A 144,179-nucleotide genomic window follows, 5' to 3' on the forward strand; every position below is an offset into this window, starting at 1 on the left:
TGTCTGTCATGTTTATGTTTTGTGAGGATGTGGGCACATTGTAGAGGCATTGCGGTTGTTCTGTTTCCTCCGCAGGCTCTGTTTATATACAGTAAACTATCGCATTGATTGGTTCTGTTGAGTGATATGTATAGCCATGCCCACATTAAGGAGAAGAGTGCTGTATTTGTCCCAAAAAAACGATGGCTGCTGCGAGGTAATTTGGCACAAAAGTGCTCCTAACTTTTCCTTTAGTTAACATTTTGATTTAATATTTTTCAGGACAGACATACAGAGAGACAGTCAGAAATTTTTCTAAGATTGGTTTCAGGTCCTTCGATTATATGATTGAAAGAGCGAGTTCTGTCCAATGTACAGACAAAAGCTTTATTTATATGGATGAAAAATTATATATCCTCATAAGAGGGTATTTGGGTCTCAGGAGGATAATATTTATCTTTTTCTGAGGTTAGAGGAAAAAGTGAAGCCACAGCCTTACCTCTGACCAGAGCCTGCCACTGAAGACTACTCAAAATTACTTAATAAACATTTTACCAATTACACACATTTTTTTATTTATTTAAAAGATTTATTTATTGTTACAATACATTTATTACAATTTATTTTCTATTAACCAACACACAACCTGTGTTGGTTAATAGAAAATAATAGCTGCTATTATTTAATTATTAAACATTTCTGACTAATATTAATTGAAAATTTAACAGTGCTATGAAATAAGAAATTATAAATAACCATAATGCAATTTATATGATTTCTGATGTTTCAATAATTGCCCTATTACTTTTGGGACACCTGTATTTAAACGCTTCAGTGTCAAATGTAATATCTGCATGGTCATTTTCAGGCCTATAGCAATACAACACCAAATTAACTTAAAGCATAAAGTAGCACTGTGAGTAGAAGTACATTTAAATATCCACAATTACACAAGTAGTAGAACTATTAAACAGTTTAGTAATAGAGATCATCATATTAATATGATCCAAATAAATATTTGATGACAGGGTTTAAAGCTTTATGAGCTATTATTAAGTAAAATTAATTACTATAAGCAGTAAATAAATTATTTTAACATACATTTTACTCTCTTAGGTAGTTAATTTCTATTGCATGTATTTAAAACAAAATCACACTCTTACATAATATGGTAGAATTAGGGAAATTGGAGGAAATAGGATTTTATTTTTGTTTGTAGAGGAAAAAGCATCGTCGCTCAGATTCTTGTAGAGGTGTGTGCCATTATTTTTATTTAATTTTTTGCTTGTCATTGGACAAAAATCATGTGCTCTTTAATTTAAAGTGCTTTTTTTTAAGTGAAACTGTTCATTTCTTTCTACTGGATTTTTAAAAGCGATGTCTTTGGTAATTTTGATGAAAAAAAAAAGGTTGGATTTTTAGATGATAAAATCTTAGCCATTCAGTTTAGTTTAATTATAATATGGATCTGCTGCAGAAATAAATGAGAAGGCTGAAGGAATGTACTTCAAGGATATGAACACTGATTATAAGTTAGACATTGTAGGACTAAGTAAGCTGTGGGAATTTAATGCTCTAAATCCAACTTGCAATAAGATAGATGGTTAAAAGTTGGATGTTTTAGTATATGTGATCAACCCCTTCTGTAATCTGTAGTATGTGTAATCTGAGTAATCTGCACTAGTAAACATATCAAAGCAACACAAATGAGTCAGTGCAATTATATTTCATAAATACGTGCACTCATATAAGTGTAAAGGTATTTTTATATTAAATAAAAATATTCATATGTTTTATTCAGTTGAGAAACTGTTCATCTACCGAATTGTCATGTACAAGTAGTCTAGGGCCTACACAGAATGATGGTTCTGATGGCAGAAACTCTTTGTTACTGAGAGAGGACAGAGGAGAATGGCCAGACTGGATCAAGCTGACAGGAAGTCTATGTTTACTCAATTAACGCCTCTTTACATCTGTGGTGAACAGAGAAGCATCTCTAAATGTACAAGACATCGATCCTTGAGACGGCTCGGCTACAGCAACAACAACAGCAGGAAACCATTCCACCAAGAACAGAAATCTGAGGCTACAGTGGGCACAAGCATACAATAACTACACAAATTGGGAAGGGGGAAAAAATTATCCTTTTGCCATTAATCAACTGACAAGTGTTGTTGAGTCTTTGCCAACTATAGTCCCAGATTCCTGTTCATGGCTTATTTGAGCTGTCATAATCTTTCTGTAAGCTGCACAAACATAGTAATTGGGGCTGTAGGAAGTGAAACCAACTGGTATTTGAAACGATTGCCCATGTACAGTACAGTACATGACATTCATTCCTGTGGGTCCCTTGCTTTCATACCAACAGCTTGGAATGCAAACAGAGACGTCATTAATGTTATTTGTCACATTTAAAGGCAGATCCACTTCAGCAAACATAGCACAACAATGATACACACAACATGGCAAAACAATAAACATGAACTATGGTAACTGGGCTGGGACATAAAGTTTATGAGCACAAGGACAAAGTCACAGCGTATTTTGCATCAAAGGATGATAAAAGTGAGACAAAGAGATCCAGAGAACAGATCCACATAATTACATATAAGTGGTGGCTGATATATAGTGTAGTCCAGCTTCCTTCTGGAACTTCCCTGACATTATGTCCCTTGCTGTTGAAGTGTCTCACCACTGAAAATAAAAAGTCCTTTATTCTAATGGCTAAAATAAAGATTTCACTGTTATCATTGTTAGTAGCTCTGAATAAGAAATACAATTTCTGTAGCAAGTTGGATTGAAAAGGTGTATCTCATAGTTTATGGTTGTGGGACATGCCCAAATAATCATATTCTTACACATTTTTTAAACCAGTTCCACTTGTCCAGTATCTTGACATGGTATTTCACTTTTTCTTATTTGCCAAGCTTATAAATAGGTAGCTTATACAAAAGAAATTACATAAAATAGTTATATTTTTAGGTTTCAATCTATATTTACAGGTTGTAGGTTGCAGTTCCGTTCCCACCCATGTACAGTATACTGATGATTTGCTTGACCCAGGTTCCTGTTACACTTTCCAGAAATGAATTAAGTCTTCTTCTTCCTTAGCTTTGGTATCAAGAATCTGTTTTTTGCCTTTTGCTGCAGGGTCAGAACAAGAAAAAAAAATTCTTTTTTAAAAAAGAAAGATTATTTCTGAGATTCTGATCACTTAATATTATACTAAACTGTGGGTCATTCCGTGATCAAATATTTATGTGCAATTATGTGCTCTAGAGATCAAACTTTTCAAACTTGACAGTGTCATCCAGGTTGCCATGTTTATGAGATCTGAATATACTGACCTTCTTATCACCAGGAGCGGGTGTTTGGAAATCTTTGGAATCATGTGACATTGGGGGATTATAAAATGCAGAAGAAGTGGAAACAAAAGGTTCTGAAGAATGGTGAGACTGAACAGACTCAGTGGGAGCATTGCGTTGGCGAATAAAATTCATGGGGGAGAACTTCATTTTGGGAATTTCTGAAATATGCAAAGAGTAAGAACTTTATTTGACTGGTCATATAGTAAACTTTGGTTTCCCACTTTATCAATGCATGTCACTTTACCCAACTACTTGTATTGTTTTGTTTTAGGCTTAATTCTCACCATTATTTTTTTTTCCTGGTGGGCGATGTTTTCTTTTTTTGCTTAACTGTATTCGATTCTTAAGAGCAGAATTGTCTAGAACTCCTGATGACTTTGTAAAAGAGAACAAGAAATACAAGAAATTATTTTAATGCATTTAGTAAATTGTGAAACAATTATGATATGTAGAATCTTATACTGTATATGTATTTCTTACATAAAACCTATTTTCACACCATACATAAATACAGGCATCTTACATGCAAATGAAGAACATTTACAAAACAAAATACTTCTTACCTCGACAACAGAGAAATCAAGGGGCACGTCTGTTGACGTTGCCTCGTTTGATAGCTGATCAGTTTCATAAAGTTTGTCATTGTCATTATCACTATTGTAGGATTTTAACTCTTCTGATGTCACTTGCAGTTCTGTAGCATTACTTTCTAGCACCTGCAGTAAAAGTGAAATTTGTGATTTTTGTCAGTGATGCAGTCAAGCTCCTTAGCTCAGTAGAGACAGATTGATAAGATCAGGATGTACTTACTCTCTTATTGTTAAGTAGAACAGTTTGGGAATCTTGGGGAAGAAAGCCAATACTGATATTTCCTGAAATATGGAGAGAGAAAGAATTTCCTCATTATTCCAATCTCCAGTCATGTCCTCCTACGTACACACATGCATCTAACCTCTATAATTCTATTGTTTTCTAACCTGGTGGCTGATGATTTCCTTTTTGGCTCAGTTGGGTTTGACTGTTCAGAGCAGAATTCTCTAGTACTCCTGATGTCTTTGTAAAATACAAAGGACAATGTTTATGTTAAAATATTTATTTTTATTGTGATGTTACAATAATTGTAATAGCTTAATTGCAAATAGTTATTTACATTTTGCCTCACCTTGACAGCAGATGTATCAAGTGGCATGTCATCAACTTCTGTTAGATTGTTTTTATCATTAACATATACACGCTCATTTTCATTGCCTTCAACTTGTTCATAGTGTGAAACGTCAGATGCCATTTGTGTTACAGTTTTGGAAAGAGCAAGAATAGGTAAATCTGCTGTCCTGTGGGCTACACTGTCCACCTGATGGCCAGTAATATCTTCTGGACTATAATTGACTTCTGACTGCTCTTTGTCTGCTGATAGGTTTGGCTTTATGACTGCATCCTGAGATCTGATATCATTTGATTGATAAGAATCATCTGCATGTGAGTAGTCTGTGACGTCTGTTTGGGGTGGGGAATCTTCAACATGTAAGAGGTTTGCCCATTCTTCTCCTGTACAAATTTCCTGATGGCCAGTAATACTTTCTGGACTATAACTGATCTCTGGCTCATCTTTGCCTGCTAATAGGTCTGGCTTTATGAATGCATCCTGAGATCTTTGATCATTTGATTGATGAGAATATTCTGTCTGTGAGTAGTCTCTAGAATCTTTTTGGGGTGGGGAATCTTCAACATGCAAGAGTTTTGCCCATTCTTCTCCTGTATAAATCACCTGATGGCCAGTAATACTTTCTGGACTATAACTGATCTCTGACTGCTCTTTGCCAGCTGATAGGTCTGGTTTTATGACTGCATCCTGAGATCTAATAACATTTGATTGACAACAATCCTCTGTCTGTAAGCAGTCTGTAGCATCTGTTTGGACTGGGGAATCTTCAAAATTCAGGAATTTTGCCCATTGTTCTCCTGTACAAATCTCCTCCAACAAGCTGATAGGCTCAAGATTAAGCTTGAAATCTTTTAGCGAAGCACTCCTGTTTTAGAAACATAATATATTAGAGTTCGATTCCAGACAGTTTTTTTTATAATGTCAGCAAGGAATGGGAAATTGGACATACAGGTTAAACCAGGTATGTACAAACTTCAAATACCCTAACATGTTAGGTGACATTCACGGAATGCTCTGCAGTTCTAAAAGTGTTCACTGGGGAACCTAACACTGAATGTGAATGCAGTTATGGAAAAACTACTTTATAGTAACATTAGAATACTCCTGCCAAGTTAGCTAAGCTAAAGTTAGTGAAATCCCTCAAAATTCATGTGAAACGTATCTTAAATAATGTTTGAGACATTATTTAGAAGATGGGTGCTGAGTTGTCTTAGATAGTGCTTGTGCTATACTGTACAAACAAGTTTTGTTTATCATGGTGTAGTTTACAGAATTTCAAACTTACAAACCAATGCTACCTAATTCTCTGAGAAGATGAAAATTACAAATTAAGTGGGATACTAAAATTTCACTTATATTCCTAAGTAAAAATGCAAGCTTTTAAGTACCTCTTACTTAGAGGTAAGGTTAAGGTTACCTCTAAGTAAGGTAAGGTAGATTGCTAGTTGAGCTAATTCCAGTGTTATAAGCCTGCTTCCCATGGCAAGAAATCATTGAGGTGTTTAATACCTGTTTTTAAAAACTGTCTTTCTCTCTCCCTCTCTCTTTGTGTGTGTCTGTGTGTGTTATTGTACACAGTTTATTTGCTATATTGAATAATTGTTACTAAATCTGTGCTCTACTGCACTTTGTTCTCACTAATTAATTCAATTTCCCTTACAGGACTAAGTATCAGTTTCTGCTTTTTGGAACAGAGTGTGTATATATTTATAGATACTTGCCTTTGTAAATTCACATGCACCTTGTCGAGATTCTGCAGTTCAGGAGTGAAGGATGAACTCACTGATTCCTCCACAGATGTAACCTAATTTATTTTTCATTTATTTGATTGGAAACCATAGAAATTAACAGAGAGTTCTGTTACTTTTCAAGTTTTCCAAATTAATTTAGATTTCTATACACTGTAATAAGTGTCATTAGCATATTGCTAAGTGAACTTGTTGACTTACTGTATTCTCAGTCCAGGAAGGTTGCTTCATTATTTCATATTCCACTTGCACATTTGTTACTTTGACAAACCTGGGTTCTGGGTTTGACAGGCAGGATCCTGTTGGGACATGCATAAATGATCCATGAGGAGGATTGTTTTTTAGAATGCTGGCATGTGACTCAGCCTGTGATATGTGGTCCTCTATGACTTCTTCCCATGAGGGTTTACTCTTGCTGGGCTGTAAATCTTCCCTGCCATCTTCCATCAAATCATGCAACAAATTAGGTGATCGTCCATTTTTTAAAAATGTTGTTGAAGTAGGACTGGGCTCTTGAATAACAGTCGTCTGGGTCAAATATTCTGTTTCTATGTCCACATCATTCTGTCCCCCAGGTTTAACTGAGCATTCTAAAGGATTTGAGCTTGCAAAATTCCACTCCGGTTTGTCTGACGCTAGGCTAAATACACTGTCACAATGGTTTGTGTCCTTGGAGAGTTGAAGGTGTTGAGCTGTAACATGAGAAGAACCTTGCAGCTTCTCAGAAGACTTTAGTCGGTTTAGCATAGAGTGAAGTACAGAGATACTGTTGGATGCCGGTCTTTCTTCAGTCATCTGAATGTAAAGGCACAAAAAACAACTTTAAAAAACAATAATAATAACAACTTAGAATTTTAATTAGTTTTAGCAATTACTTTTCAGTTCCTACTTACACATTTTGTTCTACAGTATATTGGCTAATTTAATAATAAACATTTTTATGCTATAAACATTGTGGTTTATTGTTTTCTCCTTTAAAAACTATAAAAAACCCTTTCTTACCGCTTCTATTGTTTCTGTGATCTCCTGCTTTACTCTTTGTCTCTTTTAAGTTTCCTTCTTTACTACTTATGTTTATATCTCCTCCCATTTCTCTGTCTCTAGCAATCATTATTGCTTTCTTCCTAGTTCATGACCATAATTTCTTCAACTGGCTCTTGAAACCACCCATACAGGTTTTCTGTCAAATGCCATTCTCTTAGATGTCAGATATTACAGTTGGTCTATTATAAATTTACGTACAACACTTAGCACATTAAGTACTTGCTTAATGTACTACTTGCCTATGATCAGAATTTTGTCTCCATGCTTGTGTTGTTTGGCCATAATGCAGCTTTAGAAACCAATGACATACTTTTCCTATATATATATATATATATATATATATATATATACACTGTATTTATACTGATAATATACAGTCATTTCATCAATGCCAGATGAGAGACACCAGTTTAAAAAAAAGGCAATAACTGTGTAAAGAACATTAGACACTTGATGCTTATTAACTTCTTTTTCCTTAATTATGGCCAGTCTTAGGTACTTGTATTACGACCACACAGAGCTAGAGGTAAGCTTTCTGATTATATAGCAACTCTGTTTCATTGTGTGCAGCAGACATGGGCATCATTTTTTGTCTTCAGTCTTTAATTTGAAGTTCATGTACACAATGTAACCATGGTAGGATAGTATTAATAGCGTATAAAACACTCACTCACTTATTGTCTATATTACTTTATCCTGTATTCAGGATCATGGGGGGGGGGGGGGGGGGCCAATGCCAGGAGACTTACACAGGGCAGGGTACACACTAGACCAGGTGCCAATCCATCACAGAACACATACACATACACACACTTCAGGCAATTTGGAAACGCCAATTAGAACCCAGACCCTGGAGGTGCAAGGCGACAGTGCTAGCCACTACACCACCACAATTGTGTGTGTGTGTGTTGTTGTTGTTGTTGTTGTTGTTTTTTGTAATATTTGTTTCAGGGCAATTTTAAAAGTTTGGCCCCTGTACACCAAAGGCCCTTCATTTTCGCAGCTTCAAAAGTAATTGGACAGTTGACTGCAAATTATGGTGTGTTTTTGGTTATTTTAGGACAAATTAAGAATATTAAAGGTCTGGATTGGATTACAAATGTTACATTTCATCTTGAATACAATTTTATTTGTTTAAGCCTAGCCACTGGATACAGGGCAACCTTATTCCTTCATGGTCCCAAACTCAAAGGAATAAGAAGGTGTCCAGTGTAAAACCTGTTTCAAGTTGCATGCAGATCACATGGTCTGTTGACACAATCTGTGATGGGAGCAGGCATCACTCACTCACTCAATTTGGGAACACCAGTTAGCCTAATCTGCATGTCTTTGGACTGTGGAAGGAAACTGGAGTACCCGGTTTTGTCTCATCTCCTTGTCTCATCAAGGACAAGTAGAACATGCAAACTCCATTTACACAGAGGCATCTGTGCCACCTGCTTACTATTACTGTCCTTTTGTAATTAAAATATACACTGAAAATACAATTATGGTAAAGATACACTCAAATGTAAAATTCCAATAACACTGGAGCAAAATAGAAAGTATAAAAAGTACAAAATATAGCACAGAAATGGAGTTAGTGTCATGCATGGGCCTGGATGGCTGCCATTGGTCTTATAATAATTATATGACTACTGATAGAAATAGCAGGATGAATTCTGACTTGTATAGAGTAATGCTGGTTGCTCAGATTCAGTGGTATGCTGCAAAACTGTTAAGACAGAATTTCACAGTACAGCTGGATAATGGGTCAAATTGAAACTACAAAAGCAGCACAAAGCAAAGAAACTGAATGTTTTTAATGCACCAATAAGCCACCTGACCCCAACCAAATTAAAGCTGCTTTTCACTTCCTTAACCTTCCTAAACTGAAGACAGAAAGGCCCACAAACATGCATTCCAGACTTTAGGAAGTCAATTACATCCTCATCATGCCTTGCTCATCAGGGACAATCTTATCATTTTGATTCATAAACATTTACATTTCATATAAACTTAAATCATTATTTTAATTGTGTAAAGCTGCTTTGCGACAATGTCAATTGTTAAAAGTGCTATACAAATAAAATATACGAAAATTGACCACCGTGCCCCTCAGGAATAGAACAGCCTTTCAATTAATGTTTTTTCGATTAATTAAGTCTTTCAAGTAGGTTTAAGACTTAGACACAGCCTCGTTGTTTTTCTTGGCTGAAAATGTATTTGTTTAGTCAAGTCTTTTGTTGATATGTTTTACTTGTTAAATAAGGGGGTCTGAAAGGTTCACAAGCATAGAGTGTGTGTGAACTATTATGTTTAAAAGTTGTTACCTCCAGTCTCACACAAGCTTACTCAGGTTTGTTGACAGTGGCTGCATTCCTTTTTAATTTTAGCCTTGCTGGAATCCACACTTGTACACAACATACATTTCCTTAACCATTACCAATGGTTTGGGACAAAAAATTGCCAGGGCAGTATTCGTGTCTCCAACAAGAACACTTGATAATATCAACAAGATCAACTTCATGTTAAAAGTATAATGCAATTCCTTGTTATATCACTACACTTTATGACTTACATAGCAAACAGTTATAGAATGGAATTATTTATAATTGCACTTTGTGACAGTCAGATGAGGATGGGTTCCCTTTTAATTTTTGTTCCACTCAGTTTCTTTCTCTTTTTCTGGCCACCATTGCCTATGAACTGCTCATTAGGCAAATGTTAATATATTTTAATATTGATCTATATTATATTTATGGCAATGTTTATTTTTAACAGTGGTGTAATTCGAATTCTTATGAACTTGAACAATAGAGTTGGGACAGTGGTGTAGGGGTTAGATGGAGTCGAGGGTTTGATTCTCGCCCAGTGTGTCTAAGTTGTGTGTCCTGAGTCCCCTAGAATAGTCTCCAGGCTTCCTATGACCCTGGACAGAATACAGTAATCAGTATAAAGAATGAGTGATAGTAGCCATAGACAGTTAATAGTAGAGAAGAAATTATGAATTACGAGATTACCCACCATGACCCTGACCAAGGTTAGACAACCACTGGAGATGAACACAATGGATATTAAATGTGTAGTAGTTCATATTATGAGCTATTGCTTTCTCATCCTTTCATAATTTTCCTCTTTCTTTGTTTCTCTCTCTCTCTCACACACACACACACACACTTTCATGCACACATATTAATCACACTGTTTCATGTTTTTCGAGAATTTTTATGCATTTATGATTACATTTGGCAGTGGTGTAGTTGGGCCCATACACAAATATACCCATAAACAAGTATAAGCTCTACATAGTTTCCATACATTTTGTACATTCCGACAAATCGATTGTCTTTTCATATGACACTCTGACAGGATAATTTGGTAAATTTATCCAATGTATGGAGAACTTTGGAACACTCGATGTACCGTTCAACGCCAGTATGAAGTCAAAGCTGTACTTAGTTTTACCACCAGGTGACGGCAGCACACCTTGACGATTAGCTAAATATAAACTAAACCTGGTAACTAAAAAGTCATGTTGGACTCTAATATAGCATCACTCTTAGTTTTTATGACTTTTAAATTAATGTAGATTATATGATTATGTACTCAAACAACGTTTTTTTTTTTCAATTGGAGTCCAACTGGAGTTAAATAACCTTTACTTCTTTGTCGTTAGCTTGAGTCATATTTATTTTTCTTTTTGTGTTTTATGGCAAACAACATGCATTACCGCCACCTACTGGAATGGAGTGTGGATCTGGAGCCTACCTGCACCTGTAACGAGTTAAAAATACATTTAAAAAACGGGAGGGAGCGGTAATAAAGTTAATAATCATAAACAATTATACATATACACATGTTTTCCTTTAATTACACATAATTGTCTGACTTAATTTGGTTGTCTTAAGGTATTGTATCGATGCATGTTACTTCCGGAATATGCCTGTCAAAATAAAACACACTAATCGGTTAAAAACTGTTTAAAAGTGTAGAAATACCACTGAGGTGTACGAGTCGTGTTTGTGTTTGTCCGGGTTACCTGAGCAGACGCACTTTTTTAGAGTTTACTTAAATAAATAAATAAATAAATAAATAAAAAAGAACTGAAAACAACATATACACCTTGGTGATACAAATCCCGATAACGGTGAAGAGTGACGCTTTCTGCGCACTTGCGCACTACGTTGTAGATTATACAACTTCTTGCTGATCTCCTAATCTGTTTCCACGTTGTACTGTATATTGAATAAGGGTTTTAGTAACAATGTCAGCAGGCGTGCACGTTTTGTTGGCTTTTCTTCTCTGCATTGCTTTGGCGAATACTGACATTTTTGACAATGTGTTGGTGGACATGTCCTACGATCACTATGCCGAGAAGACAGCGGATCAGCTTCCTGCCTTCCTGGCCATGCCATTTAACTGTCTCGTGAACGTAGGTTACATCATCGTTGGTGTTTACTGGCTAAGCCGGAAGATGGATAATCCCCGCGCGGCTTACACGAAGGACGTGTTCGCGTGGATGGCCCTGGCGTACGGACCGGTGCAGTGGACGCGCCTGGCCACCTTGCGCCGCGCTCCGTGCGTCCTGGACCAGTGGTTCACGCTGCCCATATTCGCCTGGGTGCCGGTTTGGTGTCGGGTCATTACGCACGGCTGGTCCACACGTTACGCTCTGGCTGTGGAGCTGTGCTCTGTGGCGAGCTACGCGCTGGCGCTGCTACATGAGCGCGGGTTCGAGGTAGCGCTCGGTGCTCACATCGCTGTGGCGCTGCTGCAAGCCGCCGGGGCTCAGCGCGCCTTCGGGGACTCGGCGTCTCGGCGCTACTTCATCCAAGCCGCGCTCTTCTGTGCGGGATTCGTGCTTTTAAAACTACTAGACCACGAACTGGCCAAATATCGTCTCTTTCAAACTCTCACTGGACACTTTTGGTCCAAAGTGTGTGACATTCTGCAGTTCCACTACAGTTTCTGTTTTCTTACGCACCTTACGCAAATTGCGCACAAACGAAAGTCGTAAATCAGACGTTTTACCCCGACCAGGACAAAGTGGCCAGTAGAAGGAAAAACTGTACATTGAATTTGTAATTATTATTTTAATTATATAAAGATTCAATATTTTTATCGTAGACATGTTTCAATGTGTTTACTATGAATTGTTGATTACTCATACTATATTGCAGGAAGCAGCTCAAACTGCTATAATGTAAGTTAAACAAACAAAAAAGTTGCCATTTCAGAAGAGTCAAATTATTTTCCTGCATTAAACAAAGAAAACAACTAAGGATGCTAAATTGTCAAAAGTATGGTCCAAAAAAAAATCATACTGTAAATGAAGATTACTTAAACACTTGGTGAAATTGCATGGATGAGAAGTCATGGCATTGAATCTAAACAGCTGTGTGGCTATAACAGAATGCCTTGTTTGTGAGGCTAACCAGAAAAAAGACTCCAGTCCGAAGGGTAACTAGTGAGGTGTGTTAGCCTTAAGCAAATACTTTGGAAGTGCATAGATTGGTCTAAAGGATAAAAAAAAAAAAATACATAGCGTAAATTCAAAATGACTAACAAATATTCAATTTTACCGGACACTGATAAACATGAAAGTGGAGAGTGTCCACTAATGACACTTTAAAACACAAAGCCAGGTCATATTTAATAACTTTTAAATTGTTTGGTTTTTATTAAAGTAATACAGTGGGCTTAAACACTAACAGGTCAGTGTCTCATTCACAGCAAAGGCTTAAATGGTTCAATAAAGTAAATAACACAAATACTGGGAATTTAACTGAATATGAATACATTATTTCACAGGAACAGATAATGTGTTCTAAACAAATACAGACATACTGTAAATAGGAGGTATATAATTTATGTTTGCCAGACATAGTGTTAAGGGTAACATTTATAAAATTTAAATAAATAAATAAATAAAGCAATAAAAATAATAATAAGGGGAGTTAGTTGGGTGGAGTTAGTTATTTTTCTACATTAATCCTGCAGTTGTACTGAGACAAACACATTTATATATGTAGAAAAAACATCCATCACATGCAACCATGCATCACATATCTTATAATAAATAAATAAATAAAACAATGTTGTTGTTTTTTGCCAGTATTTAGTTTTAAATTATATTCAAAGTGCTAATTATACAGTATCTTAGACCACCAACATGTTTTTTTACAATCATTTCTTTTTCATATCAAGATTATGTGTCTATTTTGGTCACACTAATCAGAACAGGTTCAGGGAAGACTGACTTTCTGTTGGTCCACAGAAGTGCAAGTACTGCTTCTCGAAAGTCTTGGTTAGTGCAGTAAATAATGGGATTCAAACAACAGTCCAGATACGCCATTATTGATGAAAGTGTTCTCAGCCACTCAGGAGACAGTGTCAGATCCATCCTCCCCAGAAGAATGAGCTTGAATACGTTGAGAACACAACACAAATTTAGGATGTGTTAGGAAAATATTAAATAATAATAGTTTATAAATATATATATATATAATTGTGCAAGGTCAGCTGACAGTTTATATAAACCTCAGTGGAAAAACTGAAAACTGGAATGATATGAATCTCCAGAAGAAGAAATTATGACTGTAAGTGTTGTTTCAATAAATATAACACAGCTACCAATTCAGTTAAGTCATTCTACAATGTGATGCATAAACTGCAGAACTTCAAAGTACAGAAATTAATCCTTTTCTTGTCAATGTGAAGGACTACTCACCTCTGACATAGTAAAAGGAGTATAGCAGAGCAAATAAGTTCCCACCAACAGTGGTGTGACGGATGACAAATCTGTTTGCCTACAAATGGAGAAATGGGAGTTTCAGAAAGCTGTTTTCTAATAAAAAAAAGTGTCATCTAACATGACCCACTGATAGAAAGCTTTAAACTACAGTCAGAACTAGAAAGGAATCAGCCCCTGCCTCTCTTCTTCAAACCATTCCTCTTACTCATGTTAATGATTTTTAATCGAAATTAATTAATTGTGCAAGTCAGAAATGTCTACCATCATGCAGTCACAGTATTTGCATTTGGATTGTTTACAATAAATATGTTAAATGTTAAATATTACAGTAAATTGTTTAACTGGTGCATGATTACGGCTAGTACATCTTCTTAATAGAGACAACATAAATTATAAATCACAGTAAAAGACATGTACATTTATTATAATTACAGTGTCTGTATTCATTGATATGATACCTGGCAGAGTTTTTCCCATAGCCAGCCCAAGTCAGTAAGGAGCAGATAACAATGAGCAGCAAATGTGGAAATATTGTGATAGAGAAAGCACAGAGTAGGTAGACCATCATGTCAGAGTAGCTGCTCTCCCAGAACACAGCACACAGCATCTCTGCAGAGTCAAACCTAATGTCCGGGGGTTAAGAAGCAATTTAAACCAAAAGATGAAGAAATAGTTACTTTTCTGAGCTGTGATGAATATTTTTACTAATCATCTCACCTAACCCACTCAAAGATCACCGGCACCATTCCGAAAATGGCGCCCAGCAACCAGGAAGCCAGACATGCCACTGTTAGGGTGACAGACAGCCATCTTCTAGTGGAGGACAATCCCATAAATCGCTGAACACAGAGGAGTGCTGTGATTTCAACGAGACAGAAGGAACAAGGTATGACTCAAAATTATTATTTTTTTATGTGGAACTAGGCAAGTGACAGATATTTAATTTATTTCATATCTTATACATAAGACATAAAACCATGTTATAGGAAAACAACCAAGGCCTGGTTTGGATTGGTGGATTATACTGTATGGGTTTATGTTTTCTTTAATTCACTTTAATGACAGCAAGAAACTGAAATTATAAATCATGTTATTCTGCAACATTACACATTTCCATGTAAAACAGTTTTACTCATAACTACAGGCCATGGGTGAGGGATTGATTCTCACCTAAACTTCCAATGGAAGACGTGATGAAAGTGAACTTGAACAGGCTGACCAATTCACACCATGGTGACACCTGACCTCCGGTCACAACAGCCAGTAAGGAACCGGTCATGATCAGTATGGCACAACACAAGTCAGAGAGTGTAAGACTGACAAATGGGAGCCAGTAAACACACTGAAATTGATCTCTGCGCTGTGGAAGACAAAAAATGAAGACCAAGATATTTCCAAGATGTAGAGATTTACCTTTTGTTCTTATAGTATTATAATGTTGTAGAACCATACAAATGGCTGGTAATAAAGTATGATGCAGAAGGAGCATAGGCTACTGGTAACATTAACACAGACATGGCTGTAACATGGCTACCTTTAAAAATATGTTACACTGAACAAAAATATAAATGCAACAATGAACCATTTAAAATTACTTAAAATAAACTAATCAATGGAAATCAGACAACTAAAATGAGTTTTTTTTCTCTTTTTAATTAATCTTTAAAAATGCCACTCTTGGTTAAAGATTCCCCCCAAAGCATGGTGGCAATCAAAAAATCTCACTTTAGTATCTTGTGTAATTAAAATATGCCTCTAGTTGAGTAACCACTGTTGATCTTATTTAGTTGTTCAGTTTGATTGTAACCTGTGGAATGTCATCTCATTCATTCATTATAAAGTTGATCAGTGGGTGACATTTTTGGTTATGTATGCCACAAAAGAACTCAAACATTTTGAAATGCTAGTAAGTGTACACAGATCCTCGAAACATGGGGTCATGTTTTGTCATGCTGAAAAGGTGAGGTGATGGTGGTAACTTAACGAGCCCCAGGATTTCATTGTGGCATTGAAACTTTCACTGATATAAAGAAGACATGCCTGCTCATTCTGCATTAAGAACAATGCCTGGATAACACACTGAACATGCAAATAATTTTCCCTAAGATCAATTTTGACAATGCGGAAAGTCAGTAGCCCATAAGAACCCCTGGTGACTCCCTAAGTGTCACACACCCTTGTTCCTTATTCAGCTTTATCATTGATATCTAATGAACATCTGGTGCAGTCATGTGACAATTAGTGAATTTATGTACCCATGACATCATTTTTTAAATGTTGGTGAGCCTGGGTAGCACAAGTGACAGCACTAGTTAGTTTTTAAAAAAGCTTGTTTTTGTTACTGAAAGTAAGTTTCAGCATATTTAACAATTCTAATGATTAAGTACATCATAAATGTTATACGAAATCTGTTCTGATTGCATTTGCCTGAACAAATTCTATAAAACAAATTGAGAAAATATTGATGTAAGATATGTCACATAGGGCTTTTTCCCCTTAAATTGTCAGGGAAAAATGCTTTGTGATGTGATGTCTTTGTTCCGTGTGGTTTGTTTGGTCTGTGTTATATCCCCCGTAAGCTCCCTTAAAGAAGAAATCAGCCTGTGCTCTTATGGGTTAATTGTCCAAACTGACTGACCAACAGTCAGTGCATAACTATAGCTTGACTTTTTTTGTTCAGTATAACATTTTTTACTGGCTACATATATGTGGGGGAAAAAATGGTACCTTAAAAGCAGTTGGTAAAAAAAAATTCAAACACAACAGGAAAAACACAAAGAAGCTGAATACTCTGGCAAGTCACTATAATACACATTAATGAGTCTTTTCAGCAATGGCTTCTTTTAAAAAATCATTCTTAAAGTAAAAAAGGATTACTTCAATAAATTCATTATTGTTCTCACCAACATTTTAACAATCAGGACTAGACTATTTCCCAGAATTCCCATCACCGTCTCAATGCTAAGAACAACCACAATCACAGACTTCTCCACCATGGACCAATTCCACTTCAAATCTGTTGTGTTAGCTGTAATATTCACTAGAAAAGAGAACACCAAATGACAAAAAAAAATGGTTGTTACATAAAATGTTTGTGTGGTACAACCATTAAATAAATAAATTAAAAAACAAATAAATAAAAATTAACAGAAAGTTTAAGAGTTTCTTATCACATTCAGATTTGAGAATATAAACGATAAATTAATATTTTGGTTTTCTTTACTATTATCATATAAACATTATTGGACTTTTTTTGTTAAACATGTAAACATTTAAAACCTGGTTATATACATTACAAAGACACTTTAAAAACAAGATTAGTATACAACTAAAATATCACCAAAGTAAATATACACAATAATTCAATACACAATACACATAAAAACTATACAGAGAAGCTAGTTTATTTTAAAATGTAACTTATATAACAGACTTAATCACATTAGAAAGCATAATGATCTGCTACAATACAATACTTATTAGTACCTATATTCTATAATCTAAAAATGTTTAATACTTATTTACTCACTTTCTTAGTAAAGATGCAGTCTCCCAATCCAGTGTCCAACAATCAGCAACAACAAACACATAAAAGGGGAATTGCGTAAACTCATTTACGCAAGTTGGACGAACCCCGCCCCTTTCTTTAATTAAACTTATCCTGCTTCGTTAGGCATAAGCTGTAAACTCCTTATTCTGCTTTTTCTGGTTCATTTCATGACAAACACAAATATATTTCTGTCTTACTATCCTTGTGGGGACCCATCAGTACCATAATTATTAAAGCAGCTAATTAATGCTTTCATGACACCTAAATTGCAGCCTAAACCTTAAGCTAAAAGGAAACTCACAATCTCCCCTATTCTTTCTCTTTCTTTCACAATTAATTTCAGAAATTTCACTCTAACAATAAAAACTACTAGGAGGCTTAGGCACATGAAAAGATGTCTTCAAAAATAATGCAAATACATTATAATAAAATATATATACACTCAACAAAAATATAAACGCAACACCTTTGTTTCTGCTCCGATTTTTCATGAGATGGACTTAAAGATCTAAAATTCATTCCAGATACACAATATTACCATTTCTCTCAGACATTGTTCACAAATCAAACAAAAAATGTTTGAGAGAAATGGTAATATTGTGTATCTGGAATGAATTTTAGATCCTTAAGTCCATCTCATGGAAAATCGGAGCAGAAAAAAAGGTGTTGCGTTTATATTTTTGTTGAGTGTATATTAATGTTATAAATAAAATGCATAGTCATTATTTGTCCTTGATTTAAAAATATTATCTGTCTCAGGTACACTTTCTCTTACACATAGGTTATATATATTTAAATTGGCTGGTAAGTGCTGCTAAGTATCTTGGAAAATCTACTGAGTTGTTCTGGATATTTTAACTGTAACTCGTTTCTTACATTATTATTTATTTTTCTTTTTGCATAACAAACCCAGCTGTTTTTATTATATTATTGGTCTGAATAGTGGTTTATGTAATTGGATGCTTTGGTTACTGACAATTTTCTTTAACATTTCATAATCCGTCATGGCCATTTGGGGTCTCTGCATGAAAAGTTTGCCAAGTTTGGACCTACAGAATGATTTAGGAGGTGCTTTATGGTAGTAGTTCTCAAAGTTGCAAAGCATAGACAATGGGCCCTTCTTCTCTGTATATTGCATATTCTGTATGTATGTATGGCCGTACGGTGGCGTAGTGTTTATCACTGTTGCCTTGTACCTCCAGGGTCCTGGTTTAGTTCCCTCAGGTCAGTTTGCATGTTATTCTCTTGCTTGAATGTTGCCCGGAGATTCTACCGCAGTCGTAAAAATAGGAATAAATACTATGGTCACCACAAACACCCATGGTCCCTTATTGCACTACAGATGTTCCTAGTTTACACAATATAGCTAGTGAAGCAAATGAAAGTCCAATAAAGCTTAAATTATTTAAAAATTAAGTGTCATATAAGACGACACGATTCATTTGTGGTCACCATAACAACACAACCTATAAAACTGACGGAAGAAACAAAAAAAGTGGGGGAGACTTGAATTTAGTCACGTGGCCAGACGCACTTCCGGTGTATTGAATGTCCGTTGGTTAAGTCGTCCGCTGTTCTGGTTTAGAAGGCCAAATAGCGACAAGCCGGTGAGTGGTACCTAAATTAAGATGTACAGCCTGGTCTTTGTAAGATTTTAGTGTGCGTTTCTTTTAAATTTTGTGGAGACGACTTATTTTGCACGGTGTGATCCAGACAAACCTGACGATAACTGTGAATTTTGGGTGCAATGGTGTGACAAGTCATTGAAAGTCCTTGAACGTGCAGTAGCAAGTTTCTGTGTGTCTTCGTCTAGATATGTGATTTCAACCTCGAGGGGAAAATTAGGGATTGTTTTTACTCCTGTTTCTCAAAAAACGGTTACAGTCTCCAGTGAGAATGTCATTACACTGCTTTTCACGAATTTCATACATCTCGTGTTAGCGAGCTGGTATCCCTACAGGCTGGCTGGGTGACATGGCTATGTGTTTAAAACTCGTTTCCTCTTTACATTCGTACTTATTCACATCTCCATCCAATTCGTGTTGCAAAATGATACTCGGTTAAAACTTGACCGGTGGAACAAGCCGAGCATAATATTTTAAGATGTTAAAGACCTGGATATCAGCCGTTGATACTTCACTTCAGCGGAACGAATGTGTTTTGTTTGTGTTTCCTTCGGAGCAAGCCTTTGCGCGCCTGTGTAGCGGCGTCCCAGTTAGACAGTTTGTACCAAACCACATTATGTATGTTAAGTAGTACATTACTGAATATATAAAAAATGTCTTAAAATATTAAAACACTTTTCGGTATTCCCACAAAGCATTGCCTATAAAAGGTGTGAAGGAGCCTATATAATAATGCTATGGTTTGTAGTAGTGTGTGTACAGTAGGTAGTCAGTAATAGGCTGTTTGTTGCTGATCCATTTTTTCCTACATGGGTAAAAAGATTCAGTTAAATTAAATCTTTTCTAGTGAAACAATACCAAAGAGTCAAAACAATTATAAGAAATATAGTAAGATAAAAATATTTATTCTAGTGGTTTTGAAATAAACAATGAGAGAGAGAGACTTTAATAATCTCGAGGCAAGTCCCACATCAATTTATTTATTTGTTTACACCATGCGGAAGGCTGGGTTCGATTCCCACCCACTGTCCAAATTCAAACCACTGGATTCAGTGTCGGCCCCAAGACGGGAGAAATCTCTCTCTCTCTCTCTCTAAAATATCCTTTGTTGATCCCAAAGGAAATTAAAATGTATTGATCTTTATATTAATGATAATGATCCTGAAATAAATCCTGATGTTCCCGAGTAATTTTTCATCAACACATTTGTGTGTATTATTTGTGTAGAATAATTAAAGAAATTATATTTCACAACAATATTTCACATATATTTCATGTACATATTTTGCATTTCTTTTTTCTAAAGGAAGCCTTAAATACATGCATACATTACACAAAAGTTTGTTTTTTGTTTCCATTTTTTGTTGTGGTTTGTTTTTAACTGTCATGTATTTTATTCCAGGCGTAATGGCTGCAACGTTACGTCTCCTCTTTTCTGTGTCCAGGCCAGGTATGATGTTTTCATGCTGAGAATGCATTTTTGGCTTAAACAATGTACATAAGAATAAATGTATAATAAATAAATAAATAAATATTCTTCCTGTTTCTTTTTTTTTCCTACTTCAGGCTCCTTTGGAGCAAGCCACAGTCTTGTGCGTCCTCTCAGTTTGTCAACACACAGAGAGGGCTACAGTAAGTGTAATGTGCATCTCCCCATATGCAATATTTAGCATTAATGGCATCCATTCTATAATATCAAATGTTGTATATTATATAATCTCTCTTTCTTTGCAGAGTACGTGAATGCTCAGGAACCCGCTAATGATATGAAATCCATCACAGACCGAGCAGCTCAGACCCTGCTCTGGACAGAACTGTTCCGAGGTCAATAACTAAATTTTGTCTTTAAACCCCAAAGCATTGTATTTTCAGTTTCCTAATTAAGTTGATTAGCTATGATATCTTAGTCAATCTAGGTCTGTGTAATTGATTCGTCTTTCTGAGGAACATGATATCAGGGATTAAGAACAGGCCACATTAGAGTGTAATTGATTTATTTTATCTGTAGAATTAGTTAGAATTTAATAATATTAATAAAAAGAATGAAATTCTTCTTATGCCATAGTATCTTTTTTTTTTTTTTTGTAAGCTTCATTTCGTTTATCTATAATAAATATAATAAAGATAATGAAATTACCATGTTTTAGGTTTGGGAATGACTATGAGTTATCTTTTCCGCGAGCCTGCCACCATTAACTACCCGTTTGAGAAAGGCCCACTGTCCCCTCGCTTTCGTGGAGAGCATGCGCTGCGCCGGTACCCGTCTGGAGAGGAGCGCTGCATTGCCTGCAAGCTATGTGAGGCCATCTGCCCAGCACAGGTATACACACAACCACTTTCTATAGCTCAGTAAACTTTTAACTATGTGTGGTAGCCTCACACAATCCTTTCCTTATGTTTGGGTTTTTTTTTAACTACTAATTTTAGAAAAATAGCTAAATCATCATTTAAAACATTAAAAGAATTATACTGTACATGTTTAATGTGTGTTCTTTGTTTGCAAACCAAGTTTAGGAAGTTATTAGGAGGGAAAAATGGGAGTAGCCAGCTATCTCTGTATCCCTCTAGCTCGCTTAATCTTTCTCATTTTATATTGTAAGTAACATATGATTTTAAAATGCAGTGTAAAGGGCAAACATGTATTCTCCTTCAGTATATCACTGTGTGGCTTAACCAACAAAGGCTATGTTAACATTACCAGCCTAAAGTGATTTAATGCAGAATTATAATTTTTTTTACAGTAATATGACAGATTTTAGACATATTCAAATTTTCTGAAACACAGAATTTTGGGTTTTCATTAGCTGTAAGTCATAATTATCACAATTAAAAGAAATAAACGCTTAAAATATATCAGTCTGTGTGTAATGAATCTGTATAATGAGTTCCAGATTTTGAATTACATAACTGAAATAAGTCACTTTTTGATGATATTCTATTTCATTGAGATGCACCTGTATATCCAATACTCAACCATGTGACGTTTCGAGTAAGAAAAGGGAAAGATCAGGATCCATGAAAATTTTTGCCCCTGCAAAATGCGCAGGGCATTCGCAGGGATCCATAGGCACTGGGGCGCGAGAAATTCATAACTAAAATTTAATTTGAACAATATCTGTAATATGAATGTAGCCAAAAATTATTCATTTTCTCTGAAACTGGTCAGGTACAGATAGGGATTGAACTGAACATGGTGAGCAAGTACATGATAAAAATGAGAGCCAAAAAGGAAGCCTGGAGAACTTAAGACTACATAAAAAAAAAATTAAACACTACTGGCTTTTTTAAATATGCGGAAATAAGGGGTGGCTTACAACTGTGAGAGTACAACTAAAATGTTATATACTGAAACATCATAATTACATAAAACACACATGCTTATATATCCATCTGCTGTCATATCCCAGGCCATTACAATCGAAGCTGAACCTCGTGCTGATGGCAGCAGGCGAACAACCCGTTACGATATCGACATGACAAAATGTATTTACTGCGGGTTTTGCCAGGAGGCGTGTCCTGTGGATGCCATTGTAGAGGTGAGCACTAGTCAGTTTTATAGTTATAGAAAAAAATATATTTCTCCATAAACTTTTTTGCCATTTGATCTGTTTGAACGTCACATAGTATTGAGGGGTGCATGGCACAGTTGCACTTATTAAACAGCAAGACAACCATGCCTAATTACTTTTTTCGTCTCTCCTTTTATTCAGGGGCCAAACTTTGAATTTTCTACAGAGACTCATGAAGAACTTCTCTATAACAAAGAAAAGTTGCTCAATAATGGAGACAAATGGGAGGCTGAGATTGCAGCCAATATTCAGGCTGACTATCTTTACAGATAGACAGAATGTCTGCGTTCTGACACACACACACTCACACACGCTCTGACTGACCGACAGACTATCAACAAGGTTATCTCCATCAATAATGATCCCTGATAAAGTGTTCAGAGGTAGCTTCAAGTTAAGGTTAAGAGGCCCAAAGGATTGCAGTATATACATTGTGGTATTATTCTTGCCTGTCTAATAATTCAAAATGAGGATAATACAGTGATGTTTTTTGGAAACTCTATGGCCAAAAAGAGATACCAGCCCTGAACTCTGTTTTAAAGCGTGGCACTTACTGTAACTAAAGTACAATACTTCTGATTTGCCGTCACACGGACTGAACAGTTTTTCCAAACACTCTCTTTATCTTTGTGGTGCAGAATGTGAGACAGCCTGAATAAAATTTTTATGCCATTTTGAATGTCAATTCAGGTATTGGGCAAAATAACATTTGTCATGTGGTGACTTACAGAAAGACAGACCGGATTGTGTGTCCATATAATAACTGTACAAAATATCTGTATTGAATAAATTAATGTTAAAAAAGAAGCCTTTGGTCTCTTCTTTCTCCATCTTTATCTAAAATGGTTGATGTATTATAGTAGGATGGGATTTCAGTAACCCAAAATATTTTAATGGGCGGAATCAGTTAAACACTATATTGGACCTATTCATTATGAATTTTTATATTTTGCTTGAAAGCACAGTGGACTAAAGGCGAAACAACATGCTTTTTTGAAAAATATATCCTAATGTTGCATTGTTGTGAGCTCAACAAATTATATGTGAAGCCTTTTCTGTAAATTTATAACTGCTTTAACAAAGGATAAAGAATATTGTATGATGTCGTACAAAATTACACCATTGCGATAGTGTAAAACCGTAGAGAATAAACTGATAATAGTTATTTATGTAAACATTCAAATAAAATTAAAGCATGGGGAAAAAATGAGATTCGCAAAATTATATATATATATATATATATATATATATAAAAAACTCTCTCTCTCTCTCTCTCTAAATATATATATATATATATATATATATTACTCTCTCTCTCTCTCTCTATATATATATATATATATATATATATATATAGAGAGAGAGAGAGAGAGAGAGAGAGTAAAATTATATATTTAAAAAAAAGTTGTGTAAAAATGTACACGTTATGATGTATTGTTTAGGAATAACTAAAAGTCCATGAAATTAATAACCTCCCACTTATTCTGTATGGGCGATTGGACTGAAAGCGTTTTGGAGAAGGTCGGCTCAAGGCGCATGCGCAGTATCTGCTTTCTCGCCATTTGTCGGTAATTGAGGGGCGTCTGTGAAGAGACAGATTAAAGCGTCCCATTCAGGGTTGCCAGATTGGTCTTTATTTTAAATTGAAAAATATTTATTTAGCAGTGGTCAATCAATTAATATATAGGTAGATATAGATTTTTTATATTATTAAAAATGTTATTTTATTTCCAGTGTAAATGTTTAAATGAATCACATTATCCATCGCTGACAAACTCACTAATTATCGTCACAATTTTTTAGATAATAATACAGGATAACGTGCCATAATAAGAGAGGACCACCAATAATAGCCTACATGTTTATTATTCACAATCCAGTTTAGCTACAAATAATGCATACAGTACACACACACACTGTATACTGAACAATCTGTGAAGGATGTCAAAATAAGCTAATAAATAAGATAAATCAATACATTTAGAAAACATTTAAAATGACCTTTTAAATTAAATCAGCACTTGTTTGTTCAGGGTCAGCGCAGTGGTGTATTGGTTAGCACTTTGGCCTTGCACCTCCATTCTCGAGGGTTTGATTCCTGCCTCAGGTCTGTGTGCATGGAGTTTGCATGTTCTCCCCGTGCTTGGTGGGTTTCCTCCAGGTATTTTAGTTTTTTCCCACAGTCCAAAGACATTCAGATTTGGCTAATTGGGTTTGCCAAAAGTCTGTAGTGTGTGTGTGTGCCCTAATGTGGATTGGAACCCTGTCCAGAGTGTACCCCGCCTTGTGCCCTAAGTCTCTTGGGGTAGGCTCCAGGCTCCCGCGACCCTGTGCACAGGATAAGAAGTATACAACAGCGATCTGACTGGACTCAAATCACAATCTGGCAACTCTCAACCCTTTCTCTAATCTGGTCTGAGAGGCTTAGAAATGCAAGGCAGAGAATTCACTGTCATATTATTTATTTTTTAAATGCAATTTGAGCATTAAATTTATTTAAACTCATTTAGAATATGTGGCCCCCCTTGATTGTCAGTTTCCTTGTCTGCCAGTAGATATTTATTTAAATTTTGCTTCAAACTTCATTAATTTATTTACATTTAGACACATTTGTGCCAATATGAAGGACCGACTGGCACAGCTGAAGGAGGTAGGATTTCTTTTTCTATTTCTATAAGTAGCTTCCATTAGTATTGATAGATAACTAAGCTTATAAAACCAAAAAAAAATGGTAATGAGGGCATGTTCTTCACTATGGTGATTCCATTAAGAGTACATCTTTTAAACCTCTAGTTTCAAGATTAAAAGAATTTTATGAATCCCTTTCTTCCTCCCAGAGGGAAATTGCTTGTTTTTAATCTATGTTTTACCTGTAGTTCGTTACTGTAAACACTACTTAAAAGGCACAAAAATGGTAAAAAATTTCTAATTTTGTATTCTACTAATACATTTCAGCATACTCTATGCTTACTTTACTATGTAAATAATAGCCTAGATGTTTATCATTCACAATCCAATTTAGCTACAAATAATGCGTACAGGACACAGAAATTGTATACTGGACAATCTGTGAAGGATGTTAAAATAAGCTAATAAATATTATAAATCACTACTATATTTACAACATAGTTAAAATCACCTTTCAAATTTAATCATCATTTGTTTCTTCAGGGCGGCATGGTGGTGTAGTGGTTAGCACTTTGACCTCGCACCTCCAGGGTCGAGATACATGCTTTGGTAGTTTCTAATTCTGAGAACAGAAAAGCATTTACTTAAACGTTTAAAAAAAAAAGAAAAAAGAATACAAATACTAATAAGCAGCTATCTCTATAATTCTGCTGATTTACAAGTAAGTGTGAGATCATGGCAGGTTAGAATGATTTGTCATGAGACTAATCATGATTTTATACCCACTAGTTTTAAACCAATGAACATGCATGCAGCCTGATCAGCCAAATGCAACTTTTTTCAATTGAATGTAATTAAAACTTAAGCATTTGGAAGAAAACCTATCCAGTCAGATGACACTGATTTATTGGCATTTTGCCAGTTGCCTCCTACACAATGAGTTGGGTAGAGAGGGCGAGAGAGGATTAGAGATTAGGGGAAAGGCTTCCTCCTTCTGCTCTACCTTTACAAATGACATATGATGCGGTTACCCTCTTGTACAGTCAGTATGGACTTATTTAAGGCATTGCCTATAAACAACAATCCCTGGGTGTATTTTGTGTTGGGTTCTTCTGTCAGAAAACAGATCAAACTCCTGATGATGTGGAGATCCAGGTAGACAATGAAGACTTTATGGATGAGTTCTTTTCTCAGGTATGTCACTCCTTACAGTGCAGATATTTTTTTAAAAAGTGTCATGCTGTTGTTCAGTGTGCGTGTGTGATTTTTTCAGATTGAAGAGATCCGCACCAGTATTGATAAGATTGATGAGAACGTGACTGAGATAAAGCGCCTCTATTCTGTCATCCTCTCTGCACCTACCTCAGACCAAAGTAAACTTCCATCATCGTCTCTACCCGTATCTCATTTATAATTTTGCATCCCATTCATCATTTTACGTCCACTATTTCCTACAGAATAACTGCTGCTAGTTGTCTGTATTTTACTGATTTCTTTCTTCAGGGATTTTCTGTTCTGTTCTGTTCTTGTCTTTCTCTTTGCTCTCTCAGAGACACAAGATGACCTGGAAGCCATCACCAATGAAATCAAGAAATTAGCCAATAATGTTCGCAACAAACTCAAAAGTGGGTTTTCATTTACAAAAAGCACTTTCAAAAGCTATGCCACATAACTAAATAATGCATAATAGTTAGTGATTTAGTGTTTTAATGTTACATTATCCCAGACTGTCTCTAAAATTTTATTCAATAAAAATTGAACTGGTCAAGTGACAGAAACATAACATAACGTAACATAATATAATATAGTATAGTATAGGGCGGCATGGTGGCCTAATGGTTATCACTGTCGCCTTGCACCTCCAGGGTCCAGGTTCAATTCCCGCCTCTTAGTGCATGGAGTTTGCATGTTCTCCCTGTGCTTGGTGGGTTTTCTCCAGGTACTCTGGTTTCCTCCCCCAGTCCGAAGACATGCAGAATAGGCAAATTAACACAGTGTGTAAATAAGTGTGTGTATGTGAGTGTGCCCTGCGATGGATTGGCAACCCATCCAGGGTGTTTCCCGCCTTAGTCTCTTGGGATAGGCTTTCATGATAAAGCGGTATAGAAGACGAGTGAATGAGTGAGTGAGTATAGTGTAATATAATATACTACAGTAGAACCTAGGATTGTGAGCATAATTTGTTCCGGGAGTGTGCTTGTCGATCAAAACACTCGTATATCAAACCAAATTTCCCCTATTCGAAATAATGGAAACCCTGATGATTTGTTCCACAACCCAAAAATATTCATATAAAAATAATGAATATAAAATATAAAGTAAAAATAAAACAAACTAAACTGCCCTTTACTTTTAAAAAGAATCATGGCCAGTGGTGGCCGGTCAATAAGGGGCGCTGGGGTGCCGCCCCCTTAAAGTTAGGCAGTGAAGAATGCTACTTTAACATGTAATTATTTCACATAAAATTATTTATTTTAATAATGAAATAAAGTAATTCAGTCACAATATTCCGCTGCATTTGTTAATATAATTTATTTACAATAAAAAAAAAATCTAAACTGAATTACGTTCATTTGTGTTCGTGTACGCTGGGCGCCGGACAAACGAGTGTCTACGTAGGCATGTAAATTTTTGAAAAGCATTTGATTTAAGGCTGAGCTCTAATTGGATTTTTTTTTTTCAAATCATCCTTGGGGTGCAGCACTGTGTGCACTGAACCTCCCACTTTTGTTCTTAGCGAATCAATATTGTTTTAAATATTTAGGCTCATGTCATTGGACCATTCTCAACGAGTCTTATTTAACGCTCAGCAGATTGTTAGTTAATGTATTGAATAGTAATTGACGTGGAAGCCAGCTAAATATGAGAGAATATTCTGTAATTTCTTTGCAAGGCGACCGGTTGAAGAAAGAAAAAAGTTAAAGAGCTTGGACCAGATCGACCTGATCTTTTAATTAAGCAGCAGTCAAGTGATCACGGCCAAGCTTACCCCCCGTGCTTTTCCAGCACTTCATATGGCTATTTACAGGTACATGCAATTATTAAAATTATTATGCACATTTTTTTGCACCAGCTGCAACTGATCATGGCTGTGGTGATTGGGACCAGAGAGACACACACACACACACACAGCCCCGCACAAACGAGCACACACATACAAACACAAAATAAAAGATGCTTTACACACACACGTGCTCACAGTGTTCTTGGCGTCAAAACCAATGCCACATGATACTCGATAATACTTGGTACTCGTATTTTAAAAAAATAATAATAAAAATTTGCTCGTTTTGCGGAACACTCGCAAGCAGGGTTACTCGCTATCTGCGGTTCCACTGTATATATTATATTATATTATATTATATTATTTCTCAGCGGGAGAATTGAGCAAGGCATATAAGACATTAAAAATTTTTGCATTTAATTTCCCCCCCTATTTGATTATTTTTTAAGAACATGATTCTTTTTATACCACCATATATTAAAAAACACCATTTTTTTCTTCATTATTTATAGTAATGTTAATATGTTATCATTAATTTTATCGCAGCTATAAATTTCAACATGAAAACAAAACAAAAAGAATTCTCTACAAAATATTGAATATTTGATCTCATCATCAGGCATCGAGCACAGTTTGGAGTCAAATGCAGAGGAAAGAGTTTCAGCTGATACGCGGATAAAGAAATCTCAGGTAACAAATGTGCTGACATGCACATTTGACCATATAGCACATAGTTATAAAAAGGATTCATTTATGGTCATGCTATTCAGGTATCGGCTAATCTTTATCACCCAAACACCCCTTCGAGCTTGGTTCCTCTCAAGGTTTCTTCTTCATGTTATATACTGTACGTTTTCGTCCTCACAGTTGCCTCTGGCTTGCTCATTAGGGAGAAATTGATAAAGATATACTTTTAAAATCTAAACAAGTGTTTTTAATATTTATTTTCAGATTTTCTTTTCTGTAAACCTGCTTTTTGACAATGCCCAGTGTTAGAAACACTGTATAAATTAAACTGAATTGAATTTAATATATTGATTTAATTGATAGATGTTTTACAAGAATCCAACAAGTGAGAATATATCTGAGAAAGTAAGGAGGAAAGTTCTTGAATAAACTTCCAAACTGCTATTTGGGCAATCCTAAGATCTGTTCTTATAACTTTTCTTGTTACTAAAGCAAAACAGCTTTCCCTTCTTTCCCAACTATCCCTTCTGTCTTTATTTTTTTTTTCAGCATGCTGTGCTAGCAAGAAAGTTTGTGGAGGTTATGACGAAGTACAATGAAGCACAAGTAGAGTTTAGAGAGAAGAGCAAAGGGCGGATCCAAAGACAGCTAGAGATCAGTGAGTCAAACACACCTGATCCAAACACACACTATATGCACTTAATGTTGCATACTATATAAGTGTGTCAATATTTCTTTCTCTGATGTAACAGCGGGAAAAGCGACCACTGATGAGGAGCTGGAGGAGATGCTGGATGGTGGCAATGCTGCTGTCTTCACAGCAGGGGTGTGTACCTGTGTGTGTGTGTGTGTGTATGTGTGTGTGTTGTTGTTTTTTTGTAAATGTCAAAGGACTGGAACAATTTAGTTTGCTTCATTAAAAAACAAATGTTGGCCATTTATTTTGTTTGTAGATCATGGACTCGGCCATCTCAAAGCAGGCCTTAAGTGAAATCGAAGCGAGACACAAAGATATCATACGCTTGGAAAGCAGCATTAAGGAGCTGCATGACATGTTTCTGGACATAGCCATGCTAGTGGAGAATCAGGTACTTAATCAGCTGTGTATTTTTGATATCTCAACATGCTCAAAGTTAGGACAGGGGATTTAAATATTCAGTAAGCATTCTGTCTTCCAATGTCAAGAATCTTTTTTTTTACCTTTAGGTTCTTTTTATCTTGTGTTTGATAGCTTTAATACAGATGCAATCTGTAATCACATTACCAAATTAATTCATTCATATTGCTAACTTTATTTTTTATTTATTTATGGATTTTTTACATTTCTGTTTTGTCATCGTTTGTGTACAGGGAAGCATAATCGATAGGATTGAAACAAACATGGACCAGTCTGTGGGCTTTGTTGAACGAGCAGTGGCTGACACTAAAAAAGCAGCCAAGTTTCAGCAGGAAGCCCGGAGGGTAAATTGGAAAAATGGAACTAATTTATAGGCTATTTGTTTTTGACTTTTTAAGGTATTGACTTTTTAAGGATTAAAATCAATCAATTTAAGTGACCAGTCAAACTGTTTAATTAGTATAGGAAGATATTATATATATTATTGAACGTGTGTGTCTCAGGGGTAGCACAGTGGTTAAGGCATCAGACTAGGTCCCAGGTTCAAACTGACTAACACCAAGTTACCACTGTTCGGATCTTGAGCAAGGCTCTTAACCCTCAATTGATCAGATGTATAATGAGATCAAATGTAAGTCGCTCTGGATAAGGGCATCTGCCAAATGCCTAAATGAAAATTGTGTGTGTGTGTGTGTGTGTGTGTGTGTGTGGATGTACAGTATGTTTGCCACAGGATTACCTAGCCAAGTGTAAAAGTAGGCAGCGTCATCATCAACTTTTATGTCATACTGTGTGAGTATATATATATATATATATATATATATTTTACTATACTTATTAGACTGCTTGACTGGTCACTTGTAATAATACATCTTTATTTGATTACCAGATCATCATTAGTTAGGTACATGGGTGGAGCCAAGGGATAACCTCTAGAAATAAATATTACAAGACAGGTTCCAATTTCCATCACTGATATAATATTTCTAAAAATGAAGGTTCCGCCGCCTCTGCTTCAAATGCTGATTTTTTGTTGTTAATAAAATCAGCATGAGACTTTAGTTTCTTACTCCATTATTCAGTTTTTCTGTAAAGATTTGTTTTCTTCCCCTGACTTTAGTCTAGCTATTCCACTATTTTATTTTATTTTATTTGAATCCAAGTTATGTCTCTACCTATGTCCCCATTCTTCACATTCTCACATGGACTTCTCTTGTCATCCACAACAGAAACAGATGATGATCACATTGTGTTGCATTATTCTTGCGGTCATCATTGGCTCCCTTGTGTACAGCTGGTTAAAGTAAGAATTCTTTTGGGTGAAATTTTAACCATGTGCTTGGTCTAAGTTATTATATCATGCACAGTCTACCATCTATATGAAGGTTTTCAACTGTGACATTTACTTTTATTTCTTTTTGCATGACACAGGTAAATGTAGATGTACTTCAAGACCCATCTCAGAGTGGGTACCTCGACATCAATCAAGATATGATGCTCCAGACTCATAGGCTTTCTTTGCCTTTCTCTCTTTTTTTTAATCCCTGTTGTTTGTCTTTATTTTTATTTTGGTTTTAATTTCCAACCTACTTTACCGTAGACCTAAATATCAATATATAATGTGTAATCTGACATGAACAGTCAGATTTGTTTGCTAGTTAGACAAACATACTGAAATTATGTGAAATAAAATTTTGTGAAATCAATTTTTTTTTTTTTACCTGAAGCACTGCTATTATCTGTTCATGCTGTGATTACCCAATGGCTTTGTGCTTTAAAAAAGGACTTCTTTCTGAAGTCAGGTTAACAAAAATAAATTGAATAAATGGAATTTATTTAAATTAAGCAGTGGTTTTACTGGCTGTCATAGATTACTTAACTTTCTTGACTTAACATCAATTATTAATTGTCTTAGGTTTGGTTTTTTTAGGTTCATTTTTCTGCTGTCTGCTTGCTATATGATTTAATAGGGTGATCATATAAATGATATGCGGGTCTTAATAATAAAAAATATAAATTTCTACAGGAAGTAAATAAAAAAAGATATTCCAATCATGACAAGATGAAATGTAAGCTAACAAACGTCATATATAAAGTTTTGTGAAACCATTAACTAAACACTTACATTAACTAAATACTTATAGCCTTCGCCTATCATGTCAATCATATCTATTGTAATCTATAAATGCAGGTCAGCAAATAATACATGGTTGTTTTAAAGATTTGTCTATTTTATCTTTTTTTGGTCTTTAAAATAAGACAAACCTTGGGATAAATATATTAGCCAATCAGCATTGCCATTCTAACAGTGGACCAATCAGAATTCACTTCCTTGTTCTGACTCGCACCACTGGCGCTCCTGGGGTGAGACCATGCGGACAGACAAAGTACATGGCTCTCTGTTATATTTGTTTAGTCGTGGAGCTCATCCTGCCTTAATGACTTTAACAGTACAATAATGTATAACGTGTGTTATTTGTGTTTTCGCTCAATTGAAGGGAAAGTTAATTCCCCACGATAAATCGACCCTCAAATAGCATTCACATGCGAACATGGACGGAGTGGCCACAAGCGATGGGATGTCAAGCTCCGGTCGAGCAAAGGTAGAGAAATTAATGATATCTTGATTCAGGCTGGGTCTCATTTTTTAAAATCAGGATCTGAATGTTCACCAAGTTTCGCGTTGAGCATTATGACCTATTTTGGATGAGTTATGAATGGGTTATTTGACTAAAAAACAATAGATTCGTGTTATACTGATAGACATCACTGACCCGTCAATAAGAGCGCAGACATTTTTGCAATTTGGTCGCTTAGTGGTTACTGACACTGTCCGTTATTGTTTTGTGAATCTGTAAGAAAATATTGTATGTGTAGCCCAGAGCAAAGATTGGCATCTTTTTCGACCAATTATAACCATCCTCCGTGTGTCGCATTTGTTTGTGATTGGAGAAAACGTTCTAGTGGGCGTGACTGTCTTGGAGATACAGCTGAGTCTTTATGACGATTTGAAAATGGCGGCGAAAGGGCTCACCAATGGAACTCTACCGTGAATGCAAAGAGAACGGAGCTGTCCAAACGATTTCATTTCCCTCAGTACTGGGGAAAAAGTTGATAAAAGAAAACTCACTAGGACGTGTAATTTATTTATAGAGAGGCAATTGGCACATTTACGGCGGGGTGTTTAAGGAGCAAATTAGCGAAGTTCGTTGAAAAACCACCACAGAAGCGGTTTACTGGGATATGGGTTATAAATTAAACGTTTCTAAACTGGAGCTAAGGCTAACAAGCTAAGTTGGCGTATACACAAAACGCGAAATACCTTACTTTAAAATCTTACTTAATTTTTCTTCTGAGTTGTCATGTTAAATATTTCACCCGTATCAAGTGTGAATGCGGACGTATTCCTGACGCAGTATTTATTAAAACTGAAGTGGTAAAAATTATTATTTCAAAAGCTATATCAGTTGTAGCGTTAAAGCTAACAATTTGTTAGCTACTTTTGCCGATGTATTCGTTGCTTGAGCTAAGCGCGAGCTAGTGCTAATGCTAATCCGTTGCCCGTCGCACAGTCGATTTGTTTTGGTGGAGCAATGGTTCATTTCAGTGGAGGGTAGTTGTTGTAGCTAGCCAGTACATTTAACGCGGCTTGTCGGGTTAAGTGTTTTAGTGTCAAGCGTGTGAAACAAGTATGGTGTCTTAATAGGGCACCTATCTAACTGGCTAACGTTGTTAAGTAGATCAGTGTTCGATTCAATAAAAGCATAAACTACTTTTTAAAAGCTGAATGTAACGCGTTATAATATTTTCTTGAATTTTTAAACACTTAACACATTAAATTCAGGTAACTTTATACATTGTCATTTTAATGGTTTTCTTAAAAACATTGTAGAATTTGTCGTCTTTTAATTAGGAAGATTTTTAATAAACTTAACTAACGTTAGGGCCAACTAGCAAGTTTAGCATTCGTCAAACTTTGCAAAACTAGTAAAGTTATAGTTGTCTTGCTCTGGGAATTTTTTTAATCTGTGACAGACATGGAAGATCCAAATCCGCGATACAGCAAACGACTGGTACGTAGGTGTACTAATCCCCCCTGCACCATCCTAAAATTGAAATTGCGGACCTATTTATATTTAGGTACAACTACAGTGATGCTGATTATAGGTGTGGAAACAGTTCATGCTTTGCTTTATTTGTATTTGGGACTCTAACGTGCATTATTAAATCATTGAGTCAGAGCTTGGTGTACATTTGGTCTTTTACTGTTTTGGGTCACTTGGTATAATTGCATTGCTTTGATAATTTTTTGTTCTTGGATTGAATCAAAGAAGTTAATTCTGACAGTTAATTTACAACACAATATTGTGCCTCTTTTAAAGGTTTTGACAAGCTTCTCAGAAGATATATTATATTTAATTGGTAATAAGTTTAAAACCTACTTTTATGTCCTGATTTTTTTCAGTAGTGAAAAAATGGGGGAAAAAACAAAAAAACTTAGCTTGTTCTTTTTTGTTTGTGGAGATCTTGCTGCTGGTGTTATTTTTCCAAAACATTGTCCATATTCTTTGTTTGAATGCCAGGTTTTTGTGCGTGATGTGAGAGTAAGAGATATGAGTTTTAGGTCAAGCAATGGAGATGAAGTGGTGATAGCATGCTAGAAGATGTAAGTGTGGTTTGTATTGTTTTTCAAAGAGATGGCAGTGGGAATAGAAGCGAGGCGATTGGCCGAGTTGAGCATGTGAGCAGTGATGCGGAAGGGGTGAGGAGTGTGAGGGAGGGAGGGGACACTGCAGAGGTAAGGGATCACGAGAGGAAGACAGACCGCCAGTCTCGCCACGGAAAAAAAAAACGGAAAGAGGGACGGAGAGATGGAGGGCAGGGAGGAGACACTTACCCTTGTGGATGGTCGTGTGTTGTTTAAGCGGGGAAGGAAGAGAAAGAAGGGTGGCGAAGATGTGACACTGAAGGTGCGAGGTGTGTAGTGTTTCACTGCCCTCCACAAGGGCTACATACAGGGGCACTGCAGTCTCAGGCTTCAGATACACAATAGAACGCACAGCTTGTGGCTGAGATGTGGCTTTAATAGCTGTAACTGTGCCTGCAGTGCTTCCAATTTTTCTTTATTTTTGGCTGGTGCAGTTTCTTTTCAGTGTGCTTTTTTGCCATTTGCTAAACTTGGTTAGGAATCCTTACTCACCCCAAGAAAATAGTCATTAACTATTGGAACTCTAACCAGCTGCATTTGTCCTTCTGACATTGTCTGAGTAAGAACGCAATGTTCTTGGTGTTCTGTGCAGTGTGTCTGCCTCGATCTTACTGTGTGTAGTGTGCAGTACAAATGCCCTTGGGTGAAGATGGACACTGAAAATGACTGAATGTTGTAAGGACACATACAAATAAGTAGCCGTTTTTGTGTCTTCCCAGACTTTTAACAGATTGTGCATAGTTATGATTGAATGTGTTAGGCAAAGTGATATTTAAAGTGTTTTTATTCTTAGGCTCTTGGACCAAGTGGAGTTACTTGCTATCAAACAGTGTAATGTTAAGGTAATTAGGCTACACTACCCACCTGTGTTTGCACTTATTGTATAAAACATTTTGCTAGCAGTATAGCTGCATTAATATTAACTTGCTATTCTTGAGAATGTTGCCAAGTCATTGCAGGAGTGCGTATTGATTCTTTTCTCGTGTCTGTGTTCGAGATGTGGCTCGATCATACTCTATATTGGCTTATAGTGGACGAAAGATCTGCTTTAGAGCTGAAGGCAAGGGTGAGCCAAGAGGGGCATGATGTTTGTGGGATTATTATGTTAAAAGCTGCAGGTTTGTATCACATTTGTGGGCTGTTATGTTGGTGGGTGTTTGACATCTCATTTGAATAAAAATGCGACTTATTAGATTATGTATATTGTCTGATTTGTAATTATTATAAAAAAATTCTTATTATTGCATCTTCTCACATAATGATAATCATATCATAATGATATCACAAAATGTCTTATTACATTTATTGACATAATCAGTTGTATTTTTATAAAAATATTTTATGTGTGAATGGGTATTGGGCCCACCTCTGTTGCTCCTTCCTGTCTAATGACGTTATAAAAATTATAATATAATAACAAAAAAGATCAAGCAACCCTTTGATACGTTTCCCTTAATTTTTTTTATTTAGTTACACAATTTTATATTAAGCAGTGTAAAGCCTTGCACTATAAGTTAATCTTAATTAACTAATTCCACAGAAACTTTGTTGTTAGTCAAATCTGTCACATTTAAAAATGTCAGTGTCAGTATTTAAAAAAAAAAGACATATCTAAAGACAGAATAGCTAATTTATTGTGATTGTTGATCATGCACTTTATATATCCATAAAGAAGCTACTTTGATAATATGTTGAACAGTTAATTGGTGGTCTGTGTTTATTGAGTGTTGCATCATAGACATGGTCTGTTGGTAGGATAAATGATAGGTTTCTAATTGTCCATTTTCCCACTCTCTTCCCAGCGGTCAGGAACGCGGCGACGTTATCATGACGATGGAATCTCTGATGATGAGATCGAGGGGAAAAGGACCTTTGACCTGGAGGAGAAAGTATATGGTGATTGCTTTGGTTCTGATAGAATCAAACGCATGGAAGGAAAAGGTACATCCCACTTGCAAAGTTTTGCGCTTACCACAAGTGCTGCATATCTGTTATCTGGACTTGAAGGAAACCCTAGAAGTTGTTGTAATAATTTTTAGTGGAACTGCTATAAATGTATTTTATGGTAACAACATTTATTAATATGAAAATACTTTTGAATGCAGATTATGCCCTAAATTATCTAATAATGAATTTGTCTCTTAACTGTTCCTTCAGTTTTGCCATTAGTTAGAGATGCACAAGCACATCATACTTACAGGTTTAATTGTTTAGTTTCTTTTGCTGAAAACAGCTCTCCAAATTTGATTGTATTCTGCACAACACAATGACAATAAATGAATCCCATTCTATTCATCACAAGGTGTGCAGGGGTTAAATTTAGGTTTGGAAAAATTCAGAAAATGTGTTTCAAAAATGTCAGAATTTGACTTGTACAAACGTAGCACATAGGCATCAACTTTACTCCTATTCAGACCCTGGTCAAGGCAGCCACAGTAGAAACTGTAGTACATCTCTATGCAATGGGTTATGGTAATTTCCCTCTAATTCTCCCTACTCCCAACTGTTTTCCTGATATCTTTCCCAGGCTCACAGTATTACAGTGATACGTAATACTGTATGTCAAATATATGATCTTGTTTAATGGTAGGGAAGAGCTTGACTGATTGAAGTTTTATGTCATTTAGAATGATGTGAAAATGAAATAGACATGGGTAAATCTATTTTATTTGATAAACTGCAAAATTTTGATAATCGATAAATAATTAATTTACCCAGCTAACCTGGGTAATTTAACTGGTAAGTTATACACGTATATGGTAACTGTGGTATTGATTTAAAATTTTTGCCCCAAAACAGCAGGCAAGGTTTTGCTTAATCTTGTCTCACTGGCGCGCACAATTCTTTGGTGGTGGAGTCAAAAATGAGAACCATGGAACCATAATTGGTTTGGTTACATGGTTGCTGTGGTGGAAAAGAAGATGGGCAATCAGTACATTTCCAAAGGTCCATTAATGTAATGGCTGGAACCTGACCTTCGCATATAGTAAAGCAATCTTCCACCCTGTTAAATGAGCATTATTTGGCCCTTAATTCTACTGTCAGTTACCAGACAGAATGATTCCTCTTCTAATTTGTGTGCTTTTGGGAACGTAATTACCAAGCAGAATGATTTTATATAGCACATTATTTTCATTGCTTTTTTTTGTTGTCTGTAAACTAAAATGTTTGACTTCTTATTGTACATGCTGCTGTAAACAAATTTCAATTAAACTAATTCTAAACACTTTTTTGTTTCTTTTTCCAGATTTTACTTACGAATTCGTACAGAGGGGTGGACTGAGGGATCCAATTATCTTTGAACGACTAGATGGACTCGGAATTAAGTAATGCATTTTGTTTTGTATTTATATTTTATATATAAAAACACCATGTTTTACAGAGTATCTCACTGTTTTTCTACACCTAATCTTTTTTTACATTTGTAGCCTTTTAATTATTTCAGGGAACACCTTTCCCTGTTTAGAGGGGGAAAAATATAGAAATTAGTGGGAAGCGAAAAGTGTAAGACTCCACCACCAAAAACTTGTCAACTGATTAATGTAAACTGAAAATGTATAATTGTTAAAAGACATTTTCGGGCCAAAGAACCTGCTGTTATTTATTTTTGTTTCTGATTGTACATACGTAATAAATATCTTCGGGGAAATTAAATAATGTGAATGTGAAGACATTCATTATTATTTTCTTCTTTCTAAAGCATCTGTTTGTGTAATTTGTCATGGAACAGTACCATAGATTAATTTTGCAACTGTCTAAGTGAATTTTAATAGGTTTTGGTTCAGTTATTATTACACAATGGCAACACATTATGATTTTTTTTTTTGTGATATCTTTCTGGTAGTGCTACAAATGCAGAAAACTGATATTAACTTGAACACGATAAAATTGCACAACAATTTTTTTTTAACTGCCATCCATCTTTTTGTCCATTTAACAAGTAATAAAAATCTAAAACAAATAAATAAATCGTATAATCAAAAACCAAATCTTTGACAATGCAAAAACAAAGTCCACAGCATTTGTTTTCCCTATTTTCTGTTGTCACTGCATACAATTCGGGCGTCAGAGAAGCATATGTTTTATCAAATACATTCATAAATGTTGTGGACATTCAAAATATTAATATAATTTTATGTTTAGTCAATACACACCTATCTTTTGATCTTTTTATATATATTTTTTTAAATTGTTTTTTTTCCTGCTATTTTTCCTTTAGAATGCCAGGTTCAGACTTCACTGTGAATGATGTGAAGATGTTTGTGGGTAAATAATTAACTTTTATTAAACTCTAACCTATTTCCACTGTAAGACAAAAAAAAGACATTGCTAAAGCAGTGTTACATAAGTACCACTACTGTTAATATTAAAAAATAAAAATGCTAATTGGTGTTTAAATACTGTAAAGATAATGATTAAAGGCTTATTGTGCCCGTATGAGAATGCCACCCTTTTCTATGGCAGGCAGTCGGAGAATGATTGACGTAATGGATGTGGCTACTCAGAAGGGCACAGAGATGTCGATGGCTCAATGGAGGCGATATTATGAGACCCCGCCTCCCCAGAGAGAGAAACTCTACAACGTCATCAGCTTGGAGTTTAGCCACACCAAAATGGAGAATTTAGTCAAACGACCTACAACGGTAAGTGCATGTAAACAAACAGTAAAGTGTTGATTCACTTACAGGTTATTATCCTTTCTTCCAATTGGTATGTTTTTAGGGCCCAAGAACTATAGGGTGCGCAGGACCCTCTAGTTTTCCTAAGGAATATTATACTTTCCACCCTTTTGGGCTTTTTGGCGGTCTTAATATGCTGAAAAACTCCTGAAAATTGACAGACGGGTTGGAATCTGCTGCCATTAGGATGCCTGGGAATCGCGAGGCCCGGGGTTTTAAGGGCCCCCACACGGGATTTTGCTGAATACTTAATACACACTTGCATGTATGTACACGAAACTCAGTACACATTTAGAGCTCCTTGAGCCGAACAGTCACACTGCGTGTCCTGGGCTCAGCTCAACAGTAAATCGGTTATTGTGGGTCGTTTGCAAAAACACACCAGATGAATTTTGATATACTCCTAGAAAATGTATACGATCGCCACCAAATCGGGCTGACGTGATCTAAAGACATTAAGGATGCAAAATTGTAAAAGGATTTTTTGGCAAAATTGCACAGGTCAGCCTTAAACAGCCTTAAACCAGGTTGCCTTAAACTTGTACTCAAAAGTAATTAATAACTTTTTGTGTGGCATTATATTGAGTGACATTATATTGAGTGACATCATACTGAGTAACATCTAGACTGTTTGTGATGCTTTTTTCCCAGCATCTGTGGCCTATTGTACACACGTACACATCACAAATGTTAACACTCAAACACACACCTCTCTCGCACACACGCACAAACACACTCGTATCACACACATACACATTCACATCTCTCTCTTACACACAGACGCGCATGCACGCATAAACACACTGATTCATCACAAATGTTAAAAATCACATTTACAGACATCTCTCACTTTCACACATGTATACACACACACCAGCTTTTTGACAGTCTTAACATAAAATTCCCCCTATTCCACACACACACACACTCCTGACATGTCAAATATTTAGGGCCCAAGCTGATATCAACCCTATATAGTGTGTGAAGTGTGCAAGTTGTGCAGTGCACCCGAGCAGCAATGGCTTTTTGTTGGTCTTAACACACTCAAAAGAGAAGACACAGGTTGTGTGGTGTATTAGTGTGGCGTTGGCGCAGGGTGCTTGGGCCCGCTTATCGCTGCTTGCAACTATATATTTTTGTTGTCTCACAGGTGGACCTGATAGATTGGGTGGATAATATGTGGCCACGGCACTTAAAGGAAAGGCAGAGAGACTCCACCAACTCCATTCTTGAGATGCAGTACCCTAAAGTGCAAAAGTAAGCTAAAATAATGCTTGGTTTGTGAATTCATGTGTTCCCAGTGTAATAGTAAACAGAACACGCGTGCAAGAATGTTGATTATAACAGTGAGAGACGCGCACTAAGACCCAGCAGGGGAGACGATTACCCATAATTCCGCAGTGCAAGAGAGAGAGAGAGAAAAACATTGGCTCAGTTGTAATCAGGTGACACTTGGCGTCTCGATACTTGTAAACAAAAATTTTCTCGTTTTTTTACGTCAAAATTTGTTAAAAATCTTTGCTCGGCTTGCGGGACACTCGCAATCCGAGGTTTCACTGTACTTACATGGTTCAGACTGTAGTTTTATTATGCGTTTGTTCCACTACCATAGTACCTTGTCTTCAGAACTGTGGAAAAGTCTTGAGCCACCCATTTCTTCATATTTTACTTCCAAAAGGCAAGACTTTTAGATAGGAATACTTGTCTAGGTCTCTTGGACATTTTGCCTGTCAATTTTTCAGGTTTTTTGCCTCTCATTTTCAGTCCAGTCCCTGTACTTGACTTATCCCATGTACCAGAATTATTTTTTTTGTCATTTTTTAAGCCACACACAGGCACATAAATTATTCAAGCATTAAAAAAAAATCTAACTTAAGGCATTTACCAGTAAGAAATATGTGCAGATGATGACACATGATGAGGCTTGTGATTATAGTATACTGGTGATTCTGTTTCCTAAGTGGTCTGGAGAGACAATAGAGGAAATTAGGTTGTTACATAACCAATTTTTTAATTGTTTAATTTAAATATTTAGGCACGTTGAACCTGTCATATTAAAAAAAAAAAAAAAATCCCATTAAAAAAATATATATATTTAATATGAAGAAATATCTCATACCAGCTCATACACAGGGATTTTTATGTTGAGTTTGTCACACTCTAAGGCCAATAAATATCAGATAAAACATGTTTAACAGCAACAAAAAACTTAGTGTGATAGTGTTTTGTAATAAGGCAGTTATTTGTACAGAAGGAATAATTTAACATTTTTTTTACTGTTTATTAATAAATTAAACATAATCATTGAGCGAACAGTATTACACTCCTCTTTACATTGTTTTAACAGTAAAGAGTTTAATCATGTTTTTTATTTTTTTATTATTATTATTTTTTTTAACTGTTTTATTGCTTATATGGGTTTGTATATAATCATTTGGGAGTTGTAAGAATGACTGTTTACTGCATGAACTGGAGAAATACTTTTACCTAAACCACATGCTTGCTTATACTCATTTAGTTTTTGGCCACTAATGACCATTTTCCTTGACGTTTCTCTCCTTTTCTTCCTTGATCTCATGTTTTCATCATATTTTTGTGTGCAAAGATACTGTCTGATGAGCGTTCAGGGCTGTTACACAGACTTCCACATAGACTTTGGAGGCACATCTGTGTGGTATCACATACTGCGAGGATGCAAGGTATGTATGATCTTGTTAGACTCTACATGATGATAAGAATGATAATAATAATTATAAAATGTTTCCATAGGTTTAAGAATATGGTGTTTTAGTGATACATGCCAGTATATTTTTTAAAACTGATATGAAGAGCATTACATACATATGTGCTTATAAAAATAATGTTTGTGGCTTGAACATTTCAGTTCCTTATAGTTATAACAGCTATAAGGAACTACACAAAGGATCCAGCGCGGTTACTTTGTCACACAAATCTGTCTCTTATTGGCTCGAATAGATGAAAACCCGTATATCAGAACTAAATCAAGCAGAGACTAGTCAGTCACAGACTTAGAGTGGCTTTCAAAATCTGACAAAAATTGTCAGATTTGTGCCTGGCTCAGATATAGCCACCATCCTTTATGTTTCTGCACGTCATATTCCGTTTCAAGCACTCATAGTCATGGGCTGCACTTAAAAAACATGTAGCAACCTGTGGGCATGAACTCGGTTACCTTATTTGACAGGGGTATGGGTAAAGGTGTATAGAAGTTTCAGGGACATTTTTAGTAGATTATTATAAAAAATAAAAGTATTATACTGAATAGGTTTGATTGTTGAAAAATTATTAGTTTGAATCAATTGTTCTTTACTTGTACTTTTGAGAAAATAAAAGTACTTTGGAAATTTTTAATTGGAAAGTTCCAAATGGTGTCACTGTGTCTATAAAAAATCGATTGTAAAGGAATCAGATGAGCCAGTGGCTGACATTCTGTTCCACAGGTATTTTGGTTAATTCCACCGACACCGCAGAACCTGGAGCTCTATGAGAACTGGGTGTTGTCTGGAAAACAAGGAGACATCTTTCTTGGAGACAGAGCCACCGAGTGTCAACGGATTGAACTTAAGCAAGGGTACACTTTTATTATCCCATCAGGTGAGTAAATGAAAATACGGACAGTACTAATTGGTAATTTCACCAAACGTGTATAATATCAAGTTACATCAGTATTGCATCCTGAAATTGTGGTATATTAAGATTCATGTTTATGTAGACATTTGCTTGTGTCTGCAGGGTGGGTTCATGCAGTGTACACACCTGTGGACACAATTGTGTTTGGTGGAAATTTTCTCCACAGTTTTAATATCCCCATGCAGCTCAATATCTGCAACATTGAAGACAGGACACGGGTGAGCAAAGAATTATGTCATCGGAATTAAAATTGTGTACAAATTAAAAATAAGGATGCTTTAGATGTCATTTTTGTCTTTTTTTGTGCACTATCGAATCTACCTCTTGCTACATTGCATTTCAGTTCCAATATTTAAAATTTTTTGGAATCAACTTTTTATTTAATGTTAACATTTTTTATTTTACTCTCCACTGCTCAGGTGCCAGCTAAATTTCGCTACCCATTTTATTATGAGATGTGTTGGTATGTGCTGGAGCGGTATGTGTACAGTCTGACCAACACCTCCTACCTCATCCCTGAGTTTCAGAAACACTCTCTAGGCATTGGTTGGTATCTCAGCAAGAACATTTAATCTTAACTTGCTAAACTGGCTATTGGTGAATAGAAGGTACTTTAAATCAGTAGGCATAAAACTAACTTTGTAATTTTTTTTTGCAGATTTAACCAACTGTTTGATCATTTTCAGGTCTGTTTTATGCAAGGAATATGAAATGAAAGTATAACTTTCTTTCAGGCCTTAAGCGGGAATTCTCCAGTTCTGAAGCCTTAAATGGTCATGTAAAGGATGAAGATGATCCTCCCTCTCCTCCAACTCGGCCAGGGATGAAAGTTCACATGACACCTTTTGAGGTGGAGGGATTATGGAATTTGCTTGGAAAACTAGAATCTCTCCCGTCACACAAAAAGTGTGTCCCTGCAGGCATACACAATGCACCTGCTTTACTCCATGACATGAGGGTAAGTTTAAGGAAATAATGCTGATCAAGGCATTAGCAAGTATATTAAATGGATGATTGTGTATAAGCACTTATTTTTCATGAATATCTGTGATATTTCAAAGAAGGGGACATGAGTTGATTTTCACTTTTGTATACAAATCGAATTACAGTGCAACCTTGGATTACGATCATAATTCGTTTCGGAAGCGGGCTTGTATTCCAAAACACTCATAAATCAAAGCACATTTTCCTATAAGAAATGATGGAAATTAAAATTATTTGTTCCACAGCCCCCCAAAAATAAATACATAAACATAATTAACACAATATAAAAATAAATAAAAATAAAATTAACCTGCACGTTACCTTTAAAAAAAAAAAAAAAAAGTAAAAATTAAAATCCTGACAGACAAGTGTTTCCATTTATGCGCACAGGCGCTGTCTGTGTTTTTTTTTTTTTTTTTTTTTGTTTTTTTCCTCTCCTGCGCTGCTGAGTGTGTGTTGTGTGTGCGCGAGTGTAATTTGACACCGTGCCAGTTGTGTGTGAGTGAAGCACCCCCTTTCCGTTTCTCTCTCTCTCTCACACACATTAAAGGCGAGAGTTACACGCGCACACACATAACACACACACTTAAACACTGACGCACACTAACGACGAGAGAAAGAAAAACACACACTCAAACACTGACGCACAGTAAAGGCGAGAGCGTTTGTGTGTGACCGGCGCAGTGTTAAATTTTGCGCGCACACACGGATGTTGATTATACCAGTAAGAGACGAGCACTAAGACCCAGACAAGAGAGAGAAAAACCGTTGGCTCAGTTGTGATGGTGCGACGCTCGGTGTCAAATCAAGAAGCGCATGCGTTACACATAATACTGGGTGCTCGTAAACCACGACAACGCTCGTTTTTTGAATAAAAATTAATTAAAAATCTTTGCTTGTCTTGCGGAACACTCGTAAAACCGCGTTAAATAAAATTAAATGCACCTGTCTTAGTTAAAGTTACTTGAAACCCTTTCTTCTTTTGCTTAAGACTAATGCACAGTATCTTTTCCCCAGGCATTACTTAAAGAACATGCTAATGATACCCCTAAACTTTCATACACTGGAAGACCCATTGTTAAATGGCCAAAGAGGGTAAGACAATTCTAAATTTGAATGTAATAACTCGGACAATAAAATTTCTCTTAGTATACATCTGAGAATATGTATTACTTATGTGTACATTTATATGTGTGTGTGTGTGTGTGTCAGTTAGTGATTTTACACTGGTTTATTCATGTGTTTAAGTATTGTGATCAATTTAAATACTTAGTATTGATCTTGTACTTTTTTATGTGTACACTTTGAACTTCTGAATGTACAGTGGGTATGGAAAGTATTTTGACCCCTTTAGTTTTTTCACTGTTATATTGCAGCCATTTGCTAAAATCATTTAAGTTCATTTTTTTCCTTATTAATGTATACACAGCACCCAATATTGACAGGAAAAACACAGAATTGTTGACATTTTTGCAGATTCATTAAAAAAGAAAAACCTTTGGCCATTCGGGCAAACTAAGCTATCGGGGAGAAGAGCCTTGGTGAGACAGGTAAAGAAGAACCCAAAAATCACTGTGGCTAAGCTCCAGAGATGCAGTCGAGAGATGGGAGAAAGTTAACCATCACTGCAGCCCTCCACCAGTCGGGGCTTTATGGCAGAGTGGTCCAAAGGAAGCCTCACCTCAGTGGACTCCAAGATGGTGAGAAATAAGATTCTCTGGTCTGATGAGACCAAAATAGAACTTATTGGCTTTAATTCTAAGAAGTATGTGTGGAGAAAACCAGGCACTGCTCATCATCTGTTCAATACAGTCCCAACAGTGAAGCATGGTGGTGGCAGCATCATGCTGTGGGGTTGTTTTTCAGTTGCAGGGACAGGACGACTGGTTGCAATCGAGGGAAAGATGAATGCGGCCAAGTACAGGGATATCCTGGACGAAAACCTTCTCTAGAGTGCTCAGGACCTTAGACTGGGCCGATGGTTTTCCGTCCAACAAGACAATGACCCTAAGCACACAGCTTAAATAATGAAGGAGTGGCTTCACAACAACTTTGTGACTGTTCTTGAATGGCCCAGCCAAAACCCTGACTTAAACCCAATTGAGCATTTCTGGAGAGATCTAAAAAATGGCTGTCTACAAACGTTTACCATCCAACCTGACATAACTGGAGAGGATCCCCAAATCCAAATGTGAAAAACTTGTTGGATCCTTCCCAAAAAGACTCATGGCTGTATTAAATCAAAAGGGTGCTTCTAATAAATACTGAGTAAAGGGTGTGAATACTTAGGCCCATGTGATATTTTAGTTTTTCTTCTTTAATACATGCAAAAATGTCAACAATTCTGTGTTTTTCTGTAAATATGGAGTGCCGTGTGTACATTAATGAAGAAAAAAAAAATATCTTAAATGATTTTAGCAAATGGCTGCAATATAAAAGTGAAAATTTTTAGGGCATCAAAATACTTTCCAAACCCACTGTAAATCAAAAGTGCTATGATTATCATTACCCTGTAAGCTTTTTCTTCTCTCCATGGTTTCATCTAGCCATCCTGGTACCAGCCTCCCCCACCTCCAGCGCCAGTAGGTCGTCCCAAATTAGCCACCACTCCTATTATTCCTCGTCCAACAAAGCCGGCCTCCTCGATGTCCGCACTGCGGCGGCGACGTGTACGCTGTAAACGCTGTGAGGCATGTCTACGGCCAGAATGTGGCGAGTGCAATTTCTGCAGAGATATGAAGAAGTTTGGTGGCCCTGGCAAACTGAAACAGACGTGTGTCCTTCGCCAGTGTCTTGCGGTGAGTTTAGAGTTGGTGTGTGTGCACGCATGTATGTTTGTTGCTTATGTGGGTGTTCCCTAGTTTGAAAATTCTACACTATATTACAAGAATTATGAGGTTCTTTCAAAGAAATTGTTTGAATGTACTGTCAATGAATACACTGCTTGTTAAATCATGCTCATACAGGCCACAAGCTTTAGTTTCTATACACATTAAACACACCTGGACTTTTTCCAGCCTTGAACTATCCAGGTTGGCTTACATGTTTGGTGCATGCTGAGCTGCTTTTCTCATCATGGATGTAAAGAGAGTTACTCTATATATCCTTCTTGGAAGTTCCAAACAATCTGGCCATTTTCCACTCACCTTTTTAATCAAGAAGCCATTGTCGATTTCCACCCACAGAACTGTTGCTTACTCAATATTGTTTGCTTTTAGTACTTGACTGCTATGTGTGAACTCCAGGGTTATGAAAGACCAGTCTATATAATTCCATCAATGGCTTATGTTCACATTAAACATCAGACTGAATAAGTGTGAACATAAGCTCTGTGTCTGAAGGAATATTCACACTATGCATAACTGCATAAATGTACCTAATAAAATAGTAATTAAACCAGTATCTTGTATCTGCTGCTTTAAAATGTAAAATTCCGTCCACCTCTCTTTTTTTCTATAGCCTGGTTTGCCCCTCTCTGCTGTGTGTGAAATTTGTGAAGAAGGAAACCAGGACACTGGAGAAGAGCTCATGGAATGCTCCAATTGCGCACAGATTGCCCATCCCAGCTGCCTTAAGGTATTTATGTCAAGCATTACTGTTTTGGTACTTGGGCATCAAGTACAGTATGTAGGTTCTGTTAATGCCTTCTATCATAGTTTGTAAGCCAAGGTTTTATCATGATCATGTACATAGCATATAAAAATTATGTAAGATTAATATGTTAATATCCTTTAAAACTGCTTTTATTTGCGGTGGGTACAGTACTGAAAAAGAAATTGTGATTAAAAAATAATATATATATATATATATATATATATATATATATATATATATATATATATTAGGGCTTATATTGTAAGTAAGACACTAGGAGTTTTGCACAAAATGGTATGTGTGTGTCAGTACTAATCTTTTGATGTCACTTATGCATGGATGGTGAACGGCTATGGAAATAATCACCTGGGTCAATGACGTGACGCCCCCTTTTTCTGTCCGGGTTAATTTTATTTTGCAGAAAAAACTAAAAAATACATAAAAATTTCTCATCTACTTGTTATACCTTCTTTACCTACTAAACCACTCTAACTTCCCCAAATTTTTAAGTTTTTCATCATTTTTCTGCTATCCGAAGTGCCAAAACACCATATGGGGCGACCGTCCGGCCTTGACTTTAGTTAGGACAACTGGTTTAAAAACACTTTAAATCAACTTAAATATATCTCTTTTCCTAGTTGGCATAATTTTAAACATGTTTTACATCTATTGACAAAACTATAAAGCATTTGCTCATATAATTTTATCATGATATACAAACGAATGTTGTCCGAATTATGTTGATTCTATCCATTTTATCCGGGGCGACCATCAACAAACCACAATTTTGGGACCTTTATTTTAAAAAACATCTCAAGGATGGGATACTGCATCAGCCAGACACAAGTGAAGACCCCCTGGAAACAACTGTATAGTAAATCAGTCTCTCTCATATAGTAAGAAAAAGCTGTTTTTTAACGGCTGTGATGTCGTAGTCACTTTTGGTCATTATGTGGGGCGACCACCCCAAAACTGTGAATTATAATTTTTTTCCACAAATCTATATTTTGATGATAAATTTGATAGTGCTTTGTCACTAGAAGAAGCTTGTTTGGTTTCTGAGGCTAACCGTTAGCCTGTTATACTTGAGTAAACTTGAAAACATCATATGGGGCGACCGAGTATCATGTGGAGCGACCACTGCTAAATGTTTTAAATGATAGATATATGTCCTATATTTGTAGTTTTCATATTCTATACATCAATTATATACATAGAGTTAATTGTTAAAGTATAATTATTTGTATATATATATATATATATATATATATATATATATATATATATTTTTTTTTTTTTTCTAAATTCAGCCATTTTCCATTCCTTTTATAGGGATAAACATTTATTTTAACTGGATAATGAAGGAGACTCTGATATTATAGAATAAACTTGTGAAATAATGGTTTTCATAAAATGAAAGGGCACTAAAGTTTATCTTTCTTCATCAGTTTATCTACTTACTGATATGAGTTCAACTAGTCTTAATGATACATAAAAATTTGAATTCTGAGATATATTACGGTCGCCCCAGATGACTTTTTTTTAAGGCTTTTTTTTAAAAAAAAAAGTCTTATCCGTCAATGACCCATCTACAGTATATATGGTTAGTTTGTAGTTACTTCAGTAGTTATTGATAGCAAAACAGTATTCATTACATGAGACATTTTATATATTCAGCATAGCTTAGTGTAATTTACAATTTACAATTTACGCAAATTTTGTTGTGCTCATTTTTTTTTTCTACAGGTGCCAGGTGAAGGTGTAGTAAACAAAGATTTGCCAAGTTGCTGGGAATGTCCCAAATGTGTCGTGAGCAAAGACACAGACTCTGAGGTAAAACATACACCCATAGTTTTTGACAAGATAATTTTGAGAGAATGGTTTGAGTTTCACCTTGGTTCTGAATAGGGGAATTTTTAGCAGAATTCCTTTTTTTTTTTTTTTTTTTTTGGTAAGGTACATTTTAAGGCAGTACCACTGGATGTATACAAGCACATAGCTCTAAGTGTTTAACAGTGCTGCTTCTTCCCCTGTGTGTCAGTCGTCGGGCAGTGGTGATGACATCACACCTCAAGAGGGGTCAGGGGGGCTGAGGGTCGAGGGCGGGGCGTGGCACGGGGTCGGGCGGCCCCCTTCCTCTTTGCCACCTGGGTCGCTACGGAAACAAGTGGCGGCCCCAGAGCAGCGGCTCAGGAAGAGGGTGAGAGGCTCCGCCTTCCTCACGCCACAGCTGCCGCACGTACACTCGAACTCCTGCTATCCCCTTTTCTCTGTATCCCTTTTTACTTCTTGCTCCCATTTTTCTGTTATTTTGTGTCTTACGATCTGTCTTGCCCTTCCTGCCCCTTTTCATTATCATCCCGTTGCCCATCGCTGCTCGAACTGACTGGTGGGGGGGGGAGGTCCTCAGAATCAGCTCTGTCCGCTGCCTGTTTGATTTATTTATTAAATTTTTTTTTTTACGTTAATCATGACATGAATTCTATGTGTTTGCATTTATAAGGACTTGTATTAAACGGCAGTTTTTCTTTTTTTGATAGAACAAGTTGGAAGCAAGCAAAATGCATGTAAGTATTATAATAGTAGTACCCGAATTTGTGGCACAAAAAAACTATATTTGTCTAATTACCACTTCCCTGGTACCAAACATTCCATATATACAAATTTTAGTAGCAGACAGGAGCTAGTGTTAATTGGGTTGAAGTAGATAACACCATTTTCTTGTTTATACATGCCATTATACATTGTGGTTCAGTTAAAAAAAGAAACAGTTAAATGTTCTCCCCACTGTGCAATATTATGTGTAATAGGTGCAATTTAGTGTGTGGTGGTGTCCTCTCTGGAAGCTTCTGTCACCAAAACAAATTCCTTGTATGTGCGCAAACGTCCTTGGAAATAAAGCTCTTTCTGATTCTAAATATACATGGACAGGATAAAACACAAAAAAAAAGATTAGTCTGCTTGTAGGTGCAGCTTTTGCTCTGTTTATTTTGTTGAAGTTAAAAGTTTTGAGTGCTACACTTGAAGTTTTATTATTGTTTAATGAGAATTTTTTTCCTTTGAATCGTTTGTATTATTTCTTTAGAAACGCAAGTCATCCTCGCTGGATCCTCGCGTGGCTAAGATCTTTCGCAGACATGGTATGGATTCAGGGAGTGATGACGAGGATGGAGAAACAAGGAAAAAACTCTCCCTGCACTCAAGGGGTGCAATATCTGCTCGCCGTGCATTTGGCTCCAGTAGGCGTGGTTTGTTAAGAGGTTCTTCCCATCGAGGGGCCAGAGGAAGTGGCATGACCACAAATTCCTCCTCCCTGAAAATAAGACGTGGACTTGGTATAAGAGGTGAACGTGGGGGGCGTGTTCGTTTAAGAGGAGGATCCAAAATGCACCGAAGGCGTTATGAAACTGAGGATGATGACGATGACGATGAGGATGATGACGATGAGGAGGATGACGATGAGGAGGAGGATGAGGAGGAGGAGGAAGAGGAAAGTGAAGAAGAAAGGCACATGGGCAGACCTGAAAAAGAGCACCGTTCAAGGCGTCGGCGGCGTAGAGGCGAGGAGGATGATGAAGATGAGGATGAAGAAAGTGAAGAACCAGACTTTGATAGAGATGAAGAGATGGAGGATCTGGATGATGGAGGAGAGGAGGATGAGGATGATGAGGGTGAGAACCATTCAGACTCAGAACCTGACCCTCCTGTTCTGCTTGTCTCGGACTTAAATGATGAACTGTTAAATGGGTCTTATTTGACCGTTACATTGCAGCGGCCATCAAAGGCTAAACGTGATCCGGGGTCTATTGTGCCTAAACTGGAGGCAGCCATGTCTCCTCGCACACCTGGTAATGCTGATTTACTACAGCGTAAATCCCTTCACAAGTATCGGCAAAAAAATGGCAGCTCTCTTTCCACTGGAAATGGTCTTTTACAACCCAAAGCCATTCTAGCATCAGGCCGTCATACACGCCTCAGGGGATTAAACCTTGATGGTAGAGCCTCACCATCTTCCACTTCCTCTCACTCTTCCATTTCTCCTCCTCCACCTCCCCCGACATCCACCACCATCTCCTCTCCTCCTTCCCTCCTCACTCATCCCTCATTCCGGGATGTGGGGAACGAGCCAGGGTGTGAGAAGGAGGTGTGGGTGTCAGTGTTTCACTACCTGAGCCGAACAGAACTGGCTGTGTGTATGCGGGTTTGCAAAGCCTGGTACAAATGGTGAGTAGATGTGCTAACTTGTACTGATTTTCTTTTTCTATGTACGAAATGTAAATGTTTACCAAAAAAAAGAAACTTTTACACGGTTTGTTCGTTTTTTTTTATTTATTTTTATTTTATTTAAATATTAAGTTTATTTTGCTGTTGAAAAATAGACCCATATCTTCCATAATAAACTAATTCCGAAAGGCCTGCATTTGGATAGTAGAGCACAATATATTATAATGCTCTACAGTTGTTACAATTTGAGTTTCTGGACTTTAATTAAATTATTTCCAAAATATTGTATTGTATAAAAATATTAAGAGGTTTTAGGATGCTTTTTTATTAGGTCACAAGGTCAGGTCCTGATATTGCTACAGACAACCAACAGATTGGATATTGGGCCTCAGTTTTGTAGTAATTGAATGTTACTTTTTTATTAGATCACCTCTATCCAATTTTGGACATCTATTGTCTCATGATCTCATTTTATCAACATGCTAGACAATGTGAAAAATTACCATAAGTTAAATTCATGATGCTTAAACACTGTACATAGGTGTTATCTTGAACATAAACAGGTAAATAAATAGACATCTGACCTCTATTTAGCACCTCATGTACAATTTTTCATGATCATCTCATTAAGCTAGAATTAGCCACTAAGGGTGCAGATCTTCCAGTTGCAAACAGTCAATCCATGTTGAGATATTTAACTACATTCACATTTAAAGAGCCGCAAAGACCAATTTCCATGCTACACAAATGCCTGTTTTGTACATATTTATTATCTTGCTTTTTCTATTCGTTATGATTAAAGCAGGATAGCTGAAAGACCTTTTCTTTTAACATTTTTGCCTCTTTTTCTTCAGGTGTTATGATAAGCGCTTGTGGAGCCGGATAGATCTCAGTAGATGTCGCTCGCTCAGTGCTCAGGCTTTGACGGCTATTATTAAACGACAGCCTGTCACACTTGACCTATCCTGGACACCCGTGTACAAAAAACAGATGACCTGCCTTCTCCACCATCTCCCAGGTATTATTGCTAGCAACAATATAGGTATATGTGCTTAGAATTCTGCAGCTTCTCCATAACAAATTATAATTTTTTTTTAGATTTATTAATATACAGAGTCGAAATACATATCAATGCAATACATACATCAGGTTTATTTGATTAATCTACAGTATATTACGTTGCAGAATCCAATATGTATAAAATACATAAATAATAACTAAAAATAAAATTGTGTTTGTTTATATATACACAAAATATTGATAGTTTTTGTTTGCCAGGGCTGAAGGATCTAATCATGTCAGGCTGTTCATCATCATGTCTTTCGGGCTTGAGTTCTCTGAGCATCCCTTGTCTCCGAACATTGGACCTGTGTTGGGCTGAGAACGTTACTGACTCTCACCTCAAAGATCTCATCACGTCATCAGGTTAACTGCATGCACCACATTTAGTAGCCCATGTTAAAAACCAAATGTTCTGTAGTCTTATTGTTCAAGATAAGCAAGATGAAATATAGATAAAAGCTAAATTTCTTGCTGAAGGTTACCTAAAACTGACTACTGTCTTATTCTCTTTGCTTTAAATCACCTAGGCAGTGAAAATCGCAGCAGGTTGAAAGGCTTGTTATCTTTAAGGTTATCTGGTCTGGATGTAAGTGACTCAACACTGAAGCTGATAATCAAACACATGCCCTTGTTGAAGAGGTTAGACCTGTCACATTGCCCTGGGGTTACAGACCAGTCAATCAGCCTGCTTACAGCAATTGGCTCCAACACACGCAGCACTCTCAAAGAGGTCAACCTCGCAGGTATGCATATTTCTTTTACTAAACACTGATAGTATTGTAGTAAAGTGAGTTTGACCACGTTGTCCAAATTTTGTTGCCAACGTTGAGCAATAACCTAAAAAGATTAAGTTATGAGTTATATATTTATTTATATATATGAGTTTAATAATACCTCTAATTTAAAAGCTTTTTTTTGCATTTAAATGAATTTTGAGTAATCTGATCATCTATTCTTTCTTTTTTTTTTTCTCTCCTCTAGGCTGTAATAAGCTTACAGATATGTGCCTAAATTATATGAAGCGTCTGTCTGCTTTAACTCTGTTAGACTTGCGGGGCTGTAAGGGTATCACACGACATGGCTGTGAAAACTTCATTTCGGACCTTTCCTACTGCACCTTCTTCTGTCTGACTGGGGATAAACTCATCCAGAGGATATCTTAACACAGACACATGCATACAGCACACATGCTCTTAAACGTGGTGTGCTCTACGGGCTCTGTCAAAATGCTCCGACAGGATTCTGAGCTCCCTCACAGAGTCTGGTTGGGCAGGTGGATGGAGGGCTAGAGGCTGCGCCCCTGGGGAGAGGATGAACGCAGAGAATTCAAGGAGAGTTACGTTCTTTGTGCCTGGCATTTAAAGCGACTCGTAAAGATACCAAGGGATATGTGAACAAACTAAAAAATTGGAATGTACTGATCTAAACTACCTGGGTGACGGAGAGCAGTCCAATCTTGCGATTATGAAGGTTTTAAAGAATGTTGGCTACATATGGCAGTTTCAGGAGTGGCTCTTACGATACTGTAAACCAGCATTACCACGAGTGCGAGACAAAATCACACAACCATGGGGCAATATGTGACATGACAACTTTATGTGCACATAGATTTGAGTGCCATGAATTGAACTTTGACCTGACATCCCAAATAGTCACAATTACAAACGTACATAGTTTTTCTGTCCTGTGTGCCTGCAGATATGTCGAGCTTTGACATGACACGTAATGCTTTACCAACATTTTCTAACAGACTTGGTCAGTTGAATTGATTTCTACCTAGGCCTCACCCATTTTTATTTTTTCTTTCTTTATCCTCATGTATGTTTACCTCTGTCAGGTTTCTCCTATATCACCATCTTACTTTGTACATTTGCTGGGTTGTTAATAGTGTACATGTATTTTTTTTCTTAAGCAGTGTCTTAAGTGTAGCCTGTAGAAAACCATTTTTTCAGCTTTTTTTTTCAAGAAAAAAAATAATAAATGTCACATTTCCAGTGAGATTTGTGGCAAAATGCAAATATTTTGTACTTGTGGTTTTTTTTTGGGTTTTTTTAACTGCATAACCTCTCCTTAGGGAAGGGAGTGCTAAGCAGGATTTCTTGCCGTCTAAATCTAGACCACCACCACCATGTGAACTAAATTGCATTGATCATTAATTATATACCAGTCAACTGGTGACATGATCATGAGCAATCAAGGCCAATCCATACGATAAAGGGAACCCACACATTTAGCTTAACATTTTTGGGTTTAATGTTATGGCTGATGTATTTGTAGAAATCTCAATAAAAAAATAGTTTTAATGTATTTGCTTTGAGACTAAACTGAATATTCACAGCAAAATTAACACAAGTGTTCATAGAGGTCCAGTTGTATTCAAATCAACTTTTAATAACATCAACAGTGTTATCAATAATTTTACTGTGTTGTCAGATTGGATTTGATGCATTCAGGCTGTATCCAGCTCTGGCTGTATACAGCATGTGCTGTAGAACATTCTCTGAAATTCAGCCTTGGATATGGAAAAAAAATTCATGATTTCAGGCATATATTTTAGTAACCTTGCAAATGACACAATATGGTTAGCAGTACCTATGTTTGCATACCAATGACATTGGCATTTAAATTTCAATCAACATAGTCTATTAGTCTGGGAAAAGAGGAGTAAATACTTAATTACCAAGAAACCTTAATTCCACATTTGACTTGCATAATTTCGCCCTCTATTTTGCCTTTATTTTTTCCATATCTTCTTGTTAAAGTTCAAGCAAGCATCAGGCACTAGAGGGCGCAGCTCCTTCAGTTGCAAACAGTCATGCTATATGAGGATATTCTACTCTAACATTTATAGATATAAAATCTATACAGACAGGTATTTTTTAAAAATCTATCCACAGATATTTTCATACAGTGCAAATGCATGTTCCATTATTTTCTGTCTCTTTTTTTTTTTTTTTACTGCTGTTAACTTTAAATAGACCTGTTGTGTGTATATATATGTAATGTGTGTGTATGTGTGTGTGTGTGTATATGTGTGTGTATATATATATATATATATATATATATATATTTATTTTCCAGCATTCTTAAAGATTTTCTTTATATATGTGAACAATATGTTAGTGGAAAAATAGTGTCCTGCATGTTTCCAACTTCAATTATATTGTCAGGAAATGCGAGTCATAATTTCTCTTCTGTTGCAGTTAAGCGCTCACTTAACATTCTTTTACTCTACGTGATAGGTCAGAGTATTCAAACAAAATTGGAACTTGCCTCAACAGGTTGCTTCAGTTCCTACGTTCAAATCTATGCACATAGTTTTGTGCAGTTGGTGCTACAGGTCATTAAACATATAATGAGCAGAGTGAATTACTGACATTATTAATGATAACTTTTACATGCACAGCTGTGGGGAAACATATTAAGTGCCACAAAATAATTGTGTTAACTTGATGTTTTTTTTAATTTATTTATTTTTATCTGATGTCTTTAATTCATTGATTTTGAATTAGCCAAATCCCAGCTCTCCCAGTACAAAGACACAATTGTCAGCTGCTTCTGACATACTTTCTTGCTATTGTCAAATTATGCTTTAATGTGATGGCTAGTCAATATGGCACCTTTAATTAAAAAATTAAAGAAAATCATGCCACATATTTCAATTCAATTTTATTTATATAACACTTAATTATCATAAAGCAGCTTTACCTAAATTTAAAAAAAAAACAATATATAAAAAAAGGACATATTTATACATTTGTACATTTATTGATGTCACTAATAAGGAAGCTGCAGGTGATGGTGGCAAGGAAAACTTCCCTGAGAGGACATAAAGGAACTGGTTACTGGAGCCCTGGGTACAAATGTGTTGTTTTGATTTCAGTTGTAAACTATCAGAGCAATTGCACCATCAGATTTTTAAATTGAATCATTCAGATTTTTAATTAACAAGGTCAGCAGTCACATGTATTTTTAAATAGACCATATGGCTCTATCCACAGCAGCAGTAAATGATCTCCCTGGGTTTAATGGTATATAATTGATAATCAATGTTACAATGCAACTTGTGTTGTAGCACAAATTAGAAAATATAGTCTGACCTAGACCTAGGGTTACAAATTTTTAATTACAAAAAAACAAATCTTCTGACACAACTGACTGACAAACTCTGACAATCCAATAGATTGTAGACAAATTGTTAGGAAAGTGACAGGTGGTAACACATCCTAGACCTGGATAAACAACTTGCATTTTTTTAAATACTTAATTGTGGTTGGGTGTGTATGTGTTTTTTTTTTTCTTCAGTAACAAGCCTATAATGACAGTATAGAAATTTACAATACACAATTATACCCTCTTTGCTTTTCCCACCGCTCCCATCTTCAGTAACACAAAGATGCGTACTACCCTAACCTAATGTCCGAACCTACATTATGATTTACTGTTGGTTTGTTCCTGTGCAACTTAAGCAGCTCATTAATGTTAAAAGCAGTTAGCCTTGAGATCTCTATTATGAATGTACTGATAGCAAAGAAAGTGCAGATCTACCTACAAGCAGAATTCCTCCTCCTTTTTTTATTTTATTTTTTTATAAAGGATAAAATTGAGGGTTTTTTTTATACAATATAATAACTTTAATTGCTTAGTCCACATAATTTTAACATATATATGAATATTTTTATTTGTCTATAATATATGGACAAATAGTCTTCATGACACGATAATATAGTGCACATGGTAAATTGATGGCTTTTTCAGTGATGCACACTAATAATGTCAACTGAAATAAACAGGATAAAATGCACATATGCAAAATCATAAAAAGAATAATGGTTATTAAGAATAGTTTTATTATCCCTGTTTAACAGGTCATGTTATGTAAACTACTGCAATACCCTTATACCTTAAATATATCTCTTACATTTACTGTTATTCCTGTGTCAAAAAAAAAAATGTAAGGCATATAAAGGCAGCTGACATCTCCATCATGACTATATAATGATAACAAATAAATGCATTTTCTGGACCATAATCCTTTTATCCCTACTGTTAGATCAGCAAGCAGAATCTTTTTGTTTTTATTAAGTTTGTATAAATAGTTGTTCTGATATTTTCTGTTAATATAATGTCTTAGGTTGTTTACATCAACATAATTAAACGTTTTTCTAGCCTATAAAACATTGCATAGATTATTAATAGTCATCACGTTTACATATCTATTTTACTTAACAACTGAAGAATGCAAAGCTTATAAAACCCATGTGTTGTATGAATCTTTTTGCCATGTTTACCTTGTCCTGTTTCACAGCAGGGTGAAATACAAATGTGCTCATAAGAGAAGAACTGTTATTAAACAGGTTTGTTTAACGCCACCATTGAGTGGTGTCGGTTATTCAGGAAGAAAACTCGACAGCATTACAAACTCCAGACAGGATCCATCAGTTCTTTCATTGCGCCGTCTCGCCGAAGGCCAATTATTTAGTCACGTGTCTTTTCAAAATCAATTGACGCCATTTCCTGGATTGGGCGTGGCCGGTTAGGTGTGTGCGTGTGTGTGTGTATGTGTGTATGTAGAGTCTGCAGTCTAATCTTATAATCAGATGTAGATGGAAGCAGACTAGACTAGGGCTGTGCAGAATTATTTTAGAATTCCAAATGAATATTTAAAGCAATACTAAACGTCTTAATTGTTCATTTATAAAATAAAAGAAACATCAAAGCGGACATCACGTCTCCGAAAAAGGAGGTTCCCACAGACCCCACCTATTTCCTCCGGCCAATCCCGAGGTTTTTGCTGGTATGCTAAGGATTGTTTGCAGTTAAGCGGACGGACGGGTTTTTCAGTGAAAGGAGATTTCCCCTCGACAGGGTTGGTCTTTTTTTATCTGATGTTTTAATTCTTTTTAGGTGATTGCTTATATTGTTTAGGATTTTGAATATATTTGGTTTCCCCCGCAGGCTCAACAGTCCTCATTTATATCCTAGGTGAGTATAATGTTAAATAAATAGACTGTTCCTACTTTGTAATATGTGGCTTATAAGAAGAGCGCGGTAAAAAGTCTGCAAGTTTAGTAAGTTTTTTTTTTTTTTTTTTAATCCGAAAAAAAGCAACACACAAGCGACACATTTGCTGCACGCTGTAGAAAAGCGGATGTAGCCGGTTAGACTGCATGGTTAGCTGTTTTAAGTCTCAATCTGTGATTTCTAGATATGTAGTAGTTGCTTTGTTTTATTGTTATGAAGAGTCGCAACAAGGTAAAAAAAAAAAAAAAACCTTAACTGATGTACCAAGATCAAACTTTTATTTTAGCTCCATAAAAAGGTACTACATGTTTAAAGTTTATGCTGCGATAAAAACATACAATTTCTCTCTTTTTGTAAAGCTTTCTTTTCAATTATATATAATGTGTGTGTGTGTGTGTGTGTGTGTGTAATTCAGATGCAGTTCAAATGATCGTGATTGCAGTAGTTTGCATAAGTAGTTTGCATAACGTGACTTAAAAAATGGATAACACCAGCCATGTCTTATGTAATGGTTTCACAAGCATTACTTCCTTATCATAAATAAGCGTTTAAGAATTCGGAGTTATGGTTAAAGTTGTCCTGAGGAAGACTGAGTGGAGTTGTGAGTCAATTTTAGATAAAAATCTGTGCTAAGGATATTAATGGTGATGCATGATAAGTGATATCTCTCCAGGGCTGCACGATATGATTAAAAAAAGAAATCACATTGCGATTATTTTAAAACATATTATTGCATTTTAAACTAATAACTCTGTAACTAATAAATGTATTTTTTTTATTCAAATGTATGGCCCTGGGCTACTGGAAAAGAATAACACAAATGATCTCATAAGGGGCATGTTTGCCAATATTTATTTATCACCTCAGAAGTATTGAAAAAAACTTAAACAATGTTTAAAATAAAAACTATTATTAAAATAAAAAAAGCTTGTATTATTAAACAAATGCGCATATTATTTACAAATAATAACATGCTTATAATATTGACCAACTATACATATATTCCTGACGATGCATATGTTACCTGTAATAGTTTGCAGCCTTTTGCGATTAAAGAATTGCACAGGTCTTATTGCGGGTTTTTTTTTTTTTTCATTTATTTTTATTAGGCCTATTTTTTTTTATTTTATGCAATTAATTTTGCAGCACTTTAATCCCACTTGATGCTTCAGATTTCTTTATTAATTTTATTTTTACCTCAAATAATTACAATAAATGTATAATAATCTATATGGATTAATTTTATTGTGAGGATTAAAAATGGTTTACTTAAAACTATTTGTAGTATAACATGCAAAATCCCTCCAGGTGACCTCCAGTATGTTTTATTTAATACAAAAAAAATTTGTAAAAAAAAAAAAAGGTGATGTGAAAATTTTTTTTTTTTTTTTTACATTAAAGTAGAGTAACTGTGCATAAAGATCTGTACATCAGATTGAAAAGTGGCATTTTTTGTGATTTTTACACAGTTTGCATATTTTTTTTTTACGCGTATATGTACACATGATAATACTGAGAAGGGTACGAAAAAATTCTTAAGGTCAATATATACAGTATATCTTGGTGATTGGTTGTGCTTGAATGCTTATAAATAACACTGGATTGCTTACATGACCTCTTCTGTTCACCCAGTTTGTATCTTAATGCATCTTCTGCATAAAACATTACTGGTATTCGAAAATGCTACCAGAAACCTGATAACCACACCAACTCAAAACAGTAATGTGTCTCATATATAGCCTGGGGTGTAAGTGGAACAGAATGTTTTTGTGTTTCTATCCATTCATACAAGATTCCCAATGGCAGAATGCATACAAAAAATTTTTTTTTGTACATTTCAATGATTTATGTCATTCGTTATTGGAACAAAGAAATGAACAGATTTAGTTCTGAAATTGATCCTAATGATGATTTACTTTTGTAATTTTTATAAAGTGAACGTTACAGAATGGACAGAATCCCATGTTCATTTATCCATCTGTGCGTCTGTCTGGAAGTCTTCTTAATGTAATATTCTAAGAACTGGTGGTTAAATGTTTGTAGAATTGATAAGAATTATCATGACAAGTTTTGGAAATTGTTTTCCCTTAAATGTTACCTTTCTGTTTATCTTAACGGGTATTTTAGGCATGCAAATTAGTACCATGGAGGGCCAAATTTGTGAGTGGTGAAGAGATCCAGGGAATAGAATGCTATTTTAATCAATATAAGTTTCCACCTTAAGGCATTTCCGACCATATTCGAAATTTAACACCTTCTATAACAACCCAGCTTAGAGTGCGCTACAGAGAGGTTAAGTCAGCCATGGTCGAGACTCTTGCCATCCATTAGACATTTCACACCAGATAAACAAATTCACAGAGGGGGAAAAAGCATATACTGTATAACTGATCAGCCATGAGATAATGACTACCTGCCTAATATTGAGAAGGACCCCCTTTCTGCCACCACAACAGTAATGCACTGTGTGTTGTGACATCTTTCTATAACAATCAGTATTAACTTTACTATAAATTGGATCTACTGGCCCAATCCTCTAGCCATCACAAAGTCGCTTAAATCCATATGCTTGCCTGTTTTTTTTTTTTTTCCTGCTTCCAACACATCAACTTAAGAAAAAAAAAGATTCACTTGCTGCTTACTATACCCACCCCTTTACCCAATATATTTTACCAAGATATTGAAAATATATCTACTGTGCGAAGGGCCAATCCAACTCCAAAACTGCAGATCTTGTGAGATGTTCCCAGGGTGTAGTGGTCAAGACATAGGAAAAGTACTGCAAGGAAGAAAAACTGGTGAACTGGCACCAAAGACGTGGGTGGCCAAAGCTCAGTGATGCACATGAGGAGTGAAGGTTGACCTGAGAAAGGTGAAACCTGTGTTGTTTGATCCAATAGAAGAGCTACTGTAGATCAAATTGAGGGAAAGCCTAATGCTGGTTTCAACAGATAAGTGTTATAGATAGATACACATAGATCATTACTGTTTTGGTGGCAAAGTGGGGGACCTACTCAATATTAGGCGGGCAGTCATAATGATATAGCTAATCAGTTTAGGTAAAAAATAAAAAAATAAAATGCAGTGCCACCAGAGCAGTATTGCAAAAGAGTGATGTTTGCCTGAATTATCCTATGTTGTTCTTGCTAGCACCAATTTAAATATGTCTGTTACCCACAGAAAATGCAAGCCTTTTGGATTCTGCTCGTGGCCGTTCATGTTACATGTAAGGATGTTTGTTTTTTTCTTTTTCTTATTTTATCTCACTTTCTTGCATTCTTAAGAATGATTAAAAACATGTTACTACAAAGACTACAGTGTCATTGCAAAGATTACTCAGAGTACAAAAATACCACCTTCTCATATATTTATACAAAATCTAAGTACTGTAGTGTGAATAGCTGTTTTTGCCTAAACTAAAGTTTTGGGTATTACAAATAACCAAGTCAAAGATTTTATAGTTAAATTACCAACAACTGTAAATAAATATTATTTGATATACTGTAATGTTAATACAATTCCGTTAGCATAAGTATCATATGTGAGGACCAATTAGGTATATTTGGTAGGTGTAAAGTATTAACTTTTTCTCTCTTTCTCTTTCCAGACTCCTATGCTGCTATTACTTCAGCTAAAACACATCATGAGCAACTGATGTATGGTGAAAGGCTAAGTATCAAGCTGCCAGTTGGGGCTGAAAAATTGCAGTTTACCTCTCCAGATGAAACAAAACAGGATGTCTTGTGGTCCAGGCTTTCTTCGCCCAAAAGGGGAGTAGTAACAGGAAGAGATGATGACAGAAAATTTATAATTTATTCTGTCACATTTGATGATCAAGGAATCTACACCGTGGTGAACTTCTGGGGAAAAAAGTTAGCTGATTATTTGGTGAAAGTTGTGAGTAAGTGATGTGCTCTATCCTCTAATGCCAGTTTTCTTTGTAACTTTGTTTTATATTTTTTCGTGTTTATCCCATTTTATATACCATACACGCATTTCCTCTGTAGAAATATCATGTTTAAATGAGAATTTAATACTACCTCTGTTAATGGCTTTGGCAGCTAAAAGGAGTTCCCAGGATTGTGTGGCTGGTGAAACTTTTAAAATTACCCTGGGTGATCTTAGGAGGAATGACGCCACACTACATTTTTCAAACGAAGATTTCAACCTGACTCTGGTGAAGCATGGATCACCTGTGGGCAACTCGCACCCTGACTACTTGGGTCGGATCCGGGTCACTGATTACAACATTGAGGTGCTCAACGTCAATGTATCAGATGTGGGCAACTACACGCTCACAGATCGTCTGAATCGCACAGCAAACCTCATCTTTATGAACTTGGTTGGTGAGTTTCCACCTGGAGTTTTTAAATATCCGTACCTAGATTTTTATAAAATGTAAAGTTGTTAATTGAAGGAGCATATCTGGCACCAAAGAAGTCGAACTACTTACCTGCTTTTCCTACTTACGAAATCATCAGCCATCATTTATAAAGTTTGTATGTTCTCCCCATGCTTGGTGGGTTTCCACCGGGTACCCTAGTTTCCTCCCACAGTCCAAAGACATGCAGATTACGGTTATTGACATTCCCAAAAATTTCCGTGTGTGTGTGAGATTCTGAAATTCTATAAAATACCACAATATATTTATTTATTGCTGGAGGTGAACATGTGCCCGGATCATGTTATACCACAGTTAAGAACACCACTCATGGAGACACACATTTACTAAATGGCTAAAAGTATGGACATCTGACCGTTACAGACTTTTGTGTTGTTGTTTTTTTTGTTTCGAAAGTTTTGCCACTATGTGGAAGCACACAACGCAACCTAAAAGGCTAAACCTCTTTTACCCTGAACAAGCCCCTGTGCACAAAGTAAGCATGATTTGTCAAATTTGGTTGGGAAGAAAGAGTGGCATACACATACCGGACGTTAACCCCAATTAACACATTTTGGCTGAATTGGAATACCGAAAAATCGCAAGGCCTTCCAACCGGCCTGACCTCACTAATATTCTTGTGGCTGAATGGGCAAAGCTTCAAAGCCATTCTTCAGAATCTACTAGAAATAATTCCCATAAGGGTGGAGGTTATTTTATGCACTGACTTTTGAGATAATGATTGCTATCTCCCCTCCCACTTTACTTAACATGCAACCGCATATCATAAATAAGTGGAGAACTAGTTGTTAATAGTTTTCACTAATTAGTTTTAGTTTATTTGAGAGGGTCATTGTTTATTTGAGAGGGTACATTAATTAATATTTGTAAATGTATTAGAATTAGCATAACAGCTATTTTCATCTACCAATTATTAATTAGTTTATTTGTTCAGACATTTTCATGTTACATTAGAACAGCACCAGGCAGAAGTTAATGTAGATCGGCCATCAATATCTCTTTCATCCAACCATCAACACTTTTTCTTTGGCCACCTTTTCTTGTTTCACCTAAGACTCTTTCCCTGATACTTTAACATTCTCTTAAATCTATCCATATGTTTTCCATAAGCTTGCACCAAAATGTTAGACATGGCTGACTGGGATCAACAAAGGTTTATTGTTTGTTGAGGTTTCTTCTTGAAGGAATTAAAAACAATTTATTTTTATTGTTTCAGTTGAGAGATCTCCATTTAGGGCCATGTTTCCTTTCAGTTAGCTAACTCCAAACAGCTATTTAATGCCCATAAACATGTTAAATTTGCATTTCTGTGGATAATCAAAATAGAGAAATCAGCACCACTTGTGTAAAAGCTGTCCACAGACAAAATCGATAGATGCCTATGTGTATGAATTTATCCTAATCAGACTGTTTGAATGAAAACTGTTTCAGATCAAAATGTTTTCAAAAATAAAGTCAGACTAGAGAGATGAGACTGCTTTGTTTTTCAGAGGAGGTAGTAAAAAGTAAAGAAATATTTTAATTAATTTTCTTCTCTATTCTTACCTCTAAAGATAGTGAGTCGTCAGCAATGCAGTCGATGCAACATATTAGTTTGCCACACATACCTTAAGGAGTGCAAAATTGAAGGTACGCCATTAATGAAGTAATAAAGTGCTGCTCAAAAACTTTCAAATAATTGAATACAAAAAATTTTTAAAAAATATACATGTATATACTAAATCAACTGTATGATCATGCTGCATCCATAACCACTTGAGATCCTGCTATAACGTTTTTGGTTCACATAAGCCTACTTGTCGGTGCTCAGGGCAAATATTTGCAAAGATCCCCACAACTCCAGGGAAACCAGCGAAGCTACATTCATGTGCATGTTTTTGCGATTGTTTCATATGGTGCTGGAAAGTTTGATTTATTATTTCTGACATTGTTGGCTGTGACAAACCCAAATCATGACTGTGTCAAAGTTACATATTTATTGGCACTCTGTGTTAATAAAACGCCTCTGCTCCATGCATGTCTCTGCCTGAAAGCTATTTCAAGTTAAGCCTTTATTTGTCACATATACATTACAGCACAGTGAAATTCCTTCTTTGCATATCCCAGTGTAACTGGGGTCAGAGTGCAGGGTCAGCCATGATACAGCGCCCCTGGAGCAGATAGGGTTAAGGGCCTTGCTCAAGGGCCCAACAGTGGCAACCTGGTGGAGCTGGGGATCGAATCGCCGATCAGTAGCTCAGTGCCTGAGCTCCCTGAGCCACCACTGCCATTTCCTTGCTACTCCTAATCTTTTAGGACACTTTCGGACCACTAATACATTTTAGTGAAGATAGGAGTGACTTCCTAATTCAAGAATGTTGATAAATTGCTTTTACTCCTACTCCTAAATCTAACGCCAAAATTAAGTCACTCTGAGAATTTTTGCCCACTAAGTGTTGATTTCCTATTCTGAGACATTTAGTAAATATGGCCCTAGGCTTCCTGTACAGAATAAAGAACATAGAGAATGAGTGAGAGTAAGTGAATAGTTGTTTGTCCCCTCTTCTACTACTTCCTCTCTCTGTAGATAAACATCCAGGGATTGGTGCAGGTCCTTTGGCAGCCCTTCTGCTGTTGTTTGGTATACCACCCTGCATTTGCTGCTGCTGTAGAAAGAGAATTTGTAAAAAGAGCGGCCAAACCACTACCGCAAACACCACCACTGTGAAGTTGGACGGCCAAGTGATTCCTCCTGGGCCTCCACCAGCCTACGTCAGCCTACCAGCAAACCCCACGCCGGTAACACCTGCACTTGACACAGGACAGGACTTTGTAAAAGTCATTTTAGAAATTTAGTACTTCAGCCACTAATTACTACTAATTACTACTATGCATTAGACTTACATTATGCATGTGTGCACTAGAAAGGGGTATACAGATATTAGTACATAAAAAGTAATGTTTTAGTGTTTCACCATATTTAATTTTTTGCAAAAAAGGAGTAATAGTTTCCTGGATGCTCTTCAGAATCAGATGTAAGCCATGCTATTCTCTATGAGGCAGTAGAAATAAATGTCTCACGGTTTGAAAAGTTTTAATTTCATTATCCTTATTGTTTGTTACATATTTTTTAAAATCTTATATTTATATCTAGTTAAACAAGTGCCAATGCTTGTACAGCTTTACATCTGTGCCTGTGCTAATGTTTTACAGGGCTATACTCCTGGTTACCCCACTGTAGGGGAGAATATTGTTCACCCTCCTCCTAATCCTACATTTCCTCCTCAACCTCAACCACCCTACAGTGGATATCCTGCAGCATCACCTACTATTCTCCCTAACCCTGTAAGACACACATGCACCACAAAATAAAGTTTTGTAATTTACTTTTTGGTGGCAATTTATATATTCAATATTTTCTTCCATGTATTGAATTTATGTAAATAAGACAGGTCTGAAATGATTTGTCAACAGAGATCGGCAAAATGGGCAAATTCTTTACTTGTGTATGTTAGAACAACAGCTTGCATTATTAGGTATGTTTTGAAGGAAAGGCAAGTCTTGCTATTGTGCGTAATATTTAGCAGGTGGTGAAATTCCTACTTAAAATGCTACACTGTGGTTAGATTTTGCAAGGCAATAAATGTAGTTAAGTAGGAGGATATTTATTTGTTGTGAGATGTAGCAGAGTAAAAGTAAAAAGTATCCTCTAATAAAACTACTCATGTAAGGTAAAGATATGTAAAATATGTACTTAAGTACAGTAACAAAATAAGCATAATCCGTGACCTTCCATCTTTGCTCATCAATGGATTTATTTATTTATTTTTTAGGCCTTTGATCCCAATCACAGCAACCAGAATCCCCTTTACCCTCCTGTATCTGGCTTTGATCCAGCTCAGCCACCTCAGTGGAGTGGTGCTCCCTACAACCAACCTGGTCCCGCTGTAAGATCCTGCTTCATTTGTTGATATCTTACTCTGTCCTTCTGTTGTAGTTTTTTCTGGTTAGATTCAAATATCTAAAATAAAAAGTGTTCCTCTTTTGTACCTGTTTTTGTACTTGCAGGGTTTTTCTCCAGTTGTGTATAATGCTCCCTCTGGCCCTCAGCCAGTAAACGCAGAAGTAAATCCTACAACTCCACTCCTCACACCTCCACAGCCTCAGGTACTTCATTCAGTGCGTGCGTGCGTTCGCGTGCGTGCGTGTGCGTGCGTGGGCGCGCATGTGACTCTGAACTCTGTACTAAAGAATGTTTGATTATTATACTAAAAGGTTCAAATTAAAACATATGTCTGCCATAAATATGCAGTTCAGTGACGTGAAAAACAAGTGCAGTTAAAATGCCTATTGTAGTCCTCTGCCATAGTCATTGCCTATTTTGGAGTGCATAAAATATATAATATTTACTATTCGGAGGGATCTCTCTCTGTTTTGACCACGCCCGTTACCAAAAGTTTGAAACAATCAGACATCTACTCATGTAATGTTTTATAGAGTATAATAATGTATATCATAATAATATGCCACATTTTCAACAACAGATTTTTATCAAATTACTGGTCAGGTGCATATATAACTGTCCACAAACGCTCACATTGAGCTCACATGACCAGCAAAAGGTTAAATACCAAGCAAGTCAGTGGCAGCAACATGTCATGGTTCTGAATTGTGTCTGTTATAGTAAAGTAGTAAAAACTTATTTTAGATAGTGAAAGGGAACCAACTTCAAAGTAATGCCACTGGATTTAAAAATAATAATAGTAATGCCACAGGATTTATAACAATAAATAAATTTAACTATAAAATATGTATGTAATGTTGACAGTGGGGAAAATAATTATTTGATCCCCCGTAGATTTTGTAAGGTTGTCCACTTACCAAGAAATATTACAAAGGGTCTTTATCATCATTTTTATCATGGGTTTATTTATCCAGAGAACTTTAGGTTCCTCTTCCATCTTATAAAATTCAGAAAAAACACATTATAGAAATATTATAAATTAAGTTGCATTTCAATTAGTTAAATAAGTATTTGAACCCCTAACAAAAATAATTCTGGCCCCCACAGGCTGGTTATGTGTTCATGTGGTACACAAATTAATTTAAAACAGTGCTCCTAACAACAATCACCACAGAATCTCTTATCTTTCATTCAAACCTCACCACACTATACACATGAACAAAGAGCTGTCAAAGGACATCAGGGACAAGATTGTAGACCTGCAAGACTTTATTCGCAAATGGAAGAAATACAAAGTAACTGCCAATCGGCCTCTGTCTAGACTCCATGAAAGATTCTGCCTCAAGGGTTAAGGATGATCATGAGGATAGTGAGAGATCAGCCCAGAACTACATGGAAGGAACTTGTGAATGCAAGGCAGTTGGGACCACAGTCACCAAACAAACCATTGTTAACACAATATACCACCATAAATTGAAACCCTTCAGCGCTGCAAGGTCCCCCTCCTCAAGAAGACACGTGTTCAGGTGTGCCCCAAGTGACGGTGAACAGATAAGGATTGGGAGAGACTTCTGTGGTAAGATGATAACAAAATTTAGCTCTTTGGCATTAAATCGAACAATTCTGACTATGACCTCAAGATCACTATGCTTACAGTCAAGCATGGAAGTGGAAACATCATGCATGGGGGTGTTTCTCTAATAAAGATACAGGCTGACTTTGCCACCTTGGGTCCTAAATCTTGGATAAGGAGCCTTCTAAAAATGGGTCGAAGACGAGAAACGGCTTACCTCCGCACTTGCTATTAAGGGTTTCTCCACTAAGTTCAAGTCATGTTTTGCTTGGGGATCAAATATTTTACTCATTGAAATGCAACTCAGTTTATAAACTTTGTATTGTGTGCTTTTTTTTTGTATTTTTGGTTAATATTCTGTCTCTTTTAGCATAAATGTTATAATAATTATTATTATTTTTTTTTTTTGTAAGTGGACAAACTTACAAATCTGCATGGGATCAAATAATTATGTTTCCACATGTAGTGTACAAAAAGGGAAAGTATATTTTTGACACATGTTGTCATAGCAGGCGGCATAATGGCATAGCCACTGCGGCCTTGCACCTCCAGGGTCGAGGGTTTAATACCCGTGTGTGTGTGTGCGTGTGTGCGCGTACGTGTGTGTATGGTGCTTTAAAAAACAAAACTGTACCTAACCTATATACCGTATGTTTCTTTAGGGGCATTTTTGTTCAATACATGAACATTATTGATGGTTGAAGACACTGTACCAAATGGATAATGAACCAACTGTTTTATGGTCTATGTACTGTATTCATAGGTCATATGTAATTGGCATAGAGGATGTACTGGTGATTTCAGTGATGGAGTAGAAGTTTTGTTGAATTAGTTTGTAGAAGCTTTGATGAATTCAAAATGAATACCAGGTTTGAAAATATTCATTTTCTCTTTCTCTCCTTTTCTCTTCTTACAGAATCCAGCCCAGTACACTGGTCCAGATGTACTTAAATCCTCTGACTCCAATATTCAGTTCAACATCAATAAGGCAACTGATACAAGTGCCAACTTCCTGTAATTTCTGCTCCCTCCCTACAAAAAACATGCACTTGTTCAGTATACTGATGCATAGGATATACAATAAGGTAGACTGGAAACTCAAATTTTACTTAGGCCTTACTAGTATGTAGGTGTTTTTAGCTAATGTATTATGTTTATACAATTTGAGTACATGAATTTTTTTTTTAATGTTTGTTTTTTAGGCAAGAAATTTTTCAAATACGTTTTTTTTTTTTAATCCATCAGTGGATTTTTTTTTAACCTTTACATGATTAATTAAAAAAAAGAAAATCGTTGTGAATTTGTGATACTGAGTGAAATTCTTTACACAGACATTGTGATTGAATGCTACATATGTCAACATTTAAATATATAGTCGAATGTACTTAGAAACACAGACTGCATGAAAATAAGGCATTGCTATAAAAACAAGCCTATTAAAATGTGTACTTATTATCATCATTATTGTTGTTGTTGTTAGTCTACATGTAATATGTTCTTATTTGTTAATTGTTTTTTAATTACCCTGAAAGAGTTTCCTATGTTGGCATGGTGGTGTAGTGCTTAGACCTGTGGCCTAGTGTCTCCAGGGTTGAGGATCGATTTCCTGCCTCAGGTTTGTGTGTGTGGAGTTTCCATGTTCTCCTTGTGTTCTGTGTGTTTTCTTTGGGTTAAGGGATAGGAAATATTACACAAAGTAAACATTCGGTTCTCGAAATTGATTTGTTGAAAGCAGGAAAAGTGGGCAGGCATAAAGATCTGTGCAACTTTGACACCAAATTGTGATGGCTATATGACAGGCTTGAAGCATTCTCCAAAACAACAGGTTTTGTCGGAGTGTTCCTGGTATGGGGTAGTTGGTACATACCAAAAGTAGTCCATGCAAGGACAGCTAGTGAACTGGCAAGTGTCATTACCTCCCAATGTGCAAGGGGAGCTACAGAAAAGATAATGTAACAATGCTGTTAGTTAATGTACTTGATGTAGTTAATACAGGCTGTGATAGAAATGTGTCAGAACAAAGTGCATCACAGGCTGCCTTAGCCCTACAATTAGATTCTGTTCATTTGAGCAGCTGCGAACACAGCACAGAGACTACACTGAGACCCTTTCTGGGTGTGGTCCTGGTTCAGTCCCAAAAGAGCTCTGGAGAAAATTGTTGATGGAAAGAGCATGATACGAACCAATTATAATGAGTACACTGCAAGTTGGTGCACTTTGCGTGTTTGAATGTTAACTGAACGTGTCTTGTTAACATGTTGTAAATATCCAATACTCAATCCCTTTTTGACTCAGAACTGTGCAGTTTCTCAATGCTGTAGAGCACAGAGAACAAATCGCCCCTACAGACTACAGCTCTACTTTCTGTTTACATTCTTTATGTCCCAGACTCATTAAATCACTGGAGGGTGAGTGGAGGGAAGGTTCTTATATGATGCATTTTGGTTCACTTGGTCAATTTTGCTTCTGTGTGAAACTAAATTCAACAAAGGGGCAAACAGACAGAGTTTACAAACTTGGTCCAATGATTCAGGCTAGTGCAAATGAACCACAGGTTTGAAAATGACCTCTGCTAGCTGTCATTAGACACAATGCCCCCAGTATGAAGGAATAACAGGACTGAGCTTTGTTTTACAGGGGACTGAGGCAGACAAAAGGTCTACTTGCAGGAAGTCAGGTTAAATACCAGAAAAGCTTTAAATTGCAAACAATTAATTTTTTTTTTTTAGTTTTTAGATGTTCTCAGAATTAAAAACTTTACATTGCTTCTTAGATGTTGCCGAAAAATTGTATTTTTTTTTATTTTTTTTGCATTAGTGATTCTTGGGCATGAATTATATATTTAAATTTACAATGCTCAATTCAAAAGTAAATGTTTGTCATTGTTATATAATACATTTAATAAACCTCTCATATCATTTGCAGAGATATAGCTGCAAGATATTTTCGGGGGCAGCTATCTGTGGCTCCTCTAAGGTTTTGTATAATGTGTATTATCTCAGGAAATGTTAAGGTTTTTTTTTTGTTGGTGGTGTTGTCTAGCAGATACAGTCCCATAAATTGTCATTAACTTGAGTTTGAATTCAGCACTCCTATTTATGGGGCATGAGTTTTAATTGAATAAAGTTTAGTTAAAATGTAAGTTTTTTTCTTCTTTTTTTTTAGGCTCTTCTGATACTTTTATATTGTAACTCATGTCAAATAACGTTAAGAGCATAAGCTGGAGGTAATATAAACACACAGTTTTATTCTCACTAACACATCGCTAATATTCATGATGTGTTTCGTTTATATGACCTTCAACTGCATTATCATTCATTTGAAAGTATGCAGCTTTTATTTTTTGTGACTGTGTGGTAATGTCATAAATCTTAGCAGCAAGTAAACATAAAATGTATACAGTTTTAAAAACATGTAGTACTATCTCAGACTTAGAAGTATGTAGTCTATACAGGCATAGCTTATATAATCATCCTATTAAAAAAGGACTGTTAAAATTTGTTGTTGTTGTCATTATTATTATTACCACCCCAAAATGTTCTTACTTATTGCTTATCATTTTTGTTTATTCTCCTGGAAGTCTTATTACATATTACTCATATTGCTTCGTGCAATATTGTTTTGTTTTTGTTTGTTTTTTTCCCTTAAAAATTGTGGTAAGAACTATCCAGGGGCCGCAAGCAGCCTTGTCTGTTGGGACAGAACAGAACAGCAGTGGCACAAAAGCTCAGCCTGATGAGAGGGTAAAAGAGGTTGCTGCTGAGGTTGTTGCATAAGCAACCAATTTTTAAAATGTATCTTTAGGTACACGCTAAAATACTCAGTGTTGATTTAAAATACAGGGTTTGAGTCCAACATGACTCATATAAACAGTGATGGGAGGTAATTCAACACTGGGGTATTTACAGTGTACTTTTCTGTCTGTCACAGTAAAAAAAACAAATGTTTTTGCTTCTTGTTTGATTTAACCTATATAATATAAGGAAATATGGGGTGGGTAAAGACTTTTTCACATTAATGCAATAATCAAAAGACATTTGACACAGTAAACGGGATGAAATATGAATCTGCTGAGTATATCATAGAATGTTGTTCGCTCCCGGCAAGAGGTCGCCACAGCAGAATATCCAGTTCACACAACAACTTGCCACAGGTTTTACGCCGGATGCCCTTCCTCACGCAATCCTCCCACTTATCCAGGCTTGGGACCTGCACTGCGTCCAGTGGCAGGGGGGTTTGGGCACTGGCTGGGAAACAATCCCGGGCCTTCCGCATGGCAGGCGAAACACTGTCACAGGAAACGTCCCTTTTTCCGGACTGTGTATTTCAACAATAATGTTGTAAAAATCCAAATAACTTTACAGATCTTCATTGTAAAGGGTTTAAACAGTGTTTTCCATGCATGTTCAATTAACCATAATCAATTAATTAACCTGTGGAATGGTCGTTAAGACCTTAACAGCTTACAGAAAGTAGGCATTTGAGGTCACAGTTCTAAAAACGCTGATCATCCTCACAGTGGAAGACCACGTGTAACAACACCTGCACAGGATCGGTACATCCGAAAGACTGTCCGCAATAGGCAGTCCATGAGGAGGAGATGCACTGCAGTACTTCAATCAGCTGGTGGCCACTCCAGATACTGACTGAATCTTGTTATAAACCATAAAAATGGGTAATGTAATATTTATGAATTGATCAACATTAAACATTACAATTGATGGCACTTAGCAGTAGTATAAGTGGAATACGACATTTCAGTTCCCCAATTAACACAACTGTCTGGGAATTGATTGACTTATTACTTTGTTTGGAGGTGCTTACAGAAGCCTGCATAAGTGGGTATTCCTGTTTGACTCCAGTGCTCAGGTCAACATCCTGTGTAACTGTTATTTTGTAGTCAAAAATGTAGTAGCTTATATAGTCTTTTGCAAATGTTTTCCCATATTATGTATGTTATCAACCAGTTATATTTGTAAAAGTGTATTAAGCTTTTGTGATCTCTTTTTTTTAGCAATTAAAATATTGTCTGCTCATCAATCATTCTCCCGCTCTCAGCTTGATTGCTCTGAATATGTGAAAAATTATGTTAAGTACAATTATAAACTACTCCTCATATTTTGCTAGAAGAATTAGATGTACAATGGTTTATGCAACATGTGCAAATGTACATGAAAATACAGTACATTTGTCTGTATTGCTGTATATTTTTCTAGCTCGGATTTATTATTTTTGTGGTAATATTTATTTATTTTTTCACTTAAAATTAACATCGATTGTTGTTTTTTATTAATTGTTTTATCAATTTGTTTAATCATTTGTGCTAGAACAAGAGCAACATGCTATCAGTAAACATTATTAAATACTGTAATAATATAATTTTGTTTTACATCTAATTTTTTACATGTTCAAACTTTTCCTTTGGTTTTCCTCAAGAAATCCGATGTCCGATGTATTTGTCATCTTGTTGTTTAGCTAATGTAATAAATTATCAATTTCTCAGAATAAAAATACTATGTCAGGAATACTATTTCTCTGTATACCAGTATTACATATTAAATTATAGCTCAAGTTTACTAGGAAATGCTGTTGTATTAAATGTCAGCACGTCTGTGATGCAGTTCATAAAGGCAGTAATATTTGTAGGCACAAGCGAGAAGCCCTCTGATGAAACCTTAAACATTATCCATGGTGGCTATTGGATGAATAATGTCCACAAAATCCACATCACCTTTGTGAAATTCGTTAGCAATTATCTATTGAGAATTTCTAAAAACTTACAAACGTATTTTACAAAGACTATAGTTGTGATATTTTAAATGAATTAAAAACTGGACCTGTGTCTAAGTCTAAGTGGCAAAAGTTTAATGCATGACCTGTAATATCTATAATATGTATTATTTATTTATTTACAATTATAACAATCTCTCTCTTTTTTCTTTACTTTGTTGCTATAGACACAGATTATGCACACAAAATAATTTTAGTTTATTAACTTAATACATGTTAAACATACCTTAACCAATTACATTTTAATTAATGGCAAATGCATTTCCATAAAAAGTAAGGAAAAAAATATGGACTCCTCCTTCTCTCATTGTCGTTATCATTAACAACAACAAAAATAACCTGCAAAATTCTCGCAGAAACATTCATAATTTTACCAGCAAGATAGATTATTTTTATTATCCATCTGAGTGTTTTCCTAAATTAGTGCTGCTACAATAAGTATCTTTATGTTAGGTTTTAAACTTGCCAATTCTTGCTGTGCTTTGGAAGGTCATGCACTCTATATATACCTTTCCTGCACACACATAGCTAGACCCTTTATTTAGCTCTTTATCCCCTGAGACTGGGGTGGGAAAGACTCTGTAACATGTTTAGAATGGCTAGTGATTGACAGAAGGAGTGTGCAAAACACAACACATGAAAAAAGATGGGTTTATTAATAGAGCAGCTAGCAACATGACTCCCATCCACTAAACCTAAAAAAGAAAACATTCCGCTAGGCAGCTATTTTTGAATGGTTTTAGAATGATGTGGATAGGTCTTTAATCTATTGTGAAATGACATATGACCCAGTTAATATGTACAATATAAAAAAAAGCCTGATCTGTAAGAACTGACACTGATTTTTAAAATGTCATTATTATTTTTAAATTGTTGGATAATATTACTGTCTGCTCACCTTGTAGTTTTTATATTTACAACCGTTAATGGTATTATAACAGTGAAAGCATTTGGGAATGACAGCAACTCAGCCACGAAGTGGTAGGCCTGAGCATAGTGCACAGAGATCACCAACTTTTTGCTGAGTCAATAGCTACAGACCTCCAAACTTCATGTGGCCTTCGGATTAGGTCAAAAACAGTGTGTAGGGAGCTTCATGGAATGGGCTTCTCTTTCTAGAATGGGCTAGACAATTTCATATTCCCAACTTTGTGGGCAGTAGAGTAGAGCTAGACCTTCTCGTCCGACATTAGTGTCTGACCTCACAAATGCGCTGCTGAAAGAATGGTGAAAAATTCACATAAACACACTCCTAAACATTATGGAAAGCCTACCTAGAAGAGTTGAAGCTGTCATACCTGCAAAGAGTGGGCCAGCATCATATTAAATCCTACTAATCAAGATTCATTTGCATGTGAGGGCAGGGGAGTGAATACTTTTGGCAATATACAGTAGTGTATACAGTATATATACCTGGACCAGATGGATATCAGTTTCTTGCTTGAAAGTCTGTGCATCTCAAACCTTCCCTACCATGACTACAGACATGTTGCCCTTACATCTGTAGTTATGAAAGATATTTGAACATTTGTGGTTGAATTAAGTGAAAAGCATCACTGCTAGACCCAGTGCAGTTTGCCTACTGGGCAAACAGGTCGATGGCTGATGCTGTTAACATAGCACTGCACTACATCATTCAGCATCTTCACTCTCCATTCATGAGTCTTATTCATAGATTTCAGCTATGCATTTGTTTATTTATTTATTTATCATCTCCACACCAAGCTCACCAATCAAGTCACAGAATCTTAATGTCACCTTGTGCAAAAATAACTGCATCTAAGCTGGTAACTAACTAGTTCAAAGCTAGCTATCTCAACCTATTTATCTAAACTAAAGCAAACATAAATATATACTTTAAATTTATTCAAGATATTTACCATGTATGTTAATGATTTTAATAATTTGGACCTTCACTGACATCTAGTGATCAATTCAAGAATAATCTATTATATTAACAAAACAGTATATTATTATTTTTACCACTACAGGTTTGACAAGCTTTATATTAGTAGAAAATACAAAACCTTTTTTTAAATAAACACATGAAATAAATTGAAAGATGCACTCGACTTACATTTTGCCAAAGGGGAATCACAATTAATGTACAATAGTTTTTGTGGCTGAATGTTAAAACAGTGATAAAAATATTTATTTAGTACAATAAAATTATAACATGACAAATCCGCCAAAGTAAATGTGTTAACATTTTTCATTATCGTTTTAAAACATTTTACTAGGAAAAATTATTTTGAAACAGTTTACTAGGAATTTTTATAATATTTGAAGAAAGAGCAAAATGCGAACTGTAACAAATTTTTATATGAAGAATAGACATGGTGTGGCAACAAACACTTGAAAAATGCCAATTATGAGATTTTTTATGCACACTTCAAAACAAAATATAACAGATGTATGTTTGTATTATATTTATGTTTGTATCTTTACAGTCCAAAAAAAAAATTATGTGGTGTATAATAACATTTCATTTCATGTATGTGGGAAAAAACGTTTGCATGCTGTGCATCCCTGGTAGGCCCATGTGTTTATTTATTTATTTATTTATTTATTTATTTATTTTCTACCATGCACCTACAACCATATATGATATACTTTTAGGAACATTTTGATGAGCAGAGGCCAATTCATACATACATTTTCAAATTTCTACAGTATGTACAATCATAATCTAGTTCTATGGGCCCTCATACCTTGTTTTGCAAGAGTTTCAAAAGTGCACATAAACTGTCACAAATTTATCTGATAACTTTTGAATAGCTTAAACTGAATATATGACCAAACTGAAAACTTGTTAAAGGTTTTAAGAAAATTCAAATTGTGCATACTGACCTTAGAAATTTGCAAGGAATCATACAAAAATTCTCCTTATTCTAGCGCCACCTAGTAGTCAAATGAGAATAAACTCTTAAGACAGAAATCAAACTTCCAATTTCCTGTTTTGCAATTTGGAAATAGTGACCGTTTTTTCTTTCTTTCTTTCTTTCTTTCTTTCGTTTTACTCTGCATCAGATCAGAAATCAAACAACACCAGCTTCACCATTTTAAATACACCGTTTTTCACCTTAAATCAGCAAACTCCTTCAGGCTGATTAGTTAAATCATTTGCATAATCCGTAGGTTCTTACGAATATTCCATGGAATCTATTAGAGTGTATTAGATTATTGGTTACTGACACCGATCACGTGATTCTCTCATCCCTCTACAAGCCTCAATAAATAGTCTGCTTTAACGGAATTTCTATATGAGGACTCGAATCCTGGGTATTACATGTTACATCATTATTTTACACACATTCCTGCGCGCTTTAGGAGAGAGTTGGCTTTTCACGTTGATCTTCCCTCATTCAGTCCAAACATTCTACAACCAGGTGAGTGTAACCTTAAATAACCAGTCTGTATCAGGAGGGAGGGAGGCTGTGTGATCATAACATTATACTGTATTATATAATCAAAATAATAATTAATGCTGTCAGATTGAAAAAAAAATATATAGAGGAAGTATTGGAAAATAAAATAGTAGCCTACTTAGAATATTACTATGCATTATGATAATAATTGTTAATAAATATATAAAGTGACATTGTTGGAGGTAAGCCCTAAACAAACCATTATTTGTTTATTTCTTTATTTGTTTGTTTGTTTTTATTCATTCTTTGTTTGATAAACAACTCTAAATATACACTTATGAAGTTAGTGGTTTTGGGGCACTCTGGATGTAAAACTCTAGCTTCCACAGGTCCATAATTTTATACATTGCTTATACCAACCTAAATATCTCATCCTTTAATTCCCAGAAAAATGCAAGGCTTCTGGATTCTGCAATTGGCTGTTCTCATTATGTGTAAGATTTTTTCTTTCACTCCACCACCTTATTCTTATTAATTTTTAACTAAGATTCAGGAAAATGTTGCCTCCACAAAAACATTTGTTTAAAGTACTACACACGCACACTCATATTTTGTAGTCAAGCAGATAGGCAACCATGACTGATTTTAGGCTATGTTTATACCTATGTGTGTGTTCAAATACAAAATATAACAAAATAACACAAACCTGATTACAAGTGTGTTTTTATTATATCAAAAACTTTAACAAAACACATGCATAATCAGGTTTCATATTCTTTATAATTAGCATTACAGTGTGCTAGGAGTCACTATTTAAAATTTGAAATAATAGAGTTCTCTACTTTTTTCCTCTTTTTTCTCTTCTTAGACTCCAATGCTGCATCAGATATTATAGAACTATGTGTGTACCATGGTGAACAGCTGAGTTTTCCAGCGCCAGCTAAGGCTGTGACATTTAAAGCTACCTCACTTAAAATTTGTGTAAATAAAACAAAGGTGAATGATTTTCGGCCAACATGTTCCACAACTAAAATGGGAAGTGGTAGATCAAATGATAATGATCAATTTATCATTCCTTTCGTCACATTTGAGAATTCTGGAAAATATAAAGTGATAAATACACCAAACAATATCACTTACCAAGTAAAAATTTGTGGTAAGTGATTTTAGACTTTCTCTAACATGCACTTTTAATGTCAGTCTTCTTTCTTCACTTCCAACAATTTATCTGTACATAAAAATGTAAAATGTAATCTCTTGTTGATTGTTGTTGTAACAGAAATAAGATATATCCATCCTGGAGTCGTTGGAGAAACATTTACTATTTGTCTGGCTGGACTTGTAAAGAATGATGCCACACTACATGTAAATCAAAACAATAAAACTTTAAAATTCAATTTGGTGACAGAAGGGTCACTTGACAACGAAATGCCTTCTAGGTACAAGGGACGGATTAAGGTGACTAATGACAGCATCGAGGTGCATAATGTTAATGTGTTGGATTCGGGCCTATATATACTCCGTGATTATCAAAATCGTACTGTCATGCAAATAATTTTGGTGGTTGGTAAGTATTGCTTATCGAGTCATTCCAGATTTTTTATTTAAAAGTCAATTTTTGTCTTATTAGTAGTTTTGTAGTTGTAGATTATAAAACATAAAACAAACAAATAAAATAAAATAAGAAAAAGTATAATTAACTAAATTAAAAATAAAATAATTAATTAGGAAAACAATTAAGATATATTATGTAGAGTATTTTAAATCAATGCTTATTATAAAATTGCTAAACGTTTCACTCATGTTTATAATTTTTTTTTCTTTAGAAAAAAAACGTAATCTTTTGTACGCTCTGCTGCTGTTACTTGGCATTCCATTCTGTGGGTGCTGTTGTAAGATGCTTTGTAAAGCTGATACCAGCCAACCCACTACTACCACCGATGTAAAGTATGATGCAGAAACCTCACAGCTCACAGGTCCAGCAGGACCTGCACCGGTAACACAGCAGCACAATCCTCCATAAGTAACACATTTTCTGTTACCCCGACAGAATTTATTAAATATTATGCCTTTGTGTGCGCATGGGTGCGGGATAGAGCTTTGTTTGTTTTTACTTGTGCACATCAGGTAGGTAGGTTATGTCCATTGAGTTAGTACATTTAAAATAATTTTTTTTCATTCACTTTCTTAAGAACAGCAAAAGCCTATGAACATAGCCTTACAGTATCTGTGCCACTAATTTACAGGGCTATACAGCTGCTTACCCTGCTGGAGGTGCGAGTACTGTTTATCCTCCATCTCATCCCGCATGTCCTCTTCAACCACCCTACGGTGGATATCCTGCAACAGGCAACCCCACCTGCTATGCCCCCCCACCTTGTAAGACATAATATAATACACACACTTACAATACATAAATCTAAGATGGTGGATTAATTCTGTCATTGATTTACCGGTTGTTGTTATTTGTTTTTATCTCTTTAACCCTGGATAACCCTCTACATCTGGGGTTTCTTCAGCTCAGCCTCTGCAGTGGAGTGGGGCTCTATAAAATCAACCTGCTCCAGCAAGCCTGCTTTATCTATTGCACGTTTATCCCATGATGTCCTGCACTGTATTCTCTCTTTCTGGTCTACAATTACCAATGTTCACATTTAAATATCAACATTAACATTTATTCCACACACCTTCACATACCCAGTCACACGTAGAGGCAATTTTATTTTAACCTATTCATTGACCACAGCATATTTTGGGATGTGGGAGTAAAAATAACTCTTCAGAGAAAACTCATATGGGCAAATACAGCTATTGAGTAAGGGATCCAGATCCCTGAAGATGTAAAGCAGCAATGATCCCATATATTACACAGAATTCACAGAATATATATCATATATATAATATGGGACACCACTTATAATTAGTTACTGTGTACTGTACTGTGTTAGCTAGCTGATAAAATTGTACTCCCATATGGCCATGGACGAACCCAGTATAATGTTTTGTACTGAAGAGTGCAGCATAGCTTTCAGCATGGCACTGATGTAGGACAACACCTTTTTATCCTGTCTCTTTTTCTGCCTCCTTTACAATTTTACGTTTTTAAATAAAAATTTTTCAGAATAAATAAAAAGGGTCATTGTTTTCTTCTAAATTTCTTCTCATTTTATACACATTTCCATAACTTTCTTTTGATTTTGTAATGGTGCTTTGGACAAAGACTATTGTTAAATGGCTATACAAATAAATTTTAATTTAAATTAAATTGAATTGAATTGTGAATATAAGTGGGAACTTATGCAACACAATTAAAACTAGTAAAAGTAGCACATCCCCATGGCCCCTCTAAGATTAAAGAGAGATGATATGTTGTGTGCCTCTGTTATATATCCTATAGATCACTGATGCCCAACATCAATCATCTGGCAGGCCATAAGAACTTCCATCTGATATGGATAAGGAAATTTATGCATTGTTCAAACTCTTCAAGTAGACAAATTTTTTTTGTTTGTTTGTTTTTTTAAATTGTAGAACTGGGCTTTGCAGAATATGATATTAATTATGGAAAATGTATTTCAAATTTTATTAGAAAATGAATACATACAGTATATAAAAGCATTACCTACTAAGTCTGCATAACCAACTGCAGTCGTGACGGCAGCCCACCTCACCGGCGCCATCTTTGAATTATCCCCTCATCATTATGAACTGTACTTATGGCCACTGCGCGAAACCACGTAGGTGAGATGGTGGTATTAGTAGTTAACAGATTATGGGCCAAACTTTGGCACCACCGCCATCGGACAAGCAATCCTGAACCTGTGTGCCTTATTTTTACCTACTGTGTCTCCAATAGGCAAGCACTCCCTGAACATGTATTTAAACACTGTCCAGCCTGCTGCAGATGACTGCTTGGCTTGTTACTTTGTTCTGATAAATTAATATCTGACATCCTGTGACAACATGATATTGACATTTGGTGACCATTTCGTCTCTGGCTCTGTTATTGCCACTCTGAGTAAGAAAAATAAGTGTGTATAATTTGTAAATATTATTCTGTACATAATATTGTTCTGTACATTCTGTACATACAAAATTTTGTATGTACATATACATACAGTTTGTATAATTTGTAAAATATTGTTCTGTACGTAAGCAGGGAGTCTACACCCTTTTTGGTGTTGCTTTTTTCCTGGTTATGTTAGTCAGGGAGTTAGGAATTATTTGATATATTTGCTTTGTTGTTAGGTTATTATAGTTTTTCTAGTTTGTGGGTTTTTGTAAAAAAATTGTACTGTATATATAATAAAACCGCAGTTGATCCCAATATTTATTTCCCCGGTATAAGTTTCTTTTCTTTCCTTTTAACCAATTTTTATTTTCTTTATTGTATTGTATTGTAAACTGGCTATACTGTACATCCCAAGAACATGTATGCACAAATGTTTGAATTGGTCTTAAAAGCAACATATCTCCAAGAGACATTCTTGACTCATGTAAATCTACCATCAACTTTCTGAGACATATGTACACACACATACCTTTGCCTTTGTGTCTGTGTTCAAAATCAGTGTGTGCCAAACTCTTTTGAGGATGGGGGGGTGGGGGGGGTGGGCAGTTAATAATTCCTATTAAAAGAAAATAAAGGAGCTTGACAAAATACTACAATGTCCGTGTCTTGCGTAGACCTGTCTCTTTTCACTGGAAACTTAATTCTGGCAATTTACAGAGCCAGCACGCATTATCTTGGAGCCCTATTATCTCTAAAAGAGTTAAGGTTTGCAAACTCTGATTCCTGTATTTGGTTGGAAAACATTTATATATTTGAAAAGAACAAAACAAATCGCAGTTGCTTCCGTCTGCAGGTAAAGACCTGTTTGTAAATGAATATTTTCATAACATATTGACTACAGTAACAGAATTGGAATCTAAAGATTTTAGTTTGAATTTATGAATTTCTTTTTAGAATAATTTATGAATTTCTTTTTTGACGGACATATCATCCACCATTGCCTGCTCACAGTTCAAGCCAAAGCTCATGTTGCTATCTGTATGGAGTTTTCTTTGCATTATTTAGCAAAGCAAACCCTATTTAGGATATTTTCTTGCCTCATGGTCAGTGCTATTGATAAAGGTTCGATTTGTGCTTTATCAAATTGTAAGACACACACACACACACACACACACACACACACACACACACACACACACACACACACACACACACACACACACACACACACACAAATATACAAAAACCCATGTTATTGCTGCTCTTGATAATTGTGTCTTTAAAGTATTATCTAGTAGTCTAGATAAAGTACTGTATACTGAATTTTTTGTTGTTGACAACATATTACATATTATTGCTGTATTGTTTTCATAAAAGGAGAAACAGCACTTATATAGCACAAACCTTTGCTTTGTTTAAATTTGATTTAAATTATAACTGTCTTTTAGATACTGCCAAATGTAATTTTTTATTCATCTTTAAACTTCATGCAGTGCAGTGATTCTCAAAATGGGTCAAGATATATATATTTTTTCTCTGGAAGGCACTTTTACATGCTACTACACCTTTTAAGTGGGTTCGGTTGGTCATGTTCCCATGGGAATTTTGTATGAGCTGAAGCAATGTTTTGACATGCATATTTTAAGATCCTGTCATCACAATAAAAAAAGAAAAGTTTTTCATACATAACATACATAGTCTAGTCACGCTACTGAATAACTGCAAAAACAGAATCAACAGTATAAGGCAAAAGTGGATCAAAAGTGTTTATTTAAAACATTTACTCTGCATTTAAAGACAGAAACATTTATTTCCTAAGAATTCATAGCAGAACCCTTTTGTGTGACTACTTTGTCACAGAAAAGCTGAACTGCACATATTCTGATAACAGTGGCAAATCTTTAGATAAGTATGCAGGCATCAGGATATAGGTAGCTGTAGTAAGTCAGTGGAGGAAGCGCAAAAGTCCTCAGTTGTTTGAAAAGCAATTAAAGAAATGTAGAGAAAGTTCAGTTTTATACGGTATGTATTCTACAGGTCACTTACGAAACATATGGGTATTTGTGTAGTATTGGATCACTGGAGTAATCGCTTTATTTCTGGCACGGTCTTTATAGTTTTGGTGTCTTGCATAATGTGTGATGAACAGATCTTAGTTTACTGACTAATTATACAAATTTAACTACTCTCATGAAACACACGAGTGACCATGTCTAATTATTTCCGCCCCTAGGGGGAGAATTATTCTATTCGATGTTAATTGGAATATTGGTTAATTGGAATTGAATAATAATTCAAGCATTTCACTATCATACAGTCTATGACTGTGTATGTGACAAAAATGAATTTGAAAAATATGAATTTGATATAATTAGCAAGGATGCAGAAATTTGAGAACCACTGCTCTACATCATGATCAACTTGTCAGGACTAATACATATAATTGCTTACTCATATTGATTTCCCACATGTATAGAGACCTTTGGGACACCTGGTAGTATTTTGAGTATTCTTATTAGCTTGCATATCTGATATATTTTTTTTTTTTCTGTTTTCAGTTGTTCAGTTAACCTATTAGCAAACTTACATTGGCATTTGTGATTGATGTGAAGTCACGCAATGTTGAAGTCAACCACTGTAAGTATAAGAAAACCTTTGCCTAAGCAAATCATGATGTCATGAATAAGAAAGTCATTTTTTAAAGATCTCTTTTAAATTAAAACTGTTTACTATGTGGATTGTTTAGCATTCCAACACCCTGAATGTAAAACAACTTTGTGCCTGCATATAAAATATATAGCTACACTATATTTCCAAAAGTATTCATTCAACCATTAAAATGATTGAATTCAGATGTTCTAATCACTTCCATGGTTACAGGTGTATAAAATCAATCTCCTAGGCATGCACACCGCTTCTACAAACATTTGTGAAAGAATGGGTCGCTCTTAGGAGCTCAGTGAATTTCAGTGTGCATCATAGGATGCCACCTGTGAAATAAGTCCAGTTGTGAAATTTTCCCACTACTAAATATTCCACAGTCAACTGTTAGTGTTATTATAACCACTAGTAGAAGGTCACCTAAAATCAAAAGTTTGGGTCAGCGGATGCTTGCCACTGTTGCTCTTGGCTTGCTCATCAGGGACGATCTAATCTTTTTGATTCAAACACATTTTTCACATTTCTTACAAATTTCTAAAATTTTATAATAAAATTTAGATTTTAATAAAATAGTGCACAGAGGTCGCCAACTTTCTACAGAGTCAATAACTACAGACCTCCAAACTTTATGTGGCCTTCAGATTAGCTTAAGAACAGTGCATAGAGAGAGAGATTCATGGAAAGGGTTTCCATGGCTGAGAAGCTGCATCCAAGCTTTACAGTAAGTGCAATGCTCTCTTAATGCTCTACAATACTGTGCCAGGGTTTTTCGTCCAACATCTGTGTCTGACCTCACAAGTGTGCTTCTGGAAGAATGGTTAAAAATTCCCATAAACACACTTGTAAACCTTGTAGAAAGCCTTCACAGAAGAGTTGAAGCTGTTGTAGCTGCAAATGGTGAGCCAACATGATATTAAACCCTATGGAGTAAGAATTGGATGTTACTTAAGTTCATATGCATGTGAAAGCAGACTAACAAATACATTTGGCAATATTCAGTATGCATGTCCTAAAGTTTCATATTTTCATATGATTTTAGTAAGAAGCTGATAAATCTGTATTTCCTATAAATTTTAATGGTTGTACTTAAGAGTAGAGGAAACTATACATCCTAAGATTAGATGAACTTTTATAAAACTATACTAATAATAAAAATGGTTTTATTTATATGTATATGACCAAATATCCTCAAATGTAGTCTGAAGGTGTTATATCAACACTCTGGGTGTACATTCTATTATGAGGATTTTGCTGTGTGCACCTGAAGCTTATGCCTTTTTTTATGGAAGTTCTTTCTCAAGATCAACACCCATTTCTTATTTAAGATACACAGTGACAGAACATTATACAACCCACTAATAACTTAACATGCTTACACACACATTAATCAAATGCACTCACACCAATGCAAAAGTAATAAATAAAATTGTATTATACCAATTTTAGTGCTATGGAATTCTTAAATCTGATTGGTTAGAAGGTGTTGATTAATTTTCTATAACACTAGCCTGGACAGCAGTGCCAGCTGCAAGGCAAATTTATAAATACATTTATATTAACCTGTTTGTTTGGTTATTGTTGAGCTAATTCACAGGGGTTTTCATACTCCATACCTATGTCTCAGGTATCAGTACTTTACAACACTCAGTAGGTGTTCTGATTCAAGAGTCTTTAGGATATTGTCTGCTTTCTCAGAGCAATAAATTAGCCATGGAATTTTATTTTGGGTTAAAAAAAAATGGAAAACAAAAAATGTCAAAATGCTCTTGATGGCATCTAGGTATAAAGTGCAAAGAAAAGTAAAAGCACAAATTGTGCTTTTCCTTTTTTTTTTTTTTGTTCTACGAGAGTTACAAAATGCACTGCAAAGCCCAAAAAAATACACATGTGGAAGCTCATATAAAAAGAAAATGCTTTTTTTCTGGAATAAAGATAAGCCTGGTTAAAGTTAAGTCTTTATTTGTCACATATACTTTACTGCACAGTGAAATTCTTTCTTTACATATCCCAGTGTAGTGATACAACACACCTGAAGCAGAAAGGGTTAAGAGCCTTGCTCAAGGGCCCAACAACAACCACCCGTCTGAGCTGGGGCTTGAGCCGCCAACCTTCCAATCAATAACTCAGAGCCTTAACACAATGAGCCACTACTACCTCAGTTTAATAACTATAATTAAATTGATTATTACCTATATTTAGTAGATGACTTATTTTTTTCCATGATAATTATACACAAAACAATGGTTGTAATTAGTGATGTTACTATGACACAGAAGCTCCGAAGCTTGTATCGAGCAGAAGGGGGTGTATCCAAATGAAGCCTCTCTTTGAGGTGTGCCAGTTCCCTGAGAGTCACGTGACCAATGACATACGAACGCAGTTAATTTTCAAAGATTCATAGATGTTGAATATGTGCATAAACATTTACTTGAACAGTGCTGCTACATGTACATATTAATTGTGCTGTTTGCAATGTTACATGCAGCTGCTACACAAAATCTGTCCACAAGATAGCAGTACAATGAGCTTGAATGAAGCTTCATGAATGAACCTTTTGGTGAAACTATTGGCTGGGAAGTCTCGACACCTATATGAGGGTTTACTTGGCCATCACTAGTTGTAATAACTGCAAAACAAACAATTAATTTTGTTCATTTACCTCATGTAAACATTTATGTCTCATTCATTGATACTTCCTGGTTTATCAATCAGCTAGGTCAAATTAAGCGCAACACTCCCCTACAGTCCTGTAGCTCTCCCAGTTTCTTTGCAATCTGTTCTGTATAGGTTCTCTTTTGCATGTGCTTTGACTTTTGAATGTTTTTTCAGTATTTTTCTTATTGCATGTTGGTTGACTTTTTTGTTTAGGGTTTTGACGTGTTTAACTTTTTGCACCTGCTTTGACTTCGTAGGTGTTTTAGGATTTGCAGCACGTTTCTGTAATGTTTGTGCTTTCACCTTTGTATGGTATGTGCTTTGTCCCTATCGGCCACTGTAGGGAACATTAACTCCAATTTATGTTGCGATTATGTTCCTATCACAGAATTTCCCAAGTCAAATCATGTAAAATTTATTTAAAGCACATTTAAAACAATATTTTTTTTAAGTTGATCATAGTTCTGAACCGCATTAAAAAAAAAACAATAAGAGTTTTATTCCACACATTCTGCCAAATATACATTCACTGTAGGAGTAGTCAGACAAAAAAAATCTAAGCACAGTACAACAAAAGTAAAGCATTCACTAAAGTGCAATTTTGATATTTTGACTTTTATTTTTTCACTTTGAATATTTTATATTTATATTTTAAATCATTCATTTAAAATCATGTGCTGTGTTGTGTACTATTGTGCTACCGGAGTGCTGCGTGCAGAAACTTCTGATTTTCTGGAGGGTTGACCTGAAGTTGGAAGAAGTGCATTTTCATTTTCATACTTCACTGTACGTCCAGTAGTGTTGTTGTTGGTGGTTTTGGATTTAGTGCATTTTTTCTTTATTCTATCCCCATAGCAGCAGAAAACTATAAGTGGTATAAAAAGCAACAGCAGCAAAGCCAACAGAGGATTCCGTTCATCTGTATAGAGGGAAAGAGAAGAGTGGGAAAGCACTTTTAGTTAGACAGCAGCAAAAAAAAAAAAAGATGATTATTGATAAACTACTACTTTTATGCATTTGGATTTATAACAGTTACAAACAAAATATTAAAAATTTTACTATAAAACACAAAGTATTAAATAAAATATGACAAAGCTGGCTGTAATTAGAAAAAATGTCACAATCAGTACCCTAAAATTGATTATTTTCCATTAACAGAGGAGAAATGGACAAAAAGGTATGTTTTTTACTCGACTTAATTCATTTGATGGCAGGCAAATATTCATACATTTCTAAACATTCTAAATTCTGGCATAGAAATGTTTTAGTTGCGAGAACTTACAGATAAAGTTTGGTGTAATGACCTTGACCATACGATCTTCACGATCAAAAAGTGTGTAGTTGCCCATATCAGTCACATCAACGTTGAGCACCTGGATATCGCTGTTAGTCACCTGGATCCGTTCTGAAAAGTGATTTAAGTTGCCCACGGGTGAGCCGTGTTCCACCAGAGTGATGTTTAAGTCTTGGTTGGTGAAATGTAGTGTAACGTCATCTTTTGCAAGGCCATCCAGAAAAATGCTGAGAGTCTTACCAACTACACAATCCTGAATATGGTTTGCACCTTTTAAGATAAACACAAAAGCTAGTATTAAAGTTCATACAAAACAAACAAATAATAAAAAATGTAAATAAAAATGTACAAAGCATAGGAAGTCACTTACAGACAACATCCAGTTTATAAATAGAAGACTCTTTGTTCTTGTAGTTCCACCGTGTGTAGGTTCCTTCATCATCAAATGTTACAGGACGAATTATATAATCCCTTTCATAACCTGATCCTTTAACATATTTCTTTGTGTTCAGTTCACAGCTGGGCCAGAGAACAGATTGCACTTTATTCACTGAGCTAAACTCCAGCTTCTTAAACCAAATTGGTAGATTTATACTCAACTCCTCTCCATGCTTCAGTTTCAATTGGGTGGTCTGAAGTGCACAGCCTAAAAAGAGGGGAAACATATATATAACATATACAACCTATATATAAACAAATGTTTAAAGTTAAAAATTTAAGAAATGAAGCCTTAGTATGTACAGTATGTAAAAAGACGTGTCATTTTAGGCTTCTTTGCATTTAGGTGCAATATAAGAACAGCAACATCCATCCATCCATCCATCATTCATCCATCCATCCATCCATCTATCTATCTATCTATCTATCTATCTATCTATCTATCTATCTATCTATCTATCTATCTATCTATCCATCCATCCATCCATCTTCGGTGCTAATCTTTACAATGAGATCCCCAGTTTATAAAACAATTTAACTTATTGCTTCATACAGTCTTTAAAACTTATCAGTATGGCAACAACTATATAGAATACATTAACAATAAGTCATGGAAAGGATCAGGACACAGTGGACTGTTTCTTCTGATGCCCATACTCTTTAGTTAAACGCATGGCAAAATCACATGAATTATTTTTTCAATAGATTTCCCAGCCAAATGCTTATTCCAAGGTTTTCTGTTTGTCACTGGTCTATACATTTCCTTGACAGAAAGACTTATTATGAACATTACTTTATTAAGTGACCACAGTAAGCATCACAACTCCATGTTTATTATGACAAACTAGTTTACTTCTGATCTAAAAAAAAAATCGGTCACCATGTTTTTTAAACCATATTTTCCAATTTCAACAGAATTTTAATTAATATTTCTTTATTGTTAGTTTATATTATATCTTACTTACTAAGCTTTATATTTGAGGTACAATTATATAGTATATGTATAATTATGACTTGGTCTCTAAGACAATATTTAATATTCCTACAAATTCATTTACTGATGTCTTAACATTTTCATTAATGTTAGAATTATTTTATACATAAAGGAGTTATTTCTACTCTCTTCCTCATAGATCTGATATTAACATGTTAAATCTTCCCTGCTGCTATCTTCCTGTCTCCTCTTGCATCTGCTCTTTAAGGTGTGAACGCTCCCACGCTCACCTTCCCATTCTCTCTTTATGTCTCTCTCCCCCTCTCTTTCTCTCTCCCCCTTTGTCTCCTTCTCCCTCTTCCCCTAACTCGAGCCAACATCTTGTGATCTGTCTCTGGACGGACACCTCTTTATCTTCCTCTCCTTTGATTTTTCATGATCTCACCAGGACATTTACAATGGTTCATGTTCTTTGTAGTAATATAAGTCTATGGCACAGGCGTTTGGTCAAACATATATAAACCACATCTTTTGCTGTTAATAAACAAAGACATTTCTGACAGACAACTTGTTTGTGTGTGTTTGACTGGATCTCTCCTGGCGCCAGAAAAGCTTACCGAAGCACAGCGGACAGACCGAGCAACTCGCCTCTCCTACTACGCAACTTTAGAAAAACTTTGCAATTAATATAGTAAGAACTTCAGCAACTTACCACCCATGTTCAGAGTCAGGATCATGACTGTATTATTTTCACGGTCACTGAGTGTATATGTCCCCACATCTGAACCATCAACAATAAAAACTTGGATGTTTTTGGTAGTTACTTGTATTCGTCCCCAATACCCAGGTGTTTGGTTGTACATAGGCAAGCCATGCTTCACCAGAGTGTGGTTGAAATCTTTGCTGGAGAACTGTAGTGTAACATCATTCTTCAAAAGGCCGTCCAGGGAAATGCTAAGATTCTTGTCAGGCATACAACCCTGGATGAGTCTTTTAGCTTTGAAAACAATAAAACTAAAAAAGTTACACAAAGATCCTGATAGAGGGAAAATAAATGTAAGGAGTGAATACAAGAGAAAAACTTACAGGTAACCTTCACTAAATGGACTGTTGTTACTTTGTCCCAGAAGTCCCACTCTGTGTAGTTTCCCTGGTCATTAAATGTGACAGAGTTAATTATGAAGCGTTTTTCTTCTCCTGATTTTACCACTTCTCCCCTTTTGGCTTGGTTACGTCCGGACCAAATAATAATGGACTGCAGACTATTTGTCGATGTAAACTCTAATTTCTCTGTCACACTTGACAACATGATGCCAAGTTGCTGGCCATATGTCACTTCTAGATGATTGAGTGTACTAAGAGGCTCTAGGAACACAGAAAATAAACAATAATAGAACTTGTATTGCAGATATAATGATGCTTATCACTCCTTAAATGGAAAATCCACCCTGAATGACTTGGATATTAATCTTTATAAATAACTTTATATCTCATCAACTCACTCATCGCTTATACCAATTTATTCTGTGCACAGGGTCTGAGGGGGACTGGAGACTATTCCAGGAGTCTTAGAGCATAAGATGGGGTGTCAGTTCATCGCAGAGCATACACATACACACTCATTTAATTCCATTCAATTCAATTCAATTCAATTTTATTTGTATAGCGTTTTTAACAATTAACATTGTTGCAAAGCAGCTTTACACAATCAAGAGAATTATTTAAGTTTGTTTAAAATCGAATTGTGTGCAAATCAAAATGATAAGATTGTCGAGGACAATGGTGACAATATCAAGGAAAAACTCCCTGTGATGTCAGTAGGAAGAAACTTGGAGAGACCTAACAGGGAACCAATCCTCAATTGGGTGATAAGATTTACACACTAGGGGCAATTTGGGAACACCAGTTAACCTAATCTGCAGGTCTTTTGAGCGTGGGAGGAAACTGGAGGATCTGAGGGAAACCCACCAAGCACAGAGAGAATATGCCAACTCCACGCACACAGACCTGAGGTGGGAATCAAACCCAGCCCCTGGAGGTGCAAGGCGATAGTGCTAACCACTAAGCAACTGTGCCCCTTACCTTCATACCTAAAGTTTTTATTTATCTTTTCTGCCACCAAAGATTCCTTTTGTGATGTAATTCCATGTTTAAGTTAATATTTTCAAATGTCTTTCTTCAATATGTTCATCTATTTTTGTTTTCTGACAGGTTCCCACATTACCCATAAATCCTTCGTCATCTATGCCAAAAGCAACTGATGCAGCAGCACTTTAATCTTTTAGTCTGTACAGCTAACAGCTAACTTAGCTCTGTATTTCGCATAAACAGACCAGGTTTACTTTCACACCAGTACCACCATCACACTTAGCTATGTGTCCGGCATGATTCAGTGCAACTGTGTTACACAGCTACATAGAAGTCTGGAACCTTAAGTCCAGCATTTGCTGTCTTCACTACTGTACTTCTACTCCGGATTTCCTATCAATATGATATTGAAAATGTTGGGAAAATGAACTTGTATTAACTTGCTTTTTACTTTTTTTGGGGTGGAGCAGTTAAAAGTAAAAGTTAATCACTAAGCACATATTATATATTCATATTCTTAATATACTTCCTTTAATTAAAAATTGGAACAATGTCTGAATATGTGTTTTTTACATGCACTTATTAAAGACAAAAACAAGTAGTACTACTTTTTGTAAGATTAAGAGGTAAACCTGTAGAGTTGTTTACATAACTTGTACTTATACTACACTATGACTGATGCATTCTTTCAGAGGAATTCTTGTGAATCTGTGTGAATGAAAAAAAAATCTTACCATTTAGGAAATGAGCAGTCATAAAATTACTAGCTAAAAGCAGTATCCAAACCTCCCACATGTTCATTGGAAAACCTATTTCACCATGAGAAAGCATGTACCAGTATGAGGTTGAGCTTTTCGTGCCCAAACCTGAAAGACAAAAGACAGCCCGAAGCATTTTACACAGCAAGCTCACTGGTATAAAATAATAATAATCATATCGCCATGTAAACATTTTTATGGTGACCTTTTTTATGATACGCCTTTACACACCAGCTAGCAAAATTTAAGTTTTAGTAAAGTTCTAAAGTTGCTTTGTAAAAAGGAAAAATATGTTACATTTCTGGTACATTGAATACTAATGAGGACATGCAGGTAAAAAAGCATTTACATAATGTGTAGCTCAACTGAAAATAGTCCACACCCACATGCAATATGCAAATGGAACTTTTTTTTTTAAACAGCAAAAACTTTCAGGTAAGCTGTAGTCTAAAGCAAATGCGAACTATATCATTAAGACTGGTTGCCATCTGATCGCAACAACCTCCGATAGTTCACTGTTTGCACCACTGCTCTAACAAGACATGCAGTATAATTTGTACATGAACTCTTAAAATTTTTACTTACTTGGGATTTCGTCCTTCTAGTGTAGAAGCAGGAAATGTGTTTCGTTTCTCACTAAGACATCTGTGATGTGTAAATTGATGGCTCCTGACAAGAAAAAATTCCAAAGTACTAAGGCTGTCATGCACAGACCTGTCTACTTTTGCTGGAAGACTTATCAAACCGGCTAAATAGGACGTAACGTGCCAATGTGTAATCAAGGCAGAGATACACCCTGGGTGGGGTATGGCACATACACGTACACACTTTGTGTTTGGATTTGTGTTTGCCAGCAACACTTGACGCAGTACATAGAACAGACTGGCAGAGAGTCTTTATGACCTACAGTAATAATAAATAATGATTTTTTACTTATCTATCAGACACTTAATAAGTCGGACACCCTAATACATTTGTTTCACTATTAACTATACAAATCATTATGCATAATTTAGCAACATTCTAGAATAGAAAACAAATAAAACATTCCCCAAAAACTCTTTCTTGAAAAAATCTGGGCAAAGACTTTGATACAAAATATCAACATAATAAGGATGTCTTTTAATGTAGCCTACATCATTTGAAATTACATAGAACTGATAATGTCACCTCAGTGAAAGTTAACCAAAATTCCTCCACTGTGATGTAAAAGACTGATAAAGTCATAAAGGAAATACTTCAGGTTATTGTTACTAAAGGTCGATCTACCTGTTATTGAATCATGGGATACTTAGAATTGCTCACTTTTTTTCTTTATGGCTGCATTTTTGTTAAATAAACAACAGTTATATGGATGTTTATCTGAGGTTGTATTAACCTAATAATGAGACCTGGTATGAGCAAATGATTTTTAAGATATTCTTCCACAAATACACACAGAATTAAAAGAGGATCTTTTGTCCATTTTTCCTCTTTCTTCTTACCACTTTTTCCTGAACTGGTCAACTTTGATCATTTAATATCTATTTTTTGACTTGTCGAGCATCAGAACAGTACAAATCCCTTCAACTTGATCAACTAAGAGTCAAAACTAAAAGAATTCACCTTGGTGTGTGTGTGTGTGTGGACTGGTTTTATATTATTTTGAACAATTTCACACAACCCAAAAACAAATGCAAAAATTAGCCTGTGAAACTATATAGTATAATATTTATTGACAGTATTTAGGAATAAATTAACTGTGGTTTATTAAAGACTAAATTTTAGTGTGATTTCTTTAAATTGCATTGCGTTGCCCTGGATGCCTGCCCATGGTACCCATGTGTATAGTCAGGTCTGATATTGCCTTTCCACATGGACCAAGGTGCTCACCTTTGACACAGTTCCCAAGAAGGACAATGCTGGAGCTCCCCCTTGTGCTTTATGTAGAAAGCTAAAGTGATACTGTACATGTGATGCTTATTTGAAATGGGTGTCTTTTGAAATGACTTTTTTTTTTTAACCTATGAATCCATGTGGGATAGTCATATTCATGACACAGCCTTTGCCATATCACACAGCTTTGTCAGCCACCCCAACAACGGACTGTTTACTCTGTTGCGGTCTGGGAAGCGATTCCGCTCCCTGAAGGCCAACACAGAGAGACTGAGGAGGAGTTTCTTCCCGCAGGCGATAAGGTCTCTCAACCACAACCACACCACTATGCAGAACTAACACAATCTTTTCATAATTGATCAATCAATCAATCTTTTTACATCCATGGACACTATGGACAATTACACGCTCACCTTCCTTCATATCTACACTACATGTTGTACGTTTACATCCTGGACCATTGCACAAAGACACTTTAATAACTTTGCACACCTACCTTCACAACTACACTACATGTTTTTACGTTTACATCCTGGACCAGTGCACAAAGACACTTTAATAACCTTTGCACAAAGACACTTTGTTCTATGCATATTTGCACACCCAGTACAGTATATTTCAATTTGTACAGTATATTTCTATTTTTATGTACATCATATTTCTATTTTTAGTTCTATTTTTCCTAGCATATTTCTATTTTTGGTTCTATTTTTCCTAGTTTAATTTAATTTTTCTATTTAATTTTTCTATCGTATTTCTTTTATTCATATTTATTTCTTATTGTAAACTTTAATTCTCTTTAAGGGTCAATGGCAGTCGTATAAGCATTTCACTACATTTCGTACTGTGTATGACTGTGTATGTGACAAATAAAATTTGAATTTGAGGAAGGCATGAAGTGGCCTCAATCAACTTCTGTATTCTGTGCCTCTCTTCTCTTCTACCAGGGTCCACTCTGTGACCTTGATTTACAAATAAAAAGCAAAATTTACTTTTATCTAAAAAGAGGAATTTGGCCCACTGAACAACAATCCAGATCCTTTGGGTACTTCGGGTTATATTCACTGCCATTTTATTTGTCATGTCATTCCTGAGATAGATCTTCCCGCACAATAAGTCATTGTACTTGTCTTTTAAAGTCAGTTTTGCTTATCTTAATATTCATGTAACATTTTTTCCAGACACAAACCCTTGATATAAAACAGTAAACTGTATTTGTTGATGAAATACAGCATATTTATATAAGGTCCGAATCCAAGGTCTAAGATTTGAATCTAAACCAACTGCTGAAGTGCAAATGATCTGAATTATGCTGTAAAAAAAAAAAAAAAGCTGAATCAAATCCTGCAAAGAATGTATATTATGTATAAACTTACTACAATACAGTGGAACCTTGGATTATGAATTACTTTGTCTGCAAGCATTTTGAAAGACAAGCAAAATTTTAAAATAATTTTTAACTTGATTAAAGGTCTTGACATTCAAATAGTACATATGCACTTTATCTACTGAGCATCATGTGATCACAACTGACAGTTGTGGTTCTTCTCTCTCTCGCGCACGCTGCAGGATTGTGGGTAATCGCTGGACCTTTGAAAGATAATAACTTCACTATACTAATTTTAGTCAGAGTGACTTTGGAGTGTGTTTTTGCATGGACTGAGGGTTATGGAGTTTGGCTCCATTTACTTGGACTCACATTCCGGTTGACAAACTTCATGGTCGGTATGCAGGAAAGCTTATAAATTGCAGTACCTATGGTAATGTACTTGTATGCGCTCCCTTTAAGGAGCTCAAGTGAATTTGTAAACCAATGAATATGAACTTTTATAAAATAATTCAAGTTTAATTTTACAATCGTCCATCTGTTTATGCAGTGTTTTGGAAGAATAAAATAAAATGTCTGAACGTTTAAAAAATTTACATAAATATATATAAATATATTTAAACCACAACCAATCAAAGAGTGTCTAAACATAAGAAACAGGATAAACTTTTGCCCAATAATAAAAAGTCCCCACGTCCAATTGTCCATCTTGTAAAATCCATGTCTGTCATAATCATTACTAGAGCAGCTTCATATGTTTTTGTTATTTCACTGCTCCATCATGTCTGTCGCTCACTGTATGGAGAAACACATCTTTGGACATGCACACATCCACTCAGCCAACACAGATTCAAAATCACTGTTCCTTGGATAGAAGGCCCAGGTTAACACAAGCTGCATAATTTCTTTAAATTCAAGGTCTCTCATTCTTCTTTTATTTTCCTCTCCATCTCCCTTAGCTGTTTCTCCAGCGCCTTGACTTTTTGCTCCAAGTGGGTAGTGGCATCTCCTCTCCAAAATGAAGGTCCAACTCCCAGCAGGATGCAAGCAAAAACCAGGCCTGCTAGTCTCATCGCTGTGGTTTCGGCACTGGCTTCACCATCACTCACAATCAGCCCGAATGCAGCAATGGCAAAGACAACTTTTAGTAGAAACAAGGTTCGTCTAAAAACACCAGACAGCAAACAAACTGCCAAGGACAGCAGCCAGTATGCAAGCACAGCCAGCAAAGCCCACTGAGCCACGAAGACCACACCTTCAGGGGTAAAGCGTTTTTCAGGCATCTTGACTGGACAAAAAAAAAAAAAAAGATAAAATCTCTTAGCTTTTTATGTTTATAATTAACACGTGAAAGTTTTGCAAAATTAGGTTAATGATTTCTTATTGATACTAACAGAAATAATACAAATTTGATGGTAAACTCACAATCAAGAAGATCTTCGATGTATGCCGCAACTACATTTAGAGCATGAGCTGTGGCCTGTGATGTCACTTTTACAGCATCTCCCATGGTCTGTTTAAAGCATCAGACAATCCAAGACAATATTACATACAGAACACTCTGGCTCTCAAATATGCCCCGATATCATTAGATTTAGACTTGAGTATAATAAGAAAACAACTAAGCCAAACAACTTGCAAGCAAGTTCAGTTATCTGCAAATTGATTTTAAATAAGTATATTCTGAAATTATACAAGTTATGCCATTGCCATTTAATATATTGGTCAGATAATTTCCCTGAATTGAAAACTCAATAAAAAATGTTCATTAAAAAAAAAAAAAAAAAGCCAGAATATGAACCTAAGACACTCTTTCTACACAATAGTTTAATTTGACTGAAATGGTCTGTCTCAAAAATAGAGAAAACTTTATTAGGTACATCACCTTATACATATATACACATGAGCACTTTTGACAGTTAAACCTACCATAGATACTCACTATCCGATGTATTATGAACGCCTATACTTTCATGCAATCTTATAATTAGTCAAGGAAATAATAACCCAAATTATCACAGTTTACGGACATGGTGAGCAGAAAAGCACTCCAAATGTTCAGATGGGCTAAAACAAAATTGCGAGAAAAAAACAATCTAAGGCTACAGTGAACACAGACTCACTCAAACTGGGAACTGATGAATTGAAAAAGACAAGGTGAGGCTTATCATATATTCAATTGTCCAGTTTAAGTGAACTTGTGCCCATCATATAATTCTGGATATATCTTGTTTTTGGTACATTTATTCTCAGCACATGCTCTAGAGTGAAATTCTAGAGCTTAATTTCTAGACCTTTAAGATGAACCAACAATTAAAACTGGGAGTAAGGAAGTCATTGTTTAAAATGCCCAAGGTTTCCATTGTACCAATGTCTGTTACACCAAACGTCCACTGCCATGTTCATGTCGCTGTCTCATTAAAAAAATATCTGGACTGCAATAACTTGCTATACTAAGAGACGGGTTGCAATCAGTAAGTATGAACCTGGCGGGTGTCCTTCACTATATAATATGAATGCACACAATACAGGGGGCTATTAATATAAATATGAACTGAGACTCGAGTGAAACCTAGTTTTACACGTCGTAAGATATGATCGTGAGCGCTAATGAGACTGGACAGAGGAACAGAGAAACATTTGGCCTTCTTACCTTTAGTAGTGTGTCGACTGTTTTTTTACCTAACAGGGAAACCAGATAGGAGTGAGCATCATCAGCCAAGCTCCTAACAGCGGAGTACATGGTCGAGGCGGTTTCTGACACAGCACACACCTGCTCACAATTCAGTGTGAACAAAATCAACACCACTGTGACCAAAACCTTCGCCATTTACAGCCGAAACTTCTCGCACAGTTAACAAGGCTTAGAGTGTGTTTTCCGTTCTGTAATTAACAGCCTTAGTATATTTCCTGTAACTTCTAATAACTATCTAACATTCTCGTGGACAAAACCGGAAGTAATACAGTCGGCAATCGAGGAAACCGGAACTCCACAAGGCTCGGAAAAGTGAAGCGCCACAACGTTTGCTGAGTGTGGAAATGCGACCAGACATCTGTACTTCATTAAAACGAGTCACATTTAAAACACGGCAACACCGAGAATAAAATCTAACTTTGAGCCATGAACCCTATTGGTATGCGCGTATTATGCCGTCCAAGGCAGAATCCCAAACTGCTCCCTACCGCCCTACATAAGTGCACTACGTCAGGAATTAGGCCATCTACAGTGACTAGTACACTTTATCTGCAATGTGGAGCAGTTTGGGATCTGGCCTTTGGATGTACGGAATAAGTGGATGCAACACTACCACCTATTTGCTACTGGATTATATATATAAATTATTTTTCCCAATAACAGAGATTATTGCAGAGGCATTTTATTTAATTCATGCTGTTTTTATTTCAAAATGTCATTTTTTTAAAGTCGGGTTTTTATTTCAAAATCCCGTTTGTCACGATGGCCTATTTATTTTATAATGCGACTTTTCAGCAGAATGAGTCGTTCTGTCAATCAAGAGCGATAGGGCGGAGCCAGCTGTGTGATTGGTTGCTCCTTTATTCAAACGTAAGTAACAGCGCATGAAGTATCGAGCTAGGTCTAATGGTGCAATGCGTATTATATGCAGTAGGTGGCAGTACAGTGTCTATTGATAAATTATCTATCTATATCTGATCTGCTAAAATGAGCAGAACACACCAGTCCGCCACCTTCCGTGACTTTTGACTTAGCACACAACTTACTAGTATAAAAATATACCGCAATACAGAAATAAATGCTTTTTATGTATATTATTTAAAGTATTACTGAACATACACTGCTGTTCAAAAGTTTGGGTTCACTTTCTAACTCCATGATCGTTCCTGATTTTTATTTCTTTCTACATTGTAAAGGAATGCTAAAGGCGTCCAAAAAATGCATTAATCTCCTTTGAACAGTTAATAGTGAGATTTGTCTGAAACTTATGCTTTGTAAAGACTTCATAACGCCTCTAATCTGAGGTGCTGTTAATTGGTAATTTTTCAGGCTGATAACTCTAAATGAACTTCTCGTCTGCGGCAGGTCTCGCCATGGTCTTCATGAGAGCCAGTTTCATTATGGTGCTTGACGGATTTTGCAAATGCACTTGACAATACTGTTCTTGCAAGACCTATTATAGAAAGGCTGACCTCTGTGTCTTAAAATAACAACAAACTGTTGTTTTTCTCGTTGTTACATAATTACCTAATTCCATGTGTTATTTTATAGTTTTGAAATTCCCAGTATTGATGTAGAATGTGGAAAATAAATCACTAAACAAAAACAAAGAAATTTGCAAGTGACCCCAAACTTTTGAACAGTAGTGTATATTGGGTCATATTTGTAAAACAAAGGAAAGAACATTAAGACAAACAACATATACTGTAAAACTATAAAGACAATATTTTAGCAGGTCAGGGAGGATCATCTTGATGCAGTAAGTGTAAGATACACCACTCAGTGTAAGCTGCAAGTGCAGCAGGTCAGTGATGATGACCAACACCTTAATCCTGATCTACCAGAGTGAAAATGATGCCAATCAAACTGAACAGGTAATCTGAAATAAAATCTGTAGCAGCATCAGCTCATGCTAGTAATTATTATTGTATTCAATATTATTTAAAAATAATATTTTCTCAGCCTTATTTTGAATTAATATTGTCTACAACATTAATTAAAATGAGTTAGTTTACTAGCCCAAACTAATGCTGACTGATTTTATTCCAGTTTATCTGTTCAGTTGATTTTTACAGAAGGGGAGAGGTGTTGGTCATCATCACTGACCCTGAGGCTGCTGGATCCAGACTCGCTGTCCCTGACCGTAATGTTAGAGCTGTCAGAGCCTGTGGAACAGTAATTTCCCCTCACGCCAAAGGCATAATCTGTTAATTTGAAGAATTTTGCAGAATCTGCTTTTAAAGCTTTTTCTTCTTGTCGCATAAATTTTCAGCTCCACCTTTTCTTCTTTTTTTATTTTTCAATTTTCATCCATGGCAAATATTTATTCTTTGTTGTATCGAGAAATGATCCATATCTCTTCATCTGTAAATTAAAAGTGAATGGGGGTGTGGTTTCAGAACACGTATGGAATAGGATTACAATATATTCACATGCACACAAACTGTGCCGCTTTGGGCCGGATAGCCGGGAAAAAAAGTTCGCTATTGCTGAACGCTATTGTTGGCTCAGAGCCAACAATAGCGTTCAGCACAAACCTTTATCAGCCTTATTCAGCGTCACAAAGTTATAATACAAAACATATAGTAAAAGTAAAGAAAAGGGTAAAACAATAGAGCGTTTCGGTGGGGAGCAGCACAGCCGAGCTCCTGCTCTGTTCTCTCCTCCTCATGCACACACTTCCTCAGTGGACACGAGCACCAACTCATAAAGGGCAACATACTGTACATACATAATGTGATATACAGCATAGTGGTGGCCAGGGGCGGACTGGCCATCGGGAGCACCGGGACATTTCCCGGTGGCCTGACGGTCCTTCTGGCCTGCCGGCTGCCGCTGTGCAGACGATCAGCCTGGCATGTGATAGGCTGGTGTATAACTACGAATTAATTGACGGATCTCTCAATCTACGAATCAGGCAATGGAAAGGGAGGGGAAGATTAGAAGATCAGGAGGGAAAATTACACTCCCACATCACATGACCCAACGTCAGCGACGCACTGCCTAATATCTGGCCATATTCAGAGACAGGGTATATCTGACTAAATCGTTAAAAAAATGGAGCGTAAACGCAAAGGAGGAGCAGAGAGTCAGCGTAAAAAAAAAAAAGCCCTGGCCGCAGACGCAGCAAGCTGCTGCAAAATCCCAGCCGTGTTCGCCAGTAAGGGAACAGGTCGGTCAAGATTACATCTACATTATATTTATAATAATTTGGCAGACGAACACTTTCATCCAAATCACTTACGTAAATCATCACAATCGATAAAACTAAACCAACAAACGAGCAACAATATGTAAGTGCTGCTGTGCTGTGTCAAGTCTCGTTTCGTCTGAAAAGGTGACGAAGGAAGCAGCAGTAGCACTAGTGCTGTAAATGCTCCTGCTGTTGAGCTAGAGGTGGTGGACAGTTCAGCGTGTGAGTCAGAGCAGGGACCTTCAGGTAAAGTTAAAGATAAGCAAAACTAAACATGCAGGCAGCAGGCTATACTTTTTAAACAACATGTGCTTTTTTATGATTTATAAGATCAGTAGTAGGACTGTGATTTTGGGGACATACAACTGATGGCTGCACAATTATAAGTACAGATTATTGAACACGCTTATTTCATATTGCAGAGCAACTACATGTGCAGAGTGAGAGAGAGAAGGATTCAGGGAAAGATTAAGGAGACAGTGAAAGCCTTTATATCTCTTTTGATTATTTTGCCTGTCCACAGTCTAAGGATTAAGATTTTTTTTAAGTATCACCCAATTCAAACGCCTACTGGTGTACTAGTAGTGCTAATTACTTACTGTTTACTCTTACTGGTCTGTTCCACATAATGCCATAATTGAGTAAACATTGTTATCTGTTACTTACGCTGTTATAGGATTTGTTAAGTTTATTTGTGTTTGTGTTTCTGATGCATTTGATATACTAGAAAATACATAAAATGTAAATATTTAACTGAAAATACATAAAATGTAAATATTTAATTGTAAATGTGTCTCTTATTATCTCTTTTAAAAAGCCAATTTTCTATTTGTCATTGGTTTGGTAGTATAAATGGTGTATTCCTAGTGAGTATTTAAGGGCTATTTTTTTATTCATTTATATTGCATCTGGTAGTCTACCTGTTACAATAATAGGGTTAGCCTACAAGTTTATCAGTCCAGTAGATTACATGAATAGGGTGGTGGTGACTGCAGCAGCAGAGGTGGCCTGGGAGTGGAGTCAAATTCCCGGCCTGAATTATTGTCCCAGTCCGCCACTGGTGGTGGCCGTTACAAAACATACGCACTTTATCGGCGGCGTCCGTACGATTAACGCACTCATCTATCTGCGTAAAAAAGAGATGCAATATTATAGTTTCCGTCATTTTTAAAATAAATTTACGTACTGACTGGGCCGGCCACATTGAGCAGCGGTCCACCGAGAGAACGCCCGGTACTCCAGACAGCCAGCCCGCCACTGACTAGCACGTTTTTGCTAGCTTTAGCGGTGGTCCGCGGAGCAGGTATCCAGGGAAACTAATCGATGATAAAGGATCAGCCAATAGGCGCGCAGGTCCAACCCACTGGTGCTGATTGACAGAACGACTCATTCTGCTGAAAAGTCGCATTATGAAATAAATAGGCCATCGTGAAAAACGGGATTTTGAAATAAAAACTGACTTTAAAAATAATGACATTTTGAAATAAAAACAGCATGAATTAAATAAAATGCCTCTGCAATAATCTCTGTTATTGGGAAAAATAATTTGCAGAGTGCAATATATTTAACAATAATAAGCTTTTTTTTTTTTTTTTCAAAATATGTTCCATTATTTCACAATATCATGCTCATATTACATGTATGTGTCTTATTTATGCATAGTTATTAATTTCATCATGTCCTATTTATTTATTTAATTTTGAACACTTTGGAGTTCCATACTTGAGCGTGTTAAGACCTACAAAAAGCCATCGCCGCCCGGGTGCACCGTACAACTTCACACAATATGACGTAATAGGGCTGATGTCAGTTTGAGCCCTAAATATTTGCCATGTCAACTTTGTGTTTGTGTGTACATGTGTGAGTGAGAGATGAGTGTGTGAGTGTTAACATTTGTGATGTGTGTGTTTGTGCGTGCGTGTGTGTAAGAGAGATGTAAGTGTGTGTGTGAGAGAGTGTTAACATTTATGATGTGTTCGTGTGTAGAATAGGCCGCAGATGCTGGAAAAAAGCAGCATCACACTGAACGTGATCTCACTAAATGTATTACTCAATATAATGTCACTTTATATAATGCCACACAGAAAGTATTTAACCCCTTTCGGTGTAGGTTTAAGGCATCATCATGGCTGACCTGTTTGAGATATAAAAAATTCCTCTACAATTTTGCACCCTGTCTTTAGATCATATAGGCCCAGTTTGTTGATGCATGATTTATTTTTTATTTTGAAGATTATGGCTTACAGCTAGTGAAACCCCAAATGCATTTTTTTCCGAAAATTTGAATATTGTGAAAAAGAGACTCATAGTGTCAACCGTTCATCACCTAATGTAGAGGTATCTTCGAGGCATCTTACCCGGGCTAAGAAAAAAACAGACTGGACTGTTGCTTGAAAAGTAAATTTTCCATTTATTTGAGAAATCACACACTCACTCAGAATGTTTTTCTGACCACCAATTATATAAAGTATGTCCTCGAGAATGAGAGCGAGTTTGTTTCCTCTCTCCACACTGCACACAGTACACTCTGTTTAATGAAGAACTTGTAGAACACCTGCATTTCATGCTTGTTGTGATATATTAGTTGGCCTCTTATCTTAATAACTCTTGTCATGAGTAGTTTGTTGTTCTTAGTGACACTTGATACAATTGCTTGTCTTTTAGAAAACATTCATGCTTCTATTACTGAGATGCTGTAAGGCCTATACGATATAGAGTAATAGGAATTTTCTCTGCATGTTTATAGATCATAAAGCATCATATAAAAGCTTCAAGTATAATTCGCCATACCAGAATATAAAAAAATATGAGAAAGTAGGCTCAGACGTATAACGAGATAAAAATTAAAATTGTTTTCTTCTCATTATTATCATAATATACTTTAAAGTGCCCCTAATATGCCATTTTAAAGGTTGCTAATATTGCCTAATGAGTCTCTTAAAACAGGTTTACATGTATGCAAGGTCAAGAAACACTTTGGTTTTCTCCAAAAATAGATTTAATTTTACCCTATTTCTAAATGATTCATAAACGACTCATGTGAAGCAGTTCGAAATTCAGTCTGTCTAAACCCCTCCTTTCCGTGAGCCCTCACTGAGGTGATTGGTCAGATGGCACGGCCCTTTATGATTGGTCTACCGCTACAGCGTGTCGGAAAACAAAAAATGTCCATTATCATAACTAACCGACAGCTCTGGAGACCCATCAATACATAGAAAAGATGGTGTCGGTTTTACCGTGTAACGACCAGCTAATTTTATATTAACTCTGGCTACAAAAATCGAGAGGTCTTTTATCTTTGTGTCGGTGTTGCGTTAAAAGGCCGGTGAGCAAAAAGGACAAACACAAACAAGTAGATAAAGCAAAAGTGTATTATACAAAACTAAATAAAGTAAATGAAAAAGGTGCACCACAACCAAAGATATAAAGAATATTTACAAATCACATATAATAAACGATATGTGTACTGTATGTGAACGAGAGTGAGTGTCCGAAGTCCATGTTTATTGTATGTGTGTTAGATGGGTATGGTTCGGTCTCACCGGGGTTAATGAAGTCCGGGAGGCCGATGAGGGAGGGTGAGAAGTCCGGGGAATATGTCCAGTCAAAGATAATCCAGTTAAAAAATCTTCGAAAGAAAATGATCCACAGCAATCACTCCTTCTCTCGTCCAAACAAATAATGCCAGCGCTAGTCCACCATTACTTCTCATGCATTTTCCCCTCGGGGCATGAGGCATGCGCACTTCGCGAGTGTGTGTGTGTGTGTGTGTGTGTGATGTGTGAAGTGTGCTCCAAGCCCTTACACTTCGCGTGTGTGTGTGATTCACGAGTGTTGGAGTTAAGTTTTGTTGAATGGTGGAGAATAAACAGTTAAAAAGGATTTTGTGTGCTCTCGTTTTTTATAGTTTTTTTTATATTACAAAGTGTTAAAGCGAACCCGGCATGAATGCTCGGTCACATTAACAAGAGTGTGGTAACGTTAATTGTAAGATGGCGGGCAAGTTGTTCGTGACGTAGAATGTGGGCGGACATTATGCAAATATGTTACGGAGTGGCGTGGATCCGTAACAGAGAAAAAATAGATTTGCTAACGACTCGTTTAGGCGAACGTGAGCCGACTCTTTTTTTTAATAGACAAAAACTTCATTTATTGTGCACTGTCAGCGTCACAGATAGTGTAGATAGTTAATGTTCACATACAGCTACATGACACACTGCATGAAAGATCATATTTGAAAAAGCATAATATTACCTCTTTAAGGAGTTATAAATGTCAATCTGTCCCATTTCGACTGATTTTATAATTTAGGGGCAGTATGAATACAAAATAAAAAATAAAAAAAACATGTCCAAGAACTTACCAGCTAAAAGCAGAATACTACACCCCTATATGTAAAAAGAATATGATAACAGGGCAGTTTCCATGCACAGACCTTAAAAAAGAGTATATAGAATATAAGAATATAAAAAATGGCAAAATATTTTTTCATAGGTTTCTTGCTAGTAAAAGCTAGCAATGTTAAAATATCAGCATGTTAAAATAACCTGGTGTACCTCTATTTTGATAGATTGCACATTTACACCACCAATTGATGAAGATATTAAAATTAAGTGTATAAATGAAGTTATTTTGTTAAAGGGTAAACCTGTTACATGTCTGTGACACTGCATTGTAAAACATTGTGTCTCTTTTGTACATTTACAAGTAAGTAGATATAAATATTCAAAAATTTTAACTTTATGGTAATATGTGATGGGTTGACACAGCATCCAGGATGTACCCCACCTTGTTCCCTGAGTTCCCTGGAATAGGCTCCAGGCCTACTGATGTTTTCTTTTCCTTCTTCCTTTCACTTTTGTGCTATTTCTGCACAAGTTCCTGCTTGCACTCTGAAGAAAATATATTTTGATTTATCCATTACGTGACAGTGAGCATACCTAACTAACCTTTCACTTGCTCTCTCTTATCCCCTTTCAAACATCCTGTTCAAGCGGCTTTGTTGTGCCTAAGCATAATGTATGAAAGGAGGCCAAATTCGGGGTCATTGTTGTTGTGCATTTAAGCTATGAGCAAGGTAGTGGGTGACAGGGACAAGACGAGAACAGGAAATGAAAGGAAAGTTCTTCCTATCGTAGAACAGGGGTCTTATGTTTAGAGATGTGATCTGTGCAGCATGCCTTATGAAATAAAATAAAAAAGTACATTTAGTAGATAACCCACAGATTACTTATATAAAGAAGAGCAGATGTACCAGAAAAAACTTGACTATATCTGGAACAATGAACTGAAGGATCAGCTGTGTCAGTCATAGGCTCATGTGTCAGTCTGCTGATAGATACATGTGACATCTGAAGATGGTTCCACATAAAACCATAAAGATATCTTTAAGGTGCATTTCTTTTTATGTTAATGACAGCAATTGCTCTAAAATATCCACAAACAGTTTTGTACCCTAGTCCATCTGTCAAGCAAGTGTACTTCATGCTAACGAAAATGGATTTTCTAAGATCCAATTACACTTTGACCATATAGCACATATATACACAGTTAAAGCATGAATTCGCTCCTTATGCCCTGGCTGGTCATGTCATGTCACTTTCGTGTCATTTTTTAAATGTTTGCCTACATTTTGCATGTGCCATAAAAATGTCTAAATAAAGTTTAGTTGGTCAAATTGAACATGTTGCCTGCAATGATTCATTTTATAGTGGTTATAATTGACTGTTGCAAATGTAGGATGTCAACATGCAGCGCACTCATTGGTGTCTTTTACTTCAGTCATTTAGCTTTGGGGATTCCCTCAGACTAGGCACAGATAGTCACCTGAAGGCTGAACAGCTAACAGGCCTAATTTGTGCAGTTACCCACCACACACACACGAGCAATGTGAACTTGATAGACTATTTTCATGTTATTGTGCTTTTTCTGTATAGGCTTTGAAAAAAAGTTGAACAAATAAACATGAGTTTGGCCAACATTATGCTTGTCTCCCAAGTCTTTCTCCACACTCTCACATATCTGGAAAACAACCAGAGTGCGTAGAGGAAAAAATGCAATGGGTAGAAACATGAAATTAACGACATCTAAGCAGGTTCAGGATTAAGTTGACTTGTGAGAACATGTATCTAAACATATACAGTAAAACAGTACCACTGTGCCACTCTGTTACTGCTGATATGATATGAATACTCAGCACCAAATAAAAAAAGTACTTGCTTTCTTAACTATACATTCCCACATTGGCAGATGGCACTAGGAATTATTATATTCCACTGAGCCAGTGGATTGTGTAAGTGAAAGACTTATGTGGTTACCTTCAGAAATATTCCCATTTTCACAATCACAAGACTTTGCACAGATATCTTTAATATTGTGTTATGTCCAGCACACTGTATTATGTTGTACTGTAGTGCATAAACAAATTAAGTGAGTACAAACCTTGCTGGTACTTTAAACCTATCATGTGTTTTTTAGAGCAGCTAAAATCTGGAAGACAATACTCTGTTGACCATATGCACCAATATACTTTTATCTGTCTGTTTGTTGGTGCATGCATCATGTTAAAACTACAGAACAAATTAAAAGTTTTATAAATGTGCAATTAAATTTCATGCAAACAAGGTCGCATGTACATCTAGTACATATTATATTGGCACGCACCAATTAAAGTGTTGAAGCAGCTGTAGATGGAATGCTGACATTAAAAGACCTGCACACATTTTACTGGAAAACTATTTGTATGTTCAAACAATGAAACTATTTGTATGTTGTCACAAATATTGCAACAAGCCATAGCAAGACATAAATCTGGTGAACCTTTTTTAAAACAAAACTATGAGAGTTTCAAGTATTCAGATGAATGGATTCTATATTATGAATAATCTAAACAATTGTAAAATTAATTGTATTTCATGTGATCATGGACAAGTGAAATTCCATTATTTTAATGCACTGATTTTCAGTCTATGAATATCAGATTCCTTTGGCTAAGTAAGAATATGTTAACAGTCTCTCACACACACCACTGTAAAACCCCACTTCATACAAGCAACCAAGGCTCCTTTTGGTACTCTGGTTTCCTGCAGTCCAAAGATATGCAAAGTAGGTTCACTGGTGATTCCAAACTGCCTGCAGTGTGTTAGTTTATGTGCTTGTACCCTGCAATGGGTTGGCACCCCATCCAGGGTGTACCCTGCCCTGCTTGGAATAGGGATGACTGATATACAGTAGATTATTAATGATTTCATGAAGAATTGGCCTTGCAGTTCCAGTACTTTTAGATTGGCAAATTTTTTGGAATAATGCTAATGTTAACATTACCAGGATTGTGAGTCTGGCATCATCTCTGATCATCTTTCAGATTAAATAAGGTGAGCACTATTTCTCTGATGTCCAGCTTTATTCCATATAATGTCACTTAAACTGATTCTGCTGACTCTGAAAAAGTTTTAGGAAAAAGAAAATACCTGTATGGTAGCAACATTATTGAAAATACCCTACATGGTTAAACAAGAAGCACACATTACATGATATCTAGGGGTATATTACCTCCCAAGGTTGAACAAGAAGCACACTACATGATCTTAGGGGTGGGCGGTATACCGGTAGACATGGTTAACCGGTAGAAATTTGTCAACCGATAAAGATTTTGGTCTATCGTCTTAATCGTGGTTGAGATCACATGACGTTGCACGTTGCGTAACCACGCAATACACATTCACTTCTATGGGATGCCAAACACATCTAAAGTGGGACGAAATCGTAGCACCCGATTGAGCCGGCATGGGCAGACCAAATATCCAGACCCGGTGGATCACGCGGCGCGGACCAACTTGAGCAGCGCTGCTCGAATCACAAACCTGCACAACTCTGGTAGAAATAGACCGCGCCGCCCATCAAAATACATATACTTTGGTTCAATCAGGTGCAACGGTTTCGTCCCACTTTTGATGTGTTTGGCTTCACATACACTTTGACAATGATAGAAGACAGTGCAGCAGCAGTGAGTTTGCTTACATGTGACAAAACCAACAACGAGGAGATTGTAAAGGCAAACAGTGCATCGTCTGTGTTGTGGAATTGGTTTGGGTATAAGAAAAGTGATACGAATGAGACGAATGTGATTTGCAAGGTATGCAAGTGCACTGTTTTAACAAGCGGTGGAAACACGTCAAACCTTTTCTATCATCTATATTCCAAGCATCCAAACGAATATGCCCAAAGTAAAAAAAATGCGGCAAACCTCAGCAATTCACAGTTTAATTAAAATTACATTATGTAAAACAGTTTCTTTGTGTTTGAATTTTTTTATTTATGCATTTTCAGATACAAATTGCTATATTGTGATATATATCTTTATCAAGGTAGAAAATTGCTTCTACCGTAATAGAAGATTTTGGTTATATCGCCCACCCCTACATGATCTCTAGGGGTATATTATCACTACTAGCAGCTATGTGTGGTTCACAATACATCAGCTGCACTGTAAAAAAATCAGGACCAAAGAACGACCGACTCGGGCCTTGAAGACTCATTGATGAGAATCTGTCAATTCTGTTTTCTGTGTACTGCATTGCATTGCATAGCGCCTACGGGAGTTATGTGACAAAAGAACAAACTACTCAAAGTAGAAGAGTCATTAAGAAAGAATCGCTCAATTCTGTTTCCTGTACATGCCCAATAGAGGTTTTGTGACTTGCGCATGCGCGTCCGGTAGAAAATGAACGAATCACTCTTCGAGACTACTCGTTCTTCTAATTCACGTTAAAGATTCATTCAAAAAGAACAAATCCTTCATAAATGACCCATCACTACCCCTCATACCAACTAAATATCAAAATGTAACTTGCCCGACATCTTACCTCCCGTTTTACTTAGTAATAGTTAAATGATTGCAATGAAAAAGTTTCAAAATGAGGACTGGAACTCAATCAACAGAAAAATCCCACAACCTGCACTGATTTAAAACAGCTACACAGCAAAAACATTATTCTTAAGTTAGAATATGCAGGCCTATATTAAGAAAGCTGATGGCTAGATTGGCCTAGTGATTTTTCAGAACAAATGTCATCATAAATATATTTGTGGCGTTTACAACATGTGCATGGGTGCTGCACTGAGTATTAGTTTCCTACATTATCTTTACATTCATTAAAGGCATGTAGCATGTAAGCCTACATGTAAGTGTGGGACTTCTGCTGCCTTATCTGTGCCACTTCCTGTGGATAATATTTTTAAAAGTCTTGAATAAATGCTAAACTTGCATCAAGAACTTGAATGTCAATTTATTATAAAACTAATAGGATTTACCTCAAAATTACAAAGAAAAACATAAAATTTTTAGTATGGACATGAAGTTTTACGTAATTTAGAAAAACAGAAAAAACACTATAGTATGGTGTTTTTACTGTTAAAAATGTAAAAAAAAAAAAAAAACTATCTTTTTCCGTATTGAAATAATACCTAAAATAACAGTGAACTTAATTTACAGAAAATCTGTAATTTTACAGAGATTTGTATGTAGTTTAAAAAAAAAAATCTGTTAAATTAAGACTTTTTTATTTATTTATTTATTTTTTACAATGTACATACTAGATATAACTAAGACAACTAAAAAGTTTTGTGTATGTGTGTGTGTACATATACCAGCTTGAATTATGTAGTCATTGATTTTTAGCAATAAGTAAATGTATTATATTCCACATATGTAATCGCATATGACTGCAAAAGCCTTCAACTAAAAACTAAAACCTGATAATACTGTAGGTAACTGTATGTTGTTGTTTTTTTATAGTTAAATATACAGGTACTCATGATCACTTCCTGTTTGCTGTTCCCCCTAAAAAAAAGCACAAGCATGCTGGCATATGACTTCTCAGTGAGGAATGAGGCAAGATGGCGTACGGGACACGTGGAACGTAGGATTAATCAGCCGCATAGTTGAGGGGAGCAGAAGTTTAACAGCACAGGGATTGACTATCTTAGTGATTGTGAAGGGACTGAGGTAACGAGGGGAAAGTATGCAGCAGGTGGTCTTTAAGGGGATGTCTCTGGCGACGAGCATGACTCTCTGCCCCACCCTGTACTTGGGAGCATGAGAGCGTCTCTTCTATCTTCAGGAGGAATGGTCACCATCTAAATCTACAAACTGATAACGATCAGTCAAATAGGATCTGAGCCATAAGAGGGCCGTTCCCTTAATTCCTACTACATTTTCTAATCTGTGAAGGAGAATACCATGATCAATAGTGTCAAAAGCTGCACTGAGGTCGAGTAACACAAGTATAGTGACACAACCCTGATCAGAGGCCACTAGGAGGTCATTTACTACTTTAACGAGTGCTGTCTCTGTGCTGTGATGAGGCCTAAATCCTGACTGATACAATTCATGTATGCTATTCCTATGTAGATATGAACATAGCTGTTGTGATACTACCTTTTCCAGAATTTTAGAGATAAACGGGAGGTTTGATATCGGCCTGTAATTGGAAAGCTGACAGGGGTCAAGGTCAGGTTTTTTGATTAGTGGTTTAATAACTGCTAATTTAAGGGATTTAGGAACATACCCACTGCTGAGTGAACAGTTAATTACTTTTAACAGGGGTTCTGTTATTGCTGGAACTATCTGCTTGAGAAAATGTGTCGGTATAGGATCTAATTCACAGGTTGACGATTTTGAAGAGGAGATGAGTGAAATTAGTTCACTCGCTTCAAGGGGAGTAAAGTATTCTAGGTTCTGATGTGATGTGATTAATTTATCATCTGTATCACTTAAATTGTCTGGTTTTAAAGCCTGAATTTTTTGCCTAATATTTATGATTTTGTTATTGAAAAAGTTCATGAAATCCTCACTACTGTATGTTGTTGTTGTGGAGATTTCTGCAGTGGTCTTGTTTTTAGTTAATTTAGCTATGGTATTAAATAAAAATCTAGGATTATTTTTGTTATTTTCTATAAGAGTGGAGAGATACATTAACCTAGCAGCACTGAGAGCTCTTCTATAGTTCAGGATGCTCTCCTTCCATGCTATTTGGAAAACTAACAATTTAGTTTGACGCCATTTGCGTTCTAATTTCCGAGCGGTTTGTTTTAGAGTGCGTGTGTGATCGTTATACCAAGGAGCAAGTTTCTTATCTCTAATCATTTTTCTTTTAACTGGAGCTACATTATCTAAGCTATGTTGACTCTAGATATTCAGTCGCTTGATCGAGTTCTGTTGAATCAGATGGCGATCCAATCAAAGTTGATAACTCTGGAAGATTATCGATAAAGCTCTGTGTGGTATTTGATGTGAATGTACATTTAAGGCGGTAGCGCGGTGCTGTGCGTACATTATTACTATGAGACACTTTAATCGAGACAAGACAGTGATCTGATATAACTTCAGACTGTGGAATTGTAATTATGTTTCTTATACTCAATCCGAAGGATAATATTAAGTCCAAAGTGTGACCTGCTTTATGAGTGGGTCCTACTACACACTGATTTACTCCTACTGAGTCCAGTATGGACATAAATGCTGCTCTCAGAGGGTCTTCTGGATTCTCAAAATGAATATTAAAATCTCCAGCAATTAACGCTTTGTCTACGGAAACGACAAGGTTTGAAAGGAAATCTGCAAATTCACAGAGAAATTCAGAGTACGGCCCTGGAGGTCTGTAAATGATGATTAGCGGAATCATGTTACTAAATATGCTGACTATGTTACTAAAGAGAATTTCAAATGCATTAAATTTAAATCTGTTTTTGTACGATAGCCAGATTATCGTTGTAAATAACTGCGACGCCTCCTCCTCTACCAGTTAACCGAGGCTGGTGTATGTAGCTGTATCCAGGAGGACTAGCTTCATTTACTGTAGAGCTACATACTCGTCCTGTTTAATCCAGGTTTCAGTTAAACATATATCAAACTCCTAGTCTGTGATAGTTTCGTTAAAAATAACTGCTTTAGATGCGAGAGATCTAATATTTAACAGTCCTAGCTTCAGATCAGGGGTGCCGGTGTTCCGGGAAATTCAGTTTCCCTACGTTTCCCCGGTCGCGCGCAGATTCGAATCATGACGTCACACGCTACCAAACGCTGAGAAGGCGAACGAGGATTTTAACAGTTTTTCTCTCGTTTTAAAGTGTTTTTACGAACTTTGTGAATTAAACAGATAACCTATACAAAATAATCGAGTGTCTTTTCGCTTTTTTTGTATATTTGAAGATAATTCAGACGTTTTAAGCCGCTGCAAAAGGCTGGTTTGCTGGGCAAGTACTGACATCACGACTACTTTTATTACACGTACATTAGCTGTGTGATGATAGATGTGATACTGATTAATTCTAAATATATTTAAGGTTATACTTTGTAATTTATTATAGCATGTAACTCAAGGATAGCGTGTCTACTCTTTTTTTACCCACTCAAACATCCAGTTATATGGTGTACAAACACACAGGTACAGCGATTATAGGACACCACACTTATAGTTATTCATCTTATTCACATCTATCTATCTATCTATCTATCTATCTATCTATCTATCTATCTATCTATCTATCTAAGCACCCACATATGATGGGGAAACATGATATCCTGAAATTCATGATATACTGTATGGATATCCATGATAAAACAGACATACATAATTGGCACAGCACTTATTATAATAGCATTTTTACATTAAATGATGTATCTGAGTTGGTTATTTTTCTTTAATTTAAAATTTAAAATTTTTCTTTAATTAAAAACTTGAAGTTTATTACAAATGTTAACTGGGTGAATTGATTTCCAGGAGTCTCTTGTTAAAAATAGTGTTTTTAAAAAAACATCATCTCACTGTATTACCTAAGCACACATGTCTCTGAGGCAATTTCAGACATCCCCGATACTTCCACAGCCAGTAGGAGGAGGGAAACCGATTTTTCTGATGCCCAGGAAAATACGTTTCCCATACCTAAATTAAAAGACAGTGTTTTTTAAACATTTTGTGCATAATGTGTTACCTGTGCCCCATGTATACATGTCTTTGAGGCAATTTCAGACATCCCCGATACTTCCACAGCCAGTAGGAGGAGGGAAACCGATTTTTCTGATGCCCAGGAAAGACGTTTCCCATACCTAAATTAAAAGACAGTGTTTTTTAAACATTTTGTGCATAATGTGTTACCTGTGCCCCATGTATACATGTCTTTGAGGCAATTTCAGACATCCCTGATACTTCCACAGCCAGTAGGAGGAGGGAAACCGATTTTTCTGATTCTCAGGAAAATATGTTTCCCATACCTAAATTAAAAGACAGTGTTTTTTAAACATTTTGTGCATAATGTGTTACCTGTGCCCCATGTATACATTTCTTTGAGGCAATTTCAGACATCCCTGATACTTCCACAGCTAGTAGGGAGGGGGAAACCGATTTTCCTGATGATCAGGAAAATATGTTTCCCATACCTAAATTAAATGACAGTGTTTTTTAAACATTTTGTGCATAATGTGTTACCTGTGCCCCATGTATACATGTCTTTGAGGCAATTTCAGACATCCCTGATACTTCCACAGCTAGTAGGGAGGGGGAAACCGATTTTCCTGATGATCAGGAAAATATGTTTCCCATACTTCAATTGAAAAACAGTGTTTTAAAAAACATTCTGTGCATTGTGTTTCCTTTGCCCCATGTATACATGTCTCTGAGGCAATTTCAGACATCCCTGATACTTTCACAGCCAGTAGGAATAGGGAAACAGATTTTCCTGATGCCCAGGAAAATTTGTTTCCCATACTTTAATTTAAAAGACAGTGTTTTTAAAACCATTCTGATCACTATTTTATCTTTGCTATGGGCACACATGTCTCTGAGGTAATTTCAGACATACATGATACTTCGAAAGCCAGTAGGAGGAGGGAAACCCATTTTCCTGATGCTCAGGAAAATATGTTTTCCATACTTCAATTGAAAGACAGTGTTTTTGAAAACAATTTGTGCATTGTGTTACCTGTGCCCCATGTATACATGTCTCTAAGACAATTTCAGACATCCATGATACTTCCAAAGCCAGTAGGAGGAGGGAAACCGATTTTCCTGATGCCCAGGAAAATATGTTTCCCATACCTAAATTGATTTTTTAAAAGTGTTTTTAAGTGTTTTTAAAAAACATTCTGATCAATATTTAATCTTTGCTACAGGCACACATGTCTTATATTTAAAAATAATATTTGCATGTCAGGTTCTGCTTGAAAATAGAAAAGCGAATGTGACAAAGTAACACAGAAGAACTGAACACGCGCACACACACACACAGTATGTATTTATGTACAGTACCAGTCAAAAGGATGGACACACCTTCTAATTTATTTTATACAATAAAGAACAATACTGACTATTTGTTAATTGGATTTGATACCATTTGTAAATGGTATTAGGCAATTAAGTAACAACCACAACACTGCCAACAGTCAGCTGCTATTTTAAATGCAAAGGTCAGGTCTGTGTGCTAAACATAAATATACCTTTCAGATTGTGAAATTAAACATTTAAAAAATGTAAAAAAAATAAATTAAAAAAGAAAAAGGAAAACAAGCAAACTTTTAATTAAATAAACAAATTTTAAATTCAAATAATAAATTAATTACAAAGTAATTGAGGGGTCCTAATCTGTTAAAACAGTCTTACAACTTCACACTGCGCACAAAAAAAGTCCACATCCGTTTGTGGGTTTCCACTTCAAAACATGTGAATCCACCTGTCGCAGTCACTGCAGGCAATCTGAAAGGTAAACAAAATCACATCAACTGTGCATTGTGTTATCTTTTCCGCATGTACACATGTCGCTGAGGCAATTTCAGATATCTCTGATACTTTCACAGCCATTGGGGAGGGGGGAAACATATTTTCCTGTGCATCAGAAAAATCTGTTTCCCTCCTCCTACTGGCTTTGGAAGTATCAGGGATGTCTGAAACTGACTAAGAGATATGTATGCCTGTCGCAAAGATAAAATAGTGATCAGAATGGTTTAAAAAACAATGTCTTTTCAACTAAAGTATGGGAAACAAATTTTCCTGGGCATCAGGAAAATCTGTTTTTCCCTCCCTACCAGCTGTGGAAGTATCAGGGATGTCTGAAATTGCCTCAAAGACATGTATACATGGGGCACAGGTAACACAATGCACAAAATGTTTTTAAAAACACTGTTTTTCAATTGAAGTATGGGAAACATATTTTCCTGGTCATCAGGAAAATCGGTTTCCCTCCTCCTACTGGCCGTAGAAGTATCAGGGATGTCTGAAATTGCCTCAAAGACATGTATACATGGGGCACAGGTAACACATTATGCACAAAATGTTTAAAAAACACTGTCTTTTAATTTAGGTATGGGAAACGTCTTTCCTGGGCATCAGAAAAATCGGTTTCCCTCCTCCTACTGGCTGTGGAAGTATCGGGGATGTCTGAAATTGCCTCAAAGACATGTATACATGGGGCACAGGTAACACATTATGCACAAAATGCTTAAAAAACACTGTCTTTTAATTTAGGTATGGGAAACGTATTTTCCTGGGCATCAGAAAAATCGGTTTCCCTCCTCCTACTGGCTGTGGAAGTATCGGGGATGTCTGAAATTGCCTCAGAGACATGTGTGCTTAGGTAATACAGTGAGATGATGTTTTTTTAAAAACACTATTTTTAACAAGAGACTCCTGGAAATCAATTCACCCAGTTAACATTTGTAATAAACTTCAAGTTTTTAATTAAAGAAAAATTTTTTATTTTAAATTAAAGAAAAATAACCAACTCAGATACATCATTTAATGTAAAAATGCTATTATAATAAGTGCTGTGCCAATTATGTATGTCTGTTTTATCATGGATATCCATACAGTATATCATGAATTTCAGGATATCATGTTTCCCTATGGAAGTATAATAGTGCCAAAATTCCTTAAAGCAAAATAACAGGTTGAATTACATGAACTGAAAAAAACGTGTTGCAATAAATATGTTTGAATTGTTTTTGCATTGCAATTTGATCTGAATTGAAAAAAATCCTTAGAGCATTTAAAATGTTTGAAATTTTTGCCACTGCAATTTATTGTGGTTGTATATTTCAAGTGAAAATGTAATCCAAGCATTTAAAATTCAATGCAAAAATATTCAAGTTACTAAATTGCAGTTCAAAAATATTTTCAAGTGTTAAAAATACAATCTTCATTATTTTTCAATCTTACAAATTCAGGTCGACAAAATTCAGGTTGCAAAATTCAGGTAATAAAATTCAGGTTGTAAAAATTCAGGTAATAAAATTCAGGTTGTAAAAATTCAGGTAACAAAATTCAGGTCACAAAATTCAGGTAATAAAATTCAAGTCGCTAAAATGCAGGTCTACACATCCGGGATATCACAGGAAGAGCAGTGGAGAGCCGATTGCTGCTGTCCGTGCCTCAGTGTACTTTAAAGTGTGCTTCCTGCTCCCTGTGCAGTCTACTTCTCACAAACTACTTACCGATCGGAACGCAGCCCTCTTAACTAACATGCCGGGTTGCCAGTTGCACAATAAAGGGTGTAATGTGTTAAAATTACTCCTCTGCCGTAAACGCTATATTCAAAGCAAAGCCAGCGCTCTTTCATTCACACGCGAGAGCGATGGGTTTCCCGCCCCTGAGCTCGGTAATGTTCAGTCTGTGGAAAAAATCAGTACAGCAGCAGAAACAAATTTAGGAAGCAGTGAAACAGCATGGGTTCAGTGAGTGGCACCAGAGTAACTGCAGAAGTCTGACTCTGTGCAAATAAACTGATAGGGACAATTCCATACAAAGAATAAAGACTATATTAGATAGATAGATAGATAGATAGATAGATAGATAGATACTTTATTGATCCCGAAGGAAATCCCAGATATCCAACAGCAATAGAGACAGTAACAGTAAGACAGGTTATAGACTCCACACTGTATATCTTACAGTCAGTATACAGTCAGTACACACAGGGTGATGTGGGAACTGACCAGAGTTACTAGTGCAATGATGAACAAAAACTATATATAAAAAGTATATAAAGATAATAAATATAAATTACAATAAAAAATAGAAATGGGGTTAATTGCAGTGCAGCCAATGGTGTACAATGTTATAAGTGACAAAGTCACAGTGCGACAGGTATTAATGAGTCGCCGTATAAAGCTTAAATCAAACTTCACTCATACACACATATGAAACAGTCACACATACATATACAGGCCCGTAGCCAGCCTAGTGCAAGAGGGGGTTCTTCTTTTTTTTTAAGTGGACCTTTTTTCTCAGTATTTTGTATTTGAGTATTTACTCATTTTGTATTTCATTTTGAGGTTTAAATACTGCATTTTAGTGACATGTGCTGGATTAGCTTGTGTGCCGGTATCATAATGTGCATGCTTTTGAAAAATTTTACCAATAATTATCTAATAATAATAATATACAAATATTACGGGAAAAGACGATCAGTTAATGTACTTACAAGACTGTGGGATGAATAGAAATTATTTTTTGTGGGCTTATTTTATTTATTTAACAATATTTCATGATATACCACGTATAGACACTAGACAGCATCGCCGATGGTTAATAGAATAATTTAATAAACTTACTAATTTAATATAATTATTTATTAATTCAAAATAAAATGTTAATAAATCCTATATGACTTTATACTTAATATTAAACTGAAACTGAAATGTTGTAATTGCGTTGCATAAAATAATTTATATAATTTATTTATATTATATTTTAATCAGACTGACATTAAACCGTACTATCCACACTTTACGTTTTTCTTAATTACAAAGTTTTTGTGTTTAGCTTTATTTATAAGCAATATAAATTTAACAAAGTGTAAACATCATGTATGTTGTTTCTGCTGCTGAGGAAATTAATCCCCTCTTGTTACTGAATGTGACTGTAACATTACCGAGCTCAGGGGCGGGAAACCCACCGCTCGCGCGTGTGAATGAAACAGCGCTGGCTTTTTTAACAACAACTGGCTAATTATAACACATACACACTTTATTGTGCAACTGGCAACCCGGCATGTTAAGATGGCTGCGTTCCGATCGGTAAGTAGTTTGTGAGAAGTAGACTGCACAGGGAGCAGGAAGCACACTTTAAAGTACACTGAGGCACGGACAGCAGCAATCGGCTCTCCACTGCTCTTCCTGTGATATCCCGGATGTGTAGACCTGCATTTTAGCGACTTGAATTTTATTACCTGAATTTTGTGACCTGAATTTTGTTACCTGAATTTTTACAGCCTGAATTTTATTACCTGAATTTTTACAACCTGAATTGTATTACCTGAATTTTGCAACCTGAATTTTGTCGACCTGAATTTGTAAGATTGAAAAATAATGAAGATTGTATTTTTAACACTTGAAAATATTTTTGAACTGCAATTTAGTAACTTGAATATTTTTGCATTGAATTTTAAATGCTTGGATTACATTTTCACTTGAAATATACAACCACAATAAATTGCAGTGGCAAAAATTTCAAACATTTTAAATGCTCTAAGGATTTTTTTCAATTCAGATCAAATTGCAATGCAAAAACAATTCAAACATATTTATTGCAACACGTTTTTTTCAGTTCATGTAATTCAACCTGTTATTTTGCTTTAAGGAATTTTGGCACTATTATACATATTTCCCCATCATATGTGGGTGCTTAGATAGATAGATAGATAGATAGATAGATGTGAATAAGATGAATAACTATAAGTGTGGTGTCCTATAATCGCTGTACCTGTGTGTTTGTACACCATATAACTGGATGTTTGAGTGGGTAAAAAAAGAGTAGACACGCTATCCTTGAGTTACATGCTATAATAAATTACAAAGTATAACCTTAAATATATTTAGAATCAATCAGTATCACATCTATCATCACACAGCTAATGTACGTGTAATAAAAGTAGTCGTGATGTCAGTACTTGCCCAGCAAACCAGCCTTTTGCAGCGGCTTAAAACGTCTGAATTATCTTTAAATATACAAAAAAAAGCGAAAAGATACTCGATTATTTTGTATAGGTTATCTGTTTAATTCACAAAGTTCGTAAAAACACTTTAAAACGAGAGAAAAACTGTTAAAATCCTCGTTCGCCTTCTCAGCGTTTGGTAGCGTGTGACGTCATGATTCGAATCTGCGCGCGACCGGGGAAACGTAGGGAAACTGAATTTCCCGGAACACCTGTTGCGCATTCACTATGATCTGAATTTGTAATATCTATGTTAATTAAATTATTAAAACAGACTTTCTGAGTCTTTCTAAATTAGTTTGAGTGATCGAACACCCTCCTCATCTCTTAGGCGAAGTGCTCGTAGTTGGAGCAGCAGGAGTCCCCACTTTGTCCCCGGAGTTGGAGCCGTTGGAGCTGGGTCATGACATTAGCGAGGGTTTGCTTGGTGCTGAGCAGCTCCTGCTGGTCAGTGTTGCCAACTCGTCAGTAAGGAAAGTAGCTATTGGCTGTCGTAGAAGTCGCTAGATGACGTCATCACGTAATTTGCATAATGCACGCTGCACAGTGTGAAAAAGCAGCTTTACATGCTTCTCCAATGTGATCACATGCCAGCATAGAACAGTGTTCAGCGATAACTAATGCCATGGTGGCTTCAGCTTTTTTTGAAGAGTCTTTTTTTTTTTTTTACCATAAATGGCAGTTTGTTTTGTGTGAAACTATTGTAAGACTTTGCCTTTTGTGTATGTTTCTGAGTTGACGTGTTTTTTTATATCGCAAAGTTTGGCATAAAAATCAGTCTTGCAATACAGGCAGTATGCCCGTGTATTATCTCCAATAAAAGGCTTTAACCATCCGTTGAATGCAGGATTTGATTCCCACTCCTTTCTGAATTTCTGAGAGTATAGTTTTGACTGAGACATGATGAACTAGCGAGCTATATGTTTATGCTAAAGTCACAGAGAAGCACACACACACAGTGGATGAGGTAAGTAATGAGGCTGTTTGAGTCAAATGCAGCGATTTATTCTTGTGCAGCAATTTATTTTAGACAAAGAACATTCTTTAATATGCATCGGAACAGAATTTTTTTATTTACATCCCGCTTACAAGCCAGGGCGGGATCACTTAACGGCGGATTCGCGCATGGGCAATTCAATTGCAGTCGGGACTCAGGAGCATCTCCTGCTGTAACTGCAGCTGGGGGGAGGGGACAAAGTCGCTAAGTTGGCAACACTGCTGCTGGTGAGCTCTGAGAAGTGCACCTTTACTATCCAGTGCCGATTTCATGCGGTCAACATCTGCTGGATTCATATTGCTGGCTGGATTATTCTGTCACGGGGTGGAGTGGAACGAGGTAAATCCAGGCGCAGAGGAGTGACAGCAACGTTAAACAAGAGCGCGGTCGGAATGCAGAAGCTAAAGTCAAATACTGGGTAATCAGGCAGCGTAGAGTCTAGACGTTATTCCCGGTAGTCAAAAAAGGAAGCATTAAATCGGTAACCGGAAAATCAAGCAGCAAAGCGACAATTCAAAAAACGTAAAACAAAAGCCGTGGTCAAAAACAAGGTAGCGCGAGATCAAAAGCCGGTAAATCAAGCAGCGAAGCGACAATCCCAATCGAAAAAAAAGAGATGAGAAAACGCGGAAATAAACGAACTTAGCAATGTGAAAGCAGAGAAATAAAACACGAGAGGATCGAAGTAAAAATACACAAGATAATCCAGCGATTTGAGCAGCGCACAGCGAGTGCTTAAATGCTGGAGTGGATTAGAGGCAGGTGTGCAGACGGGGCGGAAACGGGGGGCGTGGGAAAGGATACAGACAGGCTAGGGTAAACATGAGCACATAGAGAAAGTGACTGTGGGGAAAAAAAGAGAAAGCACGAGGCAGACAGGGCATAAATCATGACATTCTTAAAATGGAAAAGTTATTTGCACTCTATAATTTTTTTTAATTACGGAAGCGTAATTTTCCAATTTCTCTTTATTCATGCAGTGTTCTGTTTAAAAGAAAACAACAATTGTCAATTCTAAGGAAACAGCATATACAAAATAAATAAGCTACAAAAATCTATTCAAACTATGTTACAATGCGCTACAGTTACTACGCTAATTTAGGTAACTATACAAATATTATATAACTCTAATACATTGAAATAAATCAGTCCAAGTTTTAACATAAACCTATTTTTTTTTAGCTATAGCCCCAAAAGATTTTCTTTTGCTGAAGTAGGTCCACATTTTTTTTTTCCATGTCATTAGCCTTCCTGTCATCTTCAAGACACTCATGAATACTTTGAACAGGGCAAGAATAAACTTAATTGGAGAGAATGTTAGTCTAATAACATTTGCGAGCCAGACTACCAAAAACCTCAGCCGGTATCCAGGGTAAGCCAGCAAGCCCCACTTAGTCGCCATGACCACACCTTCTGGGGTAAAGAGCTTGTCAAAATTGGCTGAGCAAAAAAGAAAAACATGAAGGATGAGATCAATCATTTCAATATTTATTTAAAATTAAATGTTTAAAAACATGAGGTTTTCCATAAATACATAATTTAAAAATAATAAATGAACACACCTGGACAACATTTTGATATAATTACATTTAATGGAAAAAATGAACAAACTATAATTTCATTAATAATCAAAAATTTTATTCATCTTAAGACTTCATATCACATAACTCCCTTTATGTTTGTACAAAAGTTATTATGGACGCTTGCAGTAATATAAACTTACCATCAATTCCAACAGCATTTAGAAGTTGTTTAAAGCGCGCTGTCACTGCATTTAAAGTGTTAGCCACAGTCTGCGATATATCTTTAATACCATCCCCTAGGATCTGTTAAAAGCATTGAAGAAAAAAATAAGCATAGAATACCGTAGAAGGATCCAGCAATTAATATGGTCCTAAAATGTAGACTCACGTACTTCAAGAAAATATTTTTTTCTACTGTGTCAAATTTTTACTATTGTGTCAAACAATCAGTATGCGGATTCTTATCAAACATCAGTGTAAAATACATGTGTAAAATATTCTGGTTAAATATTGCAGAATATGCTGATCAAAGCAAAGAATTTGACAAAAATAAATAAATAAAACAATTCAGGAGGCAGTGTTTAGGTTACAGAAAGACTATTGTAATTTGAATTGATCTCAATCAGGCTGAGAAGACAAGCATGTCAGCTGCACGGACAAGCTGAACTTTAAGGCAGATCAGGAAATCCAAAAAAGGAACCTGTGCCTGCACGACTTACACGACTTTGTGAAAAGATGGCTTTGCAACAGCAGGTTAGGTCTACCTACCTTTAACAGCGGGTCGGCTCCCAGATAGGAGTAAGCATCATCCCCAAGGCTACTAAAAGTGGATTGTGCACTTTGCAGCAAAGTCGAGGCTATTTCTGCTATAGAACACACACTATCACGAGGCAGTATGAACAAAATTAAAACAATAATGACCAAACACTTTGTCATTTTGCAAACTACTGGCACGATTAACAAATCTTAAAGTGTGTACCCTCTGCTATCACAGATGCGATTAAATGAACTGCTGGGGTTTGAAGGCGTGTACCTGACTATGTGCCGTGACGCCCAGACTATTATCGACTTTTTTTTTCATTTCATTTGTTCTCTTTCGCTTTAATTTAACTAGAAAAAAACTCTAAGCGTTTCATGTTACTAAAACAGAAATTGCAACCCCCTCCATTGCATGATTGCACAAGAAGTCAAAAGATTATACACACCTGATTATTCAAGGGTTTTTCTTTATCTTCCTTTATATTGTCTACAATGTAAAATAATACTGAAGGCATTAAAACTATGGAATAAAACAAAGTATAAACAAAGCCTGTGATGACACCTTTGCACATAAGGCAGTCTGCCAACCAGTCTCATGAGGAAGTTAACTAAAATTAACTAAACTCTAAGCGTTTCATGTTACTAAAACAGAAATTCAAATCAAACATTTTAAATGCTCTAAGGATTTTTTTCAATTCAGATCAAATTGCAATGCAAAAACAATTCAAACATATTTATTGCAACACGTTTTTTTCAGTTCATGTAATTCAACCTGTTATTTTGCTTTAAGGAATTTTGGCACTATTATACTTCCATATTTCCCCATCATATGTGGGTGCTTAGATAGATAGATAGATAGATAGATAGATAGATGTGAATAAGATGAATAACTATAAGTGTGGTGTCCTATAATCGCTGTACCTGTGTGTTTGTACACCATATAACTGGATGTTTGAGTGGGTAAAAAAAGAGTAGACACGCTATCCTTGAGTTACATGCTATAATAAATTACAAAGTATAACCTTAAATATATTTAGAATCAATCAGTATCACATCTATCATCACACAGCTAATGTACGTGTAATAAAAGTAGTCGTGATGTCAGTACTTGCCCAGCAAACCAGCCTTTTGCAGCGGCTTAAAACGTCTGAATTATCTTCAAATATACAAAAAAAAGCGAAAAGATACTCGATTATTTTGTATAGGTTATCTGTTTAATTCACAAAGTTTAAACAAAATAAAATTATTTTTGTCAAAAGTCTTAAAAAGGTTCCCATATCTGTAGAGAATTTTTTGGCTCCCAATAGTGTGTACAGCTGTCATCAAAGTAAGTGGAAATCGTTTGCCAAATAATTCCAAGTGTTCTTTTTTTTTTGTTTTGTAAATTAATTATTATATTAAGTTTGTGTGTGCGTGTGTTTTTCAAAGAAGTGTGGCCAGACCGTTCGACTGGTACTGGATATATAGATTGCTGCTGTCCTCTTAAAATAAGCACTTTACGATAACAACATTCAAATATGTACCACCATGCATTGCAATAGTCTATATAGCTGAATAGATAACCATAAATTTAACTAATATATTAATTGTGTCTTTCTAGCACCTTTGCTAAGTATTCTGTTTACCCCCTTGATCATACAGGTGGTCATGCTGGATAAAAAAGATGCCCAAAAATTGTTTACGTCCTTAAAAAAAATCATGCCCTTAATATACAGTAATGTTGTTTCCTCAGGGATAATGTTAAAACTTCTGGCTGGATTTTTTTCTCTGATTGACTAAAAACCTTTATAAACAATTATCCTTCAGAGATGCAAATATTTGTTCATTTAAAATATTGTGATGCATTTAGAAAAGGCATTGCGTTTTCTTTTTTTTTTCTCATAGTAATCAGCATTGAAATCTTTCAGCACAGGTCTCTCAGACACATTGTATGGATCCATATGAAAGATCTTCATTAGTACAGACATCAGAGTAAAACTTCTTTGAAACACACACACACACACACACACACACACACAGGAAAAAAGTAGCATGGCTCAAGACAAGACAGAGACAGTATACAAAATTTTAAAATATCATGTAATCCAGAGAGATAGGCAAAGACAGAGTCGGGATGAGGCAGGGTTAAGTGAGGGTATATGGCGATTATCTGTGTGGCACTCTATAAAGTAAATCCCTTAGGTTTGATAGATCTGCTAGTTGTGAAGCTTAAACATTGTTTTTGTTTCCTGATTGATTATGCACACTACTGGGTAACATAGGTAACAGGTAATTTCCCTATTTTTACCCATAACTGGGTAAGAGGACTCATCTAGCTGACAATGCTCTGTTTTAATCAGCAGTATAACAAACAATATTTAAACAAATCGTTTGATTAAAACCATATGGAATGTGTAAACCACAAAAGTGTAAAGAACATGACTAAAGGTCAATTAATACACTCAACGACAACAAGCTATTATAAATAATATATAATATTGCATCATAATTATCCAAACAAAACAACTTAGAACTTACATGATTGACAGTGCAGGGGGGCACACGTGGCCTTTATGTTGATTTGAGAAGAAATTATTGTGACAGTGGAAGAGTTTTAAAAATTCAGGAAAGGTTGCCCTCTGGCGCCTTTGTAGAGAATAGTCCAAGATAGACGTTACACTGTGATATACAGTAGTGTCAAAGGACCCCAGTCTTTAGATTTTCAAATTGTTTTAACCTATCTGATTAAACTAAATGTTATAAACTGAATTGAACACTTCCTCTGCTACACGTAGCTTATAATTATACTGCATGAACTAGATCTATCTAGATCTGCCAAAGTGACCTATTCATATTTTTCGCAAATCAATCAAATCAATAAGCATTGGCTATTGGAATATGGGCCATTGTTAAAATAATAAACCTTGTTGTCCTAATGAATGACGTGAGTAGAAATAAAGTGTATGCAGAACACTTGAATAATGTACTACTCAATAATGTAGAAAGTATTTTTTTCATGACTGTTTTATATTTCAAATAACATTTCAAAGAACCATTGTCAATTTTGTGGCCAGTTTCAGGAAAGTGTTTGCAAAAAATGTTAAACTAGCTCAGTGTAGTTACCATGGCTCAGCAGTCTTTACAATGCTGATGTCCTGCACCTCACAGGCTAGACGACTAACAACGTCCCTCCTATTAATGTTCAGTAAAAGGCAAATTTTTTTTTTAGGTTTCTGATCATTGATGTCCCATCAGCCAATCAGTGATCACAACTATTCCTAAGAATCAATCCCCAATCAACATAGTTTCCATCAAGTAGTCACTTATCACTATTGTTAATAATGAGAAATCATTGATCATAATTTTCTGTAGTAACCAAACACCAGTGTTACTGTACATGTTACAATAATACTTTATGTTTTGCAACTGAAAAGTAAAAACAGTTGAAAATCAGAGGACTTTTTTTTTTTTTCGCTGAGTATATAGGTCACGGAACGGGGGTAAGGGCTTGATATGAGACATAGTGGCAAGGGTGAAACCTTGAAAAGAGTCTTTTAATGACAAAAACAAAACCTTAGCACATCAGACCGTAGCAGACAAACAAAGGCTAAACTAAACCATGGGCTATACTGTACAATGAGCAAAACATAACTTAAACTAAACATAACCAAGGGCTAAAGTAAACAGGAGCTAATCTAACAATGACTAGGTCTTGACCAGTAAGACCAGGTACTAAAGAGAACCAGGAGCTAAAGAAGACTAGGAGCTAAACAGTAATCAAACTTAACTGCATGTAAACTAGACAGCATTCAAACTAAGGGAAAACCAAACAGGGAAAACCACAGACCAGAAAACAAGGAGAAGTGCATGATACAGAGCTAAGGTATTCACAGAGATAATTTCAACTAGGTCATTTAACAAAGGTAACTTCAACAAATGCACAACAAGGGGAAACTAAGGACAAGACTATTCATCACCAACATAATTAGTCCCTTCTAATTATCTGCCACCGAGCTGCACATTGGGAAATTGAGTTCAAAAGAAAACAAAGGAAATACAAAATAGCGTCTCTGTGCCTGGCGCCCTCTGCTGGCGTACCGTGACATTACCCCCCCAACCCCTCAATGGGGGTCCAGGGCATCCTCCCCAAGGTCCCATGTCGGTCCCCCCCGAAAGTGAGGCCGCAAAACCATTCCTCGAGGCAGAGTGGCTGGGCAAGCAGGACCAGATGATCGCTGGGGCAGGGTGGCGGGGTGAGCGGTGGATTGCCGCCGGAGTCGAGCGGCGGAGCGAGCGCTGGGTCACAGGGCGAACAAGGAGCGAGTGCTGGGTCGCCGGGCAAAGACAGAGAAATAGCTGAATCCCAGGGCGGAGGAGACAGCTCTGCGTTGAAGCTCGGCGGCGGAGAAGACAGTTCTGTGTCGACAAGGCAGGGCGGAGGAAGCTCGGCGTCGACAAGGAGGAAGAGCTGGATCGCAGGGCGGAGGAAGCTCGGCGTCGACAAGGAGGAAGAGCTGGATCGCAGGGCGGAGGAAGAGCTGAATCGCGGGACAGAAGCTCGCCGCTGTCGAAGCAGGGCAGAGGCTCGCCGTCGTCGAGACCGTCGAAGCAGGGCAGCGGTGGAAGCACGAAGCCGTTGATGAAGCCAAGCCGAGGCAGTAGTTTGGCGTCGATGTCGTTGAGGTCGAAGCACGGAAGAGGCGGTAGCTCGACGTAGTAGAGGTCGGCAAAGCAAGGCAGCGGTGGAAGCACGAAGCTGTCGATGTAGCAGGGTTGCCACTGAGCTGGCTCATGCCCTTTGGGGCTCTCTGGGAGACTGGAGCCCGCCACTGGGGCTCTCTGGGAGACTGGAGCCCGCCACTGGGGCTCTCTGGGAGACTGGAGCCCGCCACTGGGGCTCTCTGGGAGACTGGAGCCCGCCACTGGGGCTCTCTGGGAGACTGGAGCCCGCCACTGGGGCTCTCTGGGAGACTGGAGCCCGCCACTGGGGCTCTCTGGGAGACTGGAGCCCGCCACTGGGGCTCTCTGGGAGACTGGAGCCCGCCACTGGGGCTCTCTGGGAGACTGGAGCCCGCCACTGGGGCTCTCTGGGAGACTGGAGCCCGCCACTGGGGCTCTCTGGGAGACTGGAGCCCGCCACTGGGGCTCTCTGGGAGACTGGAGCCCGCCACTGGGGCTCTCTGGGACAACGGAGCTGTGCTGTGTGTCACCTGCCTTCCTGTTGAGCTTAGCGAGCTGATCCCGGAGTTGTGCCCCCAACTCCAGCAGGGTTTGCATGTGGTGATTATCCCCTGTGGTCCGGCATATGCCGATCTGCTCGATAAGCTCTCCTGCCAGCTGTTGTGGAGCTTCAACCGCCTCTGTTGATGCTCCTCACTCTCCACCGTTCGGTGACACACTGGCTGCGTTGCTCGCTCCCCTGCTCGCTCCTGCTCGCTCCGCCGGATGGCAAGCCGACTGCCTACCCAGCCTGCTTGCCTCGGCGTCACAGTCTCAACGACCCCCCCCCAAAATTTTTTTAAGGGGAAGCCCCTCCACTATGCTACTGTTTTGGTCGTGTATTCTGTTACGGAACGGGGGTGAGTCTTGATATGAGACATAGTGGCAAGGGTGAAACCTTGGAAAGAGTCTTTTAATGACAAAAACAAAACCTTAGCATATCAGACAGGAGCAGACAAACAAGGGCTAAACATAACTTGAGTTAGGGGTGAAAACTAACAATGGTGAAACTAAACAGAACGCTGAACAAGACCTAAACCAAAGCAAGACCTAGGTCTGAACAAGGCAAGGCGCTAACTAGAACTGGGAGATTAAACAGGGTTAGGAGATTTAATTTAACAGAGAGCTAAACACAAAAACTAACATGGCTAGGAGGTAACATTAAATAAATAAACAGAACATAGGATAAACTAAACAAGGAGTTTAACCAAGCAGAGAGCTACGCATACAGAGCTAAACATGTCAAGGGGTTAGGTAAGACTAGGTACTAAAGAAAACCAGGAGCTAAAGAAGACTAGGAGCTAAACAGGAATCAAACTTAACTGCATGTAAACTAGACAGCATTCAAACTAAACAGGGAAAACCACAGACCAGAAAACAAGGAGAAGTGCATGACACAGAGCTAAGGTATTCACAGAGATAATTTAACTAGGTCATTTAACAAAGGTAACTTTAACAAATGTACGACAAGAGGAATCTAAGGACAAGACTATTTATCACCAACATAATTAGTCTTTTCTAATTATCTGCCTCGGTTCAGGTGAGCGCTCCAATCACCTGACTGAGGTGCACATTAGGAAATTGAGTTCAAAAGAAAACAAAGGAAATACAAAATGGCGTCTCTGTGCCTGACGCCCTCTGCTGGCGTAACGTGACACACACACACACACACACACACACACACACACACATACAGTGGTGTGAAAAACTATTTGCCCCCTTCCTGATTTCTTATTCTTTTGCATGTTTGTCACACTGAAATGTTTCTGATCATCAAACACATTTAACTATTAGTCAAAGATAACACAAGTAAACACAAAATGCAGTTTTTAAATTATGGTTTTTATTTTTTAGGGAGAAAAAAAAAATCCAAACCTACATGGCCCTGTGTGAAAAAGTAATTGCCCTCTGAACCTAATAACTGGTTGGGCCACCCTTAGCAGCAATAACTGCAATCAAGCTTTTGCGATAACTTGCAACGAGTCTTTTACAGCGCTCTGGAGGAATTTTGGCCCACTCATCTTTGCAGAATTGTTGTAATTCAGCTTTATTTGAGGGTTTTCTAGCATGAACCGCCTTTTTAAGGTCATGCCACAACATCTTAATAGGATTCAGGTCAGGACTTTGATTAGGCCACTCCAAAGTCTTTATTTTGTTTTTCTTCAGCCATTCAGAGGGGGATTTGCTGGTGTGTTTTGGGTCATTGTCCTGCTGCAGCACCCAAGATCGCTTCAGCTTGAGTTGACGATCAGATGGCCGGACATTCTCCTTCAGGATTTTTTTGGTAGACAGTAGAATTCATGATTCCATCTATCACAGCAAGCCTTCCAGGTCCTGAAGCAGCAAAACAACCCCAGACCATCACACTACCACCACCATATTTTACTGTTGGTATGATGTTCTTTTTTTGAAATGCTGTGTTACTTTTACGCCAGATGTAACGGGACACGCACCTTCCAAAAAGTTCAACTTTTGTCTCGTCGGTCCACAAGGTATTTTTCCAAAAGTCTTGGCAATCATTGAGATGTTTTTTTTTAGCAAAATTGAGACGAGCCTTAATGTTCTTTTTGCTTAAAAGTGGTTTGCGCCTTGGAAATCTGCCATGCAGGCCGTTTTTGCCCAGTCTCTTTCTTATGGTGGAGTCGTGAACACTGACCTTAATTGAGGCAAGTGAGGCCTAAAGTTCTTTAGATGTTGTCCTGGGGTCTTTTGTGGCCTCTTGGATGAGTTGTCTCTGCGCTCTTGGGGTAATTTTGGTCGGCCGGCCACTCCTGGGAAGGTTCACCACTGTTTCATGTTTTTGCCATTTGTGGATAATGGCTCTCACTGTGGTTCGCTGGAGTCCCAAGGCTTTAGAAATGGCTTTATAACCTTTACCAGACTGATAGATCTCAATTACTTTTGTTCTCATTTGTTCCTGAATTTCTTTGGATCTTGGCATGATGTCTAGCTTTTAAGGTGCTTTTGGTCTACTTCTCTGTGTCAGGTAGCTCCTATTTAAGTGATTTCTTGATTGAAACAGTTGTAGCAGTAATCAGGCCTGGGGGTGACTACAGAAATTAAACTCAGGTGTGATAAACCACAGTTAAGTTATTTTTTTACAAGGGGGGCAATCACTTTTTCACACAGGGCCATGTAGATTTGGAGATTTTTTTCTCCCTTAAAAACGTAAACCTTCATTTAAAAACTGCATTTTGTGTTCAATTATGTTATCTTTGACTAATAGTTATAAAATAAAAGGTTTTTGATGAGCAGAAACATTTAAGTGTGACAAACATTCAAAAGAATAAGAAATCAGGAAGGGGCAAATAGTTTTTCACACCACTGTATATATATATATATATATATATATATATATATATGTAGTAAGTCCCTGACTTACGAACATTTAAGTTATGAATTTCCCCAGATACGATCAAAACGCAGGTCTTAACATTCCTAGATGTGAACATATCATAGAAGTAGCTCATGTGTATTGTGCAAAATATAGACACTGCAGTGTATCAATATTTTCAATTATATACAATATAAGGGGGAGAGAAACAGGGAGAGAGAACATGGGGGAGTTAACACTTTAAAATCAGATCCAAGAGGAGACAGAAAGGTGCTTGCATGGAAGATTTAACACATTCACACATACAGTATCAGATTCAAGAGAAAGAGAGAGTGGAGTTAGGAAATTATATACAGTAAGTTTCTGAGTTTAACAATGAGTTCTGTTCCAGCAGCATGTTCTTACGTCAGATTCGTTCTTAAGTAAGAAAAAGTGAGTCTTATAAACCTGTAACACAAGTATACAACATAAAGCACAACAAAAACAAAGATTTATTGTTTTGGTTCTGCATTATACTCTTGTGAGTCTCTGCCTTTAAATCCCTTGTTTGAAGGGAACCCAAGAAAACAGTGTTTATATAAAATATATATTTATGATTCGCTGTGGCAACCCCTGAAAGGGAACAGCTAAAAGACAAAGATATAACATTTATATATATAAGATATAACATTGATATATATAACATTTATCAGGTATGCAGACAAAAAGAAGCAGTGGTAGTGATTAGTTGCAAAACATATGAATGAAACAATTATGATTTTTCTTCTCTTTATATTAGTCTCAGTATTATTGTTGTAGTTGTATTGTATTGTTGTAATACTAATAGTAACGCATCAGTGTTTGGTTACTTGCACAAAATTATGATCAGTGATTTCTCATCGGTAACAATGGAGATCAGTGACTAGTTGATAGGAACAATGTTGAATGGGCATTGGGGAAAGGTGGTAATCACTGATTGGCTGATGGAATAACAATGAAAAAGAAATGGTCATTGGAAACATTGGTTTGTGGAAGCACAACTAATTCAGGCTTTAAACTTACAGTAACAATATGTCATCAATAAGTCATCAATAAGCCATCTTCTGTCTGAATTAAAAACTTTTTGTAGCTTCATATCTGTACCTTTTTGTAATACTACGTCCTTATTTATAACCAAACAAAATAATAATAAATGTTTACTATATTTACTATTGATGTGTACTATAGGAACGACTTCTACCTACTTCCATCCATCCACCAATGTGTATATAAGGAAGGCCCTGACAGTTAAGAAGTCCCTAAGAAAACACAACAAAAATAAACAGCAACATTTAACCTAAAAAAAAAAAAATTACTTGTAAAATTGTAGGAACAATAGAAAAGCTGTTAAAAAGGAAAGTTATGCAATCAATTATTTAAAGCATTATAATTTTTATTAGCTTTCCTTAGCTCTTGATTGCATTTGAACATGAAAGACAAGTGTCAATCAATTTGATTTTATTATTATATAATCCATTTAACACCTATTCTGTGAGAAACAGCTACACTGAGCTCAGCTGCAAAAAAAGTGGCTACAGTTGACCAACGTCTTTGTAGATACAGAAATGCAGAAAGGCAGATTGTAACCTTTAACATTCTTAATGTTTTGGACATAAATTTTACAAAACATATGATTAGATTAAGTATTAGACATTTTTTATTTTATTCACATTAAATTATGAGTAAAATAGCACACACAATGTTTCACTTTGTCAGTTTCACTTCTTACCTTTTTTCTAGACACTTACAAGGTTGGGGAACAACTCTGGTGAAATTATGCTTTATTATCTTATATATTTTGTGAAACAGGATAAAAAACATAGAGAAGACATATTAATTAAATATAAGAGACTTTTTAAAAATAAAAGGCAACATACCAATATACACCGATCAGCCATAACATTATGACCATTTGCCTAATATTGAGTTGAGTAATGGCTAGAGTGTTATTGTAATGGTTAGACAAGTGGGTCAGAACAACTTAAAAACTGCAAATTCACAAATTCTGTGCCAAACTTGTGGAAACCCCCTTTGCCGGGAGCAGCCGAAAAACCATCAACTAAATGGCAGATAAATAGATATTCATTTATTGATATATTTTAAAGTCCTAATACAATTCTACCTATAAGTTTATAAAAGACTTTGGCTGAAATCTATAATTAATTTTAGCAAATTAAGGAAAAAGTTAATGCTGGTCCTAATACATTTAGGCATTTGGCAGACGCTCTTATCCAGAGCGACTTACATTTTTATCTCATTATACATCTGAGCAGTTGAGGGTTAAGGGCCTTGCTCAAGGGCCCAACAGTGGCAACTTGGTGGTTGTGGGGTTTGAACCTGGGATCTTCCGAACCGTAGTCCAATGCCTTAACCACTGAGCTACCCCTGCCTAATAGAAAGGTGTCAGAACACATAGGTCATTAATATTTTGGTGGAAAAGGAGTGACCAAGATGACAAAGGTGGTGACAAAAGTGGGTATATTGTCATGGCTTTATTTCAGTGTAATTTATTTCAGTGTAAATATATTATATGAACCTGATAATATTGCAACATTCAGAAAACATAATCAAATTAATTGATATTTTTACCCTTGAAATTCCCATACAAAGACACAAGTCAATATATATTAAATGTAAATTTAATGTATGGTCACATTAATTTTTGGCATTTTTAAATTTGGAGGATATAAGAAATTATTCAAGCATTATAACTGTAAAGTCACTGCAGACTGTTTCCCGTTACAGATGAAGCTAAAGAGGTGAGTAGTTCTGTTGTAACAAGAGAGAAATACTGTAGGGAATTGAGAAAGAATTTTGAAAGGTTATAGGCCACCAGCTGCAAGAGTGGACACAACACAGCTTATTGTACATTCAAGGAAACTAGCAAGACAGTACATTAGAACTCTGTTTGCAGCTGAAGTGATCTCTTTCACAACACAGTTTAAGTGCAGTCGAAATGCAATTTGAAAGATTCATTGTATAGAGCCTATTTTATAAAATGTTAACAAAATGTCTAATGCATTCTAATACACAGTATGTCCAATATGTATTCCGTAAGAAACAATATATCTACGCATGTATTATAACTAATGTATTATATAATTATTTACAAATAAAAATGTGTGGAGACTGTTGATTGAAGTCCAAAGCCATCAAAGTTTTTTTTCTGTGTCCAGGACCTCATTAATACACAAACTAAAAGAGAAAAAAGACACATGGTTTATTTGGTCAAATCATGCATATTATGGTTCATAAACAGATATTAATATATTGATACATGTTACAGTCTCAATACAATGCTGTTAAATATGGTTAAATGGTTAAAAGCGATTCTCTTAATAAGTTTATAAAATATTTAGGTTGAAGTCTATAATTCATTTGCACTGCAATTAAAAAAAGTGTCACTTGCCTTGAAAAAATAACATCGCATAAGGCAGTAATTTGTATTTGTCTTCAATTAGTTTTAAACATATACCATTACATCATTTTCATAATTTATCCAGAAATAATATAAAAAACTAAAATCTTTCTTATGACTATTTAGATTTACTATTTTAATGAATTACATGCAGCTGTGGTACACTTTCATTCTGCTGTAGCATGCTGCAGGGAACAGCTGGAAACAACTAAGACAGCTACGTAGTGAAAGAACAATGCAATCAAAGGAAAGTAATCATGGAAACAAATGTTGTTTATGTCTCATATTTAGACCACATTTGCAAACATCTCTTTTATACTCTCCCTTGTATAACCAGCAACTGTGCTGTGAGCTGAAGTGTTGTATCAAACGCATGGCAGTTTCTGCACAAAAACCTGCTTGATTTGTTGCTAGTTTTTTTTTTTTTTTTATAAAGTTGCTAAAGGGGCATAAAAGCCACCAAATCTAGCAACAAAGTCACATAGTTTACCACACACATCTTGCTTTACCTGCTAGATTTTAAAAAATAAATTAATAAATATTTTGAGTATTTTTGGAGGCAGAGAACTTAATCAGACTTTAATCAGAACATTCCCATCACTTGGTTATAGATTGACTAGTTCATAAACCTTTGAACAAGTTGCACTAGCTGTGCAACTGTGCCTTTAACCCTCCATGATGTGAATAACAGAAGTAAACAAGGTCAGATGTTAAGTCAGATGTTTTTAATGTATGGCTCTTACCTGGTAGTTGTTATAATTTTGCCTTTCTTTGTACAGAATAAATGCAGAAGCAGAGGAAATGGCAGTCTGCACCATGCTGAGTGACAAGAGAATTGACTTCACTTCTACACTTAGTCTCTAAGAAAAAAGGGGAGGGGGGTAGGAACAAAAGGAAAATCAATGTTTTCTCAGGGAAGTTTGTATAACATAAAAAAGAATAAAAGATTTTTCCCAGATTTCCGCCTCCATCACATTAAAGAAAATTAAATGAAAAGATTGAGGTAGGCACAGTTTTCCCTGGCATACCGTGGTGTAAAACTCTTCTTCACATGACTGTTTTGTAATGAACTTGCAAGGAGTCTGTGGGTGCTTCATAATGTCAACAACATAGAAGATTCCAGCAATGACTGAGATGACTGCAGCCAAAACTGTGACCACCATGCATGTGAAGACCTAGAAGGAAACACATATCATAGGAAATAATAGGTTGAAATGGTGAGGTAAGGATAGGCTGAGCTTTTGTTGTATTATCACTACCAAGACATACAACACACATCAATCCCTCCCTCCTTAACATCACTACTTACTTTGTCTACTTTTAGCTACTCTTAATTTTTATTGCACCTTAATTTTTTTCTGGCAAATCTACGATTTGTTTCTTTATTTTGTGAGTTATTATTCTTTTGTGAGTTATATATTCTTTTGTGACTGGCAGAGCTAACTAACTAACATTTAAATCAAGTGGTTGAAAGTTGTTTTAAATTCTTACCGGAACTACGTAGCCAGAAGTTGGTTCTGAACTGGTTACCTAGAAAATGGTTCTGGCCTTGACTGGTGTTGGCAACTGTTTCTCTGGGGACTTGACAGTTCGATAGTTCATGACTGGAACTTCTTACAAGTCTACCTGGGTCTTCAATAACTACCTGGACTCCATATTAACATCAATTAACATCAGCTATTATAGCTGAACTGCCTCCCACCCTACACACTGTATAAATGCAGATCATTTACTGCTTTTTGTTTCACCCAAATGAGGATGGGTTCCCTGTTGAGTCTGGTTCCTCTCAAGGTTTCTTCCTCTTACCATCTCAGGGAGTTTTTCCTTGCCACTGTCGCCCTCGGCTTGCTCACCAGGGACAAACTGACCATTTTGATTCATACAAATTCACATTTCATACAAACCTAAATAATTCTTTTGACTATGTAAAGCTGCTTTGCGGCAATGAAAATTGCTAAAAGCGCTATACAAATAAAATTGAATTGAATTGAATTGAATAGAAGTTGAGAAGAATAAACCATGGTAGTGGTAGACAATCCTAAGAAAGTTTATATTTATATTAGAGATTTATTTAATATTTCCTTTTATTCTTCTTTGGAATATGAGCCCAAATAGCCTTGAACGGAAAGCTAATGCACTATGTAGGATGTACAATCCCTTGTTCCACACACCAACTCAAGGGGCCAAGATCAGGGGTTATAGAGCGATTTGGGATTCAATCTTCTGTTAGAAGCTAAGTAGCTTTGTAGCTCGCTCTAGCTATGAATGGTTATATGGACTGTGGAGCATATGCCATACAAGACCCAGGCAAGCTCCACCACACTGCAATGTTTTATAACAACATAATTGTACTTAAAATAAAAATTTTTTAATTTTGAATAGCAGAGAATCTTGCATACATCTTTCACCAACTGTAACTCACCAAAGAAACCCGGTTATGTTTTTCCAATGCAAGAGTAACGGCACCTGCTAGGACAAACTGAAAGAAAAAACACACGGAGTGGTCACAGCTGTTAATGTACATCCAGTTTTATTGACTGATAGCAGGACTTCTCTGATGCAGGCATGTTGTCATTTTGACAGCATGTGATAATGTTAATGATAGTTTAAAAAAATCCTATCTTACAGAGATCCCGCTCCACCACGGCACACCAAACATAACGACCTCTGTGAGTTTGGCAGAGAGCAGTGGCACAGAGTAAGAGATGATCAGAAATCCAATTATGACCTGAGAAATCTAGAAAAAGATTTTGTTGAGGTAAGAGGGGTCTTATCTTGTGTGATATTATGTAGGGCTTATAATAAGGCCAAATAATAATAATAATAATAATAATAATAATAATAATATCAGGTAGCGTTCATGTGGCCTGAATTTCACACTTTCACACAGTTTTCTACAACTTTATATTTTACATAACAGTGAAGATTTAATTACTTTGGGCTCCATCTGACAAAGTGACTTACCCCTATTGACTTAGGTTCTCCTTTCTGTAAGCTCTTTTTCAGTTCCTCCTGTTTGCCTGCTAATTTGTTCACATTCTGGTCTGTAGTTGCATTGACAGTCAAGTCACTTGACACTGTCAATGCCATTCTCATTTAGTGCCTAGACCTTCAAGGAAAAAGAAGCATGTAAGTTTACATAGGACTTTGGGGTCTCCAAAATGGTCCATGGTCATGCTTCCAGGCACGCTTGATGCTGGCTTCATAAACTTTACAAGCCAAAAACAGTTTTCAGAAAAAAGGATTTTTTTCTTAATAGTGCCTTACTTATGTATACAAAACAAACAAACAAATAAACTAATTGAAGAATCTTCATCAATATTAGTTTTAAGCAATGAGACAAGTCATGGACATTTTGAAACAAAAATGCAATCCTTTACAGTCCCCAAAAAACATTTTATGTGTCTTATGTATGACGTGAAAATCTGAGAGGGTCAAAATATTTTATAAGAGTAAAACAAACATCTTTAATTAGACTGATTAGGGATGCAATTCATTTAAATGTAGCTTTGCTTATACAGAATGTTTGTAGAGTGTAGTGTTTCTGGTACTAGTATTATGTTTCTCTAAAGTTGTCAGTCATTGCTGTCATGTGACTCTCAGAAGAGATACATATATTTTTCATGTTGAAGTGTCTAAATTTTTTTTTTTTTTTGGGGGGGGGTTCTGTATCCCTGTTCCTATCATCTGTATCATGGCTGACCCTGCACCCTGACCTAAGCTTTCCAACTGGAATATACGAAAAATAAAAAAAATCCTATGACAAAGAAATAATTGAATCATAATTAATTAGCTTTTTAAGCATTGAAGTATTGTACAGTGGGTATATTAATAAAGCATTAATTTGTATTATTAAAAAACTTATGCAACAACCTTTAGAGATCCATCCATCCATCTAGAAACCTCTCTAGACCTACTAGGGACTGTGAAGGCCAATTGGGACTATTGTATTTATTTTCATTTTGTACAACCATGGTAGGACCTCTGATCAACATTCACACGCACATTCATACACTTATTCACACACTAGGTCAATTTGGGAACGGCAATTTGCCTAATCTGCATGTCTTTGGACTGTGGAAGGAAACCGGAGAACCCGGAGGAAACCGACCAAGCATGGGGAGAACATGGAAACTGCACACAGACCTGACGAAAGAATTGAACCAAGGAACTGGAGGCAGTACCAAACACTAAGCCACCATGCATTAATAATAATAATAATAATAATAGAAGAAGGAAGAGCAGATTTAAATAAACATTGAATTTATGAGAAAGAACAAGCAATTACCAGTAAAGAAATCAGTTTTCTTCAGAATGACCTTTAACTTAACTAATTTAAATCGTCCTATAGTTGTGATGTCTGTTTTTCTCATTCTTATAGGTATTTCAACTATCATAGAACAAACATTATGAAATACCTTTAAACTGGTAATTTGAGGATTTTGTAGCAGAATAAAAATATATAATAAATTACATAAATGGCAATAAATATATAAATAATGATAATAAACTTTACATGAGGACGATGTCCAAAGCCAAGTATTAACCTTAGTGGTAAACTTAGTGGTAACCTACTAGTTAGTGTCTAAGTATGCTGTTTAGTACGCAGACGAGGTAAATAGGGTCACTGACCCAGCATCGCTCGCACTCTAACACGACGACGATTTTTTTTTTTTTTGCACAATTCGATTATTAATGCTAACTTATTAACCTACCTAAAGTCTTGAAATCTTTAGACGGCTGCAAACCTTCCACTTCGTTTACACCGTAGAGACAACAAAAATGAAGCACACACACACACACACACACACACGTCCCGCCCGCTTTCCCCTTTTTCTCCGAAAGAAAACGGGTTCCTCCAAGCAGCACCCTCCCGTCCCTCCCCTCCTCTCTCCCAAGTTTACTAACGCGCGTTATTTCTCTGCTCCTCCATATCATCACGACTCCTGCTCAGTGTTCTCCTGTTGAATAAAGTGATAACGGAGACAAGAAAAACTTCTGTCAAAGTAAGTCAATAGTTTTTATTAGACCTTCTTTAAAAAAAAAAAGATCTGACACAACAGACACGCTATTTTTTTTTTTTTTAAGTCAAATGTTAAAAGTATATAATGTTTATTATAGGTATGTGGAAAAGTATTTTTTCACAGTAAGGTTTGCGCAGTCATTTTCTCGTTTCGATAAACTACTAACAAACGTTTTGTCATTCGCTACAGACACATCATGTTGTATAAGAATTTGGTGTGTGTGTGTGTGTGTGTGTGTGGGGGGGGGGGGTGTTGGGGTTGCAGTGTGGGGGTGTTACTGACCGAAAGAAGACTAAGGACTGTGTTGCCAGATTGGTAAATATAGCATCTAATGCATGGGATGAAGTAATGCAGAAACACTGTTTAGCAATTCCCATCATTTAATACATCTTAATCAACTTACTGGTTAATTACAAATATTATTTGTATGGGCTTGGTTTGCACCTCTGCAGTCTGGACCCTTATCCAAAATGTACCCATAACATGTTATCATTTTAATTTATATATGCAGTTTTAAAAAATATTTCATATTGATGTGGCAAAGACTTAAACTAAGTGGCATTTGCACCCTATTTAAGTGGAATCTCACGTATTCTCATTTTAGTTCTATTATCTATATTGAGCTCTGTTGTAATAGTGAACAATGGACATAATAGTATCTGTTTGTTGCAGCACAGACCTTGACAGTAAACAGACTGTCTACAGACATATTTATTTACTTATCATTTTACCTAATCTGCATTGACTTTCACTACCACAGTCTTACATCACTCAGAGCTGACACATTTAAGTTCTTTAACTCAGTTGCACGTCTCCATTTGCACTAGTATGTCCATTGAACATTCATCACCATTGCCTATATTTGCTCATATTTAATCGCATTCTTTACATATATTTATACATATTTTATATATTATATTCTGTTTTTCTTTTAGTCATTCCTGTTTAACCATGGGTCATCTACCACATGGGTACCTTTAAAAATTATTTTTCCGATTGTACTCTCTACATTGATATGCTCTACTGTTGATGATTTGCAACTGTAAACTACATGACTATTTTGTTACTATCCTTGCTATTATATATTTAAAATTTCTCTCAGAATTAATAAAGTACTCTATCTATCTATCTATCTATCTATCTATCTATCTATCTATCTATCTATTTATCTATCTATCTGGTATCTATCTAATATATACAGATGACTAATGCAATTCCAATAATTCATTATCTTAATATGAATAATTCATCATATTAACTGTCGAGAAAACACAAATGAAGCACACACACAATACTGTACAGTACATTTTTATCATAAATCGAATAATTTGTACAGCTTATGAAGACATCATCATATTAAATTTAAATTTATTTTAACATGTTTCTTGCTGTACATTTCATAATTGCATTCACCTTTTTTGTAACGTCATACAAAAGTTTGGCAAAACAACTTTCATGGCTTTTAATATTAGCTTAGTTAGTACAGACATTTGTCTTGTGCTGGCTGCTGCTTGCAGTACGAACAAATTATTTTACTTACACACTTGGAGTAAGTTTTGTTTTCTGTAAATAATGCTTTATCAATAAATAATGCTAAATAATAATTTTAGGAGATTAAAAATGAATCCTGACTACTGTATTTAAAGAAAATAAGTTGTTTCATGTTTACATTGAAAGGAGTCAAATGTGAAAAAAAATTACAAATTATAAATTGCTAATTCATTTTTGACTTTATATATCTCTAATTTAGATCAAAAGTAATTAAAAATGTCATTTGGATCCAGTTTTAGCATAGTTTCGTGTGTATATATAATATATATATATAAAAAAAAAATTCTGTACTTATCAAGACTTACACACTCACTGTGAAAGAAATGCTATTAAAATAGCTGATTAAAGGGAGCCATTGATAGTCGTCTATAGGGTTTGCATTTTTATGAGAATAAATTCATGTTTAAGGCACTGTGAGAGAAGCACTACTTATGAAACTACAAAGGGATGCTGGATAAAGCTTTTACACTTTTTGAATGCTGGCCAATCTGGCAACTCTATCTTGTGAGTCCACCCCTTGTTTCTGTGTTGATGAACTAGAGTTCATTGTACACCATTTTGACTGTCTGTTTGTCAGTGCTTTTGTCATTCATAAGCTCAAAAACCACAACTTTTGAGGGCGTGGTTATAAATTTGTTCTTGTCTGATAGTATGAAGCCATGTTTTTTGATGAGTGTAGGGCCTGCATCTTCCTCCAAACACATTTTCAGTTTGCATTCCACAGTGTTGAAACCAGAACATGTGTTTTTCATCAAAGCTCCCTGTCTTTCTCGCTCTCAGTGTATCTTTTTTCACGTTGGATTTGTCCCAGTATCCACTCACTTCCTCTGCAGAAATCTCCTGTGGAAGAATAAATACACTTCAGTTGCTTAGTTAATATTCAAGTCATTCTTCCTGAAGTTCACTGCAGAATAGTAATTGTAGATAAAAAGGCTTACATTGGAGATTTTTTTTTCAATCATAATTTTTAGAAATGCATCAGTCAGTTGTGACCCCTGCAGCATGCATTTTACCATTTGTTCTACTATTCCCTCCTCCCTTCTTAAACCTTCCATGCAGAAAGCAATTTGAATACTTTTATTTGGATCAACAAAGAAGCCAATGTATTATGTAAGAAAATTATACAATTATACTTATTATGATAAATTATACCTATTATTACAGTTATATAAAAGTAATGCATTCAGTATTACATAAAATGGAGTGCCAATATCAATTTGAAATTATGACTGCACAGTCTAGAGTGTGTTATTCCATAAAACACATCAATTTGTCAATGTCTACAAAGTTTAATTTAACTATGAATCGCATGCCATACATTTAACAGTTTAAAGGATATTTATAGGATGTAATGCTGCATATCTAGTTTCTAATGCAGGGCTTTAAAAAGTTAGTTTCTAGTATCACTGAGGTTAAAGCCATGAGAATCATTTACTTGATTACATTTATCATGATTGGAAACTTTGCAAACACAGTGTTAAATTAGTTCGGCTTTATATTATGCTTATCAGTATATTACACATTTTACTTTTCTAACAAAACATCTATTTAGTATTGTCTTACGTTATGGACTATCTACTGTGTCGACACTTGTGTATGAAGTATGAACTGTTATTATAAAACCAATAGTTTACTAGAATTAGCATATTAAACATATTACATATTAACAGGAATATTAGTCATATTCCACCCAGAATCATTGCATAATTTTATACAAAGGTAAT

The 144,179-nt window shown here is 36.1% G+C and overlaps 11 protein-coding genes across 19 annotated transcripts in view; 6 read left to right on the forward strand and 5 right to left on the reverse strand.

The window, feature by feature from the left end:
• Positions 1-442: 442 nt before the first annotated feature.
• si:dkey-9i23.6 (uncharacterized) lies at positions 443-7,288 on the reverse strand. The gene is made up of 10 exons (XM_053501789.1): positions 7,260-7,288; positions 6,459-7,052; positions 6,231-6,313; positions 4,510-5,374; positions 4,325-4,400; positions 4,158-4,219; positions 3,911-4,063; positions 3,632-3,722; positions 3,327-3,505; positions 443-3,123 (listed from the first exon to the last, which is right to left on the reverse strand). Exons 2-10 carry the CDS (start codon positions 7,050-7,052, stop codon positions 3,070-3,072), a joined length of 2,157 nt encoding a protein of 718 aa, XP_053357764.1. The 5' UTR covers positions 7,260-7,288; the 3' UTR covers positions 443-3,069.
• A 4,150-nt stretch (positions 7,289-11,438) lies between these two features.
• On the forward strand, positions 11,439-12,564 carry tmem187 (transmembrane protein 187). Its single transcript, XM_053501815.1, has one exon. The coding sequence runs from the start codon at positions 11,548-11,550 to the stop codon at positions 12,298-12,300; it is 753 nt and encodes a 250-aa protein (XP_053357790.1). The 5' UTR covers positions 11,439-11,547; the 3' UTR covers positions 12,301-12,564.
• A 77-nt stretch (positions 12,565-12,641) lies between these two features.
• On the reverse strand, positions 12,642-18,948 carry si:dkey-9i23.8 (beta-1 adrenergic receptor). The gene is made up of 8 exons (XM_053501809.1): positions 18,784-18,948; positions 17,567-17,742; positions 16,941-17,077; positions 15,208-15,397; positions 14,755-14,893; positions 14,496-14,660; positions 14,014-14,092; positions 12,642-13,704 (listed from the first exon to the last, which is right to left on the reverse strand). Coding segments are annotated over exons 2-8 (924 nt in total). The 5' UTR covers positions 17,568-17,742; positions 18,784-18,948; the 3' UTR covers positions 12,642-13,491.
• Positions 18,949-19,116: 168 nt separating this feature from the next.
• ndufs8a (NADH:ubiquinone oxidoreductase core subunit S8a) lies at positions 19,117-23,588 on the forward strand. The gene is made up of 7 exons (XM_053501818.1): positions 19,117-19,194; positions 20,615-20,662; positions 20,779-20,844; positions 20,947-21,036; positions 21,360-21,532; positions 22,620-22,748; positions 22,923-23,588. Exons 2-7 carry the CDS (start codon positions 20,620-20,622, stop codon positions 23,052-23,054), a joined length of 633 nt encoding a protein of 210 aa, XP_053357793.1. The 5' UTR covers positions 19,117-19,194; positions 20,615-20,619; the 3' UTR covers positions 23,055-23,588.
• A 1,617-nt stretch (positions 23,589-25,205) lies between these two features.
• Positions 25,206-32,023, forward strand: stx3a (syntaxin 3a). Of its 2 annotated transcripts, XM_053501812.1 has the most exons (11): positions 25,206-25,431; positions 26,529-26,603; positions 26,683-26,782; positions 26,960-27,034; positions 29,033-29,103; positions 29,650-29,758; positions 29,853-29,926; positions 30,054-30,188; positions 30,451-30,561; positions 31,447-31,520; positions 31,649-32,023. In XM_053501812.1, the coding sequence occupies exons 1-11, from the start codon at positions 25,402-25,404 to the stop codon at positions 31,650-31,652; spliced, it is 858 nt and encodes a 285-aa protein (XP_053357787.1). In that variant the 5' UTR covers positions 25,206-25,401; the 3' UTR covers positions 31,653-32,023. The 2 variants fall into 2 exon arrangements, with proteins under 2 accessions (XP_053357787.1, XP_053357788.1); XM_053501813.1 differs by lacking the exons at positions 31,447-31,520; positions 31,649-32,023 and adding an exon at positions 30,937-31,009.
• A 541-nt stretch (positions 32,024-32,564) lies between these two features.
• Positions 32,565-55,137, forward strand: kdm2aa (lysine (K)-specific demethylase 2Aa). Of its 4 annotated transcripts, XM_053501767.1 has the most exons (23): positions 32,565-32,604; positions 32,716-32,820; positions 36,728-36,866; positions 38,173-38,251; positions 39,145-39,191; positions 39,390-39,568; positions 40,755-40,861; positions 42,210-42,303; positions 43,066-43,219; positions 43,358-43,473; positions 43,675-43,801; positions 43,990-44,213; positions 45,257-45,334; positions 46,786-47,037; positions 47,699-47,815; positions 49,580-49,666; positions 49,875-50,033; positions 50,374-50,400; positions 50,919-52,057; positions 52,912-53,075; positions 53,336-53,482; positions 53,647-53,862; positions 54,101-55,137. In XM_053501767.1, exons 2-23 carry the CDS (start codon positions 32,770-32,772, stop codon positions 54,280-54,282), a joined length of 3,885 nt encoding a protein of 1,294 aa, XP_053357742.1. In that variant the 5' UTR covers positions 32,565-32,604; positions 32,716-32,769; the 3' UTR covers positions 54,283-55,137. The 4 variants fall into 4 exon arrangements, with proteins under 4 accessions (XP_053357742.1, XP_053357744.1, XP_053357743.1 ...); XM_053501768.1 differs by lacking the exons at positions 32,565-32,604; positions 32,716-32,820 and adding an exon at positions 33,245-34,290; XM_053501770.1 differs by lacking the exons at positions 32,565-32,604; positions 32,716-32,820 and adding an exon at positions 35,056-35,187.
• A 3,619-nt stretch (positions 55,138-58,756) lies between these two features.
• Positions 58,757-70,522, forward strand: wu:fc21g02 (uncharacterized). 3 transcript variants are annotated; one of them, XM_053501801.1, is made up of 10 exons: positions 58,758-58,988; positions 59,078-59,104; positions 62,324-62,369; positions 62,751-63,044; positions 63,205-63,489; positions 66,112-66,323; positions 66,738-66,869; positions 67,358-67,471; positions 67,593-67,691; positions 69,978-70,522. In XM_053501801.1, exons 3-10 carry the CDS (start codon positions 62,327-62,329, stop codon positions 70,077-70,079), a joined length of 1,281 nt encoding a protein of 426 aa, XP_053357776.1. In that variant the 5' UTR covers positions 58,758-58,988; positions 59,078-59,104; positions 62,324-62,326; the 3' UTR covers positions 70,080-70,522. The 3 variants fall into 3 exon arrangements, with proteins under 3 accessions (XP_053357778.1, XP_053357776.1, XP_053357777.1); XM_053501803.1 differs by lacking the exon at positions 59,078-59,104 and having other exon boundaries at positions 58,757-58,988; XM_053501802.1 differs by lacking the exon at positions 58,758-58,988 and having other exon boundaries at positions 59,010-59,104.
• A 17,621-nt stretch (positions 70,523-88,143) lies between these two features.
• LOC128528724 (uncharacterized) lies at positions 88,144-93,765 on the reverse strand. Of its 2 annotated transcripts, none has more exons than XM_053501799.1 (7): positions 93,645-93,765; positions 93,036-93,167; positions 91,300-91,578; positions 90,926-91,210; positions 89,212-89,487; positions 88,830-89,111; positions 88,144-88,466 (listed from the first exon to the last, which is right to left on the reverse strand). In XM_053501799.1, exons 2-7 carry the CDS (start codon positions 93,130-93,132, stop codon positions 88,237-88,239), a joined length of 1,449 nt encoding a protein of 482 aa, XP_053357774.1. In that variant the 5' UTR covers positions 93,133-93,167; positions 93,645-93,765; the 3' UTR covers positions 88,144-88,236. The 2 variants fall into 2 exon arrangements, with proteins under 2 accessions (XP_053357774.1, XP_053357775.1); XM_053501800.1 differs by lacking the exon at positions 93,645-93,765 and adding an exon at positions 93,265-93,378.
• A 3,009-nt stretch (positions 93,766-96,774) lies between these two features.
• Positions 96,775-99,435, reverse strand: LOC128528739 (uncharacterized). The gene is made up of 3 exons (XM_053501819.1): positions 98,915-99,435; positions 97,687-97,774; positions 96,775-97,549 (listed from the first exon to the last, which is right to left on the reverse strand). The coding sequence occupies exons 1-3, from the start codon at positions 99,089-99,091 to the stop codon at positions 97,185-97,187; spliced, it is 630 nt and encodes a 209-aa protein (XP_053357794.1). The 5' UTR covers positions 99,092-99,435; the 3' UTR covers positions 96,775-97,184.
• Positions 99,436-135,085: 35,650 nt separating this feature from the next.
• Positions 135,086-140,719, reverse strand: tmem176 (transmembrane protein 176). The gene is made up of 7 exons (XM_053501820.1): positions 140,596-140,719; positions 138,845-138,989; positions 138,507-138,617; positions 138,303-138,359; positions 136,909-137,055; positions 136,624-136,740; positions 135,086-135,657 (listed from the first exon to the last, which is right to left on the reverse strand). The coding sequence occupies exons 2-7, from the start codon at positions 138,974-138,976 to the stop codon at positions 135,646-135,648; spliced, it is 576 nt and encodes a 191-aa protein (XP_053357795.1). The 5' UTR covers positions 138,977-138,989; positions 140,596-140,719; the 3' UTR covers positions 135,086-135,645.
• Positions 140,720-140,752: 33 nt separating this feature from the next.
• Positions 140,753-144,179, forward strand: part of si:dkey-9i23.16 (uncharacterized protein LOC571915 homolog) — a 7,618-nt gene continuing 4,191 nt past the window's right edge. Inside the window, exon 1 of one of the 2 annotated variants that reach the window (XM_053501821.1) lies at positions 140,753-140,886. The gene's annotated coding sequence lies outside the window, so the exon portion shown is untranslated. The remainder of the gene's footprint in view (positions 140,887-144,179) is intronic. The other variant, XM_053501822.1, reaches the window with a different exon arrangement.

The sequence above is a fragment of the Clarias gariepinus genome, chromosome 8, assembly GCF_024256425.1.
Source record: "Clarias gariepinus isolate MV-2021 ecotype Netherlands chromosome 8, CGAR_prim_01v2, whole genome shotgun sequence".
Classification (NCBI taxonomy): Eukaryota; Metazoa; Chordata; class Actinopteri; order Siluriformes; family Clariidae; genus Clarias; species Clarias gariepinus.

What these genes read in the sequence shown, in the direction of transcription:
- si:dkey-9i23.6 (XM_053501789.1), bottom strand. Translation starts at nt 7,052, where the DNA reads ATGACTGAAGAAAGACCGGCATCCAACAGTATCTCTGTACTTCACTCT. An exon ending in AGGAAATCATCAGCCACCAG is followed by an intron (nt 4,220 to 4,324) that starts GTTAGAAAACAA and finishes TCCATATTTCAG; the next exon opens with GAAATATCAGTATTGGCTTT. An exon ending in CCGCTCCTGGTGATAAGAAG is followed by an intron (nt 3,124 to 3,326) that starts GTCAGTATATTC and finishes CTGACCCTGCAG; the next exon opens with CAAAAGGCAAAAAACAGATT.
- tmem187 (XM_053501815.1), top strand. Translation starts at nt 11,548, where the DNA reads ATGTCAGCAGGCGTGCACGTTTTGTTGGCTTTTCTTCTCTGCATTGCT.
- si:dkey-9i23.8 (XM_053501809.1), bottom strand. An exon ending in GTGATCTTTGAGTGGGTTAG is followed by an intron (nt 14,661 to 14,754) that starts GTGAGATGATTA and finishes CCCGGACATTAG; the next exon opens with GTTTGACTCTGCAGAGATGC. An exon ending in CTCCTTTTACTATGTCAGAG is followed by an intron (nt 13,705 to 14,013) that starts GTGAGTAGTCCT and finishes AACGTATTCAAG; the next exon opens with CTCATTCTTCTGGGGAGGAT.
- ndufs8a (XM_053501818.1), top strand. Translation starts at nt 20,620, where the DNA reads ATGGCTGCAACGTTACGTCTCCTCTTTTCTGTGTCCAGGCCAG. An exon ending in AACACACAGAGAGGGCTACA is followed by an intron (nt 20,845 to 20,946) that starts GTAAGTGTAATG and finishes CTTTCTTTGCAG; the next exon opens with AGTACGTGAATGCTCAGGAA. An exon ending in AGGCCATCTGCCCAGCACAG is followed by an intron (nt 21,533 to 22,619) that starts GTATACACACAA and finishes GTCATATCCCAG; the next exon opens with GCCATTACAATCGAAGCTGA.
- stx3a (XM_053501812.1), top strand. Translation starts at nt 25,402, where the DNA reads ATGAAGGACCGACTGGCACAGCTGAAGGAG. An exon ending in TGCACCTACCTCAGACCAAA is followed by an intron (nt 26,783 to 26,959) that starts GTAAACTTCCAT and finishes TTGCTCTCTCAG; the next exon opens with AGACACAAGATGACCTGGAA. An exon ending in CTGCTGTCTTCACAGCAGGG is followed by an intron (nt 29,927 to 30,053) that starts GTGTGTACCTGT and finishes TTTTGTTTGTAG; the next exon opens with ATCATGGACTCGGCCATCTC.
- kdm2aa (XM_053501770.1), top strand. Translation starts at nt 35,089, where the DNA reads ATGGAGGGCAGGGAGGAGACACTTACCCTTGTGGATGGTCGTGTGTTG. An exon ending in CTAGATGGACTCGGAATTAA is followed by an intron (nt 38,252 to 39,144) that starts GTAATGCATTTT and finishes TTTTTCCTTTAG; the next exon opens with AATGCCAGGTTCAGACTTCA. An exon ending in TAGTCAAACGACCTACAACG is followed by an intron (nt 39,569 to 40,754) that starts GTAAGTGCATGT and finishes GTTGTCTCACAG; the next exon opens with GTGGACCTGATAGATTGGGT.
- wu:fc21g02 (XM_053501803.1), top strand. Translation starts at nt 62,327, where the DNA reads ATGCAAGCCTTTTGGATTCTGCTCGTGGCCGTTCATGTTACAT. An exon ending in CTACTATTCTCCCTAACCCT is followed by an intron (nt 66,870 to 67,357) that starts GTAAGACACACA and finishes TTTATTTTTTAG; the next exon opens with GCCTTTGATCCCAATCACAG. An exon ending in TCACACCTCCACAGCCTCAG is followed by an intron (nt 67,692 to 69,977) that starts GTACTTCATTCA and finishes CTCTTCTTACAG; the next exon opens with AATCCAGCCCAGTACACTGG.
- LOC128528724 (XM_053501799.1), bottom strand. Translation starts at nt 93,132, where the DNA reads ATGCTTTCTCATGGTGAAATAGGTTTTCCAATGAACATGTGGGAGGTT. An exon ending in CCATTTAGTGAAGGTTACCT is followed by an intron (nt 91,211 to 91,299) that starts GTAAGTTTTTCT and finishes TTGTTTTCAAAG; the next exon opens with CTAAAAGACTCATCCAGGGT. An exon ending in CCTGACTCTGAACATGGGTG is followed by an intron (nt 89,488 to 90,925) that starts GTAAGTTGCTGA and finishes CCCTCTTTTTAG; the next exon opens with GCTGTGCACTTCAGACCACC.
- LOC128528739 (XM_053501819.1), bottom strand. Translation starts at nt 99,091, where the DNA reads ATGGCGAAGGTTTTGGTCACAGTGGTGTTGATTTTGTTCACACTGAAT. An exon ending in CAGTCGACACACTACTAAAG is followed by an intron (nt 97,775 to 98,914) that starts GTAAGAAGGCCA and finishes TGCTTTAAACAG; the next exon opens with ACCATGGGAGATGCTGTAAA. An exon ending in CATCGAAGATCTTCTTGATT is followed by an intron (nt 97,550 to 97,686) that starts GTGAGTTTACCA and finishes TTTTTTGTCCAG; the next exon opens with TCAAGATGCCTGAAAAACGC.
- tmem176 (XM_053501820.1), bottom strand. Translation starts at nt 138,976, where the DNA reads ATGAGAATGGCATTGACAGTGTCAAGTGACTTGACTGTCAATGCAACT. An exon ending in CGTGGTGGAGCGGGATCTCT is followed by an intron (nt 138,360 to 138,506) that starts GTAAGATAGGAT and finishes TTTTTCTTTCAG; the next exon opens with TTTGTCCTAGCAGGTGCCGT. An exon ending in AACATAACCGGGTTTCTTTG is followed by an intron (nt 137,056 to 138,302) that starts GTGAGTTACAGT and finishes GTTTCCTTCTAG; the next exon opens with GTCTTCACATGCATGGTGGT.